This window comes from Elephas maximus, chromosome 2 (genome assembly GCF_024166365.1).
Source record: "Elephas maximus indicus isolate mEleMax1 chromosome 2, mEleMax1 primary haplotype, whole genome shotgun sequence".
In the NCBI taxonomy this organism is placed as follows: domain Eukaryota; kingdom Metazoa; phylum Chordata; class Mammalia; order Proboscidea; family Elephantidae; genus Elephas; species Elephas maximus.
In genome coordinates, this window is record NC_064820.1 from 215,087,588 (window position 1) to 215,218,592 (window position 131,005).

The 131,005-nt window shown below is 42.3% G+C and overlaps 1 protein-coding gene across 1 annotated transcript; it reads right to left on the bottom strand.

Annotated features, from left to right (window-relative positions):
• Nucleotides 1-3,642: 3,642 nt before the first annotated feature.
• Nucleotides 3,643-67,760, bottom strand: NT5M (5',3'-nucleotidase, mitochondrial). The gene is made up of 5 exons (XM_049874784.1): nt 67,379-67,760; nt 61,373-61,473; nt 50,127-50,187; nt 14,157-14,271; nt 3,643-12,643 (listed from the first exon to the last, which is right to left on the bottom strand). The coding sequence occupies exons 1-5, from the start codon at nt 67,628-67,630 to the stop codon at nt 12,501-12,503; spliced, it is 672 nt and encodes a 223-aa protein (XP_049730741.1). The 5' UTR covers nt 67,631-67,760; the 3' UTR covers nt 3,643-12,500.
• Nucleotides 67,761-131,005: the final 63,245 nt, after the last annotated feature.

Sequence of the window (131,005 nt, forward strand, 5' to 3'; positions counted from 1 at the left end):
CAAACTCGCAGAGTTCCTAGTTTTCATTTCTAAGATGAATCCAAACATTTGAGGCAGTGAGTCTTCACATTTTCTGGGTCATGGACTTCTTTGAGAGTTAAGTAAAACCTACAGACCATCTCCTAGAAAGATACCCAGATAATCAATATCAAGGCAGGGTTAAGAACATCTGTTTACAGTGATTTTTGTTTTTTGTATGGTATAGAGGAGCCCTGGTGCCACAGTGGTTAAAGCGATCAATTGCTAACCAAAAGGCTGGCAGTTTGAAACCACCAGTGGCTCTGAGGGAGAAAGATGTGGCAGCCTGCTTCTGTAGAGATTTACAGCCTTGGAAACCAGATGGGGTGGCTATGAGTCAGAAACAACTCCATGGCTGTGGGTTTGGTTTTGGGTTTGGGTATGCTGTAGAGAGGTTGCCATGAGTCAGAATCCACTCAACAGCAACAAACAACGTCATGTTGCAATCAGATGGACCTAGGCCCAAATCCTGGCTCTGCTACAATTCACTAAACCTGTGCATGTCTCAGGTTTTGCATATGCAAAATGAGTGTACAAGGGGTTGTTCTGAGGATTAAATAATTCACATAAACCATTTACGAGATGCTTGGCACTTGGTAAATGTTGGCAAGCCCAAATTTACCTGCTTTGCAACCTTCCCTACACTTTAAGGATATCAGTTCCCAGCCTTCACTTCCTAAGGCTGAAGAGACCTCCTTTATAATCTTGTCCTCCCCTCTCCTAGCCCCGTAGCCCTGCCTTCGAAATGTCATCTCCCATATCTGTCCTTCTCTTCTCCAGTCCCACTGCCAGGAAAGCAATGGCTTTGCACCTCGATCTTGTAATCCAACAATGTTGCTGAAATCTCCCGTTAGTTATTTTTACTTTCACTAAGGACATGATCATATTGCTTACAAAATAGCTCCTTTTGTCTCCTTTATTAATGTTTCAATATTATAATCCATGTGTATTTGAATATTTCTCTTTGGAACTGTGAAAACTTATGAGTGTGTAAGTTTATCCATTAGATCCTTATTTTTGTTTCCCTGATTTATCAATTTCTGAGAAAAAAGATTACACTATCTTACTCTAATTCTGAAATTGTCCCTGTTATTCCATCTACGAGTATTACATCTACTTTCCACAACCTGCTTCCACTCACTTCACTCATTGTGGATTGTAGCTGAATGCACTGTTAGACAATATCCAACGTTCTGGGCTGGGGGCTTTTCATTCTCTCCGGATGTCACCAGCTTCCGGGACACTGACTGCCTCTTCAGCTTTAGCACTCACACTCACTCCTCATCACTACTCCAAAAGCAGACACCTGTGTTCTCTGCTTGACCAAGGTGTGTTATGTGATGAAGGGAGGGCTCAACTCACCTGGTTGCTCCTACTGATGTCCTCTACACTACTATCCAAATGTCAGTGGTGCAGGGCCCTCTTTTTTTATTTTGTTATTGTTGAGAATATACACAGTAAAACATATACCAATTCAACAGTTTTTACATGTACCATTTAGTGACACTGATTACATTCTCCAAGTTGTGTAACCATTCTCACCCTCCCTTTCTGAGTTGTTCCTCCCTGATTAACACAAACTCACTGCCCCTTAAGATTCCTATCTAATCTTTCAAGTTGATACCACATAGTTATCAATTTGATACCATATAGTTCTTCAAGACAGACATTTTTTACTAGTTAGCTGAACTATTGTTTGGTTTTAAGGAAACTTGAGGGGATATTTTTGGTTTAACATCTAAAGATTACCTTAAGGCAATAGTTTCAGGGGTTCATTTAACCTCCTGTCTCCAGGAAGCCTGGAGTCCCTGAAAATTTGAAATTCTGTTCCATATTTCCCCTCTTTTGAACACGATTCTTCTATGGAATCTTTGATCAAAATGTTCAGTAATGACAGGCGGACACCATCCAGTTCTTCTGGTCTCATGGCAAAGGAGGCAGTTGTTCATGGAGGCAGTTAGGCACACACTCCAAATCCTCCTCCTATGCCTGACTTTCCTTCTTCCTCTGTTGCTCCAGGCCAAGAGAGACCAACTCTTGTGCCTTGGATGGTTTGCAAGCTTTTAAGACCCCAGGCACTACTTAACGAACCAAGGGGTAGAACAGAAGCATTAAACATGTTATTAAGCCAATTAACTGGGATCTCCCATTGAAACCATGATGCCTAGGGCCCTCTTGAGTCCCCAAATCCACCCTATGGGCCTAGAATCCCTTCCATTCTTTGCAAAGTCACCCCCCCCCCATGGTTTGTACCTCCCATCAATCCCATCTGCCTTCCACCTTTAAGGCATTCTTCACAGTTTCTGTTCCACCAAGGGCACTCATTCTTGGTTCCCAACATGGTTATGGATTGTAAATACATATATTTTCTGTCATTTCTAGGGTTTTGGGAGAGTAACGGGAGACTTAAGATGTCTCAGTCCAGTCATCGCCCTATTTCTTATATGCCAATGAGCTTCCTAATTTTTGTGGCCTCAAGGTACAGGGCATCGAGCTCCATATAGGCAGTTGTGGATGGCAGGAATGGCATGGTCTTTGGAGTCAAGCAGAACCTGGGCTCCAATTTTCCAGCTTCAATTTTCACAAAACTAAAATGAGTTTATCTTTATCTTAGAGTCACCTGGGAAGATTCATGACATAATGCAGAAAGTGTCTGGCATGGAGTCCTCTCCCTCTTTCTCCCACTTCTGTTTCCCCACTAGCTGGTAAACTCCCCCGCTACACTCTAAGTTTGAAGTGAGTGGTTCAGATCATCAGTGTTTTAAGGGTCAGAAGAGAGAAATATCTCAGGTGTGGGAGTCGGGGGACGTCTGCAAGGGCTTTCTGGAGAAAGACAGGAACAGCAGGACCTAGAAGAGGGATACGACTTGAAAGAAGTGGCGAGAAAAAGGAGGGAATTGCAGGCCAGGGAAGGGGGAGTTCAAGTGGGGAAATGTTGGGGGCATGGCAGGAAACAACAGCATGCCTGTTTAGAGGCAGAGGTCACAGACTCAAATGCCACTAGGGGCCAGACGATAACACAAATGTGTCAGGCAGAGGTGGGGACTGAGTCCTGGAGAGCACACTCAGGAGTGACAGGCAGAACACTGGGCCAAAGGTGCCAAACAGAACGTGGCTGAGGGCCACCAGTTAGCAAACTCTGGTCTGTACGGAGCACCTCATAAAGGAAATGAGACAAGTGAAGGGTGGGAACACCAACAGATGGCACACACAGGGACAACTCCCCATGAGAACAGGGTCCATGTGGGTCTTTGAGCACCTGTATGCTCCCTTAGCCAGGGCCATCCAGGACCCTCGACCTCCCTCCTGGCCTGTCTCGGGAGCTGAAATCCCCCATTAAGACTTTGTTTTTTTAGGTGAGGGTTGTAATGCAAATACCCCTTAAAGAAATATGTTTTATTTTATATATATACACACACACACACATACGCACGTACATACATATATTTACTTTGTGATAAAACATATACAAGATTTTCATTTTAACCATTTTTAAGTTTAAAATTATGTTGTGCAACCATCATCATTATCTACTACCAGAGCTTTTTCATCATCTCAAACAGAAACTCTGTACCAATTAAGTAGTAACTCCCCCCTGGCCCCCTGACCCCTGGTAACCTCTCTTCTACTTTCTGTCTCTGTGTATTTGTCTGTTTTAGGTTATTTCCTACAAGTGGGATTAGACAATGTTTGTCCTTCTGTGTCTGGTTTCTCTCACTCAGCATGTTTTCAAGACAAAAGAGTCTTTCTTAGGACTGACCTGAAATTCCCACTCCCTCGGCCAGCAGTCCCTGAGGCCTCCCTCTGCATACAGCCAGGCCCTACACCCAGAAGTTTCCAGGCATGTCCACAGAGTTGTTAGAGGGCCATGTGTGGTGGAGAGCAGCATGGGATCGGAACCTAGGCCCACACTTGGAACAAACAGGCTGACCAGCAGGCCCCAGGGCTGCCAAGTAGCTTGGGAGGACCCCCCAGGCAGGAAAGACAGGGAGTTGAGCAGCCAAAGCTGCTGCTCTGGCGCCACCAGGTGGTCGTGTGCACACTGCAGCTCCTGGACGGTGGCCTGAGTCCATCTGCTCTACCTCTACTTTCACAGGAGAGAAAACTGAGGTGCAGTCGTCAAGGCCATGTGGCTAGTGAGCTGCAGGTCAGGCTGAGAGCTCTGGCCTGCACCTCCTCAGCTCCACTTCTCTCCTGGCCCCTAAATTTTATGTTCCCAAGCATGTTGCTCCCCAGTCAGCTTTGCCAAATCTAGTCAAAGATTTTTTTTTTCCCAATCCAAATTGTCAACAGGACTGAGATGCTCCCTAAACAGGGATTTTGGCTCCTACTCGTACACATTTCTGACCTTAAGCGTTATTTCATCACAGCTGGCATGTGCTGGTGTAACGCTTCAGAGCTAAGAAGAAAAGGCGAGTCCGTAGGCGCTGGAGGCCAGGGCTTGGGGCATGTCCTCCCTCTCTGAAGACCGCAGGTCGCCCTCAGCCCAGAACCCAGGACGTAAAACCTGCAAGGGCAGCTGCTGTCAGACCTACCCTGCACTCCCACAGTCGTGTGGGGGCTCGGGGAGGCAGATGGGCAAGTTGAGGCCAAGGTTGGTGGGGGAGCTCCAGGTGAAAGAGGTAGGACACAACCAACGAGCTCCAAGAAGCCTGATGCATCTGAGGGATGTGGTATGAACAGGGTAGGACATGAAAGGTCTTCCTTGAGTGCTAAACTAAGGGGTTCCCACTGTGTTCTCAATGCAATGTGGGCCATCAGCACAGCTCAAGACTGACTCACTCTTGCAGACATCACAGGAGCCTCTAGGGGTCTCCACAACCTACAGACTTTTCAGGCCTTGTGGGCTTTGGGGTTTGAAGTTTGTGGGTGGAGATAAGATTTCCCACCTGCGGGGGTGGTGGAGAGGCTGCCTGGGGTAAGATCCCTATCCTGGCAGATGGCACTCAGGTCCTTGGCCTGACACCCAGGGCCCATCAGCACCTGGGGTGGGGGAGACAGGAAAAGCAGTTGGTCCAGGAGGGCAAGAGGAGAACTTAGGACATCACACACTCTCTCTCACACACGCCTCTAGTCAATTTCAATGGGCTGTGCTGCCACCTTGTGGCCAAACTAGGAAAAGCAGCAAGGCGGGCAGGAAGGAACCTTGCTCTCTGGTTGTGAGAACCTCCCAGCTCTCCTGAGCTCACCCCTTCGTCCCCTACCTGGGGCTCCCAACATTGAGCCCAGCACCTTGTTTTACAGGACAAGTCTGTTTCCTTGATGTAGCAGCAACTCTCTGGAATAGCATCCCTATGCCCTTCAACCCTTCCTCTTGTTTTTTCAGAAGAAACTGTCAGCCTTTGAGGTGACTTGGCCAACGTCATACAAGTGTAGGGCAAAACCGGCCTCGCTCCCAGTCTCCAGGCTGCCTGCAGTGCCCCTCCCACTGCGCAGGCTGCCTATTGGCTCAGGCTCAGGGCTGAGTTCCCACCAGCCCTCTCCCTGTGCGCTCCCAGGCATGCCACCTGATCTCTGTAAGCCCCAGTTTCTTAGAGATGGCAACATTTCCCAGGGGTGTCCTTGTACGAAGGGTTAAATGAGATAACGGATGTGTGTAACAAAATCAAAATGTATGCACTAAACTCAGATGTGCAAGTAAGCATTATCGTCTATTAACTAATCACCGTTTCTGAAAAAGCTGTCAATTTAAAATCCAGTCTCTTTCCACTTAAGATGGTCTTCTTCAATCTAAGTCTGGCTCTTTCAGGTAAGTCTTTAGACAGTCCAAAGTTCCCATTCCGTACAGGAACTGTTACCTCCTCTCATTTTCTTCCCCCAAGGCGACATCTGGATCCAGGGCAAGCTCCTGTCATGGGGAGTGACTCATGTCACCTGGTATCAGGTGTCAGCCTCTATATCCCCTGCACCCACTGCTGAGCACCCACGGTGGGTAACAAGGAGTCTGCTCTTGGTCCAGCCTGGGTGATAGCCAACCACTGGATGCCCTGCCTTGCCTCCCACCAAGGCCACAGTTCCCCTGAGGTCTAGCTACAGCATCCTCTTGGCTCCAGGCTGGGCAGTCCAACCTGCAGCCTCAGCCCCAGGACCCTTGTGCACCCTGCTCCTCCCCTTGGTGACAGCCTACCAAAGCTGCCCAGCCAGCATCTCTTCAGAAGAGTCAGGATTCTTTCCACAAGGGAGGGAGAAGACAGGGCCTTGTTTCTACCATTCCCATGCTGTGTGGAACCAGTCCCATGTTCTCAGTCTACCTCAACCAGCTGGGCTTTCTATTGGCATTGCCAACATCTTGCTCACCCTCCCCACACACACTTTTGACTAACTCCAACAGTGGGTGTGGGAGGTACTCCCTTCCCAGGGGCCTGGCTCATCCTCACTCTAGCCCCAGCCCCTCAGAACCATCCTCTGGGCCACTTTCTTTCTAGTGGAATTTCCCCCAAGTCATAGCCTCCTTCTTCCTTACCCAGTGGACTCTCTGTTCTAGGCAATGCCTGCCTGATCTCACCTTGACACGATGGGCATGGCAGGACTGCAGGTTAGGAAACTGGTAAATCATGGCACTAGGACGGTTTACAAAGTGCTCTCTCCATTATCTGTGTGAGCACCTGGCACACAATGGGAGCTCGGTAATTCTCCCTCCTCCTTTTCTTTACTTGGGGCATGCAATTGAGGGCTACCTCAGCTGTGCCCTACCCTCCTGGTTTCTAGGAACTCCTCAGCTCTGGTCTCCTCTCCATGTGCCCTATAGTTTCTGCTGCAGGCTGGCTGCCATCCAGTGGCCTTCCTGGCTCTGACCTGGAATGCCTGGATATTCCTCACCTATGAACAGATAGGTAGCCCAGCTCCTGACCCGCAACGCTGCTTTAGCCATGGACACCTGATCTTTGTAGAATTCTGGCTCTGAGGACAGTGCTTAGTGGTTACAAGCATTAAGCCCTGGAGTACAGCTGCCTGGGTTAAAATCCTGGCTGCACCACCAACTAGATGCATTACCTTGGTCAGCTAAATGGGAACTAGCTGGCAAGGATGGTTATAAGGCAAAAGCAAGTGCTTATCACAGCGTCCAACCAAAAAACCAGACTCACAGCTATCAAGTCGATTCCGACTCATGGTGACCCTGCAGTAGAAGTGCCCCATGGGGTTTCCTAGGAGCAGCTGGTGGGTTTGAACTGCCAACCTTTTGGTTAGCAGCCAAACTCTTAACCACTACGCCACAGTGTCCAAGATACAACAAATGTTAAATAAGTGGGTGCTGTTGTTCTTATATTGGAATAGATACCAATTAATGGGGGGAACCACGACCCAGAAAAGTGAATATACTTTCTGCCCTAAAACCCCAAGCCAACTTAGAGAATTCCACTTCCACACCACGTATATGAGAGAGAAACTCACAATTTCCCGTAATACCCTCCTCATCTTTGCCTTCCACATCCTCCCCGTTACCATCTTTTGAGCTTTTTCCTGTGTGCCAGGTACTCTGAGGCAGATACTGCTTATCAGCCCATTTTACAAAAACACTGACACTTGTTAGTGATGGTACCACTTACCGAGCACCTCTTGGCTCACTGCCTCGTGCAACTCTTGCAGCAGCCCTTGAATTGGGCGCTGGTCGTCTCCATTCTGCCTGAGGGAACAGAGGCTGTGGCCATCTCGTACTGGAGGGGAACCAAGCACTGCCTCATCTCACTACCACCTTTTCTACCACTCAGGCCCCTTATAAAGACACTCCGTTGTGAGGCGGCAAAGGCGGGGTTAGGATATGGTTATGATCACAGAAGAAGAAACAGAGTGGCCCACATTAAGATTCACAGCACAAAATCTGGGTGCTGAGCGGGACCTCAAAGCACTGTTGGCAACATCCTGCATCTGAGGCCGCGTCCCCTCCACACTCCAGGATTCTAGCACATACCTCAGTGACAAGGCACCCCACTCCTGTGCCAGCCACCCACCACGTGCACCTGTGGCTACTGCCAAGCTCTTTCTAACCACGTACAACACCCAGCACACAGGCTTGTGAATGGCAGCTTGTCCCAGGGCCACAACCCCGTCCCACCTTGTGCATTTAAACTCAAATCAGACACAAATGCTGGGGGTAAATGTCACTTTGTGAGATTAGTTCTTAGGTCTGTCCTCTAGGTAAGTCATCACCCTAGCCTGTGGGCAGACCCTGTGTGGAACCCCTATATACCTGCGCTAGTGCCCCCAGTTCTGCTCACTGACTAGGTTATATCACCCAACCTCTCTGAACCTTTTTCTTCACCTAAGATGTGGATAATCACACATCACACAGGGTTGCTATTAGACTTGTTAGTGTCACCACCACTTGGCACTTTGGAGCACTTGCCGTGTACACAGGCATGTTGACCTTGCCTTATTTGAAACACTCCCCCATTCCTGTGGTCTGCCTTATTTGGAACCCTCTCCCATTCCTGTAAGCCAAGGACCACAGCTGCTTCTTGCTAAGGGCTTGGAGATGTTAATACCAGCTACTCTGTCACCTGGGGAATCTGCAAGCTAGTCAGTCAGGGTTAGCAACTAGAGACAGTCTGACACACAGAGAATCCCTGATCACCATTTGACCCACCTGCCTCCACGCTTGTTTCCTTGACAGACTGGAAATTCTGTCCAACCAGAAGGTACTTTCTTACATGCTGATGCTTTCAGGGCCCTACTCCTACAACCCCGAGCACTCCCAGGAAGTTCAAAGGGTAGGTCTCGTCTTTTGACAAGATCTGCATGAGCTCTGCTCAGGAAGTAGGTTTGAGTTTCTGACAGCAAGTGAAAGCCTGGTGCCCGCAATGAGGTGCTGCAAGTGACAGCCCATGACCATGGACCAGCTGAGGTAGGATGTGGGACAGTAGAGTCCCCACCCCAGACTGGGAGATTGGTGACCTTGTTATGCAGCAGTGACACAGCTGGTTAGACTGTCACCTGCTCCACTGGGGGACTCAGGGTACCTGGCCATTGAGATTAAGTACTTAAAAGAACGTGATAGAACGACGTCTAGGTGCTGGGAACATGTTGGCAAGCTTCTCTCAAGCAAGCCTGTTCAAAAGCATAAAGAGAATGACTTACAGTGGCAGAGGAGGGGTATTACATGCTCATCTGGTACCCCAACAAGACGGCAAGCCTCTTTTAAGAAATGGCGTCTTAAGTTTCTGTCCCATGTTGTTGTAAGCTGCCATCAAGTCAACCCCTGACTCATGGTAACCCTATACACAACAGAACTAAATGTTGCCTGGTCCTGCACCATCCCCATGATTGGTTACAGACTGGACCGTGACAATCCATAGGGTTTCCACTGGCTTTCAGTTGTAGGTTGCCAGGCGTTTCTTCCTACCCTTAGTCTGGAAGTTCTGCTGAAACCTATTCAGCATAGATCATGGGTTTTCTGCATGGAAGGCAAGAATTCTATCACTAAACCACCAAGACCATCTTTACATCCCAGAATGGCTAGTAAAAGGTTCACTGGTATAACACTCAACAAATACTTATTCTAAGGAATTACTGAGAAGTACCTATTTAAAGGCAACCCTGGTGGCATAGTGGTTAAGAGCTACAGCTGCTGGCCAAGGGGTCGGCAGTTCGAATCCACCAGCCATGCCTTGGAAACCTTGTAGGGCAGTTCTACTCTGTCGTATACGGTCACTGTGAGTTGGAATCAACTCGATGGCAACAGGTTTGTTTTTTTGTTTTGTTTTTGTTTACCTGCTTAAAGTTCATACGTAGTTCTGATATGGGACAGTGGTCTGCAAGGTGCCCTGAGGGAGCACAGGAAATGCTGCAGGACCCCTTTTGGGCTTCTGGGAGCAGCGAGGAGCAGAAAAGAAAAGCAGCAGGCAGGCTCAGGTCCCCACAGAGATCTGGTTCCTGTCTTTTATATATTGCACTTGCACGGGAGATTTTGCTTGAAGAAAAGGCCACGTGGCTAAAAGGATCATTTCATAAACAACACCGTGTGAGACTGACCTGACTTTGAAAGGTCTCCTACTTCCAGTGTGGTCTTCGGAACTTACCAAACCTCTCTGGGCCATCTCCTCATCCACAAAGCAAGAATCCTACTGACCTCATGGGGTTGTTGTCAAGAAGAAAATGACAGTAACACCTAACACAAGAGTGCATACTCAACCCACATCATTCATTTGACCTGACAGCCCTATTAAGAAAAGATTGTCATATACCTTCTCCAATGAGGACACAGAGGTTACTCAGGAATGTCACCTCCGATGGCACAGCTAGGAAGTTGGAGGGGCTGGGATTTTGAGCCCAGGAAGCGACGTCAGAGCCACTACCCAATGTCATGGGTTGAATTATGTCCCCCAAAAAACATGTGTATCAGTTGGGCTGGGCCATGATTCCTGGTACTGTGTAATTCTCCTATATGTAGTGAATCCTGCCTCTATGATGTTAATGAGGGAGGAAGGGCGGCAGTTGTGTTGGTGAGGCAGGACTCAACCTATGTGATCGGATTGTGTCTTGAGGCAATCTCTTGAAATATAATAGAGAGAAGCAAGCAGAGAGACATGGGGGCCTCATACCAAGAAAGCAGCACCAGGAGCAGAGGGTCCCTGCACCTGAGAAACTCCTTGACCACAGGAAGATCGAGGACAAGGACCTTCCTCCAGAGACAACAGAGAGAAAGCCTTCTCCTGGAGCAGATGCCCTGAATTTGGACTTGTAACCTATTAGACTATGAGAGAATAAATTTCTCTTTGTTAAAGCCATCCACTTGTGGTACTTCTGTTATAGCAGCACTAGACTAAGTCACCTGACACCTTCCCTTGTGCCCGGTGCAGATGCTCCAGGCTTGCCCAACTTGAGGCTACACTTCCCAGGGCAGTGCTCAGAAGGGTCAGCCAGCATCTGCTGAGAACCCACCTCACTTCCTCCTCAGGTGGGACCTCAGCAAGGCAGCCCCTGCACGCTGCCAGCAACACCTTGTCCCCAGCAGGAGGGGGCAAGGAGTCATCTGCCCCAACTGCGGAACAGGCAGCCCAACCATCCTACCGCACCCTGAGTTCCTGGCAGGTTTGTGGGGACCCAAAGGAGTGCCCTTCCTCTACAGAGTCCACAGAAGACCAGATTTCTCCCATCCTCTAAGGAGGCAGGGAGAAACAGCACAGGAATGGCCGCGTGGCATGTCATGAGACAGCCTCAGAGTACTCACTCCCAAGGACATGGCTCAGAGGACAGTGGACAGGGCACAGCTGTGACCTGCACGGACCGGGATGAGAGACCTGATGGACACAGGGACAGCCTAGTGGAGCAACAAGGACAACACTGGGTATCCCAATGCTCAGCACCTTGGCGCGGATGAGTGCTGGTGAAGAGGGCATGCCAGGGGTGTGGGTGAACTGATAGATACTTTTGCAGAACAGGGGCTCCAACAGGAACTGGGCTGTCACAGGAACATAAACGAACACTTCTTACACACCTGGATCTGTGACCCGGGTCACACGCACCTGCTTTTCCAACAGATTGGATGGTATTTCCTTCCATGCTGCTCCTTTTAGGGGATCCTACAGCCCTGAGTATATCTGGTGAGTTCAAAGGGTAATCTTGACATTTGACAAGAGCAGAGCAACCAGGTGAGCAAGGCAGGGGATGCTGAAGAGGATGCTGGAGCCACGCCCCTCTTCCCCCTCTCTCCTCAGTGCAGTGGGATCACCCAGATACTTACAAGTGTGCAGTTGAGGCTGGGGGGTGGGAGGCAAAGGAGGCCACCACCCACAGCCTCGGGCTATATGAGAACAGCATTTATTTTTCATGTATTCAACAAATGTTTGAGCCTGTCTCCCCTTTGCTGGGCCCCATATGGGCTCTGGGGACCGAGGTGTGGGAAACCTTGGAGCTAGTCGAGGTAGGGTCATGCACCACTTTCCAGCACCGAGCCTGGTGGCAACTGGCACTCGACAAGTGTTTGCTGAACACATAGCAGATGGTGGGGAGCCCAGGCAGGAGGTTCAGGTGGACGCAGGAAGCCACTGTGGTTGAACAGGGGCTTCTCCCACCCAGGCCCACTCATCACCACCCAGCGCTGTGAAGTACAGTAGTCACCACACTCCTGGGACTTTGTGGCGAGCATGGTGGGCCCACCAAGAGGGGACCATGTTTTCCAGGGCCCTGACCCCTTAGAGAACTTATCTGTGGGGCTGGAGAGGGGCTGCTGGCCCTTTGACCAGGCCCCTCAGCCTTCCCCCTGTTTTAAGTCCCTGGGATCTGGCAGCATGAAGGCCCACTGCCTATGGCTGGCCAGAACTGCTTGGGTGCCCGTGTCTTTGTCCCAAGGTCCAGGGGCCCAGCCCTGCCAGGGATCAGTTTAAGGCCTAGCAGGGCAGGGAAGGTAGAGATGTGCAGAGCAAGGTCATCTTGGCCCAGGGTATCTGCAGAGGGGCCCACGCAGCCCGGAGCACTGGCCCTATGTGCCCCGAGCTGGGAGCCCTGCAACTTGTCCCTCCGAGGAACCCATGGCACGGTCCGGCTCAGCGGGTACGCTTGCTGTCCAGAATGGCCTTCCAGTCATCCGTCCACGAGTGCAGCCTGCGGCTGGGGGGTGACAACTGCAGGTGCTGGTTGTGGCAGGCTGTGAAGAGGACATGCTCCCAGCTGGGGTTCGCTTCAGCCCCTGTGGGCAGGGAAGCAGGACTGAGTCCAGGGACTTGGCGCTCTGGGGGGAGAGCGCCCAGGTCAAAACCCAGCTCTGCTGCCTCCCTGGCAAGTGTTTCTCCTCTCTGGACTGCTCCATAAAATGGCAACTGCACCAGCCCATCTCCCACAGGGTGGTGTGAGAACGAATGAGACACTGTATCTATGTGCAGTTCTCATACCAGCAGCACACACACGCACACACTCGTGCACACACACACACGTACACGCACACAGAAAGTGCTCCATGACAGTAGCTGTTATTCTCACGGTCACTACTGTTGCTTGGGGACCTAAGCAGAGCCGGGTACGACAAGCCACTCGCCTCACATGCTAACTTATGTCACCTAGCAGCCAGATGCCTCTGCTCACCCTCTCACTTCCCCAGCTGTCCTTCAGCAGCACACAGAGCAGAGAGGCCCAGCCCATGCAGGACACCTCACGGGGCAGCCACAAGCAGCTCAGCCCCAGGCTGCAGTCCCTCACCTCCTCTCACACAGGCCACTTCTCTGCTCTCTGTGGCTGAGCAGGCCTCTGTGCCCCCAAAGGTCACAGTCCCCTCTGGCATCCACTGCCCTGGCTCTCCGTGGGAAACTGGGAGGTTTGGGAGGAGCTGGCTCCACCCCGCTGAACTCAGGGATGGGTACACCGTGGATCCCACCCGCTGGACACAGTGGCTGCTTCAGAGACAGGCATGTTTCCTCAGCCAGTTCCAAGAACCACTGGGGAATAAACAGCCTATATCTCCCACTGGGACATCCAAGAGAATAGGCCGTAACCTAGAAACTGCTGATGGCTCCCAGGAAGAGAGCCTGCCCAAGGGGTACATTAAACCAGAGGAGTGCAGGGCCAAGAGATGAAGACATGGAACTTGACCAACATTGTTTGGACTCCTAAATTCAGCCATGCCTAAAGCCCTCCTATTCCTGCATTTTCAGTTATCCGAGCCAATAAATCCCCCTCTCCTTTTTAAGCTAGTTTAAGGTTGTCGGTTGGTTGGTTTGTTGGGAGGAGGGTACCTGTAAGCAAAAGGGACTAATTCAAACTTAACCCACCTTCAACCAGAGAAATAGCTTTGTTTTCCTGTTTCATACATTAAGTTCAATCCCAATTACTTCGAAAAATAAAAGAGGAGATCATAGTGCTGAAGCAAAAATTGGGAGCTCGAGTCCAGTCCTCATTTTACATTAGGAAACCAAGGGTCCAGAGGTACAGAGTGACACCCAGGACCACCCAGCAAGCTAGCCCCAGACTGGGGCCAGGACCATGTCTCCTGACCTGCAGTCTAGAGCCCCTTCCAAGGCTATATGCAGAAAAGACCCTTGTCTTCCCAACAGGGAAGACTCTAATAAAGAAATGGGGGCTGGCTGGAGGGAGAAAGCAGCCAAGTGGGGACCACTCAGAAAGAAAACGTTGAGAGCAACCTGTGTCCTATGTGACTAAGCCCACTCTAGGCCCCTACGTTCACTCCTCCCCTGCTTCAGGCTCCTTACCTGTTATGTCTGGCCGGTCATCTATGAGAAGGTCAGCAGAGATCACCGTCTTGTCTCTAGTCAGCACAACATGCTCAAGAAACTCAGGACCAAAGTGCTTCTCCACCCAGGCATACTAGAATGTGAACAGCCAGAGAAGGGAGGTGAGAATAAAGTGGCATCAGACCTGGGAACAGACCAAGAACTGAATGCCCAGGCATTCTAGAGGATGGAGGGTTGTCCTAAAATCTGAGAACTAAAGGGGAGTGAGAGGGCCTGACACTGAGGGTCCACGGTGGGCAGACTCCAGGCTCTGAGGAAGATATTAACTGTCCTGTTTGACAGTAGAAGACATTGATGTTCAGAGATGAAGTGATTTGCCCATGTTCCCCAATCAGAAAGCAGTAGAATCACGATTCAAACCCAGACCTGACCTTCCCCTTCATCTATAATGCTACATGGCACTTTCTAAAACCACCATGCAGATCACCTGGTCCAATCCCATCTTCAAAAGAACAGAATTTGCCATACTGCTGTCCTTGACTGATTGACTCATTCATTCATTCATTCAAGCAATGAATATTTGTTGCTGCTGTTAGGTACCACTGAGTCAGTTCTGACTCACCCTATGTACAACTGAATGAAACACTGCCCAGTCCTGCGCCATCCTCACAATCATTGCCACGTTTGAGCCCACTGTTGTAGCCACTGTGTCAATTCACCTCCTTGACGGTCTTCCTCTCTTTCAATGACCCTCTACCTAACCAAGTATGATGTTCTTCTCCAGGGACTGCTCCCTCCTGATAACATGTCCTAAGTACACGGGATGATGTCTCACCATCCTTGCTTCCAAGGAGCACTCTGGCTGTACTTCTTCCAAGACAGACTTGTTTATTTTTCTTACCGTCCATGGTACATTCAATTTTCTCCGCCAACATCATAATTCAAAGGCATCAATTCCTCTTTGGTCCTCCTTATTCACTGTCCAGCTTTCGCATGCATGAGGCGATTGAAAATACCATGCCTTGGGTCAGGCTCATCTTAGTTCTCAAAGTGACATCTTTGCTTTTCAACACTTTAAAGAGATCTTTTGCAGCACATGTGCCCAATGTAATATGTCATCTGATTTCTTGACTGCTGCTGTCCTGGGTGTTAACTGTGGATGCAAGTAAGATGAAATCCTTGAACACTTCGATCTTTTCTCCACTTACCGTGTTTCTTACTGGTCCAGTTCTGAATATTTTTGTTTTCTTTACGTTGAGGTATAATCCATACTGAAGACTGCGGTCTTCGATCTTCATCAATAAGTGCTTCAAGCCCTCTTCACTTTCAGCAAGCAAGGTTGTGTCATTTGCATGTCACGGGTTGTTAATGTGTCAATGAGTCTTCCACCAATCCTGATGCCCTGTTCTTCTTCATATACTCCAGCTTCTCGGATTATTTGCTCTGCATACAGATTAAGTAAGTATGGTAAAAAGATATAACCCTGACACACACCTTTCCTGATTTTAAACCCCTGTTCTGTTTGAATGACTGCCTCTTGGTCTATGTACAGGTTCTGCCTAAGCACAATTAAGTGTTCCGGAATTCCCAGTCTTTACAATGCTACCCATAATCTGTTATGATCCACAGTTGAATGCCTTTGTGTAGTCAATAAAACACAGGTAAACATCTTTCTGGTATACTCTGCTTTCAGCCAGGATCCATCTAACATCAGCAATAATATCCCCGTTCCACGTCCCTCTTCTAAATTCGGCTTGAATTTTTGGCAGTTCTCTGTCAATGGACTGTTGTAACTGTTTTTTAATTATCTTCAGCAAAATTTTATTTGTATGTGATATTAATAATGCTATTTGGTATTTTCCCATTCTGTTGGATCACCTTCCTTTGCAATGGACACAGACTGAATGACAAATTAAGAAGGAATGGTGTCGCATTCATTGTCAAAAAGAACATTTCAAAATCTATCCTGAAGTACACTGTCAGTGATAATATCCAGACATCTACAAGAAAGACCACTTAATACAACTATTACTCAAATTTAAGCACCAATCACTAATGCCAAAGATGAGGAGATTGAAGATTTTTACCAACTTCTGCAGTCTGAAATTGATCAAATATGCAATCAAGATGAAATGATAATCATTGGTGATTGGAATGCAAAAGTTACAAAGAAGGATCAGTAGTTGGAAAATATGGTATTGGTGATAATAACAGTGCCAGAGAGTGCATGATAGAATTTTGCAAGGTCAAAAAGACTTATTTATTGCAAATACCTTTTTACAACAACACGAACAGCGACTATACACTTGGACCTCACCAGATAGGAAACACAGGAATCAAATCAACTACATCTGTGAAAAGAGACAAGGAAATAGCTCAATATCATCAGTCAGAACAAGGCCGGAGCTGACTGCAGAATGGACCACCAATTGTTCATATGCAAGTTTAAGCTGAAGCAGAAGAAAATTACAACAAGTCCATGAGAACCAAAATACAACCTTGAGTGTATCCCACCTGAATTTGGAAACTATTTCAAGAATAGATTCCCCTAATTATGGAAGACCAGACGAGTTGTGGGATGACATCAAGGACATCATGCGTGAAGAAAGCAAAGGGTCATTAAAAAGACAGAAGAGAAAGAAAAGACCAAAATGGATGTCAGAAGAGACTCTGAAACTTGCTCTTGAACATAGAGTCGCTAAAGTGAATGGAATAATGAAGTAAAAGAACTGAACAGAAGATTGCAAAGGGTGGCTTGTGAAGACAAAATACTGTAATGAAATGTGCAAAGACCTGGAGTTAGAAAACCAAAAGGGAAGAACATGCTTACCATTTCTCAAGCTGAAAGAACTGAAGAAAAAATTCAAGCCTTGAATTGCAATTTTGAAGGATTCAATGGCAAAATATTGAATGACACAGGAAGCATCAAAAAAAGATGGAAGGAACACACAGAGTCACTGTTCCAAATAGAGCTGGTCAATGTTCAACCATTTCAGGAGGCAGCATAAGATCACGAATGGGTGGTATTAAACCTGCACTGAAAGCACTGGCAAAAAACAAGGCTCCATGAATATCGACTGAGATGTTTCAACAAATGCACGCAGTGCTGGAAGGGCTCACTCGTCTATGCCAAGAAATTTGAAAGACGGCTACGTGGCCAACCGACTGGAAGAGATTCACATTTGTGCCCATTTCAAAGAAAGGTGACCTAAACCAATATTTAATGGGTTTCTAATATGTGCGATGAATTCTTTGTGGCATTCTTTTTAGCATTAGAGACAAATATAAAAGAGAAACACTAGGTCCTGCCCTCATTAAAGAGCCAGGTAGCAAGTATTTGTTCAAATTACTAGTTACGTAACACTTGTGAAAATGCTACAAAGCAGCAGTACAGAGGACCTGGAAGAATGTGTACTGGGAGAACCTGACGCAGGCCAGGGTACATCAAGGCAGGTTTCCTTGAATCTAAAAGGTGAGGAGGAAGAGCATTTCCAGCAGACGGTGTGTGGAGGTTCTAAAGGTGAAACAGGGTGTGTTTGAGGAACTGACAGAATGCTAACATGGCCAGACTATGGTACTCAGGGAAGGTTTGAAGTGCCAGGGTGGAAGGCAGGTGCAGCTCAAGCTTCCCAGGCCATACAAAGGGCCAGCCCTGCCATCTAGCTGCCAGCATCCGTTCCCCTCTCCTAATGGCACCCTCCCGGGGACTTGATTTTCTCATGTGTTAAGAGGGATACACCACCCAGTCTGTCAGTTTTTTATACTGTTGTGGCTTATTGTTGCTATGATGCTGGAGGCTATGACACCAGTGTTTCAAATACCAGCAGGGTCACCCATGGTGGACAGGTTTCAGCAGATCTTCTAGACTAAGATACATGAAGAAGAAAGGCCTGGTGATCTACTTTTAAAATTAGTCAGTGAAAACCCTATGGATCAGAAGAGAACATTGTCCAATTCGTTTGTTTTGGACACAATGCACTAAGGGGCAGAGTGGTTTAATCCCATCTTCGTTGCCAACTGTGAATCTAATCCCAAAATGCGGAGATTGAGCCAGTCCTCCCCCCCGACCCACTTCTCCATCTCATTTCCAGTCATTCACAAGGCACCCTCTCTCAGACCTTAGCCACCCAGAGCTAGATCAGAGCTCACAAGTTAGACAGACACAGTCCTTCAGACTGCTAAACGGGCAGATACCAGCCCCTGCTGGCTCTCACTGACACTGTGGGTTCATTAATTCACTGAAACAAGAATCTCACAGTGAGTATATCATAGTTATGACCAGAGATTTACTGCAACCAAAAAGGACAGAGAGAAAGAGAAGCTTAGGGTGAGGTCTGGGAGGGTCCTCAACACAGAGCTTCATGTCCCCCCAGGGACACAGAACCCTCCCAAGAGCACGTATTCTCGCCAACCAGGAAGCTCATCTGAGCCTCCATGTTCAAGTCTCTTATCAGCCTCCACATGTGGCCATGATAGACTATATCATCAGGCCACCAGGTGGTTCCTCTTGGTCTGGCCAGCCCCCACTCATTAGCCTCAAGTGTGGTCCAGCTCTCAGGAACCAGGATCTAAGGCCAATTCTCTTTCTGCACTTCACACATGCCATCAGGAGGGATCAATCGCTAGAGGAGGACATCATGTATGGTGAAATAGGGCCAGGGAGGGAGAGGGAGACCCTTGGTGAGATGAATTGGGACAAGAGATTCAAAGATGGACTCAAACATGCTGATAATCATGTGGACGATGTGGGACTGAGCAATATTCCATTCTATTGTACACAACGGGGTCACCATGGGTCAGTCAACTCCACAGCATCCATCCATCCATCCATCCATCTAAAACAGGGTTGAGACCATGATAAGCTGCACACATGCACACACACATGCCCGCTTGGTCCAACCTAGCTAACTCCTATTCCTTCTAAAGGTATCACTTCCTCATCCTTCCCTGACTCAGCATACTGTAACTGTCCTTTTTACCAATTACCACCATTGTAGCTATATGTTTACAGAATTACTTATTTAACAACTATCTGCCCCATTAAATTTTAAGTTCCTTAAGGACAGGGACCATGTCTCAATGAATACTTGTCAAAATAAGCAGTTCTGTGTCGGCCAGACTTGCCCAAGGGAAAGTGGGCTCTGACTGAAGGCCTGATAGCCAAGATCCATAGGACAGCCCTGTGATGAACGCTGTCCGTCAGCTGCCATCTTAGCCTCTCTCTGGCCCGGGTCTGCGCTCCCCAAATAGCCTTCTGACCTACAAATAAATCTCCTGAGTGATCTTACCTCAGCAGACAAAGGACCCTAAGCAAATGACAAACACTGACAATCTTCTCAGAGAAGAGCCTCATTATAAACAGAATGTCCTCAGGTTCACAGAACCACCTAATGAGAGCTAAGTCACTCTGCCACCGCTGGGCCAACTGTGTTGAGCCAGCTGTCTGGACTGTCCAGTCTAGCAAGGGTGAAGACCACAGCAAGTTATGATCCCACTAAGCAGAGGCACTGAAGGGCCAGGACAAAGGCAGTCCCTTGTATGGAAGTGCACTGAGTTGTGGAGGCAGAAACAGAGAGGGCAGAATACCTACTGTAGGTGCTTATCATCCAGTATTTTCCTTACTCATTTGCTTATTCAACAAGTACTCGTTGAGCATCCTCTGTGTAAGGCACAGCTCTAGAAGAGACTTCTCGTGGGGTTTACACTGCAGTAGGAGGGAACATACGATAAACAGATAAGCAAAACAGCTTGAGGCGGCACAGGGCTCTGAAGTCACAGCACGAGGGGCTAGGATGGAGGGGTCTGAGAGGCCTCTCTGAAAAGGGACACTTGAGACTGGGCCTGAATGACATGGAAGAGCTTGCTATGCAGAGATCTGGAGGAAGAACACTAGAGACAGAGGAAAGAACACACAGTGTGCTAAGGTGGGAGCACGCTTCAGTGTTTGAAAAACAGGGAAACACCAGTGTGGCTGGGGCACAGTGAATAAGGGGAAGGCAAGAACAGACGGGCCAGATCCCATACGGCCTCACGGGCCTGGGCTAAGAGATGCCATTTTGGTCTAAGTCCAAGGGAAACCCATTAGGGCAGCGCTTCACAGACGAGCAGCAGGCAGTGAAGGACCAGTTCTTTGTTTTTGTTTTTATTTCCAATTTATCATGGAAATCATGTGCTTGGGCATTACATCAATGTCAAATTGCCATGGAAGTTTCTAATCGCTTACATCCAATTTCTTTATTTCTCTCGTCACGGACCAGCAGTAGTCTGTGGACCACCAGTGGAATATCTCTGATTAAAGGGTTTTCACTTGGGAAAATGATACAGGTCGACTTACATTTTTAAAAGGTTGCTGTGGCAAATAAATTCTGTGCAGATGATGAAATTGAGACTTGGAGAGGTCCATAACTTGTCGAGGGTCATACAAGTGGCAGAGCCCAGTGTGAACGCAGGGCTGTTCCTGGAGCTTACCACTGCACTCTCCTGCCTTACATCTGCCACATATTCAGGTTTCTGCTCAACTCTCAGGGGGGTGAGAATGATCACTAAGATTATTTCTGCTTCTCTTAAATATGCACTATCACCTTTTCATTTTGGTCTGTTCCTTAGCAAGTTGCCAAATTCATTAATAGGAAAACAGGGATGATAATAGTACCTACACCTCCTGGAGTTCCCTTGGGGGTTGAATGGGAGAATGCATGCAAAAGCCTTAGCACTGAGCCTGACCCGCAGAAAAGCCTCAGTAAGAGGTAGCTTGGAAAGGGTTCTAGCTTTTGATCTTACCCAAAAATTAGGCCCTAAGTTCCCCTTCCTTTCTTGTGGCTCTGACACTTATGAGATGCAGGACCTTGGACAAGTCATTAACCTTCTGAGACTCAGTTTCCTGACAGTGTTGTCGGTATGACTGAATAACATAAAATCTATGGGAATTCCGGCAAAAATGGCAGCTTATTCAGACATACCACACTATCCCTCTATAGCAAAGACTCAAGAAACCAAGTAAAACAGATACAGAAGACAACCCTGGAACCCTGGGCATCAAATGAAAGGATAAAGGACTAAATCAAACAGTGACTGGAAGAAGAAATTGACTGAAAAACAGCAAATGATAAAAGATGGAGCAAAGGAGCCCTACCAGCCAGCCCGGGACAGCGTGGCCATGTTGAGACAAAGACAGCAGCAATCACACGTGAGAAGCACTGAAGGCAACTTCACAGAATTCCCAACAGAACACAGAGGAACTGTGTAGACACACCATAAGTGAAATAAGGCCCTGATTGCTGGCTGCAGCCAATGGGAGGAGCCCAGGCACCCTCACCTGGTAACCACAGGAGCATGCTCCTCCCCCTCCTCCTACCCTCCTGGTGATGCGTGGCATAAACCCTCCCATCCTTGCAGCCCCGACTGCTTTACCCCCCTACCCAGCCTTGACTACCACCCTCCCTTCCCCACACCTTGACCGCCAACCCCTGCTACCTGAGGACCAGACCAAGAGACAGAAGGCCACTTACCCCACCCCTCCCACCTGCCAAACCAGCCAAGCTTCCTCCCCCTGCCTGGTGAGAGGTGGCAGCAATGTGACCACACGCTCGCCACTCTCCCTCCCCTCTGCCACCTGGCAAGAGGCAGAAGTGGTGTGACCACACACATACCTACCCGCTGCTTACTCCCCCCCAACTGGCAAGGGGTGGCAGCAGCGTGACCCCACATGTGCCTGCCCACTGCTCCCTCCCGCTCCCTTACCTACTGCTTGCCCCTCTCCCTAAGTGGCAAGGGACAGTGAGTGCCCACCACTCACATCCTCCCCGCATTGTGTGAGAGAGGTGGCAGCATGACTGTAAGCACACCCACCTACCACTCCCCCACCATCTGGCAGGAGGTAGTGACTGCACCCCCACTAGCCAGCCACACCTGCCACATGTACCACCCCATCCACTTGGCAAGTGCCACTGCCTGCTCCTGCACCACTGGACAGTGCCAATGCCCACCCAATCCTCCTTCAGCACCCCCCCAAGACCAGGGATCAGAGATCTGCATTCACATACTCAGACACTATCCTGCCCACCTGAAGACAGGTGGTGAGCGCTCCACTGCAGTCATACTAGCAACCCAAGTAGCACACCCATCCTGCTTGCCCAGATACATCAAAAAAAAACAAAAAAATTAGGATGCAGCAAACATACAGTTAATAAAGAAAATAATACCTTAATGCCTCAGAAACAACAGATAATATCACCTAAAGAAAAAGACAAGATGGCTCTGTCAAGTGACCAAAATAAAGAACCAGGAAACCTCCCCAAGGGAAAAATGGCAATGGAACTACTTGATAAGAAATTCAAAAGATTTATATATAGGGCCCTCCAAGAAATCAGGAAAGAGATCGTGGAAAACACAGATAAAACTCTAGAAGAATTCAGGAAAACAATACAAGAACAAAAGGACAAAATAAATAGACAATTAGAAACCATACAAAAACAGCAACTAGAAATCCAGAAGATTAACACTAAAATTTCAGAAAAAGATAATGCATTGGAGGGACAAAGGAGTAAAACTGAAGAAATGGAAGATGGAATCAGCGAAATAGGAGACAAATTCCTTGATACCAACCTGTTAAAGAATGAAGAAAAAGAAAGCCTAAGAGCTATATGGGACAATATCAAGAGGAATAATTTATGTGTGATCAGAATTCCAGAACAGAAAGAGACAAAAAAAGCACAGAGAAAACTACCAAAGATTTGATGGCAGAAAACTTCCCTAACATCATGAAAGACAAGAGCATATCCATCTAAGAAGCTCAATGAACCACAAATAGGAGAGGGCCCAAAAGAAAATCACCAAGATATATTATAAGCAAAATTTTCCAAAACCAAAGATTAAGAAAGAATACTGAGAGCAGCTCAGGGAAAACAACATGTTATCTGCCAAGGGTATAATAAAATAAGACTAAGGTCTGATTTCTCAGCAGAAACCATGCAGTCCAGAAAGCAATGGTTATATTCAATATATAAAACCCTAAAATAAAATAATTGCCAACCAGTAATTATATACCCAGTAAAACTGTCCCTCAAAAGGATGGCAAAATTAGGACATTCCCAAACAGAAATTAAGGAAATTCATAAAAACTAGACCGTCTTACAAGAAATATTGAAGGAAGTACTTCAGACAGAGAACCAACAACATCAGATGACAAACTAAGATTAAGACACATGACAACATCAGCTAGAAACCAACCCAGATACAAAATTTTCAAATGTAAAATAAAGCTATAAGACTGAAAATAGGGAACCAGAGATGTTGATCTGTAAACAATGACAACTCCAAAACAGAAAGAGGGAATAAACTGTATAATTATAGACTTCTCACATGGAGAGGAAGTCAAGGTGACATTCACATACTTATCTTAAACTTAGGAAGATAAAATTTTCAGTGTAACCACAAAGAAAATTAATAAACCTTCTCACCGAAATAGAAGAAAACATAAAACCAACAACAAAGGGAATGAAAAGAAAATCCATAAACAAAAAGAGCTCAGAACAGAAAAGTACATGGAATAAAGAAACTGTCGGCACAAAAAAAAAGTACAACAAAATGACAGCAGTAAATTCATAATCAATAATTATACTGAACGTAAATAGATGAAATGTACCAGTCAAGAGCTAGAGAGTGACATAATGGATAAGAAAATATGGCCCATCAATATGCTACCCACAAGAGACACACCTTAGACACAAAGATAAAAATAAGCTAAAAATCAAAGGATGAAAAAATATGCCAAGCAAAGCAAAAAAAAAAAAAAAAAAAAAGCAAAGAGCAACCATAAAATACCAGGAATGGTAATATTAATCACGGATAAGATAGAATCTAAGGCAAAAACTAGCATAAGAGACAAGGAAGGGAATTATATAATGACTAAAGGGCCAATCCAACAAGAGGACACAAACATAATAAATATCTACACAGCCAATGAAAGAGCCCCAAAATACACAAAACAAGCTTTAACAGAATTGAAAAGACAAACATACAACTCCACAATAATAGTAGGAGCCTTTACCACACCACTTTTGATGAAGGACAGAATGACTAGAAAGACACTCAACAAAGATACAGAAGATCTGAGCAACACAACCAACTTGATCTCACAGACATATAGAACACTCCACCCAACAACAGTACAGTACATATTCTTTTCTAGCACACATGGATCATTCTCCAGAAAAGGCCACATTTTAGGCCACAAAGCAAGCCTCAATAAATTAAAAAACATCAAAATAATATAAAGCATGTTCTCGGATAACAATGCTATAACATGAGAAATCAATAATAGGAAGAACAACGGAAAAAGTAAAAAACATGGAAACTGAATAACACCTTGCTTAAACACCACTGAGTAACAGAAGAAATAACAAATGAAATAAAAATTCCTAGAATCAAACAACAATGAAAATACAACATGCCAAAACCTTTGGGACACAGCAAAAGCAGTGCTCAGAGGTCAATTTATAGCAATAAACACACATATCAAAGAGGAAGAAAGAGCTAAAATCAACATCTTACCCCTACAGCTTTAACAAACAGAAAAAGACCATCAAAAAAAGCCCAGTCACCAGGAGAGAGAAAATTAATAAAGGTTAGAGCAGAAATAAATGACAAGGAAGACAGAGAAACAATAAAAAGAATTAACAAGACTAGAAGTTTGTTCTTTGAAAGAATTAATAAAATCGACAAAGCACTGGCCAAATTGACAAAAGCAAGGAAACAGAAGAGGCAAATAACACAAATAAGAAATGAGATGGTGATGTTACAACAGGACCAACTGAAATAAAACGGATCATAACAGAATACCATGAAGAACTGTACTCTAAAACCTAGAAGGACAAATTTCTAGAAACACACTACCTACATAAACTAACACAAACTGAGCTACAAAATTTGAACAGACCCATAAGAAAACAAGCTGAGGAGATCATCAAAAACTCCCAACAAAAAAAAAAGCCCTGGCCCAGATGGCTTCATTGGAGAATTCTACCAAATGTTGGAGAAAAGCTCACATCAATTCTACTCAAACTATTCCAGAACATAGAAAAGGATGGAATACAGCCAAATTCATTCTATGAAGCATGTATGACCCTGATACTAAAGCCAGGCAAAGATACTACAAAAAAAAAGAAAAAGAAAGAAAGAAAATTATAGATCATTATCCCTCATGAATATAGATACAAAAATTCTGAACAAAATCCTAGCCAACAGAATCCAACACCGTATCAAAAAAATAATATAACCAAGTAGAATTCATACCAGGTATGTAAGGATGGTTTAACATTAGAAAATCAATCAATATAATCCACCACATAAATAAAACAAAGGAAAAGAACTACATGATCATACCAATCGATACAGAAAAAGCATTTGATAAAAACCAACACCCATTCCTAATAACTGAAAAACAGTCAAATAGGAGACCTCACATTTCACGATCTCAGAACCTACTATACAGCTACACTAGTCAAAACAGCCTAGTACAGGTACAACAACAAACACATAGACCAACAGAAAAGAACTGAGAATCCGGAAGTAAATCCATCCACCTATGGACTGCTGATCTTTAACAAAGGACCAATATCCATTAGATGGAGAAGGGAGTATCTCTTTAACAAATGGTGCTGGTTAAACGGGATATCCATTTGCAGGAAAATGAAACAGCATATACAAAACTAACTCAAGATGGGTCAAAGACCTAAATACAAAACCTAAAACTATAGAGATCATGGAAGAAAGAATAGGGACAAACCTAGAGGCCCCAATTTATGGCATAAATAGACTATCAAATACAACTAAAACAGCACAAACAATGGAAAACAAACTAGATGATTAAAACCTCCTAAAAATTAAACACTTAGGCACATCAAGAGACTTCTCCAAAACAGTAAAAAGAGAACCCACACACTGGGTAAAAAATTTTGGCAATGACCTATCAGACAACAGACTAATCTCTAAAATGTACAGAAAACCTCAACAGCTCCACAAAAGACAAACAACTCAATTAAAAAATGGGCAAAGAACATGAACAGACACTTCACCAAAAAAGACATTCAGGAGTCCAAAAAATAAATGAAGAGATGCTCTTGATCATTAGCCACTGTTGTTGTTGTTGTTAGGTACTGTCAAGTCAATTCCAAGTCATAGCAACCCTATATACAACAGAACAAAACACTGCCCGGTCCTGTGCCATCCTCACAATCGTTGCTATGTTTGAGCCCACTGTTGCAGCCACTGTGTCAACTCATCTCATAAAGGGTCTTCCTCTTTTTCGCTAACCCTCCACTTTATACCAAGCACCATGTCCTCCAGGGGCTGGTTCCTCCTGGTAACATGTCCAAAGTATGTGAAACAAAGTCTCACCATTCTCACTTCTAAGGAGCATACTGGCTGTATCTCTTCCAAGACAGATTTGTTTCTTCTCCTGGCAGTCCATGGTATATTCCAAATTCTTTGCAATACCATAATTCAAAGGCATCAATTCTTTTTCGGTCTTCCTTATTCACTGTCCAGCTTTCATAAGCATATGAGGCAATTGAAAATACAAAGGCTTGGGTCAGTCTCACCTTAGTCCTCGAAGTGATATCTTTGCTTTTTAATGTTTTAAAGAGGTCTTTTGCAGGAGATTTTCCCAATGTAATGTCATTGGACCGCTGCTTCTAGGGGTGTTGACTGTGGATGCATGTAAAACGAAAGCCTTCAAAACTTCAATCTTTTCTCTATTTATCATGATGTTGATTGACCCAACCCTTCACGATTTCTGTTTTCTTTTAGGTGTAATCCATACTGAAGGCTGTAGTCTGATCTTTATCAGCAAGCACTTCAAGTTCTCTTCACTTTCAGCAAGCAAGGTTGTGTCATCGGCATACTGCAAGTTGTAAATTAGTCTTCTCCAGTCCTGATGCCATATTCTTCTTCATATAGTCCAGCTTCTTGGATTATTTACTCAGCATACAAATTTATTTCAGTATGGTAAAAGGCTACAACCCTGACACACACCTTTCCTGATTTTAAACCACGTAGTACTTACTCAGCATACAGGCTGAATTTAGTATAGTAAAAGGGTACAACCCTGACACACAACTTTCCCGATTTTAAACCACGCAGTATACCCTTGTTCTGTTCAAAATACTGCCTCTGGGTCTATGTACACATTCCATGCAAGCACAATTAAATGTTCTGGAATTCCAATTCCACACAGCCTTTGCACAGTCAATAAAACACAGGTAATCCATCTTTCTGGTATGCTCTGCTCTCAGCCAAGATCCATCTGACATCAGCAACAATACCTCTCATTCAGTCCTCTTCTGAATTGGCTTGAATTTCTGCCAGTTCCCAGTAGATGTATTGCTGCAACCTCTTTTGAACGATCTTCAGCAAAATTTTACTTGCCTGTGATATCAATGATATTATTCAGTAAGGTCCGCATTCCATTGGATCACCTTTCTTTGGAATGGGTACAGATATGGAACACTTTCAATCAGTTAGCCAGTAGCTGTCTTCTAAATTTCTTGGCATAGACGAGTGACCACCTCCAGTGCAGCATTCGTTTGTTGAAACATCTCAACTGATATTCTGTCAATTTTTGGAGCCTTGTTTTTCTGCCAGTGCCTTCAGCGCAGCTTGGACTTTTTCCTTCAGTACCATCTGTTCTTGATCATATGCTACCTCCTAAAGCGGTTGAAGGTCAACCAACTCTTTTTGGTACAGTGACTGTGTATTCCTTCCATCTTCTTTTGATGCTTCCTACGTCATTCAATATTTTGCCCATAGAATCCTTCAAAATTGCAGTACGAGGCTTGAATTTGTTCTTTGGTTCTTTCACCTTGAGAAATGCTAAGTGCATTCTTTCCTTTTGTTTTTCTAACTTCCAGATCTTTGAACATTTCATTACAATATGTTATTTCGTCTTCTCGACCTTCCCTTTGAAATCTTCCGTTCAGCTCTTTTACTTCACTTTTTCCATTCACTTTAGCCACTCCACGTTCAAAAGCAAGTTTCAGAGTCTCTTCTGACATCCGTTTTGGTATTTTCTTTCTTTCCTGTCTTTTTAATGACCCTTTGCTTTCTTCATGTATGATGTCCTTGATGTCATCCTGTTTTTGGTCATTAGTGTTCAATGTGTCAAATCTATTCTTGATATGGTTTCCAAATTCAAGTGGAATATACTCAAGAGTCATATTTTGGTTCTCATGGACTTGTTTTAATTTTCCTCAACTTCAACTTGAACTTGCATGTGAGCAATTGATGGTCTGTTCTGCAGTTGGCCCCTGGGCTTGTTCTGACCGATGATACTGAGCTTCTCCCATTGTCATTTTCCACAGAGGCAGTCAATTTGATTCCTGTGTATTCCATCCGGCAAGGTCCACCGTTTATGCTGGTGAAAAAAGTTATCTGCGATGAAGTTGCTGGCCTTGTAAAACTCTATCACGTGATCTCTGGTGTCACTTCTATCACCAAAGCCATATTTTCCAACTACTGATCCCTCTTGTTTCCAGCTTTCACATTCCATTCACCAGTAATTAATAATACATCTTGACTGCATGTTTGATCAATTTCAGACTCCATAAGTTGGTAAAAATCTTCAGTTTCTTCATTTTTGGCCTTAGTGATTAGTACATAAACTTGAATAACAGTCATATTAACTGGTCTTCCTTGAGACATAAGAATATTATCCTATCACTGACAGCTGTACTTCAGAATAGATCTTGAAATGTTCTTTTTGACAATGAGTGCAACACCATTCCTCCTCAAGCTGTCATTCCTGGCATAGTAGACGATATGATTGTCTGATTCAAACTGGCCAATACCAGCTCAACGTGCGTTTCATTTCATTTCCAACAATCTCTAATTTTCCTAGATTCATACTTTGTACACTCCATGTTCTGATTATTAATGGATGTTTGCAGTTGTTTCTTCTCATTTTGAATATGCCACATCAGCAAATGAAGGTCCTGAAAGCTTGACTCCATCCACGTCATTCAGGTCAACTGTACTTTGAGGAGGCAGCTCTTCTAACCTGAGGGACTCATCTTCTGGCACTAGATCAGACAGTGTTCTGCTTCTATTCATAATGTTTTCACTGGCTAATTCTTTTCAGAAGTAGACCACCAGGTCCTCCTTCCTAGTCTGTCTTAGTCTGGGGGCTCAGCTGAAGCCATGAGTGATCCTGCTGGTATTTGAATATCGGTGGCATAGCTTCCAGCATCACAAGGCCCCAGAATATGACAAACTGGCAGACAAGTGGTGGTATTAGCCACTAGAAAAATGCAAATCAAAACAACAATGAGGTATCTTCTCACCCCAGCAATAATGCAAGTGATCAAAAACAGAGAACAATAAATGCCGGTGAGCATGTGGGGAGATTGGAACTCTCATACACTGCTGGTGGGAATGTAAACCACTGTGGAAAATGGTACGGTGCTTCCTTAAAAATTTAGAAATAGAGAAACCATATGATCCAGCAATCCCACTACTAGATATATATCCTAGAGAAATAAGAGTCATGACATGAACAGATACATGCAAACCCACATTCATTGCAGCTTTAGTCACAATAGCAAAAAGATGGAAAAAACTTACGTGCCCATCAATGGTTGAGTGCATAAACTATGGAACATGCACACAATGGAATACTACACAATGTTAAAGAATAACAACTAATCCACAAAACATCGCACTGTGTGGGTGAATCTGGAGGACATTACACTGAGTGAAACAAGTTAATCCCGAAAGAGCAAATATTGTATGAGACCACTATTATTAAAAGTCAAGAAAAGGTTTACACACAGAAAGAAACATTCTTTGATGGTTACCAGGGATGGGATGGGGACGGAGGGAAAATCACTAACTGAATAGCAGATGCGTTATTAACTTGGGTAAAAGGAAAGGCAATACACAGTAAGGGGAATATCAGCACAACATGACCAAAGCAGACACTGGGACGTATTCAACAGTAAAAGGCAACAACAGTATTACATACACAATCCTGCAATACCAGTAACAAATAATATTTTATGAGTGGATACATAGATATGTAAACTGAATACACGTGGGATGACGTATGGGAGTACACCCACAAGCATCTATAAGTCTGGCAGAGGATGTTTTTACACACATATTTGTATGTGCTGCAAGATATCCACGTATATAGTTGGGCACACAGTGGGCAAAGTTATGAAAACTCCTCAGCTATAACCAAACACCTTGAGGGGCTGAGTCACTGGGTTTGAGGGCCTAGGACCATAGTCTTGGGGTATATCTAGGTCAATCAGCATAAAATAGTCCATAAAGACAATGTTCTACATCTTACTTTGGTGAGTAGTGATTAGGGTCTTAAAAGCTTACAAGCAGCCATCTAAGATACAACTATTGGTGTCTTCCCATCTGGAGCAAAGAAAAGTGAAGAAAATCAAAGACTCAAGGAAACAATTAGTCCAAAGGACTAAAGGACCACACGAATCACAGACTTCACTAGCCTGAGCTCAGAAGTACTAGATGGTACCTGGCTACCACTAGTGACCACTCTGATGAAAAAAAAAAAAACTTTTTTTTTAGGGATCACAATAAAAGGTCACGGACACAGTGAGAGAAAAATATAGAAAAAATTCAAATTCATAAAAAAGACCAGAGTTATCGGTATGAGAGAGACTAGTGCAACACCTGAGACTATGGCCCTCAGACATCCTTCAAACCTGGAATTGAACCTACTCCCAAAGATCACCTTTCAGCCAAACAATAAACAGGCCTATAAAGTGAACAATAACACCTATGAGAATGTGCTCCTCAGAGCAATCAATCATGTGAGACCAAAAGGGCAGCACTTGTTCAAAAATAAAGTTCAAAAAGCAAGAAAGATGGGTGAATGGAAATGGGGAACGCAGGGAGGAAGTGGCAGAGTACCGTCACTTTGATGGGATTGCTACTAATGTCATGAAACAAAATGTGTACAAATTGTTGAATGGAAAACTAATTTGCTCTGTCAACTTTCACCCAAACCACAATAAGGTATTCTAAGAAATAAATAAAATCTATGTAGGACACTTAGAGTAATGCCTGGCACATAAGAAATACCCAGTAAATGTTATTATTACAAGTTTTAACAGCCTCAAGTAACCTACAAAATGCTACTAGAATAAGTAAATTTAGCAAAGTTGCAGGATAACACAAGGCCAATATACAAAAACCACTTGTCTTTCTATATACTAGCAAACAGCATTTGGAAACTCAAATTAAACAAAACTACAATCACGTGAAAAAACAAACTACCAATGTATTCAACAAAATATGTGCAAGCCCTGCATACCAAAAACTACAAAACATCGCTGAGAGAGACTAAAAGCCTAGATAAATAAAGATATATACCATGTTCGTGGATCAAAAGATTCAGTACTATTAAAATCTACAGATACAATGAAATCCCAACCAAATTCCTAACAGGCTTTCTGTAGAAACTGACAAGCTGATCCAAAAATTTAGAAATTCAAGAGACCTAGAATAGCCAAAACAATTTTTAAAATGAAGAATAAAGTTGGAGAACTCACACTGGTTCAAGACTTACCTGAAAACTACCCCAATCAAGACAGGATGGTATTTGCATAAGGATAGACATACACATCAAAGGAACAGGATATATTTTCAAAACAGACCCATGCATATATGGCCAACTGACTTTCAACAAAGGTGCCCGGTAATTTCGCAAGAAAAGGACTAGCTTTCCAACAAAGGAACAACTGGACATCCATACACACACAAAAAAAAAATTTAAGAATCTTTATTTTTACCTCCCACCATACATAAAAAAGAATTTCGAATAATAGTCGTATTAATTGGTCTTCCTTGTAGGCATATGGATATTATCCTATCACTGACAGTGTTGTACTTCAGGATAGATTTTGAAACGTTCTTTTTTTTTTTTTAATAACTTTTATTAAGCTTCAAGTGAACGTTTACAAATCCAATCAGTCTGTCACATATAAGTTTACATACATCCCACTCCCTACTCCCACTTGCTCTCCCCCTCTTGAGTCAGCCCTTTCAGTCTCTCCTTTTGTGACAATTTTGCCGGCTTCCCTCTCTCTCTATCCTCCCATCCCCCCTCCAGACAAGAGTTGCCAACACAATCTCAAGTGTCCACCTGATATAATTAGCTCACTCTTCATCAGCGTCTCTCTCCCACCGGCTGACCAGTCCCTTTCATTTCTGATGAGTTGTCTTCGGGGATGGTTCCTGTCCTGTGTCAACTGAAGGTCTGGGGAGCATGGCCGCCGGGATTCCTCCAGGCTCAGTCAGACCATTAAGTTTGGTCTTTTTATGAGAATTTGGGGTCTGCATCCCACTGACCTCCTGTTCCCTCAGGGGTCCTCTGTTGTGCTCCCTGTCAGGGCAGTCATCGATTGTGGCCGGGCACCAACTAGTTCTTCTGGTCTCAAGATGATGTAGGTCTCTGGTTCATGTGGCCCTTTCTGTCTCTTGGGCTCTTAGTTGTCGTGTGGCCTTGGTGTTCTTCATTTTCCTTTGCTCCAGGTGGGTTGAGACCAATTGCTGCATCTTAGATGGCCGCTTGTTAGCATTTAAGACCCCAGACGCCACATTTCAAAGTGGGATGCAGAATGATTTCATAATAGAATTATTCTGCCAATTGACTTAGAAGTCCCCGCAAACCATGTTCCCCAGACCCCCGCGCTTGCTCCGCTGACCTTTGAAGCATTCATTTTATCCCGGAAACTTCTTTGCTTTTGTTCCAGTCCAATTGAGCTGACCTTCCATGTATTGAGTGTTGTCTTTCCCTTCACCTAAAGCAGTTCTTATCTACTGATTAATAAATAAAAAACCCTCTCCCACCCTCCCCCCCTCCCCCCCTCGTAACCACAAAAGTATGTGTTCTTCTCAGGTTTTACTATTTCTCAAGATCTTATAATAGTGGTCTTATACAATATTTGTCCTTTTGCCTCTGACTCATTTTGCTCAGCATAATGCCTTCCAGGTTCCTCCATGTTATGAAATGTTTCACAGATTCGTCACTGTTCTTTATCGATGCGTAGTATTCCATTGTGTGAATATACCACATTTTATTTACCCATTCATCCGTTGATGGACACCTTGGTTGCTTCCAACTTTTTGCTATTGTAAACAGAGCTGCAATAAACATGGGTGTGCATGTATCTGTTTGTATGAAGGCTCTTGTATCTCTAGGGTATATTTCTAGGAGTGGGATTTCTGGGTTGTATAGTAGTTCTATTTCTAACTGTTCAAGATAACGCCAGATAGATTTCCAAAGTGGTTGTACCATTTTACAATCCCACCAGCAGTGTATGAGAGTTCCAATCTCTCCGCAGCCTCTCCAACATTTATTATTTTGTGTTTTTTGGATTAATGCCAGCCTTGCTGGTGTGAGATGGAATCTCATCGTAGTTTTAATTTGCATTTCTCTAATGGCTAATGATCGAGAGCATTTTCTCATGTATCTGTTGGCTGCCTGAATATCTTCTTTAGTGAAATGTGTGTTCATATCCTTTGCCCACTTCTTGATTGGGTTGTTTGTCTTTTTGTGGTTGAGTTTTGACAGAATCATGTAGATTTTAGAGATCAGGCGCTGGTCGGAGATGTCATAGCTGAAAATTCTTTCCCAGTCTGTAGGTGGTCTTTTTACTCTTTTGGAGAAGTCTTTAGATGAGCATAGGTGTTTGATTTTTAGGAGCTCCCAGTTATCGGGTTTCTCTTCATCATTCTTGGTAATGTTTTGTATTCTGTTTATACCTTGTATTAGGGCTCCTAGGGTTGTCCCAATTTTTTCTTCCATGATCTTTATCGTTTTAGTCTTTATGTTTAGGTCTTTGATCCACTTGGAGTTAGTTTTTGTGCATGGTGTGAGGTATGGGTCCTGTTTCATTTTTTTGCAAATGGATATCCAGTTATGCCAGCACCATTTGTTAAAAAGGCTATCTTTTCCCCAGTTAATTGACACTGGTCCTTTGTCAAATATCAGCTGCTCATACGTGGATGGATCTATGTCTGGGTTCTCAATTCTGTTCCATTGGTCTATGTGTCTGTTGTTGTACCGATACCAGGCTGTTTTGACTACTGTGGCTGCATAATAGGTTCTGAAGTCAGGTAAGGTGAGGCCTCCCACTTTCTTCTTCTTTTTCAGTAGTGCTTTGCTTATCCGGGGCTTCTTTCCCTTCCATATGAAATTGGTGATTTGTTTCTCTATCCGCTTAAAATATGACATTGGAATTTGGATCGGAAGTGCGTTAAATGTATAGATGGCTTTTGGTAGAATAGACATTTTTACTATGTTAAGTCTTCCTATCCATGAGCAGGGTATGTTTTTCCACTTAAGTATGTCCTTTTGAATTTCTTGTAGTAGAGCTTTGTAGTTTTCTTTGTATAGGTCTTTTACATCCTTGGTAAGATTTATTCCTAAGTATCTTATCTTCCTGGGGGCAACTGTGAATGGTATTGATTTGGTTATTTCCTCTTCGATGTTCTTTTTGTTGATGTAGAGGAATCCAAGTGATTTTTGTATGTTTATTTTATAACCTGAGACTCTGCCAAACTCTTCTATTAGTTTCAGTAGTTTTCTGGAGGATTCCTTAGGGTTTTCTGTGTATAAGATCATGTCATCTGCAAATAGTGATAACTTTACTTCTTCCTTGCCAATCCGGATACCTTTTATTTCTTTGTCTAGCCTAATTGCCCTGGCCAAGACTTCCAACACGATGTTGAATAAGAGCGGTGATAAAGAGCATCCTTGTCTGGTTCCCGTTCTCAAGGGAAATGCTTTCAGGTGATATTGGCTGCTGGCTTTGCATAGATGCCCTTTATTATGTTGAGGAATTTTCCTTCAATTCCTATTTTGGTAAGAGTTTTTATCATGAATGGGTGTTGGACTTTGTCAAATGCCTTTTCTGCATCAACTGATAAGATCATGTGGTTTTTGTCTTTTGTTTTATTTATGTGATGGATTACATTAATGGTTTTTCTGATATTAAACCAGCCTTGCATACCTGGTATAAATCCCACTTGATCAGGGTGAATTATTTTTTTGATGTGTTGTTGGATTCTATTGGCTAGAATTTTGTTGAGGATTTTTGCATCAATGTTCATGAGGGATATAGGTCTAGAATTTTCTTTTTTTGTAATGTCTTTACCTGGTTTTGGTATCAGGGAGATGGTGGCTTCATAGAATGAGTTGGGTAGTATTCCGTCTTTTTCTATGCTTTGGAATACCTTTAGTAGTAGTGGTGTTAACTCTTCTCTGAAAGTTTGGTAGAACTCTGCAGTGAAGCCGTCCGGGCCAGGGCTTTTTTTTGTTGGGAGTTTTTTGATTACCGTTTCAATCTCTTTTTTTGTTATGGGTCTATTTAGTTGTTCTACTTCTGAATGTGTTAGTTTAGGTAGGGAGTGTTTTTCCAGGAATTCATCCATTTCTTCTAGGTTTGCAAATTTGTTAGAGTACAATTTTTCATAATAATCTGAAATGATTCTTTTAATTTCATTTGGTTCTGTTGTGATGTGGTCCTTCTCATTTCTTATTCGGGTTATTTGTTTCCTTTCCTGTATTTCTTTAGTCAGTCTAGCCAATGGTTTATCAATTTTGTTAATTTTTTCAAAGAACCAGCTTTTGGCTTTGTTAATTCTTTCAATTGTTTTTCTGTTCTCTAATTCATTTAGTTCAGCTCTAATTTTTATTATTTGTTTTCTTCTGGTGCCTGATGGATTCTTTTGTTGCTCACTTTCTATTTGTTCAAGTTGTAGGGACAGTTCTCTGCTTTTGGCTCTTTCTTCTTTTTGTATGTGTGCATTTATTGATATAAATTGGCCTCTGAGCACTGCTTTTGCTGTGTCCCAGAGGTTTTGATAGGAAGTATTTTCATTCTCGTTGCTTTCTATGAATTTCCTTATTCCCTCCTTGATGTCTTCTATAACCCAGTCTTTTTTCAGGAGGGTATTGTTCATTTTCCAAGTATTTGATTTCTTTTCCCTAGTTTTTCTGTTATTGATCTCTAGTTTTATTGCCTTGTGGTCTGAGAAGATGCTTTGTAATGTTTCGATGTTTTGGACTCCGCAAAGGTTTGTTTTATGACCTAATATGTGGTCTATTCTAGAGAATGTTCCATGTGCGCTAGAAAAAAAAGTATATTTTGCAGCAGTTGGGTGGAGAGTTCTGTATAAGTCAATGAGATCAAGTTGGTTGACTGTTGTAATTAGATCTTCCGTGTCTCTGTTGCGCTTCTTACTGGATGTCCTGTCCTTCTCCGAAAGTGGTGTGTTGAAGTCTCCTACTATAATTGTGGAGGTATCTATCTCGCTTTTCAATTCTGTTAAAATTTGATTTATGTATCTTGCAGCCCTGTCATTGGGTGCATAAATATTTGATATGGTTATGTCTTCCTGATCAATTGTCCCTTTTATCATTATATAGTGTCCTTCTTTATCCTTTGTGGTGGATTTAAGTCTAAAGTCTATTTTGTCAGAAATTAATATTGCCACTCCTCTTCTTTTTTGCTTATTGTTTGCTTGATATACTTTTTTCCATCCTTTGAGTTTTAGTTTGTTTGTGTCTCTAAGTCTAAGGTGTGTCTCTTGTAGGCAGCATATAGATGGATCGTGTTTCTTTATCCAGTCTGTGACTCTCTGTCTCTTTATTGGTGCATTTAGTCCATTTACATTCAGGGTAATTATAGATAAATAAGTTTTTAGTGCTGTCATTTTGATGCCTTTTTATGTGTGTTGTTGACAATTTCATTTTTCCACATACTTTTTTGTGCTGAGGCGTTTTTCTTAGTAAATTGTGAGATCCTCATTTTCATAGTGCTTTGACTTTATGTTAGTTGAGTCGTTACGTTTTTCTTGGTTTTTATCTTGAGTTATAGAGTTGTTATACCTTTTTGTGGTTACCTTAATATTTACCCCTATTTTTCTAAGTAAAAACCTAACTTGTATTGTTCTATATCGCCTTGTATCACTCTCCATATGGCAGTTCAATGCCTCCTGTATTTAGTCCCTCTTTTTGATTATTGTCATCTTTTACCTATTGACGTCCATGATTCCCTGTTATGTGTATTTTTTTTTTAATTAATCGTAATTTGTTTGTTTTTTGTGATTTCCCTATTTGAGTTGATATCAGGACGTTCTGTTTTGTGACCTTGTGTTGTGCTTATATCTGATATTATTGGTTCTCTGACCAAACATTATCCTTTAGTATTTCTTGTAGCTTTGGTTTGGTTTTTGCAAATTCTCTAAACTTGTGTTTGTCTGTAAATATCTTAATTTCTCCTTCATATTTCAGAGAGAGTTTTGCTGGATATATGATCCTTGGCTGGCAGTTTTTCTCCTTCAGTGTTCTGTATATATCGTCCCATTCCCTTCTTGCCTGCATGGTTTCTGCTGAGTAGTCAGAACATATTCTTACTGATTCTCCCTGGAAGGAAACCTTTCTTTTCTCCCTGGCTGCTTTTAAAATTTTCTGTTTATCTTTGGTTTTGGTTGAGTTTGATGATAATATGTCTTGGTGTTTTTCTTTTTGTATCAATCTTAAATGGGGTTCGATGAGCATCTTGGATAGATATCCTTTCGTCTTTCATGATGTCAGGGAAGTTTTCTGTCAGGAATTCTTCAACTATTTTCTCTGTGTTTTCTGTCCCCCCTCCCTGTTCTGGGACTCCAATCACCCGCAGGTTACCCTTCTGGATAGAGTCCCACATAATTCTTAGGGTTTCTTCATTTTTTTTTAATTCTTTTATCTGATTTTTTTTCAGCTATGTTGGTGTCGATTCCCTGGTCCTCCAGATGTCCCAGTCTGCATTCTAATTGCTTGAGTCTGCTCCTCTGACTTCCTAGTGCGTTGTCTAATTCTGTAATTTTATTGTTAATCTTTTGGATTTCTACATGTTGTCTCTCTATGGATTCTTGCAACTTATTAATTTTTCCAGTATGTTCTTGAATAATCTTTTTGAGTTCTTCAACAGTTTTATCAGTGTGTTCCTTGGCTTTTTCTGCAGTTATCCTAATTTCATTTGTGATATCATTAAGCATTCTGTAAATTAGTTTTTTATATTCTGTATCTGATAATTCCAAGATTGTATCTTCATTTGGGAAAGATTTTGATTCTTTTGTTTGGGGGGCTGGAGAAGCTGTCATGGTCTGCTTCTTTAAGTGGTTTGATATGGATTGTTGTCTCCGAGCCATCACTGGGAAACTAGTTTTTCCAGAAAATCCGCTAAAAAAAAAAATGCAGTCAGATCCCTATCAGAGTTCTCCCTCTGGCTCAGGCTATTCAGATGTTAATGAAGCCGCCTGGGGAGGGTGGGGGAGGGAACAGAGAGATAGGAGAGTAGCACCTCAGAATATAGCCAGAGTTGCTTGTCTTGCTTGGAATGACTATTATATCTGAGACTCCCGCGGGGTGCGTCGCCTATGTGTGCTGGCTGTGTGGAGATTGCCCCCGGGGGGTCTGGCCCGCTGGAGTCACGCTCAGATCCTCCACTTCCAGCCCCACGCCCAGCGTCAAGGCTCCCCTACTGGGACGGTGCACTCTCGACTCCAAAATCAGTCGCTGCCTCCCGGGGACTTCTCGTCCCTCCAGCCGCATGGCCGTGCCGCCCCCGAGAACCAGTTCGGCCTCCTCCCGGGGTTAGTTCAGATGGGTGGAGCAGGTCTCCGTGCTTGTGCCGTGACCGAGTGTCCCGGCTGGGACGCTGTTCTCCCCGCTCCAATACCAGTCGCTGCCTCCCAGGGACTTCTCCTACCGGCTGCGTCCCACGCCGCCCGTGCGACCCGGCTGGTCCCCTTCCCGGGGTTAGTTCAGGGGGGTGGAGCAACTCTCCGTGTTTATGCCGTACCTGCGTCCAGTCCAAATCCCTGCGGGACGGTTCCCCGGCTCGGACGCTGCTCTTTCTGCTCCAAGACCAGTCACTGCCTCCCGGGGACTTCTCCTACCGGCTGCGTCCCACGCCGCCCGTGGAACCGGCTGGTCCCCCTCCTGGGGTTAGTTCAGGGGGGTGGAGCCACTCTCTGTGCTTGTGCCGTACCTGACTGGTACGCTGGCTCCAGGCTCTGGAAACAATCGCTGCTTTCCCGTATTAGTTCGTTCTCCGTCTCTAAATCTGTGTTTGTTGTTCAGGGTTCGTAGATTGTTATGTATGTGATCGATTCACTTGTTTTTCCGTGTCTTTGTTGTAAGAGGGATCCGAGGTAGCGTCTGCCTAGTCCGCCATCTTGGCTCCGCCTCGAAACGTTCTTTTTGACGATGAATGCAACACCATTCCTCTTCAAGTTGCCATTCCCAGCATAGTAGACTATACGACTGCCCAATTCAAGATGGCCAATACCACTCCATTTCAGCTCACTAATGCCCAGGATGTCGATGTTCATACGTTCCATTTCATTTTTGACGATTCCCAATTTTCCTAGATTCATACTTCGTACATTCCAGGTTCTGATTATTAACGGATGTTTGCAGCTGTTTCTTCTCATTTTGAGTCACGCCACATCAGCAAATGAAGGTCCTGGAAGCTTTACTCCATCCACGTCATTAAGGTCAACTCTACTCTGAGGAGGCAGCTCTTCCCCAGTCATCTTTTGCGTGCCTTCCAACCTGGGGGGCTCATCTTCCAGCACCATATCAGACAATGTTCCGCTGCTATTCATAAGGTTTTCACTGGCTAATGCTTTTCAGAAGTAGACTGCCGGGTCCTTCTTCCTAGTCTGTCTTAGTCTGGAAGCTCAGCTGAAACCTGTCCTCCATGGGTGACCCTGCTGGTATCTGAATACCGGTGGCATAGCTTCCAGCATCACAGCAACACACAAGTCCCACAGTACGACAAACTGACAGACATGTAATAGAAGATTTTTATCAGATGCTACAGTCTGAAATTGATCAAACATGCAATCAAGATGCATTGATAATTGCTGGCGATTGGAATGCAAAAGTTGGAAACAAAGAAGAAGGATCAGTAGTTGGAAAATATGGCCTTGGTGACAGAAACAATGCTGGAGATCGAATGATAGAATTTTGCAAGACCAATGACTTCTTCATTGCACATACCTTCTTTCACCAACATAAATAGTGACCATACACATGGACCTTGCCAGATGGAACACACAGAAATCAAATGGACTACATCTGTGGAAAGAGTCGATGGAAAAGCTCAATATCATCAGTCAGAACAAGGCCAGGGGCTGACTGTGTGGAACAGACCATCAACTGCTCATATGCAAGTTCAAGCTGAAACTGAAGAAAATCAGAGCAAGTCCACAAGAGCCAAAACATGACCTTGAGTATATCCCACCTGAATTTAGAGACCGTCTGAAGAATAGATTTGACGCATTGAACACTAGTGACAGAAGACCAGACGAGTTGTGGAATGACATCAACGACGTCATAAATGAAGAAAGCAAGAGGTCACTGAAAAGACAGGAAAGAAAGTAAAGACCAAGATGGATGTCAGGGGAGAATCTGAAACTTGCTCTTGAGCGTCAAGCAGCTAAAGCAAAAGGAAGAATTGATGAAGTAAAAGTACTGAAGAGAAGACTTCAAAGGACCTCTCGAGAAGACAAAGTAAAGTATAATGACGTGCAAAGAGCTGGAGATGGAAAACCAAAAGGGAAGAACACACTCGGCGTTTCTCAAGCTGAAAGAACTGAAGAAAAAATTCAAGCCTCGAGTTGCAATAGTGAAGGATTCCATGGGGAAAATATTAAATGACGCAGGAAGCATCAAAAGAAGGTGGAAGGAATATACAGAGTCATTATACCAAAAAGAATTAGTCGATATTCAACCATTTCAAGAGGTGGCATATGATCAGGAACCAATGGAACTGAAGGAAGAAGTCCAAGCTGCTCTGAAGGTACTGGCGAAAAACAAGGCTCCAGGAATTGATGGACTATCTATTGAGATGTTTCAACAAACAGATGCAGTGCTGAAAGTGTTCACTCGTCTATGTCAAGAAATATGGAAGATAGCTTCCTGGCCAACTGAGTGGAAGAGATCCATATTTATGCCTATTCCCAAGAAAGATGATCCAACCAAATGTGAAAATTATAGAACAATATCATTAATATCACACACAAGCAAAATTTTGCTGACGATCATTCAAAGCAGCTGCAGCAGTATACTGACAGGGAACTGCCAGAAATTCAGGCTGGTTTCAGAAGAGGATGTGGAACCAGGGATATCATTGCTGATGTCAGATGGATCCTGGATGAAAGCAGAGAATACCAGAAGGATGTTTACCTGTGTTTTACTGACTAAGCAAAGGCATTCAACTGTGCGGATCATAACAAACTATAGATAACACTGCGAAGAATGGGAATTCCAGAACACTTAATTGTGCTCATGAGGAACCTCTACATGGATCAAGAGGCAGTTGTTCGGACAGAACAAGGGGATACTGATTGGTTTAAAGTCTGGAAAGGTGTGCGTCACAGTTGTATTCTCTCACCATACCTATTTAATCTGTATGCTGAACAAATAATACAAGAAGCTGGACTATATAAAGAAAAACGGGGCATCAGGATTGGAGGAAGACTCATTAACAACCTGCATTATACAGATGACACAACCTTGCTTGCTGAAGTGAAGAGGACTTGAAGCACTTACTAGTGAAGATCAAAGACCACAGCCTTCACTATGGATTACACCTCAACATAAGGAAAACAAAATCCTCACAAGTGGACCAATGAGCAACATCATGATAAAAGGAGAAAAGATTGAAGCTGTCAAGGATTTCGTTTTACTTGGATCCACAATCAACAGCCATGGAAGCAGCAGTCAAGAAATCAAAAGATGCATTGCATTGGGTAAATCTGCTGCAAAGGACCTCTTCAGAGTGTTGAAGAGCAAAGATGTCACCATGAAGATTAAGGTGCGCCTGACCGAAGCCATGGTATTTTCAATCACATCATACGCATGTGAAAGCTGGACAATGAATAAGGAAGACCAAAGAAGAGTTGACGCCTTTGAATAGTGGTGCTGGCGAAGAATATTGAATATACCATGGGCTGCCAAAAGAACGAACAAATTTGTCTTAGAAGAAGTGAGGCCAGAATGCTCCTTAGAGGCAAGGATGGTGAGACTGCGTCTTACATACTTTGGACATGCTGTCAGGAGGGATCAGTCCCTGGAGAAGGACATCATGCTTGGCAAAGTACAGGGTCAGCGGAAAAGAGGAAGACCCTCAAGGAGGTGGACTGACACAGTGGCTGCAACAATGAGCTCAAGCGTTAACAACGATTGTAAGCATGGCGCAGGACCGGGCAGTGTTTCGTTCTGCTGGGCACAGGGTCGCTATGAGTCGGAACCAGCCCGACGGCACCTAACAACCATACATAAAATTTAACTGAAAATCAATCCATGATCTAGCTATAAAAGCTGAAACTCTGGTCTTTAAAACAAACTGTTAAGTAAATGAAAAGACAAGCCACAAACTGGGAGAAAACATTTGTAAACCCATTATTTGAGAAAGGACTTGAATCTAAACTATACAAACAACTCTCACAACTCAATAAGAAGACATATAACCCAATGAACAAACAGGCAAAAGATCTGAACACATCATTAAAGAAGACACACAGAGAGCAAATATGCACATGAAAATATGTTCAATGTCATTAGTCATTAGGGAAATGCAAATCAAAACCACAATGAGATGCCACTGCACACCTACTCAAAACCAGAACAGCTAAAATTTAAAATGCATGACAAATTCGGGCAAGGAGGTGAAACTACTAGAAATCTCAAATTGCTGGCAGGAATGCAAGATGGGGTGGCCACTTTGAAAAGCAGTTTGGCAGTTGCTTATAAAGTTAAATGCACACCTACCATATAACATGACAATCCCAGTCCTAGGTATTTACCCAAGAAAAATGAAAACTTTAGTTCACACAAAAACCTGTAAACCAATGCTTATAGCAGTTTTACTCACAACAGCCCCAAACTGTAAACAACTCAAATGTCCATCAACTGGCAAGAGAACAAAACTATGGTACATCCACACAGTGGAATATTATTCAACAATAAAAAGGAATAAACTACAGATATATGCAATAACATGCAAGAATCTCCAACGCATTACGCTAAATCAAAGAATCCAGACACAAAAGGCTAGATACTGTCTGATTCCATAGGAATGCAGAACATAGCAGTTGCTTAGGGCTGGGGTGAGGGGAGGGAAATGACTACAAAGGGACACAAGGGAATGTCTGGGGTGATGGTAATGTTCTCTTACCTTGACCATGGTGGCAATTATACTTTAAAAAGGGGGTAAATTTAACAGAATTTAAAAATACTACCAAATTGCCAACCAGACAGGTTTCGTCAATTTATTTCCAAAATGCATGTTTCTCCAAACCTTCACCAATATTGTTGCTGTCAGCTGCCACTGAGTCAGTCCCTGACTCATGGTAACTCCATACACAACAGAACTAAACACTGTCCACTCCTCCACCATCCACACGACTGGTTGCAGATTGGACCACTGGAATCCGTAGGACTTTTACTGATTTTCAGAAGTAGATTTCCAGGCCTTCCTAGTCCATCTTAATCCGGAATCTCTGCTGAAACCTCTTCCGCATCATAGCAACACACAAGCCTCTGCTGACAAAAGGGTGGTAGCTGTGCGTGAGGCGCTCTGGCTGAGACTGAACCTGGTCTCCCCCTCACGGTGTTGCTGTTGTTAGGTGCCGTCGAGTCCGTTCCGACTCATAGCGACCCTGTGTACGACGGAACGAAACAGTGGCCAGTCTTTTGCCATCCTCACAATAGTTGTTATGCTTGAGCTCATTGTTGCAGCCACACTGGCGATCCATCTCATTGAGGGTGTTCCTCTTTTTCAGTGACCCTCTACTTACCAAGCATGGTGTACTTCTCCGGGAACTGAGCCCTCCTGATAACAAAGTATGTGAGACATAGTCTCAACATCTTTGCTTCTAAGGAGCATTCTGGTTGTACTTCTTCCAAGATAGATTTGTTCATTCTTTTGGCAGTCCATAGTACGTTCAATATCCTTCGCCAACACCATAATTCAATGATGTCAATTCTCCTTCCGTCTACCTTATTCACTGTCCAGCTTTCACAACCATATGAGGCAACTGAAAACACCATGGCTTGGGTCAGGCGTATCTTGGTTTTCAAGGTGACATCTTTGCTTTTTAACACTTCAAAGAGGTCTTTTGCAGTAGATCTGCCCAATGCAACGCATCGTTCTATTGCTTGACTGCTGCTTCGATACGTGTTGATTGTGGATCCAAGGAAAATTAAATCCTTTCTAACTTTAGTCTTTTCTCCACTTATCATGATGTTGCTTATTGGTCCCGTTATGAGGGCTTGTTTTCTTCATGTTGAGGTATGATCCATACTGAAGGCTGTGGTCTTCGATCTTCATCATTAAGTGGCTTCAAGTCCTCTTCACTTACACTTTGTGTCATCTGCTTATTGCAGGTTGTTAATGAGTCTCCCTCCAATCCAGATGCTCCATTTTTCTTCATATAGTCCAGCTTCTCAGATTATCTGTTCAGCATACAGATAGGCTGAATAGAAGGATACAACCCTGACACACACTTTTCCTGACTTTAAACCATGCAGTAACCCCTTGTTCTGTTCAAATGACTGCCTCTCGATCTATGTACAGATTCCTCATGAGCACAATTCAGTGATCTGGGATTCCCATTCTTCACAACGTTATTCATTAATTTGTTATAATCCACACAGCCGAATGGCTCTGCACAGCCAAAACACAGGTAAACATCTTTCTGGTATTCTCTGCTTTCAGTCAGGATCCATCTGACATCAGCAAAGATATCCCTCATTCCACGTCCTCTTCTGAATCTGACCTGAATTTCTGGCAGTTCCCTGTCAAGGTACCGCTGCAGCTGCTTTTGAATGATCTTTAGCAAAATTTTACTTGCGTGTGGTATTAATGAGGGTCTCCCTCATGGAAGGCAAGAATTCTACCGCTGAACCACCAATGAATGCCCCCTCACCAATACTAGTTACTGTAATTTTTTTAAAGGATTTTGTAAGGATTATACAAAATTGTTTCATGTTTATTTACTAGCAAAGTTAAATAATCTTCATACACATTATTGTCGTTTTGTTATGTTTTAAGGAACTTTCTATTCACGTGCTTAACCCACTCTTCTATAGGTTGTTCACTAACGTCACCCCCTTGGTAGCTATTAATCTCATTTTTGTCACTGTCTTGGGTTAGATCCTTGTAATATATCACCTGTACCGTTGCAAGCACCTCTACGTGCCTTGAAGCAAAGGACAGACCTATCAGTCAACTCTTTGCACTGCAAGGGAGCTCTCAGAAACACCAACAGGATCTATGACTGCTCTGCTTACAACCCCTCCAAAAGCCCCTGGATGGCTGTAGCCTAAACTCCAGCTCCTTAACCCGGGAAGGTCTTGCCTACCTATTCAGCTTCATTTCCAGCCATGCCCTCACATCCAATGCCCTCAACCCCCGCTCTCACCTCTCTGCCTTTGCACTTGCCTCTCCAATACTCAGAACGTCTTTCTCCACATCCCTGTCCTTCTCATTTTCTAAAAGTTCACTCATTTCTTATCTTCCCCAAGAAGCCTGCCCTGACCGCCTTCTCCTCCCGTGTGTTACCACAGAACCTATGACACAGTAAGGTAACTATCATCCATATTTTAGCACTGGAGCATACATTTTCAGTAAACTTTTCCTGAATGAATGCCTACAAAAAAGTTTTTTTTGTTGTTGTTGCAAAAGTAATATCTCATCCAAGAAAATTTGGAAAACCAAAGAAAGTTGGAGAAAGAAACATCCATAGTTAGCGGTATTTCTTTCCTTTTTTAACTTACTACATTGTTTTTAAAGCATAGTTGTAATTAAACTGTTTAGGCAACTTTGTACATAGCTTTCTTTTCCTGAATCCAGTAACACAGAAACAACTAATAACTACAGAATTGTCCATGCTTTCTGCATCTTGAAAAGGTAAGATGGAGTTGTGTTCATTCTGTCTTCTACTGTTGGGGTGGGGGAATCCGGGGAAGGCCAGAAGCAAAGTGGATGACATAGTCTGAATACTTACTACGTAGCAAGCACAGCGCTGGATACCAAAAAAAAAAAAAAAAACCAAACCCAACACCATTGAGTCAATTTTGACTCATAGCAACCTTACAGATTTTATGTAAATTTTTCAACTTTTATTAACGATACCGTAGAAAGCATTAACACAATTTCACAGATCAAGAAACCAAGGTTCAAAGAGATTAAGTAACTCAATCAAGGTCAAAGAGCTTATGGGGCAGAAGATAGCCTGAACGTGATTCCACAGCTCCGCCAAGGCACCTGAGGGATACCTCTGAGTTTAAGGCAGGACATGAATAGGAAGCAATTTGTTAGCTGGATCAGTTGCTGTTTTGGAAGAGAATGACTGCTCATTATTCACCTGATTATAATTCTGGTTTTTAAAAACATTTTGAAATAAAATACAGCCCTCAAGAATGTAAAGTAACCACATGTAAAATGGTGGTGTGATTTTTTAACCGGAACCTGTGAAATGACTGAAACTGAATCTAAACTGTATGTAGCAAAAGAATTACTGAAAGTACTTAAAAGGAAGGCACTCTAAGGACTGAGGGGTATGAGCAGGAAGTCACACCAATCACTGTGACAGCAAAGAGCTCAGTGATCGTGAAGATAATGAGTGTGAGAAGAGACAGGCTTTGCATGGCAGTGTGGGAGGAGAGCAGAGGGGTAGAGCAGAGGCCAGGCTAGAAGTTGGGGCCCAAATCCACTTCTGATATGAATGCCCCCTTCCTGGACAACAGATCTTTGGACTGAGTTTACCTGATACCACAGCTCACAAGTCCGTGAAGAAAGATGTGGTTCAGAAATGGAGACCTCTAGGCCAGACATGGGCGTTACTATTCACATGTAAGATAAAATCCTCCCAAAGGGCCTGATCCTCTAAATAAGCAAACCCAGGACAGACCTCAATTCTGAGAGGGGTACAGGTGCTAGGGGCTGGGTAACATGCCCTATCCAACTGAGAGGCATCACCATTATCAGCCTACGTCATCAAGCAAGAGATATGAAAAACATCACCACAAAGCTGAATGATTTCAGGATGAATGGCTCGACCAAGGACCTTATAAAGGTACCACAGTCCCTATTATGATGGCAAAATGACCAGATTCAATAAGAATAGGGCCAGCTTTGGAACTATGAGCTATCTGAACAGCCCTTTTTTTATTGAGCTATAATTCACACAAGATTTACCATTTTAAAAGTACACAATTCAGTTTTTTTAGTACATTTGCTATGCTGTGCAACCACTACCACTAATTCCAGGATATTCCATCATCCTAGAAAGAACCCTGTGCCTATTATAAACAGCTAATTTTTTTTTTACTAATACCAGTGGGGGCCAAAAACCTCTCATGGGCCACAAGTTTAGACTCCCGGGTGCCACAAATCGGGGTGGAAAAGTGGAGAAAACAGGACAGTTACAGTCCTTGCCCTCATGGACCTTAGCCTACTTGGGAAACAGAAAAATAACAGGCCACATACAAGTAAAGAGACCCTTTCAAATGGTGATAAGAGTTACACAGGAAACAAGGGGCTAGAAGATGAAACAACAAGATGGAAAAGGAAGATACTTGAGACGCGATGGTCTGAGAAGGAACCAGGCAGGTAGAGTCGGAAGAGGACGTTCCATGCCAAGGGCCAGCAGGGTGAACTGCGTGGCCTGTTCATGGCAGTGAAGGCATGTGGAGCACCCCAGATGAAAGGAAGGTGGCCGAGATGACACTGCGGTGGGGGCAGGGCTCTGCAGGTCATGGTAAGGAATTTGTATTTTTCTTTTTCATTTTATTTGAAGTTCAGTGGGAAACCATTAAAAGGTTTTTAAGAAGGGGACTGACACGATGTGCTTTATGAAACATCTACTCTGGCTTTATGTGGACTTGAAATAAACAATTTAGGAGGCCATATTCATAGTCCTGGAAAGAAATGCCAAGATGACAGAAATGTAAAGAGAAAGAAGTAGAGAAATACAAGATACATCTTAGAAATAGAGTCACTAGGAAATAGGGTTTTCTGATCGACTGAATGGGAAGTGTAAATAGAAGGGTGTCATCCAGGAAAGGGTGCTAGGCTTCTAGCTCAAGGAACTGGCAGACTACCCTGTCATTCACCGAGGCTGGAAAGAGGAACATGAGAGGCAAAGTCAGTACTTAAGGGACAGAAACATTAAACTGGAGTTGTCTGGAGATCAGTGGGGAGCCCTGGGCTGAGGCTATGAAGAGGGGAGTCATCAGCACAAAGATGATATTTAAATTCCCAGGAGTGGATGAATGAAAAGCTACCTTATCATCCAGTTTGAACAAGTACTGAACAATCACCCTGACTACCCATCCTGACTATTGTTGGTGGTGGGTGCTATGAGTCAATTTCCACTCACAGAAACACCGTATGATAGAGCAGAACTGCCTCATGGGGTTTTCTTGGCTGTAATCTTTATGGAAGCAGATCACCAGGTTTTTCTCCTGCAGAGCCACTAGGTAGGTATGAACTGCCAAACTTTTGGTTAGCAGTCGAGCACTTAAGCACTGCACCACCACGACTCCTTCCATCCTGGCTACTACAGTTGAAATAGTTACTCTGGTCCAATGGGTCTCAAACCTAAGGGTGAATCAGAATCACCTGGCAAGCTTGTTAAAACAGACTGCTGATAACGGTGATGATAACACAACAGGGTGAGAGACATTAATGCCACTGAATTGTACACCTAAAATGGTTAAAACGGCACCTTTTTATTAGATTTATTTCACGACAACAAAATTAAACATGCACATTGCTATCCCCAGTTTCCGATTCAGAAAGTTGGGAGTAGGGCCAGAAAACATGCATTTCTAAGAAGTTTTCAGGTGACGCTGCCGCTGCTAGTCTGGGGACCTCTTCTCTGGAAGAAATAGTAGACCTAATGTCCAATCCTAACTTCCTATTCACTAACGTGGGTATGTCACTTAACTCCCCCAAGGTGTTTCCTTATATATCCAAGGGTAAGTACTACTCCCCCTAATGGGGTATTGTGAGGATGCAATGGAGTGGTGGGCATCAAATACCTCACATGACGTCATCATAAAAACTCAGTAAATATGAGTTCCCTTTCCATTTAAAGCACACAGGGGCACTCAACGTCAGCGGAATGTGCACATTTTGTTTCTGGTATGGAGTCAGAGAGAGGAAAGGCAGTGTGGAGACCCTACAAAGAACTCAGGCCTGCAGGTCTGCACAGAGCTCCCAGAGCAGGCAAGGGTTTGGGCTCAAACCCCACCCTCCGGGGTTTGTGTAGAGCTGCTTGGACCCCCCAAGTGGGAGGGAGTCGGCCCGAGTCCACCTCTGGTATGAATGCCCCCCTCCTGGGCAATAGGCCTTTGCTCTGTGTATAGTAACCTCAGGTTCCCAATTTCCAGAAAACCTCAATTTCACGTAATTCTATTTCTTTGCAAAAAACACAATATAGAGGTGCACGGTAAAATGTGATGTAATTGTTTCATCTTTGTAAGAGTTTTTATGTAAATAAATTCACATGCTCTAATATTTGGGTTTGGGTTGCCTCCAATCTCTCCAGAAACAAGTTTTCTCTCTGTGTTTCATTCTTCACAAGCCAACTCTAGGCCAGGCCTAATCTGACAAAGTATGTTTTACTAAAATGTGTATGGTCACCTTTCCCAAAAAACTTGTATCTTAACCAGGCTCCATCCAAAAGAATGGATGATGAAACTTCAGACGAGTGGTAGAGAAGACATGGAGCAAGAAACTCTGGACAGAGGAAGGACCAGATGGGAGGACTGCCAGGGAGAGTCAGCCCAGCACTCAGTGTCCACATCCTTATAGCTGGGCCTCCTGGGTGCCAGAGCTCCTTAACTGTGACCAGAGCCAGGCTCCTCTCAGAGCAAGAGCTATGCCTTACCTTCTCATAAGGACAGTACTTAAACATCCTGATGGGGCTGGTGCAGATGAAGACATCAGTGCTGCCAAGAAGAAAAAGCAGAGTGAACCTGCGAGCCTGAGCCCTGCTAGGCCTTTATTATCCCTGCCTGGCACCTACCATGGGAAAAGATATTGGCCTGCACTGCCCTCCATACCAGAGATGTCAGCCACGTCTGGTCTGCCCTATCCAATGGTCCCAGCCACAGGTGATTAGCTGGGGCAGCATCTGACTTAGGGGCAGTTTTACACAGCCTGATCCAACAGGCTAGCTGGGCTAATCAGACACCCTCTCTGGAATTTGAATAGGAAAATACTGAAAAAACATTTACCAATGAGAGAGGCATTAAAAGATGCAGAGAGAGTTACCTGAGGGGGAAGCAGAGTCTTGTGTAACGCAAAGTTATAAGCAATCTATAAGTAGAGAAATATTTCAATACAGGGTGATTAGTCCTGGTGGTGGAGAACATAGAGGAGGAGCACCCAGCCCATACTAGGCTAAGCTCTCTAACACCATTAGTCTCCTCAAGATAGACTTGGGACTGTTTGAGGAACACTCCTTTGCTGGAGTCTTTGTGCTTCTGGCGCTGAACAGACGTAGGGACAGACCCTGGCAGGGCCTCCTGGGGCCTGATTGCTCCCCACATCCTTGAGGGCTTCAGCCTCTCTCCAACAGAGCCATCTGGCCCAAAACATCTTCGCGTAAAGCTAGAATTTCCTCACTCTTTTTTGTTTTGTTGTCTCCTTGACAAATTAGTCCCCTGAGAATCATATGTAAGACTAACAGGTCCCTCTGCCTTCTCATTACCTAAAGTCTTAACTCCCTCAGCAACCCTCTGCCAACTACGGCAGCACCTATCCCACCTGCAGGGCAGTCCCATCTGGGTTCCTGTTTTATCTCCTAGATGCTCAATCTCTCCCGAACATTCTCTTACCTCTTGCCTTAACTGAAACCCGGCTTTACCTGTAGAACTGACCTCCCCTGCGTGCCCCAGAAGTGAAAGCTGTTTTTTCCCATACCCCACATACTTCAGAGACAGAAGGTGGGGAAAGCAGCTTCCTTTTCCACTGCTATTGAAACAATCCAGCTATACTCCTACCCCCTTCCTTGTTGCTGTCATCTACAATGTCCCAGGAATTGCTCATTATGCCCCTACTCACCTCACTGGCTCACTGTCTACCCCTTCTTCCTCACTCTCACAATCATCCTCAGGGACTTTAGCACACGCATAGATAGATATACACTTAGGTGCACATGCAGCTTCCACTCCTTGGCCTCTCAGTTCCTAATCCTCACCTGCAAAAACCTCCTCCTCCATCCCGTCTTCTACTGTCACACCAGAGGATTGTAATCACCAGGAACTGCACTTCTGCCAACAAACTTATTCTAACATCCTCCACTCAATTCTTCAGCCCCATCAGTACACACAGCCTACTAGCCCCATCATTTTTCATTCCCCTCGCCACCTCCACCCCTGCAGCTGCACATCTCTCCTTTATCTAGTTTGAGTTCTACGGCCTCACATACAATGTAGTGTCACGAATCGTCTAAATTCCTGAGGGATAAGAATCAGGATCACTACAAAGCTAGTTCCTATGAGGTGGGGAGGTCAGACGTACCTCTGCTAACTTCTTCACCTTTTCTGACAGCAACTGTTCCCCCCACGGCACTCTCTACTTCTCTGCAGGGTTCAATAACTCACTGCAACAGCCGTACAGAACTCGTAACCCATACTCAGTTATATGATTTCTTAGGCTGTAACAGGCTACAACTCAGGATACCATGTAAGAAACAGGAATAACTTGGGATCAGCATCAGGAAGCACAAAGGCAAGGTCTGGTGGGGTTCCCAAAATGGAAAGCACATCCCTCCCTTCTTCAGTGCAGGACAGCTTCTGACCAGAAGCTCTAAAAGCAAAAAGGTTCAGGAAGCAGATAAGCTCTCCACTGGAACAGCTCTAAGACTGTTCTCAGCCAATGCCACTGCCTTCCTCCAGCGATCAGCAAGTGCAGCTTCTCTGCCAGGCAGGTACCGTGACTCAGCTTCTCTGCCATGTAGTCCTCTCCACTGCTGGCCTCCCTGCCGTCAGGCTCCCTGCCTCCTGCCTCTCTGCCGCTAACTAGCCTAGGTCATAGCCATTGTAGTAGACCGCTCGGCTCTCTCAACTGATGGTCTCCTAGCAGCAACTCTCTGCCTTTGGGCCTCTCTACCACTGGACCTTCCGCCACTAACTGGCCCAGCTCACAGCCAGTGTACCAGCTTGCTCAGCTCTCTTAGCTGCACTCCGCCATGAGGCTCTCTATCATCATCCTCTCTGCTATCAGCCTCTCCACCACTAACTGGCCCAGCTCACAACCAGTATAGAAGCTTGCTCAGCTCTCTTTGCTATTCTCTGCCCTCAGGCCTCTAGGTCTAACCGGCCCAGCTCACAGCCAGTGCAGCACCTTCAAGACCACTCAGCTCCCACACAGCTTTGCTTCTCTGCCAGCCCAGCTCTTAGCCAGCATCCCTCTTAACCAGGAGGCCTCTCAAACCTCTGTGGTCCTGCCACTTACATATCCCAATCCAGCAGGGCTTCCCTCACCAGACCAGAGTCCAACCAATCCTCAACTACCCATGAGATGATGTCAATCAACTCAGGTCTTGTTAATTAAGAGGCCACAGTACCAAACCATCAAGTTGTTTACAACTTAACGAAGAAATGTCAATCAACCCTGGGAATCCCTTGGGCAAAAGTAACAAATCCACCTAGGTAGAAAACAAGCTGAAGTCCCCCATCCAAGCTGCTTCTCCAAAGAACTAGAGCAAAGGTTAGAACTGCTCAGGGCTTAGAAGAAAAATCTCCCGAGCTGTTTTTCAAAAAAAACAAAGCAAAAGGCCCCATAAAAGAATTCATTGTACCACACCCTGTAACTACTCTCTTCGCATTTGTCTTCCTCCAAGGGGCTTGCAGAACCCCCGAGAGAATCCAGCCAACCAACTTCTCCCACCTACACCCAAACCACTGAATGTAAAGCACCGCAGAGGATTATTGACCATCCCATAAGAGCTGTTTTTCAGAAAAGTCTACTCTTGTTACATTTTTGTTACAACTTTTACAACACCTCACCATGATTGGTTGATTCCCCAGGATTCCTCTCTCCTGGCAGGAGGCAGGGGCGCTGGCCCACCAACTCTAAAGTTACCTGCTACAGAACATTCCTGGGGTGGCAGTAGGGAGCCGAGGGCATTTTTTTAGGGCTGTGCACAGTAGTTGTAGAATCATGTGCAAAAACTCATTCACAAAAATTATGCAAACTGCTCACACATCACAGGCTTGAGGATCCTCCCCTCACTGTCCATGAATATGTATGTCACTCCCTATATAAGGAGCAAATCTGCCTTAGTTCAGGGAGCTGGCAGCCTTAGGTCATGAGACCCTCCCTGCCTCCCAGTTTGCAAACTGTGAATAAACCTTTCTATTCTTCCAACTCCATGTCTGGCTGACTTCAATTCACTAGTCTTCTGGGCAAGAACCTGTTAGTTGTAGGCTTCAAACGTTGTGGGAGGAAAAAAAATCATGTAATCAGTTTGATCAGTCTTACCTTAAATCCGTGACCACAAACCCAAGGCATTCAGGAATGCCTGGCAACCTTATTACAGCATCTTAGTCTGTGTGTCCACCGTGCTACTCTCCAGGACTGTGTGACGCATCTGCCCCCATTTCCTCAACTTCTCAGCCAATGAGACTTCCTGTCATCTCACCATTAAATCTAGAGGCTCACTGGTACCTGCACTCATTTTCTTCTCCCTCACCACTACACTGGAGGAAGAAGTATCCCTCCCTCCTCTCAAAAGCCCAGCTCTCCATTCTACTCTGGATTCCATCTCCTTTTTTTCTTCGAAGAACTTGGCCCCTGCGATACTCTGTTTCTCTCTTCCTCTTCAGTTACTCCTTCTCTACTAGATCATTCAAACATTTTCTGGTAACTCCCGCCCTAGAATAATATATACAAAGCTTTGACTCCCCGGCACCTCCCCTCCAATCACTGCCCTGTATCTCTGCTCCCTTCACAGCAAGATACATCCAACAGATTGCCTGCCTTGCTAACTTCATTACCTTACCTCCTGTTCCTGCTTCTACCCCCTCCAGCCTAAATCATGTCCCCTCCACTGTACAGAGATTTCTCATTGTCACCAAGGACCTTCAGGTCACCATGGCAGCGAAGACTTATCCATTTTTAGCTCATTCACCAGCATTTACCACATGTGGCTGTGCCCTCCTTCTGGAAACATCTCTCTGGCTCTGTCCCACCCACTCCTCACTGGCTGCTCTGGCTCAGTCTCTTCTTCTCACCTCTACTTACAGGAATGGCCTAGGGTGGGTTCTAGACCCTTTGCTGCTCTCTATTTACACTCTCACCTCAGGGACATCACCCAGTCCCATGGCTTTAAATACCATCCCTAGGCTGATGACTCCAAACTTTATGTTTATTATTCAGATTTCTCTCCTGAGTGGCAGATTCATATCCTTCAGGGCCTATTAAATGCCTCCAGTTGGACATCTAGCAAAGAGTCCTGGTGGCACAGTGGTTAAGCACTCAGCTACTAACCAGACGGTTGGCAGTTTGAACCCACCAGCTGTTCCTACAGGAGATAAGATGTGGCAGTCTGCTTCTGTAAAGGGTCATAGCCTTGGAAACCCTGTGGGGCAGTTCTACTCTGTCCCATAGGGTTCCTATCAGTCAGCATCGACTCGACAGCAATGGGTTTGGTTTTTGGCTTGGACATCTAACTGGCATCTCAAGCTCAGCATTTCCAAAATGGAACACTTGAGTCTCCCCAAGCCCACAACATGCTCTTTCCCCTACCCTCCATACTTCCGTTAAGGCACCAGCTGCTCAAAAAAAAAAAAAAAACCTAAAAATCACCACTTTTTCCTCCCTTTCCTCTATTCCCCAACATCTGATCCATCACTAGGTTCCATCAGTTCCACCTCCCACCACAACAGTATCTTCTAATCTGTCAGCTTCTCTCCGCTCCATGGTCATAACCTAGTGCAAAACTCTGCTGTTACTCACTGAGACTGCTGCAATCCCCACCTCTGTGGATTCTCAACTGCCAACTCTGCCCCCTCCAAGTCATTCTCCACGCAGTATCCAGTTGATATTTTTAGAAACAGCTTTAATGAGGTATAACTGGCATGCAATAAACTGCACATATTAAAAGTGCACAATTTCATAGATTTGGACATTATGTATACACCTGGAAAACCATCACCACTATCAGATTAAATATATCCCACCACCCTGGTTTCCTTGTGCTTCTTTGTAGTGCCTTCCACCTGCCCCTCCCTGTCATCCTGACCCCAACCGTGAGCCCCAGGCAGTGATCTGTTTTCTGTCACTAAGGATTAGTTTGCTTTTTCCAGACTTTTATATAAATGGAATCATACAGTATATACTTTTTTTCTGTCTGGCTTCTTTCATCCAGCCAAAGTATTTTTAGATTTATCCACGTTTGTACACGTTATCAATAGCTCATTCCTGTTTTTTTTTTTTTAATTGAACGGACTGGTTTTTTTAAATTATTGAGATATAATTCACATACCATAACATTCGCCTACTTTACGTGTATAATTAATTTTAGTATATTTACAGAGCTTTGTAAGTATCATCATAATCAAATTTTAGATCGTTTCTATCACCCCAGAAAGAACCCTCATGCCCAGTTATAGTCACTACCCATTCCCACCCTCAGCCCTAACCAAAAAACCAAGCCCATTGCTATCAAGTTGATTTCAGCTCATAGTAACCCAACAGGACAGAGCAGAACTGCCCTATAGGGTTTCCAAGACTGTAAATCTTTTCGAAAACAGACTGCCACATCTTTCTTCCATGCAGCAGCTGGTAGGTTTGAGCCACCGACCTTTTGGTTAGCAGATGAGCGCTTTAACCTCTGTACCACTAGGGCTCCTTCCCCTCAGTCCTAGGCAACCATTAATCTTTCTGTGTCTACGGGTTTGCTTTTCCTGGACATTTCATATAAATGGAATCATACAGTATGTATTTTTTTGTGATTGACTTGCACTCAGCATCATGTTTTCAAGGTCTATTATGTTGTAGCATGTATCAGTGCTTCATTCCCCTTTATGGGTGAATAATATTCCATTGTATGAACAGGCCACATTTTGTTTACCTACTCATCAGGGGATGGACATTTGGGGTGTTTGCAGTTTTTGGCTATTATGAACAATGCCGCTGTGAATATTCACGTACAAGCATTTGTGTGGACGCCTGTTTTGTCTTGAGCAGATACCTAGGAAAGGAGTTGCTGGGTCATATGATAACTCTATGTTTAACTTTTTAACAAACTGCCCAACTCCTTTCCAAAGTGATTGCCCCATTTTACATTCTCACTAGCAAAGAATAAGGGTCCCAATTTCTCCACATCCTGTCCAACACTCATTATTTTTTATTCCAGCCATTCTAGTGAGTGTGAAGTAGGATCTCCCTGTGGTTTTAATTGGCATTTTTCTAATGACTAATGATACTGAGTATTTTTACATGTGCTTATTGGCCATTTGCACAGATTTTTTTGTAGGAATGTATGGAAATTCTTTATCCCAAATCCATGTTTTTAAAACCTAGATTAGATCATATCATTCTCTTTTCAGTCTCATCTTCTACCTTCCTGCTCCCTACCCCCTACTAAATCCTGGCCACCCTTGTCTCTTTTCTGTTACACAAATAAGCAAAATCCTTGCCCATATTAGGGCCTTTAAATTTGCTGTTTTCTCTGCCTGGAATGATCCTCCACTGGCTCTTCTTAGCCTAGTTCATTCTTACTCTTCAGGTCTAAAGTCAAATGTCACCTCCTCAGACACATCTTTCCACTCCACCTAGAGAATTCCTTTTCCCATTTACTCTCTAACACATTACCTTGTTTTTTCCTTCACAATGCTATTACAATGTGAAATTATGTTTACAAACGCCTTGAGACCTGAGATCTTAGATGTCCTATTTGCAACTATATCCCCAGTGCTTAGAACAACACCTGACACATAATAAATGATTGTATATACATATACACATACACACACACACACACACGTAAGCCAACGAATAAATTGCCTTGTATCCTAGGCTCAACAATAAATAAGGACTACTACTTTGCAGGACCTGGACTCACATCTAAAGATAAATTACTGATTAGACCAGGCCAACAACACAACTCAAACTCTAAGCATTTTGTGCTTCTCTGATTCCTACTAATCACATTAGAACTTCGAACACTGTCATGGATTGAATTATGTCCCCCCAAAAATGTATATATCAAATTGGTTAGGCCATGATTCCCAGTATTGTGATTGTAATTTTATGTTGAGAGGATTACGGTGGGATTGTAACACCACCCTTAGTCAGGTCACCTCCGTGAGCCAAGGCAAAGAGAGTTTCCCTGGAATGGGGCCTGCATCACCTTTTATCTCTCAAGAGAGAAAAGGGAAGCAAGCAGAGAGTTGGGGACCTCATACCACCAAGAAAGCAGCACCAGGAGAAGAGCGGGTCCTTTGGACATGGGGTACCTGCACCTGTGAAGCTCCTCGATCAGGGAAAGACTGAAGACAAGGACTTTCCTCCAGAGCCGACAGAGAAAAAAAGCCTTCCCCTGGAGCCAAAGCCCTGAATTTGGACTTCTAACCTCCTAGACCGTGAGAAAATAAATTTCTCTTTGTTAAAGCCATCCACTTGTGGTATTTCTGCTATGGCTGCACTAGAGGACTAAGATAGAATTTGGTAGTGAGAGAGTGCAGTGCTGCTCTAACAGATACCTAAAATGTGGAAGCAGTTTTGGAACTGTGAATGGATAGAGTTGCAAAAGCTGCAGAGGACCAGCACAGCAGAGAGCCTGCAGCAGCAGTGAAGTGGCAACAGCAGCGGAACCAGGAGACCAGCGCAAGATGGCACTGGAGCCAGCCCACGGAGCAAGAGAGCTGAGTGCCTGTGTGCAGAAGGCTTCCTGGCAGGAGTGGGGTGCCTCTGGGAACTTATCGGTGGAGCTACAGAGCTTTGGGACACTTGCCCCAGCAGGGCAGATGCGGGTGTGAGGACCTAGGTGCCAAGAGGCCAAGAAACCAGGAAACGAAAGCTGAAGAGACAAGGAACACAAGAAGCTGAGTGGCCTTGGTCTCAAAAGGTATGGCCATGACCTCAGGGATTTCAAAGGGTGGACCCATGGCCTCTGGTGTTTCTAAGGGCGGAGTTGCCACTCAGATGGAGAGAAGAATGTTGCGTCTAAAGCCGAGGGAGCAAAGTTGCCGTCACAGTGGGCCTGGAAGGCGGAGTTGAAGCCCAGGGCCCAGGAGCCTCCACTCAGAATATGGAGAGTGTGGTCAATACCTAGAGTCTGGAAGTTGTCTCAGAGAACAAAGGATTATTTTCAAAGCTTTGAGGGCTAATATAGTGTGTTCTGCTAACTTGTTTGGTACCTGTTATGCCTTCTTTCCCTCCAGTTTCTCCCATTTGTAATGGAAATGTCTAGCTTGGGCCTTTTCTGCCATTGTACCTTTGGAAGCAGATAACTCGTGTTCTAGATTTCACAGATGAAAAGGAATTTTTGGATTTTGGACTTGGACTTGATTTAAGACTTCCGCTATGCTTACGATGAGATAAGTATGCTTTGCATGTTGCAAGAACGTGATTTTTTGGGGGGCCAAAGGGTGAAATGCCATGGATTGAATTATGTCCCCCCAAAGATGTGTATATCAACTTGGTTAGGCCATGATTCCCAGTATTGTATGGTTGTCCTCCATTTTGTGATTGTAATTTTATGTTGAGAGGATTAGGGTACGATTGTAACACCTCCCTGATCCAAGGTAAAGGGAGTTTCCCTGGGGTGTGACCTGCACCACCTTTTATCTCTCAAGAGATAAAAGGAAAGGGAAGCAAGCAGAGAGTTGGGAATCTCACACCACCAAGGAAGCAGCACCAGGAGAATAGCGTGTCCTTGGACACAGGGTCCCTGTGCCTGAGAAGCTCATCGATCAGAGGAAGATTGAAGACAAGGACCTTCCTCTAGAACTGACAGAGAGTGAAAGCCTTCCCTGGAGCTGAAGCCCTGAATTTGGACTTGTAACCTACTAGACTGTGAGAAAATAAATTTCTCTTTGTTAAAGCCGTCCACTTGTGGTATTTTTGCTATGGCAACTAAGACAAACACTAACAATTTTAGTGACTTTATAAGGCACAATTAAGGTCAAATCATAGCTCCTGTTGGATTTGTCATTCAGATTACTAAATCTAAGCAAAACTGAGACCAGTAAAATTCTCCAAGTCCAGAAATAAACTCCTACTTTTCTGGTCAACTGATTTTGACTTTCCTTTCAACGGGAAAGAAGAGTCTTACAACAAATGGTGCTAGGACAACTGGATAGCTACAAGCAAAAGAACGAAGCTGGACCCCTTTCTTATACTACACAAGTATCAACTCAAAATGGATCAAAGGCTTTCCCAGAAGAAAACAGAGATAAATCTCCATGGTCTTGGGTTAGATAATTTTCTCCAAATATGACACCAAAAACTAAGTGACAAGAGAAAAAAATATATAAAATGGGCCTCATCAAAATTAAAAACTTTTGTGCTTCAAAGGACACAAGAAAGTAAAACAACAATCCAATCCACAGAAAAAAGAATATATTTGCAAATTATACATCAGGTAAGGGGTTGGTATCTAGACTATACAAAGAACTCTAAAAAGTCAACAATAAAAAAGACAAATACCTGACTAAAAAAATGGGAAAAGGATTTGAATAGACATTTATCTAAACAAGGTGTACAAACAGCCAATAAATACATGAAAAGATACTCAATATCACAAGTCATTAGGGAAATATAAATCAAAACCATACCCATTTCACACCCACCAGGATGGCTAAAATAAAAAAGTCAGACAATAACAAGTGTTGACAAGGATGTTCAGAAACTGGAACCCTCATACACTGCTAGTAGAAATATAAAATGATATAATAGCTTTGGAACACAGTTTGGCAGTTTCTTAAAATGTTAAACACAGAGTTACCATATGACCCAGCAACTCCACTCCTAGGTATCAATGAAAACATGCATCCACGCAACAGCTTACACATGAATGTTCACCGCGGCATTATTCGTAATAGCCAAAAAGTGGAAACAAACCAAACGTTCACCAACTGATGAGCGGGTAAACAAAATCTGGTCTATTCATACAGTGGAATATTATTCACCCATAAAAAGGAATGAAGCGCTGATGCACGCTATTTAACACTGATAAATCTCGAAACATCACGCTAAGTGAAAGAAGCCAGTCACAAAAGAACACATATTGCATGATTCCATTTATACAAAATGTCCAAATTAAGCGAATCTATAGAGACAGAATATAGATTGTGGTTGCCAAGGGTTGCAGAGGAAGGGGAGAAACTGAGAGTGACTGCTAACAAGTATAGGATTTCTTCTGGCGGTCATTAAAATGTTCTGAAATCGACTGTGGTGATGAACATACAAAAACCATTGGATTGTATGTTTTAAATGGATTGATTTTAAGTTATACCTCAATTAAACTATATGTTATCAGGAAGTACATCATCTGCAAATGTTAATGGATTTTAGTTGACTGCGTATAATGGTTACCGTGAGTACAGGCTTCAGTCCATAGAATCATTCATTTCACTATGACAAAACAAAAATGTCTCAAATGATACCCCTCCTCCTTCCTAAATTTCTAATTTCTAAATTAAGTCTCTCGTTATACCTTTTCATATACCTTGTCTTTTTTTTTTTATATCCCAGCACTTATCTCAATTTGTAATCATATTCACTTACGTGATCCTTTGCTTGATGTCTCCTATCTCACTGATGTGTAAGCTAGGTGAGGGCAAGGGCAAGATTTTGTTCATTTCTGTATCACCGGTGCCTACCAATATCTACCACATTCAGTTCTTAAATTTGCTGAATAAATGAACCGTGAACATCCAGCAAACCAGGTCAAAATAACTAGGTATTTTCTCAAGTTAGTGGATCAAAATATCTTACTAGCCTACACACTGAGTGTGTTTTCCCACTTAGGCTTTTACTTGGTCCAGTGATGATGGGACAAGCATGGCTCTGTGCAGGGGTGTAGGAGAGAGAAGGGAGGAAAGTAGAAGGAATAAAGGAGAAGTAATGGCAGGAAGAAGAATGTATGGTCCGACTGGGGCAGAAATATAAACTTACTTTTCTAGATTGGCCATTTGCTTAACAGCTTCCACAGCCCCTGGCAGAGGCTCAAGTTCAAAAAAGAAATTCTTCGACTCCCATATGCTGATGGCCTTCTCCTGGGAAGATGAGAAAAGCAGGTTACTTCCAGGATCTTCAGTAGCTCACTGCCCTCACCTCAGAGAGGATATCAAGGCTGGCAGCAGCAGCTGAGAAGCTAGGGTGGGGTCTCCACATTCCCCTTACCCCCAAACACACCCCCAAGGACATGTTCTCTGTGGGGACAGGAAGGGGGTCGCATGAGTCTGTGTGTGTGTCTGAGCTCCCCTTCTGGATAGATTTTCACTCTGTAGCGATCCAGCAGAGGGAGCCCAGCTAAGGTGTCAGGGGCTATGGACTCCCAAGCCTGCTCTGACCTTCCCCATAGCTTCCTCGTAGCTCTCTGGGACCTACAGCCTATCTTTGGGGCACTGCTGGGAGGAGGCCATCATTAGGAACCACATACTTGCTAGGCACAATTCTCATGGCTGCAGGCACCTTGAAGGTGGACCAGATCTTGCCATGTCAAGTAGAGTCATTCAATTTTAGAGCTGGAAGAACTCAGAGATAAGGGGTAAGGAGGCCCAGATGGCAGAGACCACTGGACAGAGCTCCGGGCTCTTCACTTCTCATCAACCAGAAGACCCTGCTTTAATCTGTTTTGCGCAGTGGGGGCAAATAAGTAATTTTTTTAAGGATTATGTTGTTTTTAATATTTGAAAGCCAAAATTCTAGACTCTTGTTTTACATACTAGAAAACAGAGGCTCAGAATGGGGAAGGGATTAACCTAACGTCACACTGCGAGACAGTGGACAAGCTGGGAATGCAGCCCACATCTCCCGACTCCCACCTTATGTTGATGGATCAAGTTTTCAGGACATGATACCTTTCTAGGGCCAGGACAAGGGGAAAGTAACAAAAGGGGAGAGAAAGCTCAGCCTCTGAGAAACAGAAACCTAAATTCCCCAGTGTGGTGTAGGAAGTGCCTTTGCCAGGACACATGCAAGGACAACCACCCCTAACAGAATGCATACAAGGTAGGGATCACAGCTGGCAATGTTCTTAAGAGCTACAAAACCAAACCACTGCCATCGAGTCAATTCCGACTCATAGCGAACCTATACGACAAAGTAGAACTGCCCCATAGAGTTTCCAAGGAGCACCTGGTGGACTTCAACTGCTAACCTTTTGGTGAGAGTTGTAGCACTTAACCACTTTGCCACCAGGGTTTCCATGAGTTACTAAATATTAAGCAAATGAGTGCTTATCACTAACACGTTTTTTCTCATTTGATCCACACAACCCACAAGGAGCAACGGTTGCAGTCCGCAGTTTATAGACAAGGAAACTAAGGCTCGCAGAAGATTTTTTAAGATGACTTAGTGGTGACACTGTTAGAACTGAACTCAGGTCTCCGACTCAAACAAAGAGGCAGCATAGAGTGGTGGCGAGCACACTCGACTTATGAGACAGAAAGTCCTCCCTCTGCTCTGTGACCCTGGGTAAATTACCACACCTCAATGAGCCTCACTCTCCTCACCTATAAAGTGAAGAAAGGAGTCCATACTGTCCTTCCAGGATTGTTGGGAGGGTATACAATACTACATGTAAAGCACCTAGCACTGAGCCTAGTACATCATGCCAACATCTCAGCCTCCCTTTGCTCTGGTCCCTACCTGCTGCCACTAACTTGCTCTGAAACCTTGGGCAAGGCATGTCCCTTCTCCTGTGTTTCCTCAACTGTTTCAACAATTTAAAATTCTAAGTCACTTAAAGAGATCGTCTTTCCACATCTGCCCTACATACCTCCCAGAGAGTACTAGGAAGATCAAAGGGGACCCAGAACAGTACTTTGTAAAGTAGAAATGCCAACATATGTAAGCTGCTGGGCTTTCTGGGTTTGGTTTTGGTTGTTTTTAACCACAGATACTGGGCCAACTCAGACAAGACGAGACTCAGAGATCTCCTGCTGTGGACTGTGCTGTGGATCCAGGACTTGGGAGTGAGGGCCAACTCTGCATCTATTTAAAGTTACCGATGTTCCTGCTGTGCTACCAAGGAGCCTCGCCCCCTCCGCAATCATAAGCACTCAGCTGTTAACCAAAGGGTCAGTGGTTCAAACCCACCACCAGCTCCACAGGAGAAAGATGTGGCAGTCTACTCCTACAAAGATTACAGCCTTGAAAACCCACTGGGCAGTTCTATTCTGTCCTATAAGGTCTCTAAGAGTCAGATAATCAACTTGACGGCAACAGCAATGGTTTTTGTTCTTGTTTTTTTTTTATAATGCCTCCAGAAGGAGAAATCAGCAATCGCTCCCGAGCCCCTAACTGGGACAATCACTCCTCACTGCCCCACAAGCTCTGCTCCTTTGCCTTGTACTCGGAGAACAGTGCTCACGGCCTCAGACCTGGAATCTGTCCATCTTTCAAAGAACTAAAAAGCCACTCTTAGAGTTGGGAGTAGGCTTAGTCTCACCACATTAATACACTCCTGAGAGGAAATAAGATGCCCACCAGCCCTGTCCACCATCTATAAATGAACACACACAGAGCCCTACAGTTTATTACTTAGGCTGCAGACATTACGAGGGCATTTTCTCTGTGTCAAGTTTTTAATTAGGTATCAGGACTAGGAGAAGTCACCACACTGGGCTCCATGAAAGTCACCTCCTGGAGTGCCTGGCGTTCATGAAGAAAAATGGTACTCAATTTCCTTTTTAATACCTGTCCCTCCACAAACTAAATTATTATAGAAGTCATTTTTGAGGTGCTCTTTTCAAGTGAGAAGAAATCTCACTTGTTAAGAGACAGCAGGGCCAGAGAATAAGACTTTGGGATGGGGAATGTTAACTGTGTTTGAGAGGCCTGGGTATGAATGCTGGTTGAGCTCCTTACTAGCTGTGTAACTTTGGCCATGTTACGTATTCTTTCCAAGCCTCAGTTTCCTCATCTGTAAAACAGAGATAATATCTACCACACAGAAGAGAGAATGCAGTGAACCTGTGGTCACAAAATGGACTCTAAAATCACTATCATCATCACGAATCCTCTGGCCATTCAGGGAATGCCAGAAAACACCCATCCTCTTTATGTGATGTCCAGAAAGTCACTCAACCTCTCTAGGCCTCAAATACCCCTGGAAGCTGTACTTTCACAGAAAGGAACAAAAAAGAAGGCTAAAGACATCCATCAAATGCATGGGAGGCAGAAAGAGGAATGTAACTGTGGTAGGGGTCAAAAAGGATTTTACTTGCAACATTTACTGCATTAAGTATATTGTTGTTGTCAGGTACCATTGAGTTGGTTCCGATTCATAGCGACCCTACGTACAACAAAACAAAACACTGCCTGGTTCTGCACCATCCTCAATTGTTGTTACGCTTGAGCCCACTGTTACAGCCACTGTATTAATCCATCCCCTTGAGGGTCTTCTTCTTCTTCACTGACCCTCTACTTTACACCAAACATGATGTCCCTCTCCAGGGACCGGCCCCTCCTGATAACATGTCCAAAGTATGTGAAACAAAGTCTCACCATCCTTCTTTCTAATAAGCATTGTGGTTGTACTTCTTTCAATACAGATTTGTTCCTTCTTCTGGCAGTCTGTGGTACAGTCAATATTCTTCGCCAACACAGTAACTCAAAGGCATCAACTCTTCTTCAGTCTTCTTTATTCATTGTCCAGCTTTCACATGCATGAGGTGATTGAAAACACCATGGGTTGGGTCAAACACACCTTAGTCCTTAAAGTGGCATCCCTGCTTTTTAATACTTTAAAGAGATCTTTTGCAGCAGATTTGCCCAATGCAATACCTCGTTTGATTTCTTGACTGCTGCTTCCAGGGGCGCTGATTATGGATCCAAGTAAAATGAAATCCTTGACAACTTCAATCTTTTCTTCATTTATCGTGATGCTGCTTATTGGTCCGGTTGTGAAGAAGACGTAGAAGGACTGGTGGTCTACTTCTGGAAAAAATTAACCAGCGAACACCTTACGAATAGCAGCAGAACACTGTCTAACATGGTGTGAGATGATGAGCCCTTAGGTTGGAAGGCACTCAAAATACAACTGGGTAAGAGCTGCCTCCTCAAAGTAGAATCAACCTTAATGACGTGGATGGAGTCAAGTGTTGGGGACCTTCATTTGCTGATGTGGCATGACTCAAAATGAGAAGAAAGAGCTGCAAACAACCATTAACAATTGGAACATGGAATGTACAAAGCAGGAAAATTGTAAAATGTCAAAAAGGAAATGGAATGCATAAACCTCAATATCCTAGGCATTAGTGAGCTGAAATGGACTAGTATTGGCCACTGTGAATCGGACAATCATGTGATCTACTATGCCGGGAATGACTAATTGAAGAGGAATGGTGTTGCATTCATCATCAAAAAGAACATTTCAAGATCTATCCTTAAGTATGATGCTGTCTGTCTGTCAGTGATAATATCCATACACCTACGAGGACAATCAGTTAATAGGACTGTTATTCAAATTTGCGCACCAACCACTAAGGCCAAAAATGAAGAACCTGAAGATATTTACCAACTTCTGTGGTCTGAAATTGATCAAACATGCAATCAAGATGCATTCATAATTACCAGTGATTGGAATGTGAAAGTCAGAAACAAAGAAGGGTCAGTAGTTGGAAAATATGGCCTCGGTGATAGGAATGACACTGAAGATTGAATGATAGACTTTTGAAAGACTAGTGATTCCTTCACTGCAAATACCTTTTTTCAACAACACAAATGGCGACTATACACATGGACCTCGCTGGATGCAATACACAGGAATCAAATCAACTACATCTGTGGAAAGAGATAATGAGAAACTCAATACCATTAGTCAGAGGCCAGGGGCCAACTGTAGAACAGACCATCAGTTGCTCATAAGTTCAAGTTGAAGTTGAAGAAAATTAAAACAAGTCCATAAGAAGCAAAATATGACCTTGAGTATATCCCACCTGAATTTAGAGACCATCTCAGTAACAGATTTAACACACTGAACACTAATGACTGAAGACCAGATGAGTTGCAGAATGACATCAAGGACTTCATAAACGAAGGAAGAAAGAAGTCATTAAAAAGACCAGAAAGAAAGAAAAGACCAAAGTGGATGTGAAAAGAGACTCTGAAACTTACTCTTGAACATAAGAGTAGATAACATGAAAGGAAAAAACGATGAAGCAAAAGAGATGAACAGAAGATTTCAAAGGGCTGCTAAAAAGACAAAATAAGTATTATAATGAAATGTGCATTAAGTATACATATAAAAAAAATAAAAGTTAAAATATCACTGGTAAATAGAGAGTTGGATTATGCTTTGTCGTCTTCTGTATTTGTAAAGAGGCACCCTGGTGGGGCAGTGGTTAGGTGCTCAGCTGCTAACCAAAAGGCTGTTGGAAACCACCAGCCACTCCACTGTAGACACTTGAAAACCCTACAGGAAGTTCTACACTATATACAGGGTCACTATGAGTGGGAGTTCACTCGACCGCAGTGGGTTTTGTTTGCTGGGTATTTAGGAAAGTCCTCACGACAGTCACTGAGGTGGGGCTGTGTGACACTGCGCTTGGGCCTCAGCAGGACCCTATGGTACAAGAGGAGGGCTCAAGCGCAGCCACTGCAGGGTCACGCAAGGTCACCGGGGACCTCCATCACCCTGCCTGAGATCTCACTCTCCTGGTCCCGGCTCCGGCTCCGGCGGCCTCAGTCTCCTGGTCCTGGCTCCCAGGCTTCAGTCCTTCCACCCAGCCCGCGGGGCTTCATTTCCCCCGCCTGGGGTCTCGCTCCCCTTGCCCGGCTCCCAGTGTCCTCAGTCCCCCCATCCTGGCCCTCGATGTCCTCAGTCCCCCCGTCCTGGCCCTCGGTGTCCTCGGTCCCCCCCGCCCGGTTCCTGGGGCCTCAGTTTCCCCGTCCTGGCCCCCGTTGTCCTCAGTCCGCCCGTCCCGGCTCCCAGGGCGCAGCCGGGGTGCTCACGCTCAGCTCTGGCCGCAGCCGGCCGTACTGATCCGACAGCCAGAAGCCGCGCCGGTCCTCCAGCGCGATGAAGGGCTGGTCGGGATAGCGCGCGCGGAACTTTCTGAGGAAACCGCCCTCGAAGTCGGCCAGCACGCCGTCCATGTCCACTAGCACCCGCAAGGCGCGGCCGCCCACCTCGCCCGACGCCCGCAGCCGCCCGTTCGGGGCCCCACCGGGCCGCCGCAGACACCGGCCGCCCAGCCGGATCATGGCCCCGCGCAGGCGCTCTCCGCGGCCACCCGGGCCCGACCCGCAGCCATAGCGCGCCTGAGGAGAAGCCCACCCGCCAGCGCGCGGCGGGCGGGCGAACCAGGGCGAGCACGCAGGCCCAGCCCCAGAGCGAGGCTGCAGCGCGCGCCCCCGCACCCAGCAGTGCGGGTGAGCGGGCGAGCGCTTAAAGGGACAGGCGCCCGGCGGAGGCGGGCCCGGGGGCGGGGCTTCAGGAAGCGCCCTGAGTGCGCTCCCCGGTTCTCGCCTCACGCCTTCCCTTGGCCTCTGGCTGGGCCCTTCTGCTCACTGCAGCAGTGTGGGGTGGAACAGCCGTGGGCCCCGCAGAACAGGCCTGTGTCATTCAGGGGGTGACCGAATCCCCACTGTGTGTCGGACTCCGACCTTAGGCATTGGGGATAGTGCGGTGAGCAAACAGAGGAGGTTCCCACCACACTGAAACTTTCGTTTTGCAGGGGCAGCCAGACCAAAGCAGATAAACCTACAAAATAGCAAAATAATCACAGGGAGTGACAATAGTATGAAGGGACCAAAACAGGACAGCATCCACGTTGAAGGCTGATAATTGGTAGAACATCACTGGTCATTTTCAAATAAGCTTATCAATAAATATTGTATGGTCACCTGTCGATCATGAAGATGGCGCAGGACCTGGCAACTTTTCGTTCTGTTATACATAAGGTTGCCATGAGTCAGAGCCGATTGGACAGCAACTAACAACAACAAGACAGACACCTCCATAGCCTGCTTTACAAAAAAACTTAAGGCAGGATGACGTGATGATGGAGAGTTGGGGGATTGGCAGGGTGTCTCTGGATTAGGAGGTTAAGGAAGGCCTCTCAGAGCAGGTGACACTGAAGAAGAGCCCTAAACGGTAAGAAAGAGCCCGCAGGAGGAAAACCCAGGAGACAAGCGGTCCAGAGAGCAAGAGCAGTGATCTTGAAGGTCATGAGGTAGGGAGTGAGTGCTCAAGGACTGAGAGAAGGCCAGTGAGACTAAAATGTTCATTTATATATTTACGTGGCAAATAGTTACTGAGTGGCCCCGTGTGTGCTTGGCGATGGATATCAGGTGGTGAAAAAAGTCTCCATCCTCTTAGAACTGCCATTTTTGGATCTTCCTGGAAGTATGGTGAAGGAAGGGTGATGGTACAAGCTGAGGTCAGAGAGATGGGCAGGGACCAACAGGGAGGCTGTATGGCACAGTGGGGGAAGGGTGTGGACAGTGAGGTCACACTGATCCATGCTACAACCCAGGCACATAGTAGGTCCTCAGCACACTGGAACAAATGTTTACTCCCCCCCCCCCGGCATTCTCTGGACTCAAGGACAGGGACCAAATGATTCATCACTGCATCCTGAATGAATAAATGAATGTAATTCCTCCAATAAACCTTTCGGGTTATTCTCTGACCCCCTAGGGAAGATTTTCCATAGTGCTTAAAAAAAAAAAAAAAATTCATTCCCTAAATACATCATTGTGTTATTCTACATAATTCTACTATGAAATTTTTCAAACATACAGAAAAGTTTAAAGAACTGTACAATGGAATACACATATGCCCACCACGTGGATTCTAGAGTAAACATGTTGCTCTATTTACTTTAATACACATCAGTGCATCTATCCATTCCTCTCTATCCATCTTAATCTTTGATGCAACTTAGCAAACATCAATAAACACTTCCGCCTATGTAGTCTTAACTGAGTTCAATATTGTCTTTGGTTTTCTTCATTCTCCCTTACTCCAGATGAGGTGAGACCAGTGAAGTATCTTAGATGGGCACTCACAAGCTTTCAAGACCCCAGACGCTACTCACTAAAGTAGAATGTAGAACATTTTCTTTATAAACTATGTTAGGCCAATTGAGCTACATGTTCCCTGAGACCATGGTCCCCACAGACCTCAGCCCAGTAATTTGTTCCCTCAGGGAGTTTGGATGTGTCTACGGAGCTTCCATGACCTTACCTTGGACAAGTTGTCCTGGCTTCCCCAGTATTGTGTACTGTCTTACCTGCCAGGAAATTTACCACTTATCTATAGTCTATTTAGTATTTTTCCCTCCCACCGCTTACCCCCTCCTAAACATAACAGATTGTTTCTTTTGTGTAAATATTTTCATGAGTTTTTATAGTGGCGGTCTCATGCAATATTTGTCCTCTTGTGATTGACTTAATTCACTCGGCATAATGGCCTCCAGATTCATTCACGTTGTGTGATGCTTTGCAGATTCATCATTGTTCTTTATCGTTGCATAGCACTCCATTGTGTGTATGTACCATAGTTTGTTTACCCATTCATCTGTTTCTATCTTTTTGCTATCTTGAACAATGCTGCAATGAACATAAGTGTGCATATGTCCATTCGTGTGGCAGCTCTTATTTCTCTAGGATATATTCCTAGGAGTAGGATAGCTGGATCATATGGTATTTCTATTTCTAGTTTTTTAAGGAACCATCATATAGTTTTCCAAAATGGTTATACCATTTTGCATTCCGATCAGCAGTGTGTAAGAGTGCCAATCTCCCTGCAGCCTCTCCAATATTTGTTATTTTGTTTTCTTTTGTTTTTTAATTAGTGCCAGTAATGTTGGGGTGAGATGGTATCTCATTGTGATTTTGACTGGCATTTCTCTAATGGTTAGTGATCTCGAGCATTTCCTCATGTATCTGTTAGTTACTTGAACATCGTCTTTGGTGAAGTGTCCATTCATATCTTTTGCCCATTGTTTAATTGGTTTATTTGTCTTTTTGTAGTAGAGGTGTTGGATTTTCCTGTAGATTTTAGAGATTAGGCATTTTTCAGATTTATCACAACCAAAATTTTTTTCAAAGTCTGTAGGTTGTCTTTTTACTCATTTGGTGAAGTCTCGAGCATAAGTGGTTAATTTTTACAAGATCCCAGTTATCTAGCTCATCTTCTGGTGTTTGTACATCGCTAGTTATGGTTTGTATCCTATTTATGCTGTGTTTTAGGGCCTCTAGCATTGACCCTTTTTTCTTCTGTGATCTTTATAATTTTTGACTTTATATTTAGGTCTTTGATCCACTTTTTAATTAGTTTTTGTGTATGATGTCAGGTATGGGTTCTGTTTCATTTTTAGGCAGATGGACATCCAGTTTTGCCAGTACCCATTGTTAAAAAGACTGTCTTTTCTCCATTTGGTGGACTTTGGGCCCTTGTCAAAGATCAGGTGACCATAGGTGTATGGATTTACTTTTGGGTTCTCAATTTTGTTCTATTGGTGAATGGAACTGTTGTTATGCCAGTACCAAGCTGTTTTGACTATTGTCATGGATTGAGTTGTGTCTACCCAAAATATGTGTCAACTTGGTTAGGCCATGATTCCCAGTATTTTGCAGTTGTCCTCAATTTTGTGATTGATGTAATTTTCCTATGTGTTGTAAATCCTAATCTCTGCTTGTGGTTAAGGAGGCAAGATTAGATTATGTTAAAGATGATCAGGATGGGATGTAACACCCTTATTCACATCCCTGATCCAACATAAAGGGAGTTTCCTTGGGGTGTGGCCTGCATCACCTTTTATCTTACAAGAGATAAAAGGAAGAAGTGAGCAGAGAGAGAGTTCAGGACCTCATACCACCAAGAAAGCTGCACTGGGAGCAGAGCATGTCCTGTGGACCCAGGGTTCCTCCAAGGAGAAGCTCCTAGTCCAGGGGAAAATTGATGATGAGGATTCCAGAGCCAACAGAGAAAGCCTTCCCCTAGAGCCGAAGCCCTGCATTTGATTTCTAGCCTCCTAGACTACGAGAGAATAAAGGTCTATTTGTAGAAGCCATCCACTTGTGATATTTCTGTTAGAGCAACACTAGATAACCAAGACAACTACCATAGCTGTATAGTAGGTTCTGAGGTCGGGAACTGTGAGTCCTCCTACTTTATTCTTCTTCAATAGTGCCTTCCTGGAGGCGGAGCCAAGATGGTGGAGTAGTCAGATGCTTCTGGTGCTCCCTCTCATAACAAAGACCCTAAAAAACAAGTGAAATGATTATATATATGACAAGCTAGGTGCCCTGAACATCAAAGGCAAAGTTAAGAAATCGGACTGAGTGAGGGGGGAGGGAGAGACGGTGCAGAAGCTGTGAGGAGTTGCCGAGTCGGCAGTAGCACCTCAGACCCAATTCCCTGGTGCAACTGCAGCAGGGCTGGCGGTAGTGTTCAGGGGCATGGCTGCTTCAGTGAAAGAAGGCAAGCAAAGTGATGCACCCCTGATACCCTGATGTGACTATGGTGAGGACCAATCCAGCACACACAATCTATACACGCCTCCTGAATCTGAGCTAAAACAGCACTCTCAGCACACGATAAATGATTTTCTCTAATTTACTGCATGGATCTAATAGCTCCTCCTTTTGGAAGAATTCTCTCATATTTATCTGATCCCTCCTCCCTCTGCCCCAACTGGCTTCATTAACAGTTGATTTCTCTGGGCCTGGGATAGGTCCTGCTGCACTCTTGAGCCATTCTTCTGGCCTTGGAGAAGAACAAATTAACAAACACGGGAAAAACACTCTGCCGACTCCCTTAATCTGGAAACTCAGAGCAGAAGTGGCTCCAGTCCAGGCACAAGAGGTCCATAGACTTTGTCTTTCACGCCTGCATGGATCCACATGGCCCCATTACAGCAGATAGGACCTGGCTGTTATATTGCAAGGGTGAATCTGTTTGAGGTCTGACTGTAACTGTTTTAGCTGTGTGGTGGAGAGGCAGGCTTTTGACGTTTGATACTGCTCTGCCTACTAAACAGGGCCCTCGTCTACCCACAGCAGGGGCCTGAGGACTGGAGGCTCCACCCACACCACCTAGCCATCTGTGACAGGGGTCCAAGGATAAGTGGTGCTTACCAGTCCTTACAGTTAAAAGCATTGGGTGCCTATGGTACCCCTGCAGAGCCCACCCACCAAAGCGCTCGAGAGAACAGGGACGTGCCCTCCTCACAGACACTCAGAGGAAGGCTGTCAGCCCCTGCCTTCCTCAGAGTGTGACCTCATGCTGCTACCAGAAACCTGTGCATACACCAATTACCACCACTCCTCTAAGATCATAGGTGAGAGCCTGCACCACACACTAGGTGATTGACTACCTGGACACCTGAGCTGAATCTATGCAAGAATGGTGAATGAGCTCCTAGGCTCATATACCTGGTAACAGCTCTAGCCATCTAGTGCCAAGACATTAGTGCTTCAAAACCTCCAATAATCAAGTTAGCTCACTCTAGTAGCCTATTCAGGTACCTAAAAACAAAACAAAGCAAGAAGCTAGGACACAGTGAGCAAACATAAAATAAATTAGTAGAGTAACTCCTAAATGACTTGGAGAAAACAGTCGATATCAGATCACATGAAAAAGCAGACCATGATTGCTTCAACAAACTCCCAAAACAAAGAATCAAAGACTCTTCTGGATGAAGATGTGTTCCTGGAATTACCAGATGTAGAATACAAAAGATTAATATACAGAACTCTTCAAGACATTGGGAACGAAATCAGGCAAAACACTGAACAAGCCAAGGAGCACACATATAAAGCAGTCAAGGAGATTAAGAAGATTATTCAAGAACATAATGAAAAATTTAATAGGCTGCAAGAATCCATAGAGAGACAGCAACCGGAAATTCAGAAGATTAATAATAAAATTTCAGAATTAGACAACTCAGTAGAAAGTCAGCACAGCAGAATTGAGGAACTGGAAGTCAGAATTGGTGAGACTGAAGATAAAACACTTGGAAACAATATCTTTGAAGAAAAATTGGATAAAAGAACTTTTAAAAATGAAGAAACCCTAAAAATCATGTGGGGCTCTCTCAAGAGAATTAACCTACGAGTGACTGGAGTACCAGAACAAGGAGAGATAACAGCAAATACAGAGATAATTGCTGAAGATTTGTTGGCAGAGAACTTCCCTGACATCATGAAAGATGAGAGGATATCTATCCAAGATTTTCATTGAACCCCATACAAGGTAGATCCCCAAAGAAAGTCACCAAGACATATTATAATCAAACTTGCCAAAATCAAAGATAAAGAGAAAATTTTACCAGAGGACAAGAACAAACAAAAAGTCTCCTATGAAGAAGAATCAATACGAGTAAGCTTGGACTACTCGGCAGAAACCACGCAGGCAAGAAGGCAATGGGATGACATATATGAAGCACTGAAGGAGAAAAATTGCCAGCCAGGAACCATATATCCAGCAAAACTGTCTCTCAAATATGAAGGCGAAATTAGGACATTTCCAGATAAACAGAAGTTTAGGGAATTTGCAAAAACCAAACCAAAACTATAAGAAACACTAAAGGTAATTCTCTGGTTAGCAAATCAATAATATCAGATATCAACACAACACTAGAACATGGGACACAGCAGCCACATATCAACCCAGACAGTGAAATCACAAAAATAAATCCAGATTAAAAAAAAGCTCAAAACAGGAAATCAGCAATGTCATTATGTAAAAGATGATATTATATCAATAAGGAGGGACTAAATTAAGTAGTGATAGATCTTTCAAATGAAGAGGAAATCAAGGCGATATAGTTAGATACAAGTTAGATTTAAACTTAGAAAAATGTGGGCAAATATTAAGGTAACCACAAAGAAGACTGACAACCCTAAAAAAACAAAAACCAAACCCAGCGCTGTTGAGTCGATTCCGACTCATAGTGATGATAGGACAGAGTAGAACTGCCCCATAGAATTTCCAAGGAGCGCCTGGTGGATTCGAACTGCCGACCTTTTGGTTAGTAGCTGTAGCACTTAACCACTATGCCACCGGGGTTTCCTACTCAAAATAAAATACAACGAAAACATAAAGACTCAGCAAAAATAAAATCAACAACGATGAAAAAGAGGAGCACACAAGGCGATTTACAAAGAATAACTACTTGGCACAAAAAAATGAGTGGAAAAATAAAACTGTCAACAACACATAAAAAAAGACATCAAAATGACAGTGGTAATCTATAATCACAGTGAATCCAAATGGACAAAATGCACCAATAAAGAGCTAGAGAGTTGGAGAATTGATTAAAGAGGAAAAAACAGGACCTGTCTATATGTTGCCTACAAGAGACACACCTTAGACTTAAAGACACAAACAAACAAAAAATCAAAGGATGAAAAAATATATATCAAGCAAACAATAATCAAAAAAGAGCAGGAATGGCTATACTAATTTTTGACAAAACAGACTTCAAAGTTAAATCTACCACAAAGGATAAGGAAGGACACTATATAATGATTAAAGGGACAATGTGCCAGGAGGATATTACCATATTAAATATTTATGCGCCCAGTGTCAGGGCTTCAAGATGCATAAAACAAACTCTAACAGTATTGAAAAGCAAGATATAGGCAGCCCCACAATAATAGTAGAAGACTTCAACACACCACTTTCACTGAAGGACAGAACATCCAGAAAGAAGCTCAATAAAGGCACAGAAGAGCAAAATGCCACAATCAACCAACTTGACCTCATAGACATATACAGAACACTCCACCCAATAGAATCCAAGTATACTTTCTTTTCCAGTGCACACAGAACATTCTCTAGAATAGACCACATATCAGGCCATAAAGCAAGCCTTAACAGAACCCAAAACATCAAAATTACAAAGCACCTTCTCTAACCATAATGCCATAAAACAAGAAATCGATAACAGAAAAATCAGGGGAAAAAAATCAAACCTAAGGAAACAGAGCAACACTTTGCTTAAAAAGGATTGGATTATGGAAGAAATTAAGAATAAAGAAATTCATAGAATCAAATGAGAATGAAAACACTTCCTATCAGAACCTCTGGGACACAGCGAAAGCAGTGCTCAGAGGCCAGTTTATATCAATAAATGCACACATACAAAAAGAAGAAAGGGCCAAAATCAAAGAATTATCCCTACCACCTGAACAAATAGAAAGAGAGCAACCAAAGAAACCCTCAGGCGCCAGAAGAAAGCAAATAATAAAAATTAGAGCAGAATTAAATGAAATAGAGAACAGAAAAACAATTGAAAGAGTTAAAAACACTGAAAGCTGGCACTTTGAAAAGATTAACAAAATCAATAAACCATTGGCCAGACTGACAAAAGAAAAACAGGAGATGAAGAAAATACCCCGAATAAGAAATGAGACGGGCAATATAACAACAAACCAAACTGATATTAAAAGAATCACAACAGAAAACAATGAAAAATTGTACTCCGACAAATTTGAAAACCTAGAGGAAATGGACTAATTTCTAGAAACACACTACCTACCCAAACTAGCACAAACAGAGGTAGAACAGATAAATTAACTCATAACAAAAGAAAAAATTGAAAAAGCAGTTTTAAAACTCGCAACAAAGAAAAGCCCTGGCCCTAACGGTTTCACTGGAGAATTCTACCAAACTTGAAAAAAAAAAATTTTTTTTTTCAGAGAAGAGTTAACACCACTACTACTAAAGGTATTTCAGAGCATAGAAAAGGATGCAATATGCTCAAATTCATTTTATGAACCCAGCATAACCCTGATACCAAAACCAGGTAAAGACACCACAAAAAAGAAAATTACAGACCAATATCCCTTGTGAAATTAGACACAAAAATCCTCAAAAGAATTCTAGCCAATAGAATTCCACAACATATCAAAAAAATAATTCACCACGACCAAGTGGGATGCATACCAGGTATGCAGGGATGGCTCAGCATTAGAAAAACAATCAATGTAATCCATCGCATAAATAAAACAAAAGACAAGAGCCACATGATCTTATCAGTTGATGCAGAAAAGGCATTTGACAAAGTCCAACACCCATTCATGATAAAAACTCTCAGCAAAATAGGAATAGAAGGAAAATCCTAAACATTATAAAGGGAATTCATACAAAGCCAACAGCCAACATCATCCTAAATGGAGAAAGACTAAAAGCATTCCCCTTGAGAACAGGAACCAGACAAGGATGCCTTTTATACCACTCTTACTCAACATCGTGCTGGAGGTCCTAGCCAGAGCTATTCGGCTAGATAAAGAAATAAACAGAATCCAAATTGGCAAAGAAAAAGTAAAGGTATCTCTGTTTGCAGATGACATGATCTTAATACACAGAAAACCCTAAAGAATTCTCAAGAAATTCTCTGAAACTAATAGAAGAGTTTAGCAGAGTATCAGGATACAAGATAAACGTACATAAATCAGTTGGGTTCCTCTACACCAACAAAGAGAACATCGAAGAGGAAATCACCAAATCAATATCACTCACAATAGCCCCTAAGAAGTAAAATACTTAGGAATAAATCTAACCAGAGACATAAAAGACCTATACAAAGAAAGCTCTAAGACACTACTGCAAGAAACCAAAAGAAACATACCTTGCCCCTGGATGGGGAAGACTCAACATTGTATAAATGTCTATTCTACTCAAAGTGGTCTGTAGGTACAATGCAATCCCAATCCAAATACCAGTGAACATTTTTTAATGAGATGGAGAAACAAATCACCAACTTCATATGGAAGGGAAAGAGGCCACAGATAAGTAAAACATTAATGAAAAAGAAGAACAAAGTGGGAGGCCTCACACTACCTGATTTTAGAACATATTATACCGTCACAGTAGTCAAAACAGCCTGGTACTGGTATAACAACAAGTACATACACCAATGGAACAGAATTGAGAATCCAGACATAAATCCATCCATATAGGAGAAGCTGATATTTGACAAAGGCCCAAAGTCTGTTAAACGGGGAAAAGACAGTCTCTTAAACAAATGGTGCTGGCATAACTGGATATCCATCTGCAAAAAAAATGAAACAAGATCCATACCTCACTCCATGCACAAAAACTAACTCAAAATGGATCAAAACCTAAATTTAAAATCTAGAATGATAAAGATCATGGAAGAAAAAATACGGACAATGCTAGGAGCCCTAATACATGGCATAAACAGTATACAGAACATTACTAACAACGTACAAACACCAGAAGAGAAATTAGATAACTGGGAGCTCCTAAAAGTCAAACACCTATTATTATGCAAAGACTTCACCAAAAGAGTAAAAAGATTACCTACAGATTGGGAAGAAGTTTTTAGCTATGACATTTCTGATCAGTGTCTGATCTCTAAAACCTACATGATACTGCAAAAACTCAACAACAAAAAGACAAAGAATCCAATTAAAAAATGGGCACATATAAACAGGCACTTCACCAAAGAAGACATTCAGGCAGCCAACAAATATATGAGGAAATGCTCATGATCATTAGCCATTACAGAAATGCAAATCAAAACAACAATGAGATACCAACTCACCCCAACAAGGCTAGCATTAATCCAAAGAACACAAAATAATAAATGTCAGAGAGACTAGAACACTTACACACTGCTGGAGGGAATGTAAAATGGTACCATCAATTTGGCACTTCCTTAAAAAGCTAGAAATAGAACTACCATATGACTAGCAATTCCACTTCTTGGAATATACCCTAAAGAAATAAGAGCCTTCACATGAACAGATACATGCACACCCATGTTTATTGCAGCACTGTTTACAATAGCAAAAAGATGGAAGCAATCAAGGTGCCCATCGACAGGTGAACGGATAAATAAATTATGGTATATTCACACAATGGAATAGTACACAACAATTAAGAAGAAGGATAAATCTGTGAAACATTTCCTAACGTGGAGGAATCTGGAAGGGATTATGCTGAGTGAAATCAGTCAGTTGCAAAAAGACAAATATTGTATGAGACCACTATTATAAGAACTCTAGATAAAGCTTAAACACAGAAGGAAATATTCTTTGATGGTTACGAGGGTGGGGAGGGAGGGAGAGGGATATTCACTAACTAGAGAGTAGACAAAAAATATTTTAGGTAAAGGGAAGAGCAACACATAACACAGGGATAGTCAGTACAACTGGACTAAACCAAAAGCAAAAACGTTTCCTGAATACAACCAAACGCTTTGAAGGCCATAGTAGGGATGGGGGTTTGGGAACCATGGCTTTAGGGGACATCTATTTCTACTGGCATAACAAAATGTATTAAGAAAACATTCTGTATCCCACTTTGGTGAGAGCCGTCTGGGGTCTTAAACGCTAGTAAGCAGCCATCTAAGATTCGTAAATTGGTCTCAACCCACCTGGAGCAAAGGAAAATGAAGAACACCAAAGACACAAGGTGAATATGAACCCAAGAGACAGAAAAGGGCCACATAAACCAGAGGCTCCATCAGCCTGAGACCAGAAAAACTAGATGGTGCCCAGGTACTACAGATCACTGCCCTGACAGGGAACAGGACAGAGAATCCTTGATGGAGCAGGAAAACAGTAGGATGCACCTCCAGCCAATGTTACGCCATAGACAGAAGCACCATACCCTCCCTCCATAGCAAAGACTGGAAAAACTAAAACACAGACAAACGTCATTCCTGGAACCTAATGTGCCAAATGAAGGGATAAAGAACTCAGCCAAGTGCTGCCTGGAACAAGAAACTGACAGAGGACATAGAGCGAGGAGAAATATGTCCAGAGGGCCCCATCACCTAATGCAGCACGGATCCCCCATCTTGGTCTCCTGTTGGGGGTCGGCTGACAAGGGAGCATGAGAAAGCAGCTTCCCGGAATGCCCAGCAGGAGACAGAGCACCCGGTAACCAGTGATACACGTTTTCCCACCCCCCGTTCTCTCCTCGCTGCTCTACCTCTGAGCTTCCTGGCTGGCTGCCCAGGAAGTGTAGGGTCAGGGCAGCTTGGATTCGCCCCACCCACAGCGGAGATCAGTAGACAGGGAGTACAGGAAAGCAGCTTCACAGAAGTTCCCAGCAGGAGACAGAGCACCTGGTAATGAGTGATGTGTGCTTTCCTAGGCCTCCCTCACCCCCCATCCCTTTGGCCTCTGCTTCCCACCAGCTGCAGTCTCTTGGCAGGAGGCTTTGGCCTCAGGCTGCTTGGATTCTCCCTGCCCTCACTGGCTGGGCCCCTGAGATGGTGTTGCTTATTTCCGTCTCTTTTGGTTTCTTCTGTGCCTCCTCCACCTCCCCCTCCTTTCTCTGGAACACCTGGCTCTGTGTGCCATTTTTGCTTCTTCTTGAAAGGCTGTGAAGCCAAGCTTGCCTGGGGAACCACTCCCCCAGGCCACAATGCTGGTGGGATCCCTGGGGCTTTGTTTTCCTTTGTTCTGTTTTCTTTTTCTTTTCACAGCTTGGGAGCCCCATCTAGCCGGGCTGCACTCCACAGCTTAGGAGCCACTACCCCAGTCTGTGCAGCAGCCGTGTAGGTGGGATCCCTGGGGGCAATTCTTTTCTTTTCTTTCTCTCTTTCTTTCTCTCTCTCTCTCCCTCCCTCTCTTTATTTCTCTCTCTTCCCTTTCTGTCTTCATTTCTCATTTCTCATCTCTCTACACTTACCTTCTTTTCCTGTCTCCTGAATACCTGGTGCTGTGTGACATCTATACACTGTCTAGCCAGGTTATACTGCAGAGCCTTGGAGCCACTTCCCTGGTCTTGGAAGCCCCACCGGTGGGACTCTGGGACTCCTGGGGGCTCTTCTTTTATTTTCCAAATTTTTATCCAGTTACCTTTTTTCTTTCTTTTTCCCTTTTTCTTTCTCTCTCTCTTTTTTTTCCTTTTTGCTTTTCTCCATTTCTCGGTTTCTCATCTCTCCACTCCAACAGCAAGCTCCCTTAGCACTCTTTTTTTTTCTTTCTTTCTTTGCGTGTTTGTTTTCGGCTCCCGTTTTTCTCTCCTCTCTCTCCTTTTTCCCGTACCCCTATTAGCTCCACACATCAAAACCTACCCCCTCTTTCCTGCCTATACCATATACTGAACATCACACCTCTGAGCAGCACAGGCACAGCCTGCTGGAACCTGCCCAGCACTGATTCCTGGCCCACCCTGTAAGTCCTAGTACCTGCCACAAACAGCCCATCCCACCCCCTCCCCTTCAGCTGGACCTGCCCTGCTCCACTATAGCTGAATGACTGGCCCTGCCCATCGGGCAAGGAGGTGAAAAGTATCATGACAACAGACAAGCAAACAACAAAGAACGCACAGCCCACCTGCTCAGATGTAACCAAATAAAACAAACCAGGACGGAACAAACAAATCTACAATCAAGAAACAAAGAAAATAACTACTGAATGGCCCAAAGACATCAGACAATATCGAAACATTAAAAAAAAAGGACAGGATGGTCCATTAGGCATCCAAAATAAAACACCAGATGACTTTCCACTAGAAGAAAAGGTAGTAGAACTACCTGAAAGGGAACCCAAATCTCTAATATTCAGAGCAATCCAAGAGTTGAAGCAAAAAGCAGACAAAGATGAGCAAAAACAGACAAATTTTTGGAAAAGGCAGACAAATTCATGGAAAATACAGGTTAATAATTATAACTGCTAACCAAAAGGTTAGCAGTTCGAATCCACCAGACGCTCCCTGGAAGCCCTATGAGGCAGTTCTATTCTGTCCTATAGGGTCGCCACAAGTCAGAATCAACTCGACGGCAATGGGTTATTTATAGGTATAGGGGTTAGAATTTCAACACATATTTTGGAAACCCTGATGGCGTAGTGGTTAAGGTGCTACTGCTGCTAACCAAAAAGGTCAGTAGTTCGAATCCACCAGGCGCTCCTTGGAAACCCTAAGAGGCAGTTCTACTCTGTTCCATGGAGTTGCTATGAGTCGGAATTGACTCGACAGCAATGGGTTTGGGTATTACCTAGGAAGCCAAGGGTAAATTTCAAGGTAACCACAAAGAAAGTTAACTCATCAAAATAAAGAAGAAAAACATAAAGTTTTAATAAAAACAATGGAAATCCACAAACAAAAGGAACTCAGCACAGGAGAGTAAGAAGAACAAAGAAAACATTAGCACTACAAAATGACAGCGATAAAATCAATGGTAAAGAACAACAGTGGCTCTGTGAAGCGTCTCATAACGTGGATGCACCTGGAGGACATTATGCTAAGTGAAATAAGTCAATCACAAAAGGACAAATATTGCATGAGACCACTACTGTAAAAACTTACAAAAGAAACAATATTTGATGGTTATGAGGGAGGGGAAGGGTGGGGATGGAAAAACACTTAACAGACAAAAGATAAGCAGTAACTTTGGTGAAAACTAAGCACACAATACTGGGGAAGCCAGTACAACCTGCACAAGGCTAGGCCACGGTAGCTCCATAGATTCGTTCAAACTCCCTGAGGGACCGAATTGCTGGACCAGGGGCTGTGAGGACCATGGTCTCGGGGAACATCTAGCTCAACTGACGTTTAACAGTTTATAAAGAAAATGTTCTACATGCTGCTTTGGTGAGTAGCGTCTGGGGTCTTAAAAGCCTGTGAGTGGCCATCTAGGCTATTCCACTGGTCTCACCCCTTCAGGAGCAAGGAAGAATGAAGAAAACTGAAGACACAAGGGAAAGATTAATCCAAAGGACTAGTAAGCCTCCACCAGACTGAGTCCGGTACAACTAGATAGTGTCCAGTTACCGTCACTGACTGCTCTGACAGGGATCACAACAGAGGGTCCCGGACAGAGCTGGAGAAAAATGTAGAACAAAATTCTAACTCAGAAAGAAAGACCAGACTTGCTGGCCTGACAGAGACTGGAGAAACCCTGAGAGTATGGCCCTTTTCAGCTCAGTAATAAGGCAACTCCTGAGGTTCAACCTTCAGCCAAAGATTGAACAGGCCCATAGAACAAAACAAGACTAAAGGGGTGCACCAGCCCTGGGGCAGGGACTGGAAGGCAGGAGGGAACAGGAAAGCTGGTAATAGGGAACCCAGGGTTGAGAAGGGGGAGTATTGACATGTCATGGGGTTGTTAACCAATGTCATACAACAATGTGTGTACTGTTTGGTGAGAAACTAGTTTCTTCTGCAAACCTTCATGTAAAGTTCAATTAAAAACATATATGTATATAGAAGAACAGTGGGATGCAGACCTCAAATTCTCATAAAAAGACCAGGCTTAATGGTCTGACTGAGACCGGAGAGACCATTCCTGAAACCAACTCTATGGACAGGGATTGGCTTGGACTCTAATAAGACAGACAATGAAGCTAGTGAGGAATGAACTTTGTGGCTCAAGTAGACACATGAGACTTATGTGGATGACCCCTGTCTGGTGGTGAGATGAGAACGAAGAGGCGGACAGGATCTGGTTGAATGGACACGGGGAATACAGGGTGAAGAGGAGGAAAGTGCTGTCTCATTAAGGGGTGAGCAGCTAGGAGGACACAGCGAGGCGTGTGTAACTTTTTGTATGAGAGACTGACGTGATTTGTAAACTTTCACCTAAAGCACAATAAATTAAAAAAAAAAAAACTTTACAGCCTTGGAAACCCTGCTCTATTCTGTCCTATATGATCGCTTTGAATTGGAATCATCTCCACAGCAATGAGTTTTTTTCAGTGAGTTTTTATTTCTATACAAGGGAGATTAAATTGTTTCCACTTATTCCCTCTTACATCAAGCAAGTACAGGATTTGTCTGCTTGTGAATATGAAGGAAAATGTCTCTAGAAGGGGCACATGCAGCTTCAGCTTTAGCAATCAAAAAAACCAAAACCAAGCCAGTTGCCATCAACTCATGGGAACCTGATGTGTTGCAGAGTAGAACCGTACTCCATAGGGTTTTCAAGGCTGTGACCTTCTGGGAACAGATGGCCAGGTCTTTCTTCAACAGGTGCCTCTGGGGGATTCAAACCACCAACCATTTTGGGGGAAAAAATAGTGCTTTACTTATCTGGGGCCTTTTTCCCTTCCATATAAAGTTGGTGATTAGTTTCTCCATCTTGTTACAAAGTGCTGTTGATATTTGGACCGAGATTGCATTGTATTTGTAGATTGCATTGGGTAGAATTGACATTTCCACAATGTTGAGTCTACCTATCCATGAACATGGTATGTTTTTCCATTTATGTAGGTCTCTTTTGGTTTCTTGCAGTAGTGTTTTGCAGTTTTCTTTGTATAGGTCTTTTATGTCCCTGGTTAGATTTATTCCTAAGTATTTTATTTTTTTAGGGGCTATTATAAATGGTATTGTTTTCCTGATTTCCTTTTCATCATTCTCATTATTGGTGTATAGGAATCCACCTGATTTTTGTATGTTTATCATGTATACTGCTAATCTGCTGAATCTTTCTATTCGTTTCAGTAGTTTTCTCCGGGATTTTTTGGGTTTTCTCTGTATAGTATCATATCATCTGCACATAGGGGCAGCTTAACTTCTTTCTTACCCATACGGATGTCCTTTATTTCTTTTTCTTACCTTATTGCTCTAGCTAGGTCTCCAGTACAGTGTTAAACAGCAGTGATGATAAAGGGCATCCTTGTTTCCTGTTCTCAAGGGGAATGTTTGCAGCCTCTCTCCATTAAGAATGATGTTGGCTGTTAGTTTTGTATACCACTGCCGTGAAGTCGATTCCGACTCATAGCGACCCTATAGGACAGAGTAGAACTGCCCCAGTTTTGTATAGACACCCTTTATTATGTTGAGGAATTTCCCTTCTATGCCTATTTTATTTAGAGTTTTTATCAGGAATGAGTGTTGAACTTTGTCAAATACCTTTTCTGTGTCAGACGAGATGACCATGTGATTCTTTTTTTTATGTGGTGGATTACATTGACTGGTTTTCTAATGTTGAACCATCCTTGCATACCTGGTATGAATTCCACTTGGTTGTGCTGTATTATTTTTTTTATACATAATACTGAATTCTACTGCCTAGAATTTTATTGAGAATTTTTGCATCTATATTCATGAGAGATATTGGTCTGTAATTTTCTTTCTTTTTTTTTTTTTGTGGTGTCTTTGCTTGGTTTTGGTATCAGGATTATGATGGCTTCATAGAATGTATTCAGAAGTATCCCTTCCATTTCTATGTTCTGAAGTAGTTTGAGTGGTACTGGTGTAAGCTCTTCTCTGAATGTTTGGTATAATTCTCCTGTGAAGCCGTCTAGGCCAGGGCTTTTATTTGTTGGGAGCTTTTTTTTATTGCCTTTTCAATCTCTTCCCTTGTTATGAGTCTGTTCAGATATTCAGCTTTGGTTTGTATTAGCTTGGGTAGGTAGTGTGTTTCCAGAAATTTGTTCATTTCCTCTGAGTTTTCAAATTTGTTGGAGTATAGTTTTTCATAGTACTCTGTCATGATCCTTTTTATTTCAGTTGGGTCTGTTGTAATGCCCCCCATTTCATTTCTTATTTGGGTTATTCTCATCCTCTCCTGTTTTTCTTTTGACAGTTTGGCCAATGGTTTCTTGATTTTGTTGATCCTTTCAAAGAACCAACTTTTGGTTTTGTTGATCCTTTCTGTTGTTTTTCTCTCCTCTATTTCATTTATTTCCGTTCTGATATTTATTATTTCCTTTCTTCTGGTGGCTGTGGGCTTCTTTTTCTGTTCTCTTTCTATTTGTTTGAGTTGCATAGCTAATGTTTTGATTTTGTCCCTTTCTTCTTTTTTGATGTGTGCATCTATTGCTATAAATTGACCTCTGAGCACTGCCTTTACTATGTCCAAAGTTTTTCGTATGATGTGTTTTCATTCTTGGCTGATTCTAGGAATTTTTTATTCCATATTTGATTTCTCCTATTACGCAGTGGTTTTTAAGCAGGGTGCTATTCAGTTTCCATGTATTTGATTTTTTTTTCCCTTACTTTTTAAATTTTGACTTAGATGGTGTTGTGATCAGAGAAGATACTTTGTATTATCTCAACGTTTTGAATTTTGTTGTGGGTTGATTTGTGGCCTAAGATGTGGTCTATTCTGAAGAACATGCCATGTGCATTGGAAAAGAATGTGTACTGTGCTGCTGTTGAGTGGAGGATTCTACATATGTCTATGAGGTCAAATTGGTTGATCTTCTATATCTTTGTTGAGTTTCTTTCTAGATGTTCTGTCCTTTACCAAGAACGGTGTGTTAAAACTTCCTACTATTGTGGAACTATCAATTTCTCTTTTCAGTGCCGTTAGAGTTTGTTTTGTGTATTTTGAAGCCCTGTCATTGGGTGCATAGTTATTATGGTTATGTTTTCATGCTGTATTGTCACTTTAATCATTATATAGTGCCCTTCTTTGTCTTTTATGGTGGATTTTGTTTTAAAGTCTATTTTATCTGAGATTAGTATTGCCACTCCTGCTCTTTTTTGGTAGCTGTTTGCTTGATATATTTTTTCCCATCCTTTCATTTTTAACATATTTATGTCTTTGTTTCTAAAGTGTGTCTCTTGCAGACAGCATATAGACGGGTCCTATTTTTTTAATCCATTCTGTCACTCTCTGTCTCTTTATGGGTGCATTTAAGCCATTTATGTTCAGTGTGGTTATCGATAGATGTGAGTTTATTGCTGTTATTTTGTAGTTTTGTGTGTGCGTGTGTGTGTGTGTGTGTGTGTGGTGATGACGTTCTCTTGTTCATCTTACTCTTCTGTGCTGAATACCTTTTGTTCATGTTTTTTTCTCCATTTCTTTCTTTTTTGTAGATTTTGTCTTTATTGAGACTTTATGTTTTTCTTCTTTATTTTGATGAGTAGGTTTGCTAACTTTCTTTGTGGTTACCTTGAAACCAGTCTTTCTTTGTGGTTCCTAGGTTGAAACCAGTCTTTTATTACTTGATAATGCCTTGTCTTCCTCTCCATTTGAAAGTTCTATACCTACACCATTTATTCCCTCTTTTATTGTTTTAACATTGTTGGTTTTTACAAATTGACATCTCTGCTTCCCTGTTGTAAATTTCTAAGTTCTGTTTTATCCTCGAGAGTTCATTATCTAGTTTGGTATCTGGCTGATACTGTCTTATGTCCTAGACTCAGGTTGTTGTCTGATGTTGTTGATTCTCTAACTGAAGGACTCCCTTTAATAATTATTGCAAGTTTGGTTTGGTTTTTACTTATTTCTTTAATTTCTGTTTATCTGGAAATGTCCTAATTTCACCATCATATTTGAGTGAGAGCTTTGCAGGATATATGTTCTTGTTTGGCAGTTTTTTTCTTTCAGGATTCTGTATATGTCATCCCATTGCCTTCTTGCCTGCTTGGTTTCTGCTGAGTAATCAGAACTTAGTCTTCTTGTTTCTCCTTTGTATGTGACTTTTCATTTTTTCCTCAAGCTGCTCTCAGGATTCTTTCTTTGTCTTTGGTTTTAGCGAGTGCGATTATGATATGTCTTGGTGTTTTTCTTTTGGGATTTATCCTATATGGGGTTCGTTGAGCTTCTCGGATGGTCAGCTTTCTGTCTTTCATGTTATTAGGAAAGTTTTCTGTCCGCAAATCTTCAGTGATCCTCTCTGTGTTTTCCGTTTTCACCCCCTATTCTGGAACTCTGATCACATGCATATTTTTGCTTTTGATTGTATCGAATATTGTTCTCAGGGTTTCTTCATTTTTCTTCATTCTTTTTTCTAATTTTTCCTCAAAGTGGTACGCAAGAATTTGTCTTCAATTTCACTGATTCTGTCTTCCAGCCTAAAACCTTATATTGCATTGTCCATTTGTGAAATTTTTTTTTTAATTTATAACTGATGTTTTTGTATGATTTCTAGTTGTTTATTTATTTTGATGTTTTGTTCCTGTATTATTTTCCTGATATCTTCCATTGTTTTGTCTGTCTTTTCCATGATTTTGTCTGTATTTTCAATGATTTTGTCTATTTTTTCCCTGCTTTCGTTTGCATTTTTGTTCCTCTGTTGCAGAACACTGAATATTAGAGTTGTGAATTCCCTACCAGGTAGTTCCAATGCCTTTTCTTCTAGCAAAAGGCCATCTGGTGTTTTATTTTGGTCATTTTCTGGAGCCAACCTCTCCTTTTTTTTTTTTATGTTTTGATATTGTCTGCTGTCTCCAGGATAGACTCATAGAGTCGCTATGAGTCGGAATCAACTTGATGGCACTGGGTTTTGGGTCTCCAGGATATTTGGGAATTATTTTATTCATTTATTGATTGCATATTTCATTGTTTCTTCCTGCTTTTTTGTTTTATTTGGTTATGTCTGGGCAGGTGGCCTGGGTGTGTTTTGTTGTCTGCTGACCGATGGGCATGATAATTCTCATCACCTCCTTCAGAGGGGCAGGGCCAGCCACTTAGCTATGGTGCAGCAGGGGGGTCTACCAGGGGTGGAGAGGCAGGGATGTGTAGCTTGCAGCACAAACTGGGGGCAACTGGGTGGGATTGGTAGGATGTGCAGGGAGAGGCCTGGGGGACATCATCGATACCATTTGGGGGTGTGCCACTCAATGAATAGTGCAGATAGGCAGGAGGAAAAGGAGAGGATGTGAAGTGCAGAGCTAAGTGGGTGAGTGAAAGAAGAGAGAAACAAAGGCAAAAAAAGTTTTAAAAATGTAAAAATGAAGTAAAAAAAGAAAAAGTAAATAAAATGGCGATGCAGTAGGATTTGGCAGGTAGAGGCATGATGGATCTGGTGAGGCCATGTGCTGGTGGCTCTCTAGCCAAGTGGTGTGTCTCAGCCTATCAAGAAGCAGCATGGGTGGTGCACGGGGCTAGGTGGGCAGGAGAAAGGAAAGGAAGGAGAGGAAAGACAGAAGAAACCAAAACTCAAACAAATCACAATTAATTAAAAAAATAAAAATAACAGGAGCAAAAAAATATGATGGTGGATGCACTGGCCACTGGGGGTGGGGAAGTAATGGACTTGTGGCAAGCTGATGTTTCTCTCGCCAGGTGGAATGGCATGGCCCATCAGGAAGGGTCGGAGACAGCCCAGGGTCTAGGTGGGAGGGAGAAGTAAAAGGAGAAGGAGAAAGATAAAGAAAAATAAAATATATGGCACAGAGGGAGCTGGCCTGTGGGGGCAGCTCAAACCTGGGGAGGCCGTGTACCAGAGGCTCTCCAGCTGAGCAATACAACATGGCCTACCAAGAAGTTGGGGGCAGCACACGGGACTGAGTGGATGGGAGAAGGAAGGGAGAGAGAGCAAAGAAACAATAACAACAACAACAAAAACAATAAATAAATAAATAAAATGATGCTGAGGGAGCCAGTGGATGACGGTGGTGCAGACCCAGGGAGGTCAAAAGCAGTGGCCCTCCAACTGAGCTGTGCAGCATGGCCCCCCGAAAAGATGTTGGGGCGGTGCACAGGACTCTGCAGGTGAAAGAGAAGAAAGGGAATGAGAGAGAAAGAAGAAACAGAAAAAAAGAAGGAAAGAAAAAGCAAATAAAAAAATCACAGCCCATCAGGAAGGGGAGTGGTTGGCGCATGGGCTAGGTTGGGTGGGAGAAGGAAAGGAAGGAAGGGAGAGAGAAGCAAAAAAAAAAAAAAAAAGTCCAGAAAATAATATCAACAAACAAACAAAAAAAGAACAAAGCACACAAACCAAAAAAATCACAGCCTGTCAAGAAGGGGAGGGGATAACACACAGGGCTAGCTGTGTGGGAGAAGGAAAAGGAAGGAAGGGAGAGAGATAAAAGCAACAAGAATAAAAAAGCCCAAAAAACTTTCGAAAAGCAAACAAAAATACAAATTAAAAAAAATGGTGCTGAAGGGGCTGGCTTTGGGGGCAGGGCAGAGCCTGGAGGCAGGGAGCTTCTGTCTCTCCGGCTGAGCAACTATGGCCTGTTGGCAAGCAGTGGAGGCCTTGTATAGGAAAGAAGGTTGCAGGGTGGGAAAGCATGTGGGAGGCCGAATAGAGGAAAGAAGGGTGAGAAGCAGGGGGAAAGCCTGTATCCTTGGTTACTGGGTGCTCTGTCTTCTGCTGGGAGCTGCCTTCCCATACTCCCTGTTTGCAGTCCTTGGTGGCTCAGGTCCAAGATGGTGAATCTGGGCAGCAGTGAGCGAGTGTCTCTCCAGCCAAGTGACTGCGGCTCGTTGGCAAGCAGGGGAGGCCTCGTACAGGGAACAAGAGTGTGGGGTGGGAAAGTACGTATCCCTGGTTACTGGGAGCTCTGTCTCCAGTTGGGAGCTTCATGAAGTTGCCTTCCTGTACGCCCTGTCTGAGTTCTTTGGCGATTATAGCCCAAGGTTGTGAATCCAGTCAAGTTAGCTGGAATGGAACCTCCACTCCATAGCTCTCCTTGTTCTCTGTAAGTTTCTTATTCCATTCAGTGCTTGACTGATTTCTTTATTCCTTCATTTGGTGCTCAGGGTTCCAGGACTGATGTCTGTATATGTTTTACTTAGTGTTTTGGGTCTTTGCTGCAGAGGGACGGCATGGTGCTTCTGTCAATAGCTCCATGTTTGCTCTATCTCCTGAGTTAAATATTTTTAAAGGTGAAATTTATAAATGAAATACTTGGCCAATTCATGAGTTTTTTTTTTTTTTAATTGTACTTTAGATGAAGGTTTAAAGAACAAACTAGCTTCTCTATAGAAACAGTTGGTACACATATTGTTTTATGACATTGGTTAACAATCCCACATGTCAACATTCTCCCTTCTCGACCCTGGGTTCCCTATTATGAGCTTTCCTGTCCTCTCCTGCCTTCTAATCCTTGCCCTTGGGCTGGTGCGCCTCTTTAACCTAATTTTGTTTTATGGGCCCATCTAAACTTTAGATGAAGGGTGAACCTCAGAAGTGATTTCATTACTGAGCTAAAAGGGTGTCCAAGGGCCATACTCCAGTCTCTGTCAGACCAGTAAGTCTGGTATTTTCTTGTGAGTTAGAATTTTGTTCTACATTTTTCTCCAGCTCTGTCCAGGACCCTGTCAGAGTAGTCAGTGTTGGTAGTTGGGCACCATCTAGTTTTACTGGACTCAGTCTAGTGGAGGCTGTGGTAGTTGTGGTCCATTAGTCCTTTGGACTATTTTTCCCTCGTGTCTTTAGTTTTCTTCATTCTCCCTTGCTCCTGAATGAGTGAGACCAGTGGTGTATCTTAGATGGCCCCTCACAGGCTCTTAAGACCCCATACGCTACTCACCAAAGTAGAACGTAGAACGTTTTCTTTATAAACTATGTTATGCCAATTGTGCTGGATGTTTCCCGACACCATGGTCCCCACAGCCCTCAGCCCAGTAATTCGGTCCCTCAGGGAGTTTGGATGTGTCTATGGAGCTTCCATGACCTTGCCTTGTACAAGTTGTGCTGGCTTCCCCAGTATTGTGAACTGTTTTACACTTCCCCAAAGGTACCACTTATCTATAGGTTCGCTATGAGTCAGAATCAACTCAACAGCAATGGGTTTGGTTTTGGTTTTATTGTCTATTTAGTGTTTTTCCATCCCCACCACTTCCCTCCGTCATAACCATCAAAGATTGTTTATTTTTGGGTGTAAACTTTCTCACAAGTTTTTATAGTAGTGATCTCATACATATTTGTCCTTTTGTGATTGACTTATTTCACTCAGCATAATTGCCTCCAGATTCAGCCATGTTGTGAGATGCTTTGCATATTCATCATTGTTCTTTATCATTGCATACTACTCCATCGTGTGTATGTACCATAGTTTGTTTATCCATTCATCTGTTGATGGGCAGCTAGGGCTGTTTTCATCTTTTTGCTATTGTGAACAATGCTGCAATGAACATAAGTGTGCATATGTCTGTTCATGTGATGGCTCTTATTTCTCTAGGATATATTTCTAGAAATGGAATTGCTGGATCATATGGTATTTCTATTTCCAGCTTTTTAAGGAAGCACCGTAACATTTTCCAAAATGGTTGTACCCTTTTGCATTTCCACCAGCAGTACAAAAGAGTTCCAATCTCCCTGCAGCCTCTCCAACATTTGTTATTTCCTCTTTTTTTGATTTGTGCCAGTAATGCCAGGGTGAGATGGTATCTCATTGTGCTTTTGATTTTCATTTCTCTAATAGCTAGTGATCACGAGCATTTCCCTTGTGTCTGTTAGCCACTTAAATGTCTTCTTTGGTGAAGTGTCTGTTCATTTCCTTTGTCCATTTTTAAATTGGATTATTTATCTTTTTGTTGTAGAGGTGTTTAATTTTCCTATAGATTTTACAGATTAGAACTTTGTTGGATTTGTAATAGCCAAAATTTTTTCCCAGTCTGTAGGTTCTCTTTTTACTCTTTTGATGAAGTCTTTTGATGAGCATAAGTGTTTAATGTTTAGAAGATCCCAGTTATGTAGCTTATCTTCTGGTGTTCACGTGTTGTGAGTTGTGGTTTGTATCCTGTTAATGCCGTGTATTAGGACCTCTAGAGTTCATCCTATTTTTTCTTCTATGATCTTTATAATTTTTGGCTTTACATTTAGGTCTTTGATCCATTTTGAATTAGTTTTCGTGTATGGTGTGAGGTATGGGTCTTGTTTCATTTTCAGGTAGATGGACAACCTGTTTTGCCAGTACTCTTTGTTAAAAAGACTATCTTTTCCCCATTTGATGGACTTTGGGCCCTTGTCAAAGTTCAGGTGTCCTTAGGTGGATGGATTCACATTTGGGTTCTCAATTCTGTTCCATTGGTCAATGTATCTGTCATTGTACCAGTACCAGGCTATTTTGACTACCACAGCTGTAGAGTAGGTTCTGAGGTCAGGGAGAGCAAGTCCTCCTACTTTATTCCTCTTCTTCAACAGTGTTTTGCTTATCCAGGGCCCCTTCCCTTTCCATACAAAGTTAATTAGTTTTTCCATTTCTTTAAAGAATGTTGTTTGTATTTGGATTGATATTACATCGTATTTGTAAATTCCTTGGGTAGAATTGTCATTTTCACAATGTTGAGTCTACCTATCCACAAGCATGATGTTTTTCCATTTGTGTAGATCTCTTTTGGTTTCTTCCAGTAGTGTTTTGTAGTTTTTTTTGTATAGGTCTTTTACATCCCTGGTTAGACTTGTTCCTGAGTATTTTATTTTTCTTAGGGGCTATTATAAATGGTCTGAAAGTTGCTCTCGAACATCGAGTAGCTAAAGCAAAAGGAAGAATTGATGAAGTAAAAGAACTGAACAGAAGATTTCAAAGGGTGTCTCGAGAAGACAAAGTAAAGTATTATAGTGACATGGGCAAAGAGCTGGAGATGGAAAACCAAATGGGAAGAACATGCTCGGCGTTTCTCAAGCTGAAAGAACTGAAGAAAAAAGTCAAGCCTCGAGTTGCAATACTGAAGGATTCTATGGGAAAAATATTAAACGATGCAGGAAGCATCAAAAGAAGATGGAAGGAATACACAGAGTCGTTATACCAAAAAGAATTAGTCGATATTCAACCATTTCAAGAGGTGGCATATGATCAGGAACCGATGGTACTGAAGGAAGAAGTCCAAACTGCTCTGAAGGCATTGGTGAAAAACTAGGCTCCAGGAATTGATGGAATATCAATTGAGATGTTTCAACAAACAGATGCAGTGCTGGAAGTGCTCACTTGTCTATGCCAAGAAATATGGAAGACAGCTTCCTGACCAACTGACTGGAAGAGATCCATATTTATGCCTATTCCCAAGAAAGGTGATCCAACCAAATGTGGAAATTATAGAACAATATCATTAATATCACACACAAGCAAAATTTTGCTGAAGATCATTCAAAAATGGCTGCAGCAGTATGTCGACAAGGAACTGCCAGAAATTCAGGCCGGTTTCGGAAGAGGATGTGGAACCAGGGATATCATTGCTGATGCCAGATAGATCCTGGCTGAAAGCAGAGAATACCAGAAGGATGTTTACCTATGTTTTATTGACTATGCAAAGGCATTAGACTGTGTGGATCGTAACAAATTATGGATAACATTGCGAAGAGTGGGAATTCCAGAACACTTAATTGTGCTCATGTCATCAATCTTCCACTAGTCTAGGAGCTACTCAGCACAGGACTCCATGGTTTCATTTTCAGGGGCCACGTAGTTCCTGGTTTAAACTGATTTTAAACTCATAACAAAACTTCTTTAATTAATTTTCAAACAGGCTGTAAGTTTTCCCTACTACAAATATCTTTAATAAAGTCTTGGATGTAATACAATCATGGATTAAAAAATGATTTGATCAAATTCATAACTTTCAACCAACATAAGAATTTTTCTTTAATTTTTCAAAATTGCCAGATGCAAATGAATTAAATAAGTACTGCATAAGTTTAAAATTAATTCTTCAAGATAAAAATTGTTCATACATGAATGGCAGAAACTTATTTCACAAAATTAAATCCATAAATAGTTTGATTTCTGGAAATGTAAGTACTCCTATTGAAATTTTGAAATACATAAAAGCAAATAATCTAAAAATCTACGAAATTTGTGGGTTGCTGTAAGAAATTTTACTTACTACTGGTAACAGTTGGTAGTTGCAAAAAACTTTTTAGTAAACTAAAACTTATTAAAACTTATCTGAAATTTAATATGATGATCATTTGAATTTTCTTGCAATTTTAGCAATTGAAAACAGTGTAGCATAAAAAATATATGTTATTGAAAGAATTCAAATTTTCGAAGACTAAAAAACAAGAAAAAAATTTTTCAGAATAGTGCTTTTCATGTTTCTAAACGTATGTAAAACAAGCCATGGTGTCTCAGGCTGGGTTCTCTAGAGTAGCAAAACCAATCAGTAAAGCATACAAATATGTATAGAGAGAGATTTATATCAAGGAAATGGCTCACACTCTTGTAGAGGCTGAAAAGTTCCAAGTCCATGGGTCAGACTGGAGGCTTCTCCTGGCTGACAGGCTACAGAAACCGATGAATCCCAAGATCAACAGGCAAGATGTTAGGTAAGCTGCTAGTTCCTGTCCCAAGAACCAGGATCCAAAGTGGGCAAAATCCAATGACCCTTGCCAAAAAGCCCACTTAGATTGGATGCTGGCCACACCCCCAAGGAAACTCCCTTTCAACTGATTGGCTACACTCACAGCAGATCCCATCATGGGGATGATCATTTATATCAGACATCATAATGGAGGTCATTACATCATTATACGACTGCCAAACTATATCATAACTGCCAAACCACTGAGAATCATTGCCCAGACAAGTTGACACACAACCTTAATGATCACAGTCCACCCGTTCTCAACTTGGCACCTGTTAAACCATACATGATCTCTGAATAAAGACAATTATAAAGTCATACTTGCACCTAACATGATACAACTAACATGCATACAACCGAAAATGCACTAGCCCTCTTTACATCTTATATTATAAAATTGAAGAGAACAAAAATATTTCTTGCACACATTGTCTGAGGCTGGGTGCTCTAGAAAAGCAAAACCAGAAAAGCATATAAGTATATATACAGAGATTTGTATCAAGGAAACAGCTCGCACAATTGTAGAGGTTGGAACGTCCCAAGTCTTTGGATCAGGATAGAGGCCTTTCCCAATTCATGGAGCTGCAGAAGCTGGTGAACCCAAGGTCAGTAGGTTGGAGAGCAGAGCTCCCATTCACAGCTGTGAAGGTCAAGGAATCCCCAAGGTCAGCAGGCAAGACCACAAGGTTTCTCCTAAATCATGTAGCTGTAGGGGCTGGCAAACCCGAGACTGGGAGGTTGGGGAGGAGGACTGTTGCTTGCAGGCTGTGGAGATCGATGAATCCTAAGATGGAAAGGTAAGCTCCTAGCTAAAGTCCCAAGAACCGGAGATCAGATAAGCAACATCTGTTGCATCCAGAACAAGCCAACAACCTTGGTAAAGTGAACAGGAAGGAAGTAGGTGGTGGAAGGCAGAGAGATGAAGGCTGAGGGGCAGTGACTTGCTACAATCTCCACCCCCACCACTCAGCAGATTCCATCGTGGGGGGCGATCACATATCAAATGTCAACACGGAAGTGATCACAACATTATATGACTGCCAAAACAGAATCATGGCCCAGCCAAGTTGACACACAATCTTAACCATGACAGACACACATATAAGGAAAAAATTCTCATAATTAGCAGTCCTCATTTCTGCAATTTGTCACATGGTTGTAATGGGTATTTAGAACTACCTTCTACCACCTATTCCATATTCCCCTGGTCCTCAGCAAGCACCTCAGCTAGTCATGGTTCTTTGCTTTGTGGGGTAATCCAAATCTTCATTACTAAAAGGTCTGGGCCATTAGTAGTCATGTCGGAATTGGGTTGCTCTAGTTTTGCATTCCCCCACGCATCTGTCTGTTTGTCGTACTATGGGGGTTTGTGTGTTGCTGTGATGCTAGAAGCTATGCCACCAGTATTCAAATACCAGTAGGGTCACCCATGGTGGACAAGTTTCAGCTGAGTTTCCAGACTAAGACTAGGAAGAAGGACCCAGTGAAAATCTTATGAATAGCAGTGGAATATTGTCTGATATAGTGCCCGAAGATGAGTCCCCCAGGTTGAAAGGCACTCAAAATACAACTGGGGAAGAGCTGCCTCCTCAAAGTACAGTCGACCTCAATGATGTGGATAGAGTCGAGCTTTTGGGACCTTCATTTGCTGATGTGGCATGACTCAAAATGAGAAGAAACAGCTACAAACATCCATTAATAATTGGAATGTGGAATGTAGTAAAGTATGTATCTAGGAAAACTGGAAATTGTCAAAAATGAAATGGAACACATAAATATCAATACCCTAGGCATCAATGAGCTGAAATGGACTGGAATTTGCTGATTTAAATTGGACAATCATATAGTCTACTATGCCAGAAATGATAAATTGAAAAGGAATGGAGCTGCATTAATCATCAAAAAGACCACTTCAAGATCTGGAAGTACGAAGCTGTCAGTGATAGGATAATATCCATATACATGCAAGGAAGACCAGTTAATATGACTATTATTCAAATTTATGCACCAAGGTCAAAGATGAAGAAAATGGAGATTTTTACCAACTTCTGCAATCTGAAATTGATTGAATATGCAATCAGGATGCATTATTAATTCCTGGTGATTGAAATGCAAAAGTTGGAAACAAAGAAGGGTCGGTAGTTGGAAAAGATGGCCTCGATGATACAAACAATGCTGGAGATCACATGATAGGCTTTTAGCAAGACCAACAACTTCTTCATTGCAAATACCTCTTTTCACCAACATAAACCAACTATACATGTGGACCTCACCAGATGGGATACACAGGAATCAAATTGACTACATCTGTGGAAAGAGACGATGGAAAAGCTCAGTGTCATAAGTCAGAACAAGGCCAGGGGCTGACTGTGAAACAGACCTTCAATTGCTTATATGCTAGTTCACCTTGGAACTGAAGAAAATTAGAACAAATCCACAAGGGCCAAAGTACAACCTTGAGTACATCCCACCTGAATTTAGAGACCATCTCAAGAATAGATTTGACACGTTGAATGCTAATGACGGAAGACCAAACGAGTTATGGAATGACATCAAGGACATCATACAAGAAGAAAGCATTAAAAAGACAGGAGAGAAAGACCAAAATGGATGTCAGGAGACTATGAAACTTGCTCTTGAATGTCGAGTAGCTAAAGCAAAAGGAAGAAATGGTAAAGTAAAAGGGCTGAACAGAAGATTTCAAATGGTGGCTCAGAAAACAAAGGAAAGTATTATAATGAAGTGTGCAAAGATCTGGAGATAGAAAACCAAAAGGAAAGAACACCCTAAGCATTTCTCAAGCTGAAAGAATTGAAGAAAAAAAAAATTCAAGCCTCAAGTTGCAATATTGAAGGATTCTATGAGGAAAATATTAAACAACGCAGGAAGCATCAAAAGAAGATGGAAAGAATACACAAAGTCACTATTCCAAAAAGAACGGGTCAAAGTTCAACCATTTCAGGAGGTAGCGTATGATTAGGAACCGATGGTACCAAAGGAAGAGGTCCAAGCTGCACTGAAGGCATTGGTGAAAAACAAGGTTCTAGGAATTAACAGAATACCAATTGAGATGTTTCAACAAACAGATGCAGTGCTGGAAATGCTCACTTGTCTATGCCAAGAAATTTGGAAAACAGCTACCTGGTCAACTGACTGGTTGTGGGGACAGGAAGCAAAAATTTTGCCAGTGGGTCACTGGCGGTAATAGTGGTGCCACTCGCATTACCACCCTTTGATTCCTGGGCCCATGTATCCTGGATATGGGAGAAACAGCACCATACATTGGATGATGGTTTAGAGCATATACAGCCTCCTGGAGAACACTGACCCATCCCTGCAAGGTATTACCATATAGCTGGTGCCATAACTGTGTCTTTAAAAGGCCATTCCATCGTTCTATCAGGCAAGCTGTTTCAGGAAGATGGGGAACATGGTAAGACCTGTGAATTCCATGAGCATGGGCTCATTGCCATGCTTGATTTGCTGTGAAGTGTTTCCCTTGATCTGAGGTGATGCTGTGTGGGATGCCATGATGGTGGATATGGCATTCTCTAAGTCCACAGATAGAAGTTTTGGCAGAAGCATTGTGTGCAGGGAAGGCAAATCTGTATCCAGAGTGTCTATTCCAGTAAGAACAAAACACTGCCCTTTCCATGATGAAAGTGGTATGATGTAATCAACCTGCCACCAGGTTGCTGGCTGATCACCTCAAGGAATGGTGCCATATCTGGGACTCAGTGTTGGTCTCAGCTGCTGGCAGATTGGGCTCTCAGCACTGGCTGTAGCCAAGTTGGTCTTGGTGAGTGGAAGTCCATATTGCTGAGCCCATACATAACCTCCATCCCAGCCACCATAGCCATCTTGTTCATTACTCCATTGGGCAATGACAGGGCTGGCTGGGGAAACAGGATGACAGGTTTCCACAGAACACGTCATCCTAACCACTTGATTGTTGAAATCCTCTGCTGAGGTCACACTTTGGTGAACATTCACATGAAACATATGTATCTTTACTTCTTTGGCCCATTCAGAGAGGTCTATCCACATACCTCTTCCCCCTACATCCTTATCTCCAATTTTTCAATCATGTTCCTTCCAAGTCCCTGACCATCCGGTCGAACTACAGCTCATGAATCAGTATAAACTTGCACATCTGGTCATTTCTCCTTCCAAGCAAAGTGAACAGTCATGTCCACTGCTCAAAGTTCTGCCCACTGGAAGGATTTCCCTTCACCACCGTCCTTCAATAAGGTCTCAGAAAGTGCTGCCACTATCCACTTTCGAGTGGTGCCTGAATATTGCACAGAACCATATGTAAATCAGGCAATAATCATAAGGAACTCCCTGTGAGGCCATAGGTACAGACTGGGAGGCGGAATGTAGTAAGGAGTGGAGACTATGGGCATTTGGGCCACTTCCTCACACAACTTATTTGTGCCTTCGGGTCCTGCTTGGGCCTGATATTGTATATACCTGTATTAATTATCTAGTGCTGCCATAACAGAGATACCACAGATGGATAGCTTTAACAAAGAGAAATTTATTTCCTCATGGTAAAGTAGGCTGAAAGTCCAAATTCAAGGCATCAGCTCCAGGGGAAGTCTTTCTCTCTCTGTTGGCTCTGGAGGAAGGTCCTTGTCCTCAATCTTCCTATGGTCAAGGAGCTTCTCAGGTTCAGGGACCCCGGGTCCAAAGGATGCGCTCTGCTCCTGGTGCTGCTTTCTTGGTGGTATGAGGTCCCTAACTCTCTGCTTGCTTCCTTTTCCTTTTATCTTTTGAGAGATAAAAAGTGGTGCAGGTCACACCCCAGGGAAACTCCCTTTACCTTGGATCAGGGAGGTGACCTGAGTGAGCGTGGTGTTACAATCCCATCCTAATCTTCTCAACATAAAATCAGAATCGCAAAATGGAGGACAACCATACAATACTGGAAATCACGGCCTAACCAATTTGACACAGACAGTTTTTTGGGGAAATAATTCAATCCATACCACTTCCATTTAATTGTGCAGTGCTGCTGTTCACATCCCACTTTATGGCTTTGTGGGTCAGACAACACCCAGTTCATGATAGGAAGCTCAAACTGCATGGTGACTTGCTGGCCCATGTTAAGAATTCAGTCTCTAACAAGGCTCAGGAACAAGTCAAAAGCTGTTTCTCAAAAGGGAGTAGTTATCTGCATAGGATGGCAGGGCTTTGCTCCAAAATCCTAAGGATCTGCGCTTTGACTCACCAATAGGCACCTGCCCAAAACTCCAAACCTCAACTCTATCTGCCACTGACACTTCAACTACCACTGGATCAGTTGTTCATATGGCCCAACAGCAGAGACACGTGCACAGTAACCTGAACCTGTTGCAGAGCCTTCTCTTGGTCTGGGTCCCACTCAAAACTAGCAGCTTTGTGAGCCATCTGATAAATAGGCTGAAGTAGCACACCCAAATGAGGGATATGTTGCCTCCAAAATCCAAAGAGGCCCACTAGGCACTGTGCCTCCTTTTTAGTTTTGAGAGGGACCAGATGGAATAATTTACCTTCACTTAAGAAAGAATATCTCAACATGCCCTGCACCACTGGACCCTTAGAAATTTCACTGATGTGGAAGAAACCTGAATTACTGTTGAATTAATTTCCCAAGACCAAAGAAGAATTGGTGCCTTTAAATTATGGTGTTGGCAATGAATATTGAATATACTGTGGACTGTCAAAAGAATGAACAAATCTGTCTGGGAAGAAGTACAGCCAGAATGCTCCTTAGAAGTGAAGATGGCAAGATTTAGTCTCACATACTTTGGATATGTTAATCAGGAGGGACCAGTCCCTGGAGAAGGATATCGTGCTTGGTAAAGTAGAAGGTCAGCAAAAAAGAGGAATACCCTCAGCAAGATAGATTGACGCAGTGGCTGTAACAATGGGCCCAAGGAGAACAATGATTGTAAGAATGGCACAGGACCGGGCAGTGTTCCGTTCTGTTGCATGTAGCGTTGCTATGAGTTGCGAACAACTTGACGGCACCTAACAACAACAACAGCACACAAATGTTTTACCAATAAGTCCGGAGTTATTGACGCTTTTTCTTTATTAGATCCAATCAGCATAACATCATCAATGTAACGGACCAGTGTGACGTCTTGTGGGAGGGAAAGGCAATCAAGGTCCCTGAGGGCTAAATTATGACATAGGTCTTGAGAGTTGATATAGCTCTGAGGTAGAACACTACAGGTATATTGCTGGTCTTGCCAGCTAAAGGCAGACAGCTTCTAGTGGTCCCTTGAAACAGGTATGAGAAAAAAGCATTAGCCAGATCAATAGCTGCATATCAGGTACCAAGAGATGTATTAATTTGCTCAAACAATGAAACCACACCTGGAAAGGCAGCTGCAATTGGAGTCACCACCTGGTTAAGTTTTCAATAATCCACTGTTACTCTCCAAGAGCCATCTGTTTTTTGCACAGGCCAAATAGGAGACTTGAATGATGATGTAGTGGGAATCACCGCCTGTGCAACCTTCAAGTCTTTGTTGGTGGCAGTAATTTCTGCAATCCCTGCAGGAATGCAGTATTGCTTTTGGTTTACTATTTTCTTGGGTAGGGGAAGTTCCAGTCACTCCACTTGGCTTTTCCTACCATAATAGGCCTTACTCCACTTGTCAGAGATCCAATGTGGGGGCTCTGCCAGTTGCTGAGTATATGTATTCCAGTTATGCATTCTGGAGCTGGAGAAACCACTACAGGATGAGTTAGGGAACATACTGGACCTACTGTGAGATGGACATGAGCTAAGAGTCCATTAATAACCTAACTTCCAGATGCCTCCACTCTGACTGGTGCACTACAGTGATGTTTTGAGTCTCCTGGAATTAGTGTCTGTTCAGAGCCAACATATAGTTGTTACCACAAATTGCAGATTCGTACCGCCTGCCGCAAAACCAATACCGAGACAGGAGGAGGTAAGCAGTAAGAGGGCTTTATTGAATACCAGTATTCAAGAGACAGAGAGGGTTAAATTTCTCTCAAATTCTGTCCAAACCTAGAGGACTAATTGGAGTTTTTATAGGGGGAAGGTCAGGGTTTAGAGGTTTTCAGGAATGTTGGTTTTTCTTTGAGATAGACACGATGATTAAGTGATCTATTATTGAAGTCCTGCAAGTCTCTTCATGCCATCCTGGTTTCTGTCACAAGATGGACCTAAGCTTTGTTCAGCTACCTTGGTTTTGTGTATTTTTTCCCTTGGGAGAGGAACATAGTTTAATCAGGAATTAAAAATTGATTACCTTATTTTTCTTTAAAGGAACAATCATGGGACAGATACCAGAGCAAGTAATTATGTTTCAAAGACTAGCTTATATGGTTATACTCAAACATTAGAAAATATATTCTCTCTACTTCAATACTAAAACACTAAAGAAAATATGTTTTCTCTACTTCATAGTAATCCCAAAATTTCTCATTATTTCCTTTTCCCCAATGAACAGCCACTCTAGTAAAAGGCTGCAGATCACTTTGGTGAAGTCTGGGAGAAAAATTAACAGTATAAATTTTTGGCAGTGTAATGGAGTCCTTCTTCAAGGGACCTGGCCTGCCCTTTATTCAAGGGGTTGTGGGTCTGTAAGCTTGCTCAAGTCTGGGAATAGACTGAGGGCCCATGACTTTCTAGTCTGGTGATTCAAGTTAGACTGCTGTTCACTTGATCTAGTGTTCTTCCACTTGTACAGATCAAGTAAATATTTATTAGATTTCCTACAGACACCATGACTAAGTAGTCAACAGCATAAGTCCTTATAAATCACACTATTCTGATTACTTCTTTCACTCAACCGTCCATTGCAATAACCACATCCACCTTGTCTTTGTTAACTGAGTGCCGCACTTGGCCCCTAATACCACAGGGTCCAATCAGTCCCATTGTAGTTAAGTGTCTTAATTCAGTTACAGCAGTTCCCATGGTCAAATCTGACTTACATAAAATAGTAATGACGGCAGTCTTCAAGGATGCTGGGGCTCCCTTCACAAATTTGTTCCTCACTGTTGTGGTGAAAGGTGTGTCCTCTGGGTACTCCATGTGTGGGACTGTGGGTCTAACCTGATCTACTCCAACATACCAATTTCTCTAAGCTTTTGGATATCTTCTTCTACACTATACCAAGGCAGGTCTGGTACTTCAACTTGATTTAGCATAATATATGCTTCAGCAACCCAACCAAATAAACCACTAGATCCTTTCCTAACTTCTCAAGCTGAAACACTGAGTGAAGAATCTGTGCTTAGTGGGCCCATATCAATAAACTCAGACTGATTCATCTTTATGTTCCTTGCACCATTACCCCACACCCTTGATAGCCATTCCCACACATATTCACCAGGTTTCTTTTGTACATATTAGAAAAGTCAAGCAGTTCTTTGGAAGTGTAGTGTACCTTCTCCCAAGTCACACTTTGTATTTCACCTTTTGGAGCTCGCTGGGACTTAGGTCTAGTTATAGGTCAGTTGTAGGGTAAAAACATCACAAAGTTTAGTAAAACAAAAAGAAATTTTCATTCAGCATATATTCAAAAATGGAAAAAAGGACAAGCATGCTGCCACAGCCATGTCTGCCCTAGTCTGATGAAATATTACAGAATAGGCAAGAGTGGGAAAATAGACAAGCGTACTGTCACAGCATGAGAAACGTTACTAAGTCATCAGTATATATTAACATTGCAAATGGGCAAAACCATGAAAGCTTCACCTTCTCACAGATTGGCTCAAAACTGCTAAATCACTGTGGTTTTACATTTTTAATTATCTGTGTTAATAATCATTAGTACAGGTTTCCATAATGACGGTCAGGAGGGTCTTCACTGGTCCAACAAATCTTACTATTCACTAAATGCTAACAGAAAAAGATAAGAGTGTAAACTATGTGGGTCTTTTGTGCTGTGTTTTATGATTTGTTTATGTGAAAGTTTCCCTAAAAGATGTTTTCCAAGATTGCTGTAGCTATTGTCTTTATACCTCAGGGCCCAGTTGATGTGTCCTTGTCAGTCCTTGTGAGTCCATCTCCAGCTGGGTCACATTCTAGGACAGAGAATAACGGCTCCAATATTATTGCCTAAATCAAATCTAGAAGGCAAAACGAGTGATGAGGATGTATTTTGAGAATATTCAGCAACATCTTGCAAGGCATATGCCTCGGGCAATACCCCAAGCAATGACTCAGATAAAAGCTTTCACACTTAGCTGGGTTAACCTCATCAGATGGGAGTGCAGGGGCTAATGGTTTTACTGGTGAGGGTAGCTTAGCAGACAAAGACGAAGTAATCTCTTCAGATGGGAGTGAGAAGGCTGGTTTTGTTGGCAGAAGTGATTCAACAAAATTTAGACCCCAGCTCAGGGATTCCAGCTGCCTGATTATATGCCCTTATGTCCCCATCCCAGGTTTCAGGATCCCATTTCTTCCCAATCAATGCCCTCACTTTAACTTCAGACACCACTTGAGGTTGGGAATTCAGTTGTCAAGCAGTTCTTTTGGAGTGTAGTATACCTCCTCCTGGGTTACACTTTGTACTTCACCTTTTGAGGCTTGCTGGAACTTAAGCCTAGTTATAGGTCCAGAGGACAAAATCAGTGGGGAATTGTTTTGAGAACATTCAGCATTGTCTTGTAAAGCATCTGCCTCAGGCAACGACTTAGAGAAAGGCACTTTAGATGCAGCTGGGTTAATCTCATTAGATGGGAGGTAGTGACTAACTATTCTGTTGGCAGGAGTGATTCAACGAAATTTAGGGGCTCAAGGTCTCCAGCTTCCTGATTGTCTGGCCCATATGTCCACATCGACTCGAGGGCACTGGGTTTTACTGGGTTTATGTCCCCATCCCAGGTTTCAGGATCCCATTTCTTCCAAATTAATGCCTTCACTTTAACTTCAGACACCTCTCAAGGTTGGCAGTTGAGTTGGAGTTGTAATTCAGCCACTCTTACAATAAGACTCTGGGTTCGGTTTTCAGCAATATCAGCTCTGTTACTACAAGGAATCAGGCTTTCTTTCAAGGCACAAGTGGAAATTTTGAGGTCTTTTATGCAGCACTTGAGCTTTGCCCCTGAAGCCCTGAGCTCATCTCTTTCTTTCACCAGTTTGTCTAGCAAAAGTAGGACCAACCAACCAGCTTCCTTATACTTCTCATTATGACAAAATTGTAGAAAGGTATCAAACATGAGAGCCTCACCTCTCATCGATACCTGATCTGCTGGTGGTGATATTTTGCATATTTTTATTGCCACCTCATGCCATGGATTAGTAGTGCCCTCTTTACTACTGGAAGTAGAGTCATCAACATCTTTAAGACTAACCAGAGTTGAGAACTAATTTAGAAAACCCATCCTTGTAATTTTATCTCTGTAGAACCACTCTCGGTAACAAATGTCTTAGGCTGCATACTCTAACCAAAACCAAACCCACTGCCGTTGAGTCGATTCCAACTCACAGCCACTCTATAGGACAGAGTAGAACTAGAGAAGCAAAACCAGTAAAATGTATAAATATATATAGAGAGAGATTTATATTAAGGAAATGGCTCAAGCCGTTTCGGAGGCTGGGAAGCCCCAAGTCCATGGGTCATACTAGAGGCTTCTCCTGGCTTATAGGCTCCAGAGGCTGATGAATCCCAAGATCGGCAGGCAAAATGGCAGGTAAACTGCTAGCTCAAGTCCCAAGAACTGGAAGTCAGAGGGACAGGAACCAGCTGCAGGATCCAGAGCAAGCAAAAGCCAATGAGCCTTGTCAAAATGTCCACCTATATTGGATGCAGGCCACACCCCCAAGGAAACTCACTTTGAACTGATTGGCTACTCATAGAAGATCTCATCAAGGAAGTGGTCATATAATCATATGACTGCCAAACTACATCATAACTGCCAAACCACTGAGAATCATGGCCCAGCCATGTTGACACACAACCTTAATGATCACACATGATATTCTGAATTGCATCATATGCATGTGAAAGCTGGAGAACGACTAAAGAAGACCAAAGAATTGATGCCTCTGAATTATGGTGTTGGTGAAGAATATCAAATATACTATGGATTGCCAGAAGAATGAATAAATCTGTCTTGGAAGAAGTACAGCCAGAATGCTTCTTGTAAGAGAGGATGGTGAGAGGTCATCTCACATTCTTTGGACCTATAATCAGGAGGGACCAGTCTGTGGAGATGGACCTGTAGAGGGTCATCGAAAAAGAGGAAAATCCTCATTGAGATGGACTGACACAGTGGCTCCAACAATGGGCTCAAGCATAACAACAATTGTAAGTATGACATGGGACCAGGCAGTGTTTCGTTCTGTTGTTCATAAGGTCAATATGAGTTGAAACCAAATAGATGGCACCTAACAACAACAGCAAATGTATGTAATTCCTTAAACAGTTACACATTTTTGTGTTTTATTACTATTATTATTGTTTTTAACAAAAATAATTGTCTTTTTCATACGTAACCATTATAATTAGGAGTGGACTGTCCATATATGTTTATTTTTTGTTCCATAAAATTTGTAATAATAACGTGATCACTAAAGTAAATGTGGTTTTTATATTCGATGTCATCTCTGTGTAATGTTTATCTCTTACTTTGTTAAGAAGTTTATTTTTACTGCATTATTCTCCTCAATTTGTCAATTTATTATTTAAAATAAATGAACAAGTAGCTTTTTTTTTTCTGGTGCTGTTATATTAAAGGGCACAACCGATGCCCTTTGCCCAGGGTGAGAAAATATCTCCATTTGGAGTCTCTATTGTCCTATAGGGTCACTATGAGTCGGAATCAACTCAACAGCATTGGGGTTGGTGGGAGTCCCTGCCCCCACGGTTCTTTTTTTTCACCATAGGCTAGTTTTTCCTTTTCTAGAATTATAAATAGAACCATACACTATGTACTTTCTGTGACTGGCTTCTTTCATTCAACATGTTTTTGAGAGTCATCCATGTTGTTGCATGTATCTGAGTTTGTTTCTTTTTATACTGAGTTCTATTTCATTGCATCAGTATATCTCAGTTTGTCCATTCTCTTTTTGATGGACACTTGAGTTGTTCTAGTTTTGTGCTATTAAGAAGAAAGTTGCTATGAACATTCATACAATTCTTTGTGTAGATGTATATTTTTGTTACGTCTCTTGGATAAATACCTAAGAGTGGGATTGCTGGGTCATAGGCATATGTTTAGCTTTGTAAGAAACTCCAGACTTTTTTCAGAAGTGATTGTACCATTTGCTACATATCCTCACCAACATTTGGTGGTGTTGGTCTTTTTAATTTTACCCATTTTAGTGGATGTGTAGCAGCATCTCGTTGTGTTTTACTACAGTGGATTAATTACTTTTGTAGGTAGTCTTTCTAGCCATGGTCTTGTAACTCCCACCCAGGTGATTGTGTCATATGGTGATTGTGACCTACCAGTGGGATTGGTCAATTTTGCCTTAGAAGAGAGCCAAATGCAGAGCAGAGAGGAGGAGCTCACTACCACCAGATGGCATGGTGGGCTTCCTGACCCATGGAGAGAGGATGCTGAGTGCCTTCGGGCAGAGCTGAGGTCCAGGGAGGGGCATGCCTTTGAACATGGCTGGGGAGAGGGTATCCTGATGGAAAAATTTTATCTTGAGTGTTCTTGAGCCTGAATTGTAACTGTTACTTCCCCAATTAACCCCATAATTGTGAGTATGGTCTGTGAGTTCTGTGTGGCCATTGCAATGAATTATTGAACCCAGTACGGGGTGCTGTGAGAGGGACGGTTGATGTCAGAATTAGTAAAGACAGCAGAGATAGAAGGCATGTCTGACCTCCTCCTCATGGAAATCAGCCTTGGGCTGTTGATCTTGATTCTCCTTTCCCCTTGTGAAGTAAGAGGAGGTCAGACACTGCCCTCAAACCGTTTTTACATTTACTTTGCACACCTCACCATGTTCTGTTTTCTTTTCATTTCTAAAATTATTTTCTTCATTATTTATTTGTGGGTTTTTTGTTTTTGGTCTTCCCCCATTGGAATGCAAGCTTCAATGATATGTCCCTAGTGCCTAGAACAGTACCTATCAACAGTACCAACCACTTGTTCAATAAAGTCATTCATTCAGCAAATAGTTTTAAGTGCTTTGAGCAGAACAGATATTATTAATCCCATTTGACAGGTGAGGAAATTGAAGCTCAGAGACAAAAGACTTCAATGTGGATGGATTGAGGTGTAGCCAAGATGGTAGAATAGACAGACACTTCTGGCAAGCCCTCTTTACAACAAAGATACGAAAAAACAAGTGAAACTAGTATATTTACGACTAGCTAGGAGCCCTGAGCATCAAAGGAAAGCTTTGAAAATGAAATGAGGGGCAAGGGGAGGAAGAGACAGTTCAGAAGCAGAGAGGAGTTACTGGACCTGAATCACAGAAAGCCCTCAGGTACCATTCTTGGAGCAGCAGAGGTGGGCTGGTACTAGCATTTGGCAACAGTTTCCTCAGGGAGAAGAAGCCAGCCACACAGCCTACTCATGCCCCCGGAAACAGAGAAGAACAGTGCTCTCAGCAAAAGCTAAGTGTTTGCGTATATTTTACCATGCCCCCCCCCCCCCCGCTGGCCCCCAAGCCGGCTTCAGTGGCTGAATTCCCTAGGCCTGAGATAGGCACTGTTGAGCACCTAGAGCCATCCTCCTGGCCTTAGAGAAGGAGAAAACTTGCGATTGGGGGAAATGATAATTTGCCAGCCCCACTAACGGGGGAACTCAGGACAGAAGCAGCTCCTCTCCAGGCATAAACCATCCATGGACTTTGAGTACCTTTCCCCTCTGCATGGACCTCTGTGGGCCTATTTCAGGAGAATAGGCCCTTTTTGGCAGACTCCAACCATTTCAGCTGTACAGCGAAGAGTTGAGTGCTTGATGTTTGACATTGTTTTGCCTATTAAACAGGGTCCTCACCTACCCACATCAGGGGCCTAAGGACTGGTAGCTCCACTCAGGTCACATAGCCACCCATGACAGAGGTCCAAAGATAACTGGTACCTCCCAGCCCTTACAACCAAAAGCATTAGGTGACCATGGTCTGGCTGCAGAGCCCACCCACGTGGGTGCTCTAGGGAAAAGGGATGCATTTTCCTCACAGACACTCAGGGGATGGTTGTCAGCCCCTTGCCTTGTGCAGAGCGTGACCCTCCCATTGCAACCAGATACCTGTACCAAAACCCACCACCCCTGCCCCTCTAAGACTGTAGGACAGAGCCTGTACCACACACTTGATGACCAACTACCTGGATATTTGAGCTGAATCCATACAAGAAAAGTGAATGGACTCCTAGGCTAATATACCTGATACCAGCTCTAGCCACCTGGTGACAGGACATTAGAGTTTCAAAGGTGAAAATAATCAAGCTAGCTCACTCGAGCAGCCTATTTGGGCATATCAAAACATAACAAAACAAAGCAGCTAGGATACAGTAAGCAAACATAAAATAAACTAATACAATAATGTGTAGATGGCTCGGAGACAACAGTCAATATCAAATCACATAAAGAAGCAGACCATGATCGCTTCAACAAGCTCTCAAAACAAAGAACCAAGGAATCTTCTGGATGAAGGTGCCTTCCTGGACTTACCAGGTGCAGAATACAAAAGACTAATCTACGAAACTCTTCAAGACATCAGGAATGAGATCAGTAACGTGATCAGGCAAATTGCAGAACAAGACAAGGAACACACAGATAAAGCAGTAGAAGAAATTAAAAAAGGTTATTCAAGAACATAATGAAAAATTTAATAAGCTGCAAGAATCCATAGAGAGACAGCAATCAGAAATTCAGAAGATTAACAATAAAATTTCAGAATTAGACAATTCAATAGAAGGTCAGAGGAACAAAAGGGAAGAAGTGGAAGGCAGGATTAGTGAGACTGAAGATAAAACACTTGGCACCAACACATCCAAAGAAAAATCAGATGAAAGAAAAAAAAAAAGAAGAAGAAGAAACCCTAAGAATCACGTGGGACTCTATCAAGAGAAATAACCTACAAATGATTGGAGTACCAGAGCAGGGAGGGATAACAGAAAAGAAAGAGAGAATTGTTGAAGATTTGTTGGCAGAAAAATTCCTCGATATTGTGAAACATGAGAAGCTATCTATCCAAGATGCTCATCAAAATACACATAATATAGATCTCAAAAGAAAGTCACCAAGACATATTATAACCAAACTTGCCAAAACCAAAGATAAAGAGAGAATTTGAAGAGCTGCCAGGGATAAATGAAAAGTCACCTACAAAGGATAGTCAGTAAGAATAAGCTCAGACTACTTGGTAGAAACCACGCGGGCGAGAAGAAAATGGGACAACTTGTATAAAACATCGAAGGAAAAAAATGCCAGCCAAGAATCATATATCGAGCAGAACTGTTTCTCAAATGTGGGGGCAAAATTAGGACAGTTCCAGATAAGGAGAAGTTTAGGGAATTTGTAAAAACCAAACCAAAACTACAAGAAATACTAAAGGGAGTTCTCTGGTTAGAAAATCAATAATATCAGATATCAACCCAAGACTAGAATACAGGACAGAGCAACCAGATGTTAACCCAGATAGGGAAATCACAAAAATAAATAAAGATAAAAAAACACTCGAAACAAGGAAACAGCGATATCATTACATTAAGGAAGACAACATTAAAACAATAAAGAGGGACTAAGAAATGTAGTCAGAGATCTTTCATGTGGAAAGGAAACCAAGGCAATATAAAGAAATAAAAGTTAGGTTTAAAACTTAGAAAATAGGGGTAAATATTAAGGTAACCACAAAGGAGACTATTAATCCTACTTGTCAAAATAAAATACAAGAAAAAAATAAAGACTCAGCAGAAACAAAATCAACAACAATGAATATGAGGAAAAGACAATATATAAACTACTCAGCACAAAAAATTAAGTGGGAAAAAGAAACTGCCAACACACACACAAAAAAAGACATCAAAATGATACCACTAAACTCATACCTATCCATAACTACACTGAATGTAAATGAACTAAATGTACCAATAAAGAGACAGAAAGTGGCAGAATGGATAAAAAAACAAAATCCGTCTACATGCTGCCAAAAAGAGACACACCTTAGACTTAGAGACACAAACAAACTAAAACTCAAAGGATGGGAAGAAATATATCAAGCAAACAATAATCAAAAACAGCAGGAGTGGCAATATTAATTTCTGACAAAATAGACTTTAAAGTTATGTCCACCAAAAAGAATGAGGAAGGACACTATATAACGATAAAAGGGACAATACACCAAGAAGATATAACCATATTAAATATTTATGCACCCAATGACAGGGCTGCAAAATACATAAAACAAACACTAACAGCACTGAAAAGTGAGATAGACAGCTTGACATTTATAGTAGGAGACTTCAACACACCACTTTCGGTGAAGGATAGGACATCCAGAAAGAAGCTCAGTAAAGACACGGAAGATCTAAATGCCACAGTCAACCAACTTGACCTCATAGACATATACAGAACATACCACTCAACAGCAGCCAAGCATACTTTCTTTTCTAGTGCACATGGAACGTTCTCTAGAATAGACCACATATTAGGTCATAGAGCAAGCCTTAGCAAAATTCAAAACATCTATTACAAAGCATCTTCTCTGACCATAAGGCCATAAAAGTAGAAATGAATAACAGAAAAAAGCAGGAAAAAGAAATCAAACACCTGGAAACTAAACAACACCAAGCTCAAAAACAACTGGGTTATAGAAGACATGAAAGATGGAATAAAGAAATTCATACAATCTGATGAGAAGGAAAACACTTCCTATCCAAACCTTTGGAACACAGCAAAAGCAGTGTTCAGAAGTCAATTTATATCAATAAATGCACACACACAAAAAGAAGAAAGGGCCAAAATTGAAGAATTATCCCCACCACCTGAACAAATAAAAAGAGAGCAACAGAAGAAATCCTCAGGAACCAGAAGAAAGCAAATAACAAAAATGAGAGCAGAATTAAATGAAATAGAGAACAGAAAAACAATTGAAACAGTTAACAAGACTGAAAGCTGATTCTTTGAAAAAATTAACAAATTGATAAACCATTGATCAAACTGACGAAAGAAAAACAGGAGAGAACATAAGTGACCCGAATAAGAAATGAGATGGACGATATCACAACAGACCCAACTGAAATTAAAAGAATAATATCAGATTACTACGAAAAATTGTATGCTAGCAAATATGAAATAGAAATGGATGAATTTCTAGAAACACACTACCTACTTAAACTAACACAAAAGAGGTACAACTAAATAAACCCATAACAAGAGATTGAAAACATAATAAAAAAAACTTCAATGAAAAAAAACCCTGGCCCAGATGGCTTCACTGCAGAGTTCTACCAAACTTTCAGAGAAGAGTTAACTCAACTACTACTAAAGGTATTTCAGAGCATAGAAAAGGACAGAACACTCCCAAACTCATTCTCTGAAGCAAGCATATCCCTGATACCAAAACCAGGTAAAGATACCACAAAAAAAGAATATTACAGACCAATATCCCTCATGAATGTAGATGCAAAAATCCTCAACAAAATTCTAGCCAATAGAATTCAACAACACATCAAAAAAATAATTCACCATGACCAAGTGGGATTCATACCAGGTATGCAGGGATGGTTCAACATTAGAAAAACAATTAATGTAATCTATCATACAAATAAAACAAAAGACAAGAACCACATTATCTTATCAATTGATGCAGAAAAGGCATCTGACAAAGTCCAACACCCATTCATGATAAAAACTCTCAGCAAAATAGGAATAGAAGGAAAATTCCTCAACATATTAAAGGGTATTTATATAAAGCCAACAGCCAACATCATCCTAAATGGAGACAGTCTGAAAGCATTCCCCTTGAGATCAGAAACCCGATAAGGATGCCCTTTATCACCACTCTTATTCAACATTGGGCTGGAGGTCCTAGCCAGAGCAATTAGGCTAGATAAAGAAATAAAATGTATCCAGATTGGTAAGGAAGAAGTCAAAGTACCACTATTTGCGGATGACATGATCTTATACACAGAAAACTCTAAAGAATCCTCAGGAAAATGACTGAAGCTAATGGAAGAGTTCAGCAGAGAACCAGGATACAAGATAAATATACAAAAATCAGTTGGATTCCTCTACACCAACAAAAAGAACATCGAAGAGGAAATCACCAAATCAATACCATTTACAGTAGCCCCAAAGAAGATAAAATACTTAGGAATAAATCTCGCCAGTGACGTAAAAGACCCATACAAAGAAAACTACAAGACACTACCACAAAAAACCAAAAGAGACCTACATAAGTGGAAATACTTAACTTGCTCATGGTTAGGAAGACTTAACATTGTAAAAATGTCTATTCTGCCAAAAGCGATCTATAGATACAATGCATTTCTGATCCAAATTCCAGTGACATTTTTTAATGACATGGGGAAACAAATCACCAACTTCATATGGAAGGGAAAGAGGCCCCAGATAAGTAAAGCATTACTGAAAAAGAAGAACATAGTGGGAGGCCTTACTCTACCTGATTTTAGAACCTATTATACCGTCACAGTAGTCAAAACAGCCTGGTACTAGTACAAGAACAGATACATAGACCAATGGAACAGAATTGAGAATCCAGACATAAATCCATCACATATGAGCAGTTGATATTTGACAAAGGCCCAAAGTCAGTTAAATGGGCAAAAGAAAGTCTCTTGAACAAATGGTGCTAGCATAACTGGATATCCATCTGCAAAAAAATGAAATAAGACCCATACCTCACACCATGCACAAAAAAGAACTCAAAATGGATCAAAGACCTAAATATAAACTCTAAAACGATGAAGATCATGGAACAAAAAATATGGACTACAGTAGGAGCCCTAATATGTGGCATAAACAGTATACAAAACATTACTAACAATACACAAACACCAGAAGAGAAACTAGATAACTGGGAGCTCTTATAAATCAAACAAACACCTATGCGCATCTGAAGACTTCACCAAAAGAGTAAAAAGATTACCTGCAGACTGGGAAAAAGTTTTTGGCTATGACAATTCCGATCAGTGGCTAATCTCTAAAATCTACATGGTACTGGAAAAACTCAACAACAAAAAGACAAATAACCCAATTTAAAAATGGGCAAAGGATATGAACAGGCACTTCACTAAAGAAGGCGTTCAGGTAGCTAACAGACACATGAGGAAATGCTCATGATCATTAGCCATTAGAGAAATGCAAATCAAAACTACAATGAGATTCCATCTCACTCCAAGAAGGCTGGCATTGATCCAAAAAACACAAAATAATAAATGTTGGAGAGGTTGTGGAGTGACTGGAACACTTATACACTGCTGGTGGGAATCTAAACTGGTACAATCACTTTGGAAATTGATTTGGTGCTTCCTTGAAAAGCTACAAATAGAAGTACCATATGATCCAGCAATCTCAGTCATTGCAATATATCCTAGAGAAAAAAGAGCCTTTACGCAAACAGATATATGCACAACCATGTTCACTGCAGCACTGTTTACAATAGCAAAAAGATGGAAGCAACCAAGGTGCCCAGCAATGGATGAATGGATAAATAAATTTGGTATATTCACACAATGAAACACTATGCATCGATAAAGAACGATGATGAATCCATGAAACATTTCATAACATGGAGGAATCTGGAAGGCATTATGCTGAGTGAAATTAGTCAGTTGCAAAAGGACAGATATTGTATGAGACCACTATTACAAGAACTCGAGAAATAGTTTAAACAGAGAAGAAAATATTCTTTGATGGTTATGAAAGTGGGGAGGGAAGGAGGGGGTATTCAGTAACTAGATAGTAGAAAAGAACTATTTTAGGTGAAGGGAAAGACAACACGCAGTACAGGAGAGGTCAGCACAACTGGACTAAACCAAAAGCAAAGAAGTTTCCTGACTAAACTGAATGCTTTGAAGACCAGTGTAGCAGGGGCGGGGGTTTGGGGACCATGGTTTCCATGGACATCTAAGTCAATTGTCATAATAAAATCTATTAGGAAAACATTCTGCATCCCACTTTGGAGAGTGGCGTCTGTGGTCTTAAATGCCAGCAAGCAGCCATCTAAGATGCATCAATGGGTCTCAACCAACCTGGAGCAAAGGAGAATGAAGAAAACCAAAGACACAAGGTAATTATGAGACCAAGGGACAGAAAGGGCCACATAAAGCAGAGACTACATCAGCCTGAGACCAGAAGAACTAGATGGTGCCCAGCTACAACAGATCACTGCCTTGACAGGGAACACAACAGATAACCCCTGAGGGAGCAGAAGAACAGTGGGATGCAGACCTCAAATTCTCATAAAAAGAGCAGACTTAATAGTCTGACTGAGACTAGAAGGACCTCAGAGGTCATGGTCCCCAGACCTTCCGTTAGCCCAAGACAGGAACCGTTCCCAAAGCCAACTCTTCAGACAGGGATTGGACTGGACTATGGGATAGAAATAATACTGGTGAGGAGTGAGCTTCCTGGATCAAGTAGAGCCATGAGACTATGTGGGCAGCTCCTGTCTGGAGGGGAGATGAGAGGGCAGAGGGGGTCAGAAGCTGGCTGCATGGACACGAAAATACAGAGTGGAGAGCAGTGTGCTGTCTCATTAGGGGGAGAGCAACTAGGAGTATAAAAACCCTGTGCCGTCGAGTCGATTCTGACTCATAGTGACCCTATAACCCCCCAAAAAACAAATCTGCTGCCATCGAGTCGATTCCAACTCACAGCGACCCTATAGGACAGGGTAGAACTGCCCCATAGAGTTTCCAAAGAGACCCTGGTGGATTCGAACTGCTGACCTCTTGGTTAGCACCCGTTGCGCTTAACGACTAAGCCACCAGGGTTTCCCGGAGTATATAGCAAGGTGTATATAAATTTTTGTATGAGAGGCTGACTTGATTTGTAAACTTTCACTTAAACTACAATAAAAAAATATAGTTAAAATGGGAAGCTTTATGTTTGCACCAAAATATATATTACTAAAGCATATTGACCCAGATGACTAAAATGAGGAAAAGATATAAATGTTGGTAAATATGAATCTACTCTCATGCGATGCTGGTGGAATTATACATTGGCAGAATGGCTTCAGAAAAACATTTGGCAGTATTTATTAAAATTAAGCACACACACACACACCCTATGTATGACCCAGCAATCCCACTCTGAAGTATATATTCAAAAGAATTGCATATATAACATACAAAAAGACATGTTCAAGAATGTTCATAGCAGCATTATTTAAAATAGCAAAAATTTGGAAACTACCAAATGCATGTCAACAGCAGAATGGATAAAATATATATGGTATTGTAAAATCGTGGGCGTAGTAGTAGAGTCAGCGTTGTCAAATAACTGTCTAACTTCAGGGGGGATGACGTGAATCAAGATCAGCCCAAGGCTGAACCCTGTGAGGTAGAGGTCAGACATACCTCCACTCTTCCACCATTTTACCAATTCTGACACCAGCCATCCCCACCATGAAACTCTAATTCTCTTCTGGGTTAGTTAATCCATTGCAATGGCCCCGCAGAATTTACAGACCATATTTACAGTTAATTGGTTGATGAAGGAACTAAGTACCACTCAGGAACAGGATCCACAGGCTACGCCTCAGGATCCGGAACCATGCAGGCAAAGTCTCCCTTCTTCAATACAGAACAGTTCTCTCAGCTCCTATAGGTGGGAGAAGCCTCTCTATCTCAGGACAGCCTTCCTTTTGGGCCCCCCTTGAGGAATGCTCCTCACGGCCCTGCTGTCTGTCCCCACCAGCTCTGCCACTTGGCCTCCTCCAGGCCTGTCACTGTCTTCAGTGTTACAGACCTTCCCTTGTGTAACAGCTCATTTAGGAGGTTCCTTGCCTTCTCTCTCTCTCTGCTTGTTTCTCCTTTCTTCCTTCTGCATCTCCCTCTTGCTTCTCTTCCTGCTGCTTTCTGCCTGACCAACTTCTGTGGGGTTGGCTCTATGTACTGTATTTTTATGCAAATGACGCACACCTTCCACCTTTGTTTGCCAACTGCTCCCTTCCCTCATTAGGTATTTTTATAAGCACACTATGCTAATTTTTTTTTTTACAGAAACATGTAAAAAAATTGCCATAGTGGCACTCACAAAAATACATTGTTGGGGGGAGCAGCTGGCAAACAAATACAGAAGGTGCTCATTATTTGCATAAAAATATGGAATACACAGGGCCACAAACTGACCAATCCCCTCTTGGTAGGCCGCGGGCATTTCATTTGTATAGTAGGCAGGGCTGGGCTGCAACTCACTTCATTTGCATAGTCTATTGACCAATTCCTGTAAGGTGCATACCAATCATCAAGCAGGCTACATCCCAGGACCAGACAAAAGTATCAAACCACAAATTGTATATAGCTTATCCAGGAAATGTCAATCAATCTGGCAAAAGTAATAAACCCTCTGGGGTAGAAAACTAGGGCAAAGGTAACTCTTCAGGATTTAGGGGAAAAACATCTGAAACTGTTTTTCTAATGAACCAAGGCAAAATGCAGGTATATTCACATGATCGAATCTATACAGCAATAACAAACTATATGCAATCACACAGATGGATGTCTCAGATATGAGGTTGCTCAAAAGGAGCCAATTACAAAAGATTATATATTGAATGATTCCTTTTATATAAAGTTAAAAATCAGTTTTGTTTTTCTTTTTAAAGGAATACTCTATGTTGTTAAAAGCAAGGATAGTTGGATAGGGAAGGGTAGCGATTATGAGGAGACTAGGTAAGGCTTCAAACCAATATCAAACCAAATCCATTGCCCTCGAGCCGATTCAAACTCATAATAACCCTATAGGACAGAGTAGAACTGCCCCATAGGATTTCCAAGGTTGCAATCTTTACGAAAGCAGACAGCCATATCTTTCTTCCACAGAGCAGCTGGTAGGTCCAAACCACCCACATTTCAGTTAGCAGCCGGGCACTGAACCACTTTGATACCAGGGCTCCAGTGATACTACTAAGTGCTAGGAAAGTTCTGTTTCTTGATCAGCGTGCTAGTTAAACACCCACCACCTCTTGCTGTCAAGTCGGTTCTGACTCACAGCAACCCTAAGTCACAACGAAACACTGCCCAGCCTTGCACCATCCTCACAATCGTTATGTTTGAGACCATTTTTGTAACCACTGTGTAAATCCATCTCATTAAGAGTCTTCTTCAGGAACTGATCCCTCTAGATAACACGTCCAAAGTAAATGAGACAAAGTCTTGCCATCCTTGCTTCTAAGGAACATTCTGGCTGTACTTCTTCCACGACCGATTTGTTCATTCTTCTGGCAGTCCATGGTATATACAATATTCTTCTCCAACACCACAATTCAAAGGCATCAATTCTTCTTCAGTTTTCCTTATTCAGTGTCCAGCTTTTGCATCATATGAAAAAAAAAATCATATGAGGTGATTGAAATACCACGGCTTCGGTCAGGCACACCTTAGTTCTCAAAGTGACGCCTTTGATTTTTAAGAGGTCTTTTGCAGCAGATTTGCCCAATACAATGTGTTGTTTGATTTCTTGACTGCTGCTTCCATGGGCGTTGATTGTGGATCCAAGTAAAATGAAATTCTGGATAACTTCAATCTTTTCTCCGTTTATCATGATGTTGGTTACTGGTCCAGTTGTGAGGGTTTTTGTTTTCTTCACATTGAGGTGTAATCTATACTGAAGGCTGTGGTCTTTCCTCTTTATCAGTACAAGTGCTACAAGTCCTTTTTGCTTTCCGAAAGCAAGGTTGTGTCATCTGTATATTTGCAGGTTGTTATGAGTCTTCCTCCAATCCTGATTCTGCATTCTTCTAAATACAGTCCAGCTTCTTGGATTATTTGCTCAGCATGCAGATCGAATAAGTACGGTGAAAGGACACAACCCTGACGCACACCTTTCCTGATTTTAAGTCACGCAGTATCCCCTTGTTCTGTTCAAACGACTGCCTCTTGGTCTATGCACAGGTTCCTCATGACTACAATTAAGTGTTCCGGGATTTCTATTTTTCACAACATTATCCATAATTGGTTATAATACACACAGCCGCATGCCTTTGCACAGTCAATAAAACACTGGTAAATATCTTTCTGGTATTCTCTGCTTTCAGCCAAGATCCATCTGAGGGACTTCTGGCCAACATGGTGCCATAGACAAGAACCACCTGATATCAGCAATGATAGCCCTCATTCCATGTCCTCTTCGGAATCCGGCTTGAATTTCCAGAAGTTCCCTGTTGATGTACTGCTGCAATACCTTTTGAATTATTTTCAGCAAAATTCTACTTGCCTGTGATATTTATTATATTGTTCAATACTTCTGCATTCTGATGGATCACCTTTCTTTAGAATGGGCAGAAATATGGATCTCTTCCAGTTGGTTTGTCAGGTAGCTGTCTTCCAAATTTCTAGGCATAGACGAGTGAGTGCTTCCAGCATTGGATCTATTTGTTGAAACATCTTAACTGGTGTTCCGTCAATTCCTGGAGCTTTGTTTTTGGCCAATACCTTCAGTGCAGTGTGGACTTCTTCCTTCAATACCATCAGTTCTTGTATCATATGCTACCTTCTGGAATGGTTGAACATCGACCAATTATTTTTGGTACACTGACTCTGTGTATCCTTTCTATCTTCTTTTGATGCTTCCTGCATTGTTCAGTATTTTCTACATAGAATCCTTCAATACTACAACTTGCAGCTTGAATTTTTTCTTCAGTTCTTTCAGCTTGAGAAATGCTGACCGTGTTCTTCCTTTTTGGTTTTCTAACTCCAGGTCTTTGCACATTTCATTATATAATACTTTACTTTGTTTTCGAGAGCCATCCTTTGAAGTTTTCTGTTCAGCTCTTTTATTTTACCATTTCTTCCTTTCACTTTAGCTACTCTACGTTCAAGAGCAAGTTTCAGAGTCTCTTCTGATATCTATTTTGGTGTTTTCTTTCTACCCTGTCTTTTTAATGACCTTTTGCCTTCTTCATGCATGATGTTCTTGATGTCATCCCACAACTCAACTAGTTAGTGTTCAGGTTGTCAAATCTATTCTTGAGATGGTCTCTAAATTCAGTTGGGATATACTCAAGGTCATGCTTTGGCTCTTGTGGACTTGTTTTAGTTTTCTTCAACTTCAACTTGAACTTGCGTAAGAGCAATTGATGGTCTATTCTGTAGTCGGCCCCGACCTTATTCTGATTGATGATATTGAGTTTCTCCATTTTCTCTTTCCACAGATGTAGTTAATTTGATTCTTGTGTATTCCATCTGGCAAGGCCCACTTGTATAGTCACCGTTTATGTTCTTAAAAAAGGTATTTCCAATTAATAGGTCATTGGTCTTGCAAAATTCTATCATGCAATCTCCAGTGTCATTTCTCTCAGCACGGCCATATTTTCCAACTACTGATCCTTCTTCTTTGTTTCCAACTTTCACATTCCAATCGCCAGTAATTATCAATGCATCTTGATTGCATGTTTGATCAATCCAATCATCATTAATCACCAGTGCATCTCGATTGTTTGATCAATCCCAGACTGTGGAAGTTGGTGAAAGTCTTCAGTTTCTCCATCTTTAGCATTAGCAGTTGGTGGGTAAATTTGAATAAGAGTCATATTAACTGGTCTTCCTTGTAGGCCTATGGATATTATCCTATCCTGACAGCGTTGTACTTCAGGATAGATTTTGATATGTTCTTTTCGACAATGAATGTGATGCTATTCATCTTCAATTTGTCATTCCCAGCAAAGTAGACCATATGATTGTCAGATCCAAAATGGCCAATAGCAGTTCATTTCAGCTTACTAATGCCTAAGCTATCTATCTTCAAGTGTTCCATTTCATTTTTGATGACCTCCAGTTTTCCTATATTCATACTTTGTACACTCCATGTTCTGATTATTAATGAATGTTTGCAGCTGCTTCTTTTCATTTTGAGTCATGCCACATCAGCAAATGAAGGTCCTGAAAGCTTGACTCTATGTACATCATTAAGGTTGGCTCTACTTTGAGGAGGCAGATCTTCTCCAGTCATATTTTGAGTGCCTTCCAATCTGAGGGGTTCATCTTCTAGCACTATATCAGATAATATTTTGCTGCTATTCATCAGGTTTTTTTGGCCAATTTTTTAAGAATAGATCTTCATGTCCTTCTTCCTAGTATATCTTAGTCTGGAAGCTCCACTGAAACCTGTCTATCATGGGTGACTCTGCTTATATTTGAAATACTGGTAGCATAGCTTCCAGCATCACAGCAATATGCAAGCCACTACAGTATGACAAACTGACAGACAAGTGGTGGAGTGGCCCTATAGAATAGAGTAGAACTGCACCATAAGTTTTCCAAGGCTGTAATTTTTATGGAAGCAGATGGCCATATCTTTCTCCTGTGAAGCAGTTGTAGGTTCATATTGCCAGCCTTTCAGCTAGCAGCCAAATGCTTAACCACTGCGCCGCCAGGGATCCTTGCTTGTTAAATAGGTACATTCAATTTGGAAAAAATTCCTTGAGCTATACAGTTATTTTTGCCTTTTTCTGTATGCATGTTATATTTCAATTTTAAAAAACTTTTTAAAATGTTGAGTCATTTCTGTTTGTAAACAAGATGGAGTTAAAGAGACTGTGTTTACCTTCCAGCCTGAAACTATCAAAAAAACCGTAAAAAATACATAAATCAATGGTTATTTAAATACAGGACATAAAACTGTGAATAACAGTGATCCGTGAGAAACACAAGAGGAAAATAAAAGATTTTAGCCCTATGATTGTACCAGCTTATGATCATAGAGAGTTCTGAGACTATGGATCAGGAAGGGAGAACTGAGGTAGAGCCAGAGACTCCCTTAGAAAGACATAAGAGTATCAGGAGACCCAGGTAGCTAAAGTTTGCACAGCAGGATACCAGAGGGTAGAGAGCTACACAAAGACAGAGTCTGGGGATGTGCAGAAGGTCACCCCTGATTATTCAGTAGAGTACTGAGCAGAGCATTGATCAACTCTGGTAAAGGAAAAACTATCTAAGGCCAGAGAAAGAACCATCCTAAATGATGAGAGGGAACAGTGCCTGGCACTCACACAGCGACAGGAATAGTCCCTGTTCCCAACAACCATACAAAAGACCTCATAAATCATGAGGCGTTGGGTAGAGTACATGGAATAGTCTTGTCTCTGTAATGGAGAATAATTAACCAAGATACTCTGGTCCCACCTAATAAATCACAAAAGCAAGACACAAAAGAATCAAACTTTTTCTAAGTAACTTAACTGCATCCCAGAACAAAACTCAGGAAGATATGTAAAAATATTGAACATCCAACAAAGTAAAATTCACAACATCTGGTGTCAAATCAAAGATTACCAGGCATGCAAAGAAGCAGGAAAATGTGACTTACAATAAAGAGGAGAAAACAATCAGTTGAAAACAACCCTGAATTTATGCACATGTTAGATTTGGTAGACAAGGACAATAAAACATTTACTGTAGTTGTGTTCTTTATGCCCAAAATATTAAGTAAATACAAAACCAAACAACCCCATTGCTGTCAAATTGATTCCAACTCATAGAAACCCTACAGGACAGAGTAAAACTACCCCATAGGGTTTCCAAAAGCGGCTGGTGGATTTAAACTGCCAACCTGTCAGTCAGTAGCCGAATGCTTAACCACCTCATTGCCTGAGCTCCAAGTAAATACAACCCAAACCCAGTGCCATCCAGTCGATTCCAACTACAAGGAAGATATAAAAAAGGACCCAATCGAACTTCTAAAGATAAAAATTACAATGTCTAAAATGAAAAACACATTGAATGGGATTAACAGCAGGTTAGGCATCTCAGGGGGAAAAAAAGAGTTTATTAACTTGGATACGTAGCAATAGAAACTATCCAGAATGAAACACAGAGAATATAAATAATTTTTTAAAATGAAAAGAGTATCAGTGAGCTGAGGGACAACTTCAAGTGGCCTACTGTATATGCAATTTGAGTCACCATGGTCAGGGTAGGGAGGCAGTAAAATATTTGAAGAAATAATGGCTGGAAATCTTCAACATTTGATGAAAACTGTAAACTCACAAATTCAAGAAGCTCAACAAACCCAAAGCACAAAAAAGATGAAAAAAACTGCACCAAGATAAATCAAATTTCTCAAAACCTATGATAAAGATTAAATCTTACAAACAACCAGAAAAATACATGAAGAACAGAGGAACAAAGATAAGGAACAAAGAAAAAGGAGGGTTTTTTTGGTCAGAAACCACACAAGTGACAACACTGGGGCAACATCTTTAAAGAAATGAAACCTTAAAGATGTTTGTGGGGTATACATAAAGAAATGAAGAGCACCAGAAATGGTAGCTACATGGGTAAATATAAAATACATATACTTTTATTATGGTATATAAGTATATATTCATTGTTTATAGGTATAGCAAGTATATAGATCACACAATCTTTCTTGCTGAAAGTGAAGAAGACTTGAAGCATTTACTGATGAAGATCAAAGACTACAGCCTTCAGTACGGATTACACCTCAACATAAAGAAAACAAATCCTCACAACTTGACCAATAAGCAACATCTTGATAAATGGGGAAAATACAGAAGTTGTCAAGAATTTCATTTTTTCTTGGATCCACAATCAACTCTCACAGAAGCAGCAGTCAAGAAATCAAACAACATATTGTATGGGTAAATCTGCTGCAAAAGACTTCTTTAAGGCTAGGAGAAAAGAAACGGATGTATACTATTATAAGATTATTACATATGTGCGAAGTGGTAGAATATCACTTAAAGGTAAAAGTAATAAGTTAAGATGTTTATACTATAAATCCTAAGGTAACCACTAAGATTTAAAAAAAAAAAAACAAGGAGTCACACCTAAAAAGTCAACATACTAGAGTAAATGAAATCATAAAATAGTACTTAGTTAATTCAAAAGAATAAAAGGAGAACCAGAACGAGACAAGGAAAACAGAAAAAATAGCAAGATAATAGACTCAAACTTAATATGAAGAATCATATTAAATATACAGGATCTAAACACCCCAATTGAAAGGAAGAGATCATCAAAGTTGATTAAAAAAAAAAAATACAAGACACAAGTATATGCTGCCTGTAAGAAACACACTTCAGATATAAAGACACAGATAGGTTAAAAGTAAAAGATGGGGATATACCATGATAACACTAATCAACAGGAGTGACTATATTAACATCAGGAGTCCTGATGGCCTAGTGGCTAAGATCTTAGCTGCTAACCAAAAGGTCAGCAGTTCAAATCTACCAGCTGCTCTTTGGAAACCCTATGGGGCAGCTCTACTCTGTCTCACAGGGTTGCTATGAGTCAGAACCAACTCGATGGCACCTAACAACAATAACATATTAATATCAAAGACGGAGATAAAAAAAAAAAAAACCCAGTGCTGTCGAAATATCATAATGATAAAGGAATTAATTCATCAGAAGAACCTAACAATCCTAAATGTTTATGCACCTAATAAGAGTGCTTCAAAATACATGAAGCAAAAACTAGTAGAGTGGGACTTCAGGGATGGCAGAGTAAGGACTTCTGCAAACACTCTATAAAAGCAATTAAAATGCTAGCAAAAATAGTCAAAATCAACTTTTTCAGAACTCTGGAAATTAACCAAAGTTTGCAATAATCTGAGTACCATTTATTCAAGAAAAATGCTGAACCTTGGGAAGAATGACAGGGTTTGTGGATTTTCAACTTGGCCTATTCCCATATCTCTCTTCCTAGCTCCACAATAGCCTTGAAAACCATCAATGTCACAATCCTGGGAACTGTGAAAACCAGCAGCTTTGCAGCTGTCAAAAGGGAAGGCTGAGACTGGAGCTCCTCCAAAAACCCCATCCCCAGGTGTTTGCCACAATTGACTTGTCTTGCAGTTCCCTAGAAAAGCCCCATTCCTGGTGTGTTGTCATTATTTGGTCTGATTTGGAGCTTTCTCACTGGGAAGAGCCCTATCATCAGGGCATTTACTGAAGGAAAAACAAGCAAACAGTGGCAATTGTTTAACATCATAGCTGCCTGAGACTGGGATAGTGGGGCAAGTTTGACTACAAGTCTAGCCAAAAACTTAAAAGTAAGATCTGGAAAATAAAAATGTATGTAGGGGAATTGAAAAACTCTGACACATACCCGAAGATTTAGAAGGCCACACACGAGTGCAGGGCTGTGCTCATGTCCAGGGAAGACCTGAGAGGAAGTAATATTTCACTTCTCATTACCTTGAGATTGTGTGTAACCAGGAATTTGAGGTTAAGGCAGAGTCATAAACTGTTTACTTGTTGAAGGCATGCCCCAGTATACACACAAAGCCACTCAGCAAATGGTAGAAGACATATTGGTTCAAGGAATTTAAGGAAATCTCTGACCAATCATTACCTTACCACTGAGCTAATCAAGTGGCCACATCCTACAAGGTATACAGTCTTTACAGAATCAGTCCAGGAAAGTCACTAAATAAATAAAAACGCAGCAATAACAAAAAACCCTGGGGGAGGGGTCTGATTTCCAGAGTTGCCCCATTATATTATCTAAAATATCGAGTGTTCACTAAAATTTACAAGAAGTAGGAAAGTACGGCCCATACACAGGTGAAAAGAAGAAGTCAACAGAAACTATTCCTGAGAAAACCGACTCAAACATTGGACTTACCAGGTAAAGACTTCAAATCAGCCATTGTAAGTACGTTTAAAATATGAAAAGAAACCATGCCTAAAAAAATTTTTTTAAATTATGAAAACAATGTATCACCAAGTAGAGAGCATCTCTAAAAAGATAGGAATTATTTTTAAAAATAGAAAATATAGAGCTGAAAAATACAATAACTGAATGAAAAATTCATTAGAAGTGATCAACAGCAGATTTGAACTTGTAGAAAAAAGAGTCAGTGAACTTGAATATAGGTCAATTGAGATTATACAGTCTGAAGAACAGATATAACACAGAATGAAAAAAAATGAACAGAGCTTCAGAGACCTGTGGGACTCCATCAAGTATACCAAGATATGCATAAACGTAGTCCTAGAAGAGAGGTGAGAGAGAAAGGGACAAAAAGAATAGTTGAAAACTAATGGTTGAAAAGGTTCCAAATTTGATAAAAGACATTAATCTGTACATCCAAGAAGCTTAACTAATTTCAAGTAGGATAAACTCAAAGATATATATCTTAGACACATCATAGTTAAACTTATAGAAAGCCAAAAGTAAAGAATCTTAAAGCACCAAAAGAAAAATGATCCATCATGTCCAAGGGATCCTCAATAAGATTAACAACTGACTTCTCATCAGAAAACATGGAGGCCAGAAGATAGTGGGATGATATACTGAAAGTGCTGAAAGAAAAGACTCAGCCAAGAATTTTATATCCAGCCAAGCCATCCTTCAAAAATGAAGGAGAAAAGAAAGCACTCACAGGTAAACAAACACAGAAAATTTATTGCTAGCTGATCTGGCATACAAGAAATACTAAAGGGAGCCTCTCAGGCTGAAATGAAAGGACACTAGGCTGTAACTCAAATGCACACGAAGAGGCAAAGAGCACTGATAAAGGTAACACATATGGTTGGGTATATAAATATAAATGTGGTTTGTTTTATATCTCTTTTCTTCTATCAGATTCAAAAGACAACTGTATAAAGCAATAATTACAAAACTGTGTTGATGGGCTTATAATACATAAATTTTAAAAACCCACTGCTGTCGAGTTGATTCCAACTTATAGCGACCCTATAGGACAGAGTAGAACTACCCCATAGAGTTTCCAAGGAGCACGTGGCAGATTTGAACTGCCAACCTCTTGGTTAGCAGCCATAGCACTTAACCACTATGCCATCCGGGTTTCCAATACATAAATATATTTGTAAAATAATAATGTACAAAGAATGGGGAGGGAACAGAGTTACATTGAAGCAACATTTCTGAATACTATGGAAATTAAGTTAGTTTTAATCCTAACTAAATTGTTTTAAGTTAAGGTGCTAAGTATAATCCCCAGGGAAACCACTAAGAAAATAATTCAATTCCAGTTTTGGTAGTTTGTGTTTTTCTAGACTTTTAATAACTTAGATGAAATGGGAAAATCCCTAGAATGACATAAACTACCAAAAGTCAAAACTCAAGAAGAAATAGAAAATCTGAATATACCTATAACGAGTAAACAGACCAAATTAGTAGTTTTAATACTTCCCGTAAAGAAAAATCCAAAACCAGACGGCTTCACTGGTGAATTCTACTGAAAATTTAAAGAAATAATACCAATCCTTCATAAACTCTTCTAAGAGATTAAAGAGAAGGAAACATATTCCAATTCATTCTATGAGGTCAGTTTACTCTGAGTCTTAGGCTTGGTTCTCTAGAGAAGCAAAACCAGTAAAGTGTTTAAATACACGCAGTGAGAGATTTATATAAAAAATAGGCTCATGTGGTTGTAGAGGCTGGAAAGTCCCAAGTCTATGGGTCAAGCTAAAGGCTTCTCCTGACTCTTGTAGCTGTAGGGGCTGGTGAACCCAAGACTGGCAGATCAGACAACAGGCCTCTGGCTCACAGCCTGCAGAGGCTGACAAATCACAAGATTGGAGGCAAGATGGTAGGTAAGCTACTAGCTCAGGTACCAAAGACTGGAGGTCAAATGAACAGGAGCAAGCTGCAGGATCTAGAGTGAGCAAAAGCCAGTGAGTTTTGCCAGAAAGTCCACATATATTGGATGTAGGCCGCACTCCCAAGGAAACACCATTTCAACTGATTGGCTACTCATAGCAGATCCATTATATCAAATCTCATCATGAAAGTCATTACATCATTATACAACTGCCAAACTACATCATAACTGCCAAACCACTGAGAATCATTGCCCAGCCAAGTTGACACACAGTGGTAACAATCACACTCTGATACAAAAACCAGATAAAGCCATCAAAAGAAAAGAAAACCACAGACCTACATCTTTTAGAAAAATACATACAAAAAACCCTCACAAATACTAGCAAACTGAATCCAACAACATATAAAAAGTACTGGATACTATGATCAAGTGGGATTTATTATAGGCATGTAAGTTTGTTTCAACATCCAAAAATCAATGTAATATACCATATTGATAGGATAAAAGACAAAACTACATGTTCACCTTAGTATTTTCAGAAAAAGCATTTGACAACATCCAAAAACCTTTCATGATAAGAAACACCCAACAAACTAGAAATAAAAGGCAACTTCCTCAACCTGATAAAGGGAATCTATGAAAAAGTTTCACCTAACATCACATTTAATGTTTTTCTCCTAAAATCAGAAGCAAGGTAAGGATGTCCATTTTCACCACTCCTTGTACTGGAAGTTCCAGCCAGGGCAATTAGGCAAGAAAAAGGAATAAAAATTACCAGAAGAGGAAAAAAATAAGTAAAACTGTCTCTATTCACACATGAAATTATCTTTTATATAAACAATCCAAACACACACACACACACACACAAATCCACTAAAGGGGTCCTCTAAAAATATTAGAATTAATAAACAAGTTCAACAAGGTTGCATGATATTAGATCAATATTCAAAAATTTAATGTATTTCTGTACACTAGCAATGAACAATTTGAAAATAAACACTAAACAATTCCACGTACAATATCATCAAAAAGAATAAAACGCTTAGAAGTAAACGTAACAAAAGAAGTTGTGGTAAAATGAGTTCTTTTATGTGGCCTTTTGCCTTGGTTCTTCGGAAAAACAGCTTGACAGCTTTTTCCCCTTAGCCCTGAGGAGTTACCTTTGCCCTAGTTTCTACCCCTGAGGGCTTGTTACATTTGTCCAGATTGATTGACATTTCCTGGGTAAGCTGCAAACAACTTGACTTTTTGTCTGTCCTTGAGCTGCAGCCTGCTCTGTGATTGGTATGTAGAGATTGGTCAATAGACTATGCAAATGAAGTGACTAAAGACCATGCAAATGAAGTGTCCGTGGCCTACCAAGAGGGGATTGGTCAGTTCAGACCTTGGCAGGAGGCTCATGCCTTGAAAATGATGAGGAGTTTGTAGATATAAACAGCCAGCCCCACAGAGGTTTTTCAGACAGAAAGAAGTAGGAGGAGAAGTAGAAGGAAAAAAGAAGAGAGAAGCAAACAGAGAGAGTGAGGAGGCAAGGATCCTCCTCCTAAAAGAGCCATAACACTGGTCCGGGGCTGTAAAACCGAGGATAGCAAGTGGCCTAAAAGGGGCCCAGTGGCAGAGTTGGTGATGACAGACAGCAGGGCCAAGGGGAGCCTGTCCTCAGGGGCCTGAGAGGAGGCCCGTGTGGTCAGTCAACCTGAGAGAGCTCTCCTGCACTGAAGAAGGGAGATTTTGCCTACATGCTTCCTGATTCTGACCCTGAGTTCTAGCCTGTTGATACTAATCCCGAGTTATACCCTGTTCCTTAGTAAGCCACTTAACCATAAGCACAGTTTGTGAGTTCTGTGAGAAGTTGCAGTGAACTGCTGAGCCCAAACGGGGGAGGAAAGAGTACTGAGGGGAGGGAGAGTGGCCAGTGTCACAGATGGAGTGGTGTAGCAGCCTGGAGAAGGCAGAAATCTGGGATACCTTTGGCCTCTTCCTCATAGGAATTGGCTTTGTGCTGATTCTTATATTTGAAGCTATTCATATAGAAGTATAAGGCTTGTACACTGAAAACTACAAAACATTGTTAAAAGAAGTAAAAGAAGATCTAAATAAATGAAAAGGCATCCATGTACATGGATTGAAAAACAATATTGTTAATATGGCAATATCCCCCAAATTAATCTACAGATTCTATGCAGTCCCTATCAGAATCCCAGTTGGATTCTTTGTAGAAATTGACAGGCTTATCCTAAAGTTCATATGTAAATACAAGAGAGCCAGACTAACCAAAACAATCTTGAAAAAGAAGAACAAAGTAGCAGGACTCAGGCTTTCCAATTTCAAAACTTACTATAAAACTACAGTACTCAAGTCAGTATGGTTCTGGCATAAGGAAGATATACATAAATCAATAGAATTGAGAATCCAGAAATAGACTTTCATTTTTACAGTGAACTGATTTTCGACAAGGCTGCCAAAACAATTTAATGGGGAAATAATAAGCTTTTCAACAAATGGTTCTGGGACAATTGAACGTTCACATGCTGCATGCAAAAGAAAGAATTTGGACCCTTACCTCACACCATATACAAAAATCAACTCAAAATAACGAATTAAATGCAAGAGCTGAAACTCCAAAACTCTTAGAAGAAAACATAATAGTAAATCTTTGTGAACTTGGATTAGGCAACAGTTTCTAAGCTATGACACTAAAAGCACAAGCAATAAAAGAAAAAATAAATTGAACTTCAGCAAAATTTAAAACTTTTGTGCATCGAAGGACACCATCAAGAAAGTGAAAAGAAAACCCACAGAACGAGAGATAATATTTGCAAGTCAAATTTCTGATAACGGACTTGTATCCAAAATATACAAAGTCTACAATTTAAGTCTTATAGCTTTAAATTCTACCCCTTAACAATAAAAGACAGCCTAATTTTTTTTTATTAACTTTTATTGAGCTTCAAGTGAACGTTTACAAATCCAGTCAGTCACATATAAGTTTACATACATCTTACTCCGTACTCCCACTTGCTCTCCCGCTAATGAGTCAGCCCTACCAGTCTCTCCTTTCGTGACAATTTTGCCAGCTTCCCACTCCCTCTATCCTCCCATCCCCCCTCCAGACAGGAGATGCCAACACAATCTCAAGTGTCCACCTGATATAATTAGCTCACTCTTCATCAGCATCTCTCTCCCACCCACTGTCCAGTCCCTTTCATGTCTGATGAGTTGTCTTCGGGGATAGGTCCTGTCCTGTGCCAACAGAAGGTCTGGGGACCATGGCCGCCGGAATTCCTCTAGTCTCAGTCAGAACATTAAGTATGGTCTTTTTATGAGAATTTGGGGTCTGCATCCCACTGATCTCCTGCTCCCTCAGGGGTTCTCTGTTGTGCTCCCTGTCAGGGCAGTCATCGGTTGTGGCCGGGCACCAACTAGTTCTTCTGGTCTCAGGATGATGTAGGTCTCTGGTTCATGTGGCCCTTTCTGTCTCTTGGGCTCTTAGTTGTCGTGTGACCTTGGTGTTCTTCATTTTCCTTTGCTCCAGGTGGGTTGAGACCAATTGATGCATCTTAGATGGCCACTTTTTAGCATTTAAGACCCCAAACGCCACATTTCAAAGTGGAATGCAGAATGTTTTCATAATAGAATTATTTTGCCAATTGACTTAGATGTCCCCTTAAACCATGGTCCCCAAACCCCCGCCCTTGTTCCACTGACCTTTGAAGCATTCATTTTATCCCGGAAAATTCTTTGCTTTTGGTCCAGTCCAATTGAGCTGACCTTCCATGTATTGAGTGTTGTCTTTCCCTTCACCTAAAGCAGTTCTTATCTACTAATTAATCAATAAAAAACGCTCTCCCTCCCTCCCTCCCTCCCTCCCCCCCTCGTAACCACAAAAGTATGTGTTCTTCTCAGTTTTTACTATTTCTCAAGATCTTATAATAGTGGTCTTATACAATATTTGTCCTTTTGCCTCTGACTCATTTCGCTCAGCATAATGCCTTCCAGGTTCCTCCATGTTATGAAATGTTTCAGAGATTCGTCA

Bases quoted from the DNA above. Each gene is read 5' to 3' on its own strand.
- NT5M (XM_049874784.1), bottom strand. From the start codon at position 67,630: ATGATCCGGCTGGGCGGCCGGTGTCTGCGGCGGCCCGGTGGGGCCCCG. The intron at 61,474-67,378 runs GTGAGCACCCCG...TCATCTTCCCAG, and splicing joins GGCTGCGGCCAGAGCTGAGC to GAGAAGGCCATCAGCATATG. The intron at 12,644-14,156 runs GTAAGGAGCCTG...CCCTGCCCACAG, and splicing joins TGACCGGCCAGACATAACAG to GGGCTGAAGCGAACCCCAGC.